Source organism: Crocuta crocuta, unplaced genomic scaffold (assembly GCF_008692635.1).
Source record: "Crocuta crocuta isolate KB4526 unplaced genomic scaffold, BGI_CrCroc_1.0 scaffold709, whole genome shotgun sequence".
Taxonomy (NCBI): Eukaryota; Metazoa; Chordata; class Mammalia; order Carnivora; family Hyaenidae; genus Crocuta; species Crocuta crocuta.
Window position 1 is genome coordinate 1,545,137 of NW_027530619.1, and position 116,991 is coordinate 1,662,127.

At 34.2% G+C, this 116,991-nt stretch overlaps 1 long non-coding RNA gene across 2 annotated transcripts; it reads left to right on the plus strand.

Moving 5' to 3' along the window:
• Positions 1 to 33,168: 33,168 nt before the first annotated feature.
• Positions 33,169 to 85,843, plus strand: LOC144234767 (uncharacterized). Of its 2 annotated transcripts, XR_013336070.1 has the most exons (7): positions 33,169 to 33,408; positions 37,830 to 38,014; positions 46,614 to 46,693; positions 47,741 to 47,983; positions 49,124 to 49,234; positions 57,655 to 57,711; positions 85,135 to 85,843. It is a non-coding gene; the product is annotated as an uncharacterized LOC144234767 (long non-coding RNA). The 2 variants fall into 2 exon arrangements; XR_013336069.1 differs by lacking the exon at positions 57,655 to 57,711.
• Positions 85,844 to 116,991: the final 31,148 nt, after the last annotated feature.

Genomic DNA, 116,991 nt, shown 5'->3' on the forward strand with positions numbered 1-116,991 from the left:
AAGACTGTACTTTTGCTTTAATAAATTGCTTGCTACTTTCCTTCTGGCCCTCTTTATTCTAGCACAGATCTCCACATAAATCTTCTTGTGGGGAATCCAGGGACCAGGAGCTCCATTCACACAATGTAAACATTCTCACCCATAACACTCCCACACTGTATTCTAATGTGATGACAAAGGACAAGAAAAGTATTTATACATAATACTAGAGTAAAACTTATGTTATATATACAGATATTTGTACTTTCCAAAGTAAATATCATGGTCAAAATAGGAGAAGCTCAGATGGTGACTTGTACAAGGATCTTAGGGGTGTCTCATCCCTCAAACACAACTAGGTAACTATCCAATCATTCTGAATATACAAGAAATTGACCCGAAGACTGACAGAACAAACTGCATAACTAGAGGGAGAGAAGAGGCCACACTGAGGAAGGTAAGGAGTGCAAAGATGTGGTTTGGTGGAGAAATGGATAGCAGGTGCTGTGGAGGGGAGGGAAATGTAGTTGTAAAGAGGGCAAAAGAGAAGAGAACACAGGCAAACACACAAGGAAAATACCTCCCCAAAGCCATTGGCCAGGAAAATGAGAGGGACTGATTTTCAGGAGTCTTTGTAACCAGAAAACCAGCATGGTTTGAAGACTGAAGTTTCTTTTGTTTGTTGTTTGTTTGTTTTTGGATAATCAACATTTACTTATCTGCTTCAAGTTTTATTTTTACTTTAAATTCCAGTTACTTAACATTTAATGTAATATTTAAGGAGTATAATTTAGTGATTTTTCACTTACATATAACACCCATTACACATCACAACAAATGTCTTCCTTAATATCCATCACCCATTTAATCTGTTCCCTGGGCTTGACCAGGAGAGACTCTGAGGATGCAGCCCTATTCCTGGAAATAAGGTGGACAAATAATCCAGGGACAGACAGTCCAATTAGATAAATGCCTAAAGTATACAGGGGGGGATTGTTTCCTCTTCTTGGAGTGCATCTGTGAGAGGTGGCAGTCATAGAGATGCCTCTACAGGGACAAAAAGACTGTGGGGCCCATTTTCCTCCCTCAAATCTCAGAACAGGTGCAGATCCACCTGCAGTACAAAGCACAACCCTGACACTGACTGTCTAACCTGTTTACACCAAGTCTCATGCTTCTGTGCTCTGCAGTTAGTGCCATTCTCAGGCAAGTGTACTTCAGTCTCAACATAGCAGGTCCCTTCTCCAGAAGGCCAGCAGAAACCCTTGCCCACACCAAGTCTCCTGATCAGAGAGTTCTGTAAGTCTTCAGTTCTAGTGGAAGTAGCTTCAGGTATCATTTAACAAGCAGACTAGAGCACACCTAGTTAAAACTCACCATACTCTGGCCAAGATCAAACACTGCCCACTGCAGGAAAGGAGAGCCTCTGCAGATGACTGACCTGAAGAACAGAGCACTCAAATTATAGCAGCATAGTGCATGCAGCGTATACCAGAAGCATACTCTGAGTGCCAGGACCTGGTCACTGTATGACCTCTTCTTCATAAAGCCATTACTTTCAGGAGCAGTAAACATACTAGGCTTTTCTAATACAAAGACAACAGAAACATGGACAAAATACCAACGGAGGAATTCATCCCAAATGAAACAAAAGGCCATAACCAGAAATCTACTGGAAACATATGTAAGCTATATGTCTAATGGAGAATTTAGAACAATCATACGGATACTCATTGGGTTTGAAGAAAAAGAATGGAAGACTTCAGGGAGGTCCCTTACTAGAGACATAAAAGCATTTAAAAAAAAGTCAGAAATGAAAAATATAATAATCAAGATTCAAAATAGACTGAATATAATGAGCACAAGGATGGATGAAGTAAAGGAATGAATAAGTGATATAGATAATAAAATAATGGAAAATAATGAAGCTGAACAAAAGAGAAGAAATTATAGAACATGAGAATGGACTTAGTGAACTCAGGGACTTCACCAAATGCAATAACATTCTGTTATAGGAGTCCCATAATAAGAAGAGAGACAAAAGGGGGCAGAAAATGTGAGATAATAGCTGAAAATTTACCTAATCTTGGGAAGGAAACAGACATCCAGATCCAGGAGGCAGAGAGAACTCCCATAAAAGTCAACAAAAGCAGGCCAACACCAAGATATAATTTGCAAAACATAGTGGTAAAGAAAAGTCCTAAAAGCAGCAAGACAAAAGAAGTCCTTAATTTACAAGGGAAGGCCTATATAGCCAGCTGCAGATCTCTCAACAGAAACTTGGCAAGGCAGAAGGGAGTGCAGGATATATTTAACATGTTGAATGTGAAAATTTTTGCAGCCAAGAACACCCAAACTAGCAAGACTATCATTCAGAAAATAAGAGGAATTTCCCACAAAATTAAAAATTAAAGGTTTGTGACCACTAAACCAGCCCTGCAAAATATTCAAGGGGGCTTTTGAAGTCGAAAGGAAAGACCTAAATTGACAAAGAAAAAAGGAACAGAAAAGTCTCCAGAAACAATGAAAAAAAAAAACACAATTAATAAAATGGCATTAAATACATACCTATGAATTACACTGAATGTAAATGAACTACACACTCCAATCAAAAAACGTATGTATGGAGTTTGATAAATTATTTATGTATTTTGTATATTTACTCTTACTCACATATGTCATTTATAAGTATCTTCTGAAATTCATTAGGCTGTCTTTCAGTTTTGTTGATTGTTTTCTTCACTGCACAGACACTTATCTTATGAAGCCCTGAAAGTCATTTTTGCCTTTGCTTCCCTTACCTCTGGAGACATTCTATGTTGTTATGGCCAGTGTCAAAGAGGTTTCGGCCTGTGTTCTTCTCTAGGATTTTGATGGATTCCTGTGTCACATTTAGGTCCTTCATCCACTTTGAGTTTACTTTTGTGTATGATGTAAGAAAATGGCCCAGCTTCATTCTTCTGCATCTTGCCATCCAATTTCCCACAATTTGTTAAGGAGATGGTCCATTGGACATTCTTTCCTACTTTGTCAAAGTTTATTTGGCCATATATTTGTGGGTCTATTTCTGGGAGGTTCCTCAAAAAGTTAAAAACAGAACTACCCTATGGGTCACCATTACATTACTAGATATTTACACAAAGGATACCAAAATACTGATTTAAAAGGGGCACTTGCACCTCAATGGTTAGAGCATCATTATCAACAATAGTTAAATTATGAAAAGAGTCCAAATGTCCATTATCTGATGAATGGGTAAAGAAAATGTGGTATGTATACATACATGTATCTTTGTATGTGTGTATAGTAAAGTTTTACTCAGCCATCAAAAAGAATGAAATCATGCTAATTGCAACAAAGTGAATGAAGCTAGAGTGTATATGCTATGTGAAAGAAGTCAGAGAAAGACAAATACCATTTGATTTCATTCATTTGTGGAGTTTAATAAACAATACATATGAACAGAGGGGAAAGGGGGGATAAAGAGAGAAGCAAACCAGAAGAGACACTTAACTATAAAGAACAAACAGAGGGTTGATGGTCAAAGGTGAATGGGAGATGAGCTAAATGAATAATGGGTATTAAGGACGGCACTTGTGACAAGCATTGGTTGTTATATTCAGTGATGAATCATTAAATTCTATACCTGAAACCAATTTCACCATATGCATTAACTAAGTAGAGTTTAAATAAAAGTTGAATTAAAAAAATGTATGGTATAAGAATGGATTAAAAAAAAAAAAAAACCAAGATCCATCTATATGCTGCTTAGAAGACACCTGAAGACTGAAAGTGAGGGGATGGAGACACATTTCTCATGCATATGGACATTAAAAGAAAGCTCAAGTAGCAATATTTATATCAGACAAACTAGATTCAAAGTGCTCTTTTCTTTTTTTGTTTTGTTTGTTGTTGTTGTTGTTGAGAGAGAGGGGAAGAGAGAGAGAGAGAGAGAGCGCACACAAGCGCATGCACAAGCAGGGGAGAAGAAAAGAGGGAGAAAGAATCTTTAGCAGGTTCCACAATCAGGATAATTATAAATAATTATGCCAGCATGGGAGTATACAAATATATAGAATAAGAAACATACATAAAGGAACTCATTGATAAAAATAAAATAGAGGACTTTAACACTCCATTTACAGCATTGGACAGATCATCTAAATAGGAAAAAAAAAAGGAAACAACAGCTTTGAATGACACACTGGACCAGATGCACTTAACAGAGATTTTCAGAACATTTCATACCAAAACAGCAGAATACAAATTCTTTTCAAGTACACATGAAACATTCTCCAGAATAGATTACATACTAGGTCACAAATCATCCTCAACAAATACAAAAAGATTGTAATCTCTTATTTTCTTATCACAAGGCTATGAAACTTAGAATCAACCACAAGAAAAAATCTGGGAAGAGTACAAATACATGACAGTTAGACAACAATGCTACTAAAGAATATATGGGTCAACCAAGAAATCAATGAAGCAATAAATACCAGGAAACATAAAAATGAAAATACTCCAATACCTTTGGAATACAGCAAAAGTGGTCATAAGAGGAAAGTATATAGCACTACAGGTCTACCTCAAGAAGAAAGATTATACCAACCATTTAAAGAAGAGTTAATACTTATTCCTCTCAAACTATTCCAAAATATAGGAATGGAAGGAAAACTTCCAAAGTCATTCTAGGAGGCCAGCATCATCCTAATACCAAAACCAGACAAAGATTGCACAAAAAGAGAACTTAAAAGGTGAAAATCTCAGATGAAGATGGATGCAAAAATTCTCAAAATTCTAGCAAATCAAACCCAACAGTACTTTAAGAGAATCATTCACTGTAGTAAAGTGGAATTTATTCATGAGCTGCAAGGATAAGTTCATCATTTGCAAATAAATCAACATGATATTCTTTTTCATTAATTTAGTATAAGAACCATACGATTCTTTCATTTGCTGCAGAAAAAGCATCGAAGTACAGCATTCATTCATGATAAAAACCCTTAATAAAGTAGTGTTAGAGAGAATGTACCTGAACATAATAAAGGCCATATGAAAAACCCACAGCTAATATCATCCAGTACTGGAAGTCCTGGCTTCAGCCATCAGACAGTAAAAAGAAATGCATCCAATTAGCAAGGAGGAAGTCAAACTTTCACTATTTACAGACTACACGATACTCTATAGAAAAGCCAAATGATTCCACCAAGAATTGCTAGAACTGATACATGAATTCAATAAAGTTGTAAGATATGAAATAAGAAGTAGAGAAAAGTGTTTCATTTCTCTATACTAATTATTAAACAGTAGAGAGGGAGAATCAAGTAATCAATCTCATTTACAATTGTACCAAAAAACATAAGATACCTAAGATTAAACCTAAGATTTAAAAGATCTGTACTCTGAAACTAAAAACTGATGAAAGAAGTTGAAAATACACAAAGAAATGGAAAACCATTCCATGGTCATGGATTAGAACAGTGTTCAAATGCCTATACTACCCAAAGCAATTTACACATTTATACTATCCATATCAAAATACCACCAGCATTCTTCACTGAGCTAGAACAAATAATCCTAAAATTTATATGGAACCCCACTAAATAACCTGAATAGCCAAAACAATCTTGAAAAAGAAAGCTGGAGGCATCATAGTTGTGGATTTCAAGATATATTACAAAATTGTAGTGATCAAGACAGTATGGCACTGGCACAAAAACAGACACATAGATTAATGGAAAAGAATAGAAAACCTATAAGTAGATTCACAACTATATGTTTAAATAATCTTTGACAAAGCAGGAAATATTATTCAATAAGGAAAAGACAGGATCTTCAACAAATGGTGTTGTGAAAACTGGACAGCAACATGCAGAAGAATGAAACTGGACCACATCCTTACATCATACACAAAAATAGATGAAAGGCCTGAATGTGAGACAGGAAATCACTAAGATTGTAGAGGAGAGCACAGGCAGGAACCTCTTTTGAGAACAGCTGTCTCAATGTCTTACTAGATACATTTCCTGAGACAAGGGAAACAGAAGCAATAATAAACCATTCACCAAGATAAAAAGTTTCTGTACCACAAAGGAAGCAATCAACAAAATTAAAAAACAATCTTTATAATAGGGGAAGATATTTGCAAATGATATATCCAATAAAGGGTTAGTATCTAAAATATATAAAGAACAAACTCAACACCCTAAAAACAAATAATCCAGTTAATAAAATGGGAAGATATGAATAGGCATTTTCCAAAGAAGACATTCAGATGACCAACAGACAAATGATGTTCAACATCACTCATCAGGGAAATACAAATAAAAACTACAATGAGGTAGTACTTCATACCTGTTAGAATAGCTAAAATTAACAACACAGTAATCAACAGATGTTAGTGAGGATGTGGAGAAAGGGGTACACCCTTAAACTGTTGGTATGAATGCAACAGTGTAGTCACTCTGTAAAACAGTGGGGAGTTTCCTCAGGGAGATAAAACAATAGAGCTACCCTAAAATCCAGCAATTGTGCAATTAAGTATTTACACAAAATACAAAAATACTATTTCAAAGGAAAACAGGCACCTGATTGTTCATAGCAGCATTATCAACAATAGCTAAATTATGAAAAGAGCCCAAATGTTTATCAACTGATGAATGTATAAAAAAGATGTGATATATATACAGAGTGGAATATTATTCAACCACCAAAAATAATGAAAACTTGCCACTTGCAAAGATGTGGATGGAGCTAAGGAGTATTATGGTAAGCTAAGTCAGAGAAAGACAAATACCTGGTGATTTCACTCATGTGTGTAATTTAGAAAACAAAATGAAGGAAAATGGAGGGAAAAAAAGAGGCAAGCCAAAAAACTGAATCTTCCTACAGAGAAGAAACTGATGGTTACTAGAGGGGTGGGTGTGGGGAATGGGTTAAACGGGTAATGAGTATTAAGGAGGGCACTTATGAGGAGCACTGGGCATTGTGAGTGATGAATCATTAAATTCTACTCATAAGTTTAATTATATTAATTAAAAACTAATATTATACTGGATGTTAACTAATTGGAATTTTAAATGAAAACTTGAAAACAAATTTAATAAGAAAATAAATTTGTTTAATAAGAAAAGAAATATACATATACACACATGCACACATACATACTATGGTCATAATGAGTACAATTCTCTGCAGCTGATTCACTTCTCCATTCTAATGTAAACTTTATTATCCGTATATATTTATATGTATATCCATATATATATATATTCATTTCTATAGAGGAAATGAAACCCTATAAAGGGTCCACAGGAAAAAAATAAAGTGAGGTAAAAATACATATTTTATTTCTCATATATATAAATGTAGATCATTTATCCTCATGACAAAATACAAACCTAAGTATTTGAGGACTGGCAGGATACGGAATATAAATGGACCCTTGTCATAATTTTATGGAATTAATACAGACCTTTATGCTGTCTGGTATATGAACAACCAGTAGTGATATATGGTAGGGAGGCAGGGATGATCCTGAGGTCTCTACTCTTTCCAGCGAAGACCTCATCCCAACATAAGAAATTCTGTTTATGTCTGCAGTCATTCCAAACCAGTAGAGGGGAGCATTTTAATGAGGAATTGCTTTAAAAGTTAAAATTCTTTGATTTGTTTGAATATCAATTAGATAATAAAACAAAATATTTAAGATTGTGCCGTGTTTTTAACTGTTTTATTTTTAATGTTTTATTTATTTTTGAGAGAGAAAGAGAGAGAGAGAGAGAAACAGAATCCGAAGCAGGCTCCAGGCTCTAAGCTAGCTGTCAACACAGAGCCTGATGCGGGGCTTGAACTCACCAACTGCAAGATCATGACCTGAGCCAAAGCCGGACCCTTAACCGACTGAGCCACCCAGGTGCCCCTTAACTAGTGTTTTTAATAGACACTTCGAAAATCTTTGATTTCTTTACTAAAATATATAGTAGATATCAGGTTTGAAAGGGAAAAGAGTTTGTACACTCTTGCTCATATATATATAATATATCTTTGTATATCAAGCACTTTCTATATACAACTTTACCTATCTATATGAACAATGTTTTGACACATATACAATGGGCACATTGACACAGATACAATGGGCACATTTCTAACATAGGAAAAAGTGTGCTATAAAGAAACAAGAGTTAAACAAAAAAGAAACAAGTGTTGGAGAGCCAATCAAGAAGTCTAGCTTTGTAACAAGCATGTTTGTAACAATCATGTCTTTAGTTAGCTATAAGAACTTGTGTTCACCGACCAGGAACCCTGGACTTTATTTTTCACATATATAATCTATTTATATGTCACAGTTATCCTGTGGTAGTCTCAGAAATAGACTGTTTTCATAACTATGTGGCCTCAGTAGTTTGATAGATTTTGTGTTTCTCTCAAACTAAAGAACAGTCTAAAAAATCTTGCAAGGAAGGATGATCTTTGATAATTTCTCAAAATAAAACTTATATTCTTACTAAATTAATTATTTAAATTAATACAAATGGTTGACTCAGATAATTCATGCAATAACAATAGTCTAAAACTGTCACTATGTTTTGACTATGAAAAAATGGGGGAAGTAGAGTATAAGGAGAATGGAATTTTAGCACCAATTTTACCTAATAACTTAAAAATTGATTTTTGAGAGCACGAGCAGTGAGGGGCAGAGAAGAGNAGAGAGAGAAACAGAATCCGAAGCAGGCTCCAGGCTCTAAGCTAGCTGTCAACACAGAGCCTGATGCGGGGCTTGAACTCACCAACTGCAAGATCATGACCTGAGCCAAAGCCGGACCCTTAACCGACTGAGCCACCCAGGTGCCCCTTAACTAGTGTTTTTAATAGACACTTCGAAAATCTTTGATTTCTTTACTAAAATATATAGTAGATATCAGGTTTGAAAGGGAAAAGAGTTTGTACACTCTTGCTCATATATATATAATATATCTTTGTATATCAAGCACTTTCTATATACAACTTTACCTATCTATATGAACAATGTTTTGACACATATACAATGGGCACATTGACACAGATACAATGGGCACATTTCTAACATAGGAAAAAGTGTGCTATAAAGAAACAAGAGTTAAACAAAAAAGAAACAAGTGTTGGAGAGCCAATCAAGAAGTCTAGCTTTGTAACAAGCATGTTTGTAACAATCATGTCTTTAGTTAGCTATAAGAACTTGTGTTCACCGACCAGGAACCCTGGACTTTATTTTTCACATATATAATCTATTTATATGTCACAGTTATCCTGTGGTAGTCTCAGAAATAGACTGTTTTCATAACTATGTGGCCTCAGTAGTTTGATAGATTTTGTGTTTCTCTCAAACTAAAGAACAGTCTAAAAAATCTTGCAAGGAAGGATGATCTTTGATAATTTCTCAAAATAAAACTTATATTCTTACTAAATTAATTATTTAAATTAATACAAATGGTTGACTCAGATAATTCATGCAATAACAATAGTCTAAAACTGTCACTATGTTTTGACTATGAAAAAATGGGGGAAGTAGAGTATAAGGAGAATGGAATTTTAGCACCAATTTTACCTAATAACTTAAAAATTGATTTTTGAGAGCACGAGCAGTGAGGGGCAGAGAAGAGGGGGACACAGAATATGAAGCAGGATGCAGGCTTTGAGCTGTCAGCACAGAGCCCGATGCAGGACTCAAACACCTGAACCATGACCTGGGCCAAAGTCAGACACTTAACTACCCAGGTGCCCCTATCTAATGACTTTTATAAATAACTTGTGCTGGTTAAACTATGTCAAAAATGAGAATCAGATTCAGTATATTTAATATTTTGGAGAACTTGTATGAGAAATAAAATTACAGATTAAAAATAATCTAGTTTTTTGGGTTTTTCCCCCCCTGTAACTTACCCATCTATTATTTATTTCCCAAGGATTTTTGGGAGCATACCTGTCTTCCAGACCCTCCCCTAAGAAGCCCACTCCACGTGAATACCTTCTGCCAACACTTCAAGGCTCAAATGAAGCCTCAGGCTAGAAAAAAATGGAGTCAACTCTCCAGACTTACTTTGAGTCAATGACATACGGGGAATGAAAAAAACCAAAAAAGGTCTTTCTCTTTTTCTCTCCAATAAAATCCCCCATCCAGGACTTTTCTCTACTCTTTCTCCACAGATATCAGTAATGTCTAAGTGACTGGTTGGCTCTATTCAAGAGCTATAGGCAGCTTCATAATGTAGGACTTGGCTGGGGAGGAAAGACTCTTAAACATGAAACAACAGTAAAGTCTATGAGGGCTACCACAGAAGTTCAGGAGGATTAGGGACACCTACTCTTCCTAGTTGAGCTTCCAACCTAGTACAAGGAAATTAAGGAAGGCTTCTGGAAAGAGACAGTTTTTTGGTTTTTTGTTTGTTTGTTTCTTTTTTAAAGGGAGTAGGTTATGTAAGAATTTTCTGGGATGAATAGAGGTCCTTTGGAGAGGAATCACATTTGAAAATCCCCAGAAGCATAAGTGGGTATGGTAGGATGGTAGTCAGACAATGTGAGAAAGGGACAGGGGGAAAGGGGGTGGGGGGAAGAAGAGGGAGAACATGAGACACTCTGAGGAAAGTTTAGGTTTCATTTGGTGTCAAATAGGCAAACTATCCTAACATAAAACACATACTCTTAAATGCTTGTCTTGGGAAGGCTACTTTAACTTAAGACTCACAGGAACTCTTAGATGCTAGCAATTAAGACATACTTTATTCCCTTTTGGAGCTTGCCCTAGATGATCTATCCTTTTCTTTTTATTTCTCTTTTGTTTTGTTTACATCCCTAGGCTTAACTAAGAAATTATGCCTCATTTTTAAACACATTTCCTTTGCCATGAAGCAAACCTCTGAAGGGATATACTTTGTGCATTATGGTTAATCATTTTTATAATAGATACCATTTTATGTTATGCATATTAAAATGCATCATAATTTTAATTTTTTTAATGTTTTATTTATTTCTAGGAGAGAGAGAGAGAAACAGCGTGAGCAGGGGAGGGTCAGAGAGAGAGGGAGTCACAGACTGAAACAGGCTCCAGGCTCTGAGCTGGCAGGCAGCACAGAGCCCGACGCGGGGCTCGAACCCACGAACCGCGAGATCATGACCTAAGCGAAAGTTGGACGCTTAACCGACTAAGCCACCCAGGCGCCCCATAAAATGCATCACAGTTTTAAAATGGCAATCATGTAGAACATCTTGCCACACAGATATTTGTACCTCATTTACTTTGTTTCATTTTCATGGAGTCCTTCCAAAGCAGGGATCCTAGGAATAGAGGATTTGTTTTATTGCCCTCAGTTGGAAGTGTTAACATTGTATTAATAAAAGGACTCAAAGATACATATATAACAAACTATGAGTAACTATGAACCTTATTTTGCCTAAGCATTTAAAAGTATTGAAAAACAATTAGTACAAATTATTTTACTTGCTTTGCTAACTATGTTAGGGTCTGTAAGAAGATAATGAAATGTAAATCTCCTATTGTAATTCTCAGTTCTCTTACAATCCATGTAGTCATGGAGTATTCCATTTACTAATCTTATATGCTCTAAAGTATAATGTAGGCATTAAACTTATAATCGTATTCACATATAGTCACTAAGCATATTTATGGTTAAACTGTGAAACTAAGTCATGGATTTCCTTTTTTGGGTTGTTATCTTATGTATTTAAAAAGTTAAGACTTTATATTAATAAGACAAATATGGCTAACAAGAAGATGACTAGAATTTTAAACTGACTACTGTACATATTTGAGATTATCCTCTGCTCTAAAATGATTTTAATGGAACTCATCAACTCTGCCATAAAATATCTCATGCAATCCTCTGAACATAAGGAAGAATGCCTCTAAATAGATATCTGTTCAATGCAACTGTTTTGTAAAGTGGTATTGCTTTTGAAACTTACAAATCATCCTTTATTCCTAGATATGGTTAGCCATGCACTGCTTTTAGTTATCTTAGGAGCTAAAGGAAAAAAAGAAATTTAGCAGTTAGGAGACCACCACAGTTTCATACAAAAGAGCTAACTCTGCATAAAGACAGACATTAATTATATAACCATGGATGAAATTCCTAACCTGACCCAAACCCACTGTTTTCACGGTACATGGATCTGAAGAAGGTGAGCAACTGACAAATACTACTTGTTGTTTAGGATAAACTTATGTGAGGTACCTGGGTGGCTCAGGTCATGATCTCACAGTCTGTGAGTTTGAGCTCTGTGTCAGGCTTTATGCTGACAGCTCAGAGCTTGGAGCCTGCTTCGGGTTCTGTGTCTCCCTCTCTCTCTCTCTGCCCCCTTACCAGCTCATTCCTGTCTCTCTTAAGAATCAATATTAAGAAAAATTAGAACAGAAGTACTCAAGGTCTTTTCTTTACTCGTTCCCCACATGATCTCATGTCAACCATTAAAGGATATAGGCAGAGCAGGAACAAGCAAGTTATAATTTTATATAGGACATATAAAAGTACAGAATCAGGAACAAAGAAGAAGGAAAGGAATTTAATGGTATTCTAATCCAAATCTCTCAGTTGAAGCTACATAGTTGTACTTATGTAAATGTGATCAAAACACTCTTTGGATTCAATATACTCTTATTATTGGTTTGTTTTTGTTCTCATTTTTGAATTTCCTTCTGTTTTTTAAAAAAATCATCTTCCTCTCCTTCCCAAGTGTGTTTTGTTAAAGAATCCACCTTAAAATGATTGGCACACAAAATTCAATAACCCTAGAATGAGGTCTACTTTCCCCTTAGTTTTCTTTGGGCATGAGCTATGAACACAATCTCAAGATAAAAAGATTTGAGGCTAATACTTTTATATTTTATTTGTGTGCTTGTTTAATTTGGAGGGAGGGAGGGAGAGAGACAGACAGAGAGAGAAGGGGCAGAGAATCTTAAGCAGGCTCAAAGGTCACCATGGAACCTGACGTAAGGCTTGATCTCATGATCTCATGTCTGAGATCTTGACCTGAGTCAAAAAAATCAAAAGTCAGATGTTTACCTGACCAAGCCACCCCAAAGGCTAATACCTTTTATACCCTGTGTGTGTGCCTCCATGAAATTGATGTTCTAGATTTTTGTTCCAAAAGAAGAATGCCTGTTTAATCTTCAATTTAATAAACTACTGTTTCCAAAGTAATATTTTAAGCTGTTCTGTGAACTGAAAAATCAAGTAATGATTACTTCTTTAAAGTAAATACAATCTTTGTATATAAAAAGCAGTCCAGAATTTATGTTTTTGGCTTCTATGTGTGCATTGTTTTTTCTTTTTTTTGTTTTTTACATGATATAGAGGCATGACTTTTTATTATAGAATAGATTTGGTAGGTAAATTTTGTTAAAAATTAAATTTTCCTGTCATTACAGTTTATATAATAATGATTCTTAATTGGTCAAGTCAAAAAGAAAGGGAATCAGTATGTAAACCACTTTTAAGACTCTGTATATATTGGGGCGCCTGGGTGGCTCAGTTGGTTAAGCATCCAACTTCAGCTCAGGTCACCATCTCATGGTTCTTGGGTTTGAGCCTCACTTCGGGCTCTGTGCTGACAGCAAGCTCAGAGCCTGGAGCCTGCTTGGGATTCTCTCTCTCTCTCTCTCTCTCTCTCTCTTGCTCTCTCGCTCTCTCTCTCTCTCTGACCCTCCCATGTTCATTCTCTCTCTCTCTGACCCTCCCATCTCCATTCTCTATCTCTGACCCTCCCATGTTCATTCTCTCTCCCTCTCTCTGACCCTCCCATGTTCATTCTCTCTCTCTCAGAAATAAAAAACATAAAAAAAATTAAGAGTCTGTATATACAAGAAAAAGAAAGATTTTTAAATCTCTTATTAGTGGGGCGCCTGGGTGGCTTAGTCGGTTGGGCATCCGACTTTCGCTTAGGTCATGATCTCGCGGTTTGTGGGTTCGAGCCCCGCGTCAGGCTCTGTGCTGACTGCCAGCTCAGAGCCTAGAGCCTGTTTCAGTCTGTGACTCCCTCTCTCTCTGACCTTCCCCTGCCCACGCTGTCTCTCTCTCTGTCTCCTAGAAATAAATAAAACATTTTAAAAAATCTCTTAGTAGTAATGCCAAATCATAAATGATCATTGCAATTTAGAGACTGTTTACATTTAGGGATATATATTAATGAATACAAGTTCCTAACTTTGATGTTAATATACAACTTAATTCTTACATGAAATGATAAATATCGACTCTGCAAAGATGCTTTCCCCAAATTATAGAGATTCTAATTGGAAAACAAAATTAAATCCCACTCTTTTTGCATGCATTTTTCTTTTCAGTACATTTGTTGCCTCATTACACCTCATCTACTTTACAATGAAATGAACAATCTTAGAGTATTTTTAAGTATCTCTCAGTTTTTTTTCCTATATGAGCACAAAGTAGAGTTTTGAGTACAACAAAAGAGAGAGCCAAACAACACTTGGATGTATTAATGACTAATACTCTTTGGCAATAATTAGAATATTCTCTTAACCATTCAAGCTGGAAGTTGCAAATGATTTCTTTATTCTCGCTGTTCGAACTCAAGTTTTTCCCTTCTATTATAGTGCCAACAGCAATCCAATCAGTTCCCACCACCTTTCAATTCCTGTTGCTTTCATTTCACTCACATTGCTTCTCTATACCACTGTTATAACATCAGCCTCTGCAGTTGAAATTCACACCAGAAAAGGTATCAAAATGTATAACCAAGTTAAATACGTTACAGATGCATTGTTAGGGTGATGATTATCCTATTAGTTAAGTGTGCATCCTATGAAGTTGAATCAGCTTTCCATTTAATTAAATGTGTTCAGATGTGTCCTAATATGATAAATACCACTTGGGCCTTGAATAGAAACAATGCAAGAGCAGAGAAACGTGAAACCTTCATTTGTCTTTGGTTGAAAGACCTTTAGGGTTTGGAGGGTACCAGGGATTGTTATGAGATCTAGCTTCTGTCTCATATCCTAAACAGCTTGTCAGTGATGAAGCTAACACGTGTAAATCAACAAAGAGAATCCATCTGAGTCTGTAACAAGCTTCAAATGTGTCTCTTTTGGGCCAGTTTTTCTCCCTTTTGTGATCCCTCCTCCACAGCTGACAAGATTGTAGTCCTTATATATGCAGTGATGAGACATAGTATCTACTTAAGAGGAATACAGAAATGGGGAGTATACAAAAACAATCATAATGCAATGTGACCTATACTGTCACCTACATGCCAACAAATCTAACTGGATAAATGATCTGATATTTTTTGTGTAAGGTCACAAAATAAGAAACTGTTGAAAACATGTAAAGGTTGATTCTTTATCAGCATCATAACAACCATTATCACTTCACTAACAACACAAGAAAAGATTGGTGAAATAGGCTAGGAAGATGTAAATCCATTATCAAAGGTATGGACTGTTCAAGGAGAAGAAAGCAGCTCAGTGTGCCTTGAGCTTGGGTATGTGAAGGGAAAAAAAGAGATGAAAAGCTAGAATGAGATGATGAAAGCATATATTGCCATTGATAGAATATCCTGAACTGTAACATATTTTAAAAGTACAACAATGTCAGTGAAAAAGAGAATATAGTTATGCTTAATTAGTGAAAGCAAGTAAAAGGTCTCCAGTAATATGAGGTATAGGGTAAGGATGGAGAAAAGTCAATTGATATGATAGTTTTTAGAACAGTTGTTAAGATTGTGATAGGACATGTGATAAAATATTGTACAGTTCAATAGGCCTAGAACTTGTTCTAAATTATAATTTTGAAGGAATCAATGTATAAAGTGGAATTTAGGGAAATAATTATATTTTTTGAAAATATCAGAGTGCAAGAGAGAGCATGCAGTTTGGGAATGCAATAAAGATAAGAATATGAGAGTATGAGAATAAAAGTGTATGATATGTTGCATTGGAATAGCCATGAGATAGAGGGGTATAATAGAAGATATAAAGTCAAAAAAAAAACCCATTATCTAAGAACTAGTAGGGATGAGAAGAAGATGAAGGGGGCAAGTGGAGGCGAGGGAGAGCAAGAGGGGAGCAATTGGAGTATTAATTTTTCAAACATTTTATTGCACAATAATACTGAATTTGGAAAAAAGTCACAAGGATATTACAGAGAATTTACAAATTTTGTTCACCCAACTTCTCTTCATATGAGCATTTCATGTAATTGAATTGGTTTCTTATAACTTTTGTAACAAATTTCCACACAATAAGGATCTTAAACCAACACAACTTTATCAACTTACAGTTCTGAAGGTCAGAAGCCTAAAATAGATGTCAAGGTGCCAGCAATGTTTCTATCCTTTCTGGAGTCTCTAGGAGAGATGCATTTCCTGGCCTCATTCAGCTTTTGGTATCCTCCTGTATTCCTTGGTTTGTGGCTACCCTCCACCTTCAAAGAGAGCAGTAGCCAGAAGCGTCTTTCTTACATTGCATTATTCCCATACTGGCTCCTCTGCCTTCCTTTTCCACATTTAAGGATCCTGAGATTACATTGGGTCCACCTGGGTCTGCCAGGTTACTCCAAGCCACTCCCTCTAATTTAAAGTCATTTTATTTGCAAATCCCAATGCCACCTGCTACCCCATTCCCCTCATCCCATATAACATCACATACACACAGGTGCCAGAGAGAAGAATGGAGACTTCTGGGAGGGTGGAGGATGTTATTATGCCTACCAATAGTACTATGCTATCATTGTCAAAGCTAAAAAGTTAATATAGCTGTATTGCTCTTAACTAGGATCCACGATTTATTTGCATTTCACCAGTGTTTCCACTATTGTTCTACAGCACTATTTTATGTATAGTAGGTAAGCTGGAGTCATAACCTGCTCAAATGTCAAGTTTGAAATTTTCCCAAGTCATAGGCATAGCTATTCACAATTCCCCTTTCCTACAGAGCATCCTCAAATGCTGTATCCCAGCCACATGGAGGCTCATGGTGTCCTGGGAACACACACACACACAAAGCTACAGATACTCTCCTATTTTAAAATATAATTATTTTGATAATGAGTTAACTGGTCAACCTTCCTTTGCCAATAGGGATCAAAGCTCACAATTTCCCTCTTCCACCTTCATAGATGATTGTTTGTCTGGATTACTTAAAGCACTGCCTGCCACATCTTCCTATTGCTATTATTTCCCATCACAACTTATATTCCACACAATAGCTCAGAATGCCTTCTTAAAATATTATGTTGCTGTGAACCCAATGGCTTCCTTTCATAATTAGAATACAATATCATCTCTTTATTCTGAACCAAATGACTGGACATGATCTAGCTCACTCTCAAATCTTATCTTCTATCATCATTTTTCTGATTGGTTCTGTTCCTCAAGTTTACCAAGCACATTTTCCCCTCATTGTTTATAGTGAATCCTCTCTTTTGAATATTCTTCAATTTGTGTAGGCCTGCAATGCTATTCCTTTCATATGTCTTTTCAAAAGTCACCTTTTTATAAAGTGTTCTAAAAGAGATAAAAATAAAGCCTACAAACATACCAGTATTTTCTCTCTTCTTCATTTCTTTGATATAATATCAATTAGCACTACCTGAATATTAGCTTTAAATATTAAAATAATTACAGTTAAAATTAACTGCATTCAATGAACATAATAGCTAATATTTCCAATTATTATTTGTATGGTTCCTAAGTGCCACACATTGTTCTAAGCATTTTAGATTAAATAATTTGCTTGGTTCCAACAACTCTCTGAGCTAGATAGCATAATTATCTTTATTTTACAGTTGAGTAAATGAGGCACAAAGGAGTAAGTAAATTGCCTGAGGCTACATGATCATTTAGAGGCAAAATGGGGCATACCGCCTTACCAGGCTACTTCTGAATCACATGATGCCCACCAATGTGTCATGCTGTCTCTTATGCAGAAATGAAAAAAAAAAATACTTTAATAAGTTTTTCAAAAACATATTTAAAATAAGTTCTATCTTTAGCCATTTCTACCAGAAGATGTAGGTCAGTGAAATTTAGGACATTTCTAAGTTCTATCCTCATTCTTTTTAACTGAAGCCTCTACTTTATCCAATTACTTTTACCCAATTCAGGTTCTTTTTATTTACTCTCCTTTTTTTTTTTTCTTTTAGGAGAGAAAGAGAGATATAACGTGAGCAGGGGAGGGTCAGAGAGAGAGGGAGTCACAGACTCTGAAACAGGCTCCAGGCTCTGAGCTGGCAGTCAGCACAGAGCCCGACGCGGGGCTTGAACCCACGAACCGCGAGATCATGACCTAAGCGAAAGTCGGACACTTAACCGACTAAGCCACCCAGGTGCCCCATTACTCTCCTAATTAATGTATATGTAAGGTAGGCTCTCATATGTCCTCTTATATCTAACTTTTATGTCTAATAAAGACAATCTGTCTTTTCTCCATGGCTTTGGTCTTTCTCTTAAGCCTGACACGTGAACCAAATATACTTTTTTCATGTTTATTTATTTTTGAGAGAGAGAGAGGTGCAGAGTGAGAGGAGCATGCAGAATCCAAAGCAGGCTCCAAACTCTGAGCTGTCAGCACAGAGCCCAATAAAGGACTTGAATCCATGAACCACGGAACCATGACCTGAGCCTAAGTCGGTCATTCAACTGACTGAACCACTCGGGCACCAGAGCAAAGACACAACTTTCATTTTACATCTCTTCATGCATCCATTAACCAAATCTTCCACAACTGAAAGGAATTTTCCGTAGACCCCACTGCACTAAATCGTTGAATAGTGGGGTAGGTGGAAATCCAGGAGCCTATATCAAGACCTTCTCACATACATGGGTCAACCTCTGTTCTGAAATATCTGCTGTCTTTTGACATTTCAAAAGTGAGTGAGACACACACCAATAACAGCAGTCCACTTTTTAATATAACAAAAATATACATTTTGTATTACCTGCTAATATAAACACAGGAATCCAATTAATTTAGGCAATTGTGTTTTTTCTACAATGCCCTGGTGGGTTCCTTGAGATCCTTTTGAACTTTGGTGCATATCTGGGAGAACAGGCTCACACAAGATAGTCTTTGCTAAATCTAAGCATCAAGTTACTAAAGTACCACTAATTTATGACTAATCTCATCTCCTTCAGCAGTTACATTTATACCTAGATTTTTAGAATATCTTCCTGATAATATATCTCCCATAATGGCTCATGACAGAAAACAACTATAACCTTATAAACAGAGCCTAGTATCTCATACATACAGTTTCCATTCCTCTGATTATAATTTCTGAAGAAATTAAACCTCAGGCATCCCCTGATTAATTTGTTTAAAAATTTTTTAAAAATCCAAAAGAGCATTTATTTTCTTTAGGATAGGCAGGGACAAAAAAAAAAAAAATTCAATTCAGTTTGCTGAATTAATGTGTCATCAGAAATGATGATTAATGCAATGATGTGTGGTATAACTTTATTAAAAGTAAATTGCAGACTACTTTGGGAGGATATTTAAAAACCTATGTGTGATTTAGAAAAAAAATATCCAGTGCAGGTTACAATTTAAAAGGATCTATTTTAATTTTTCTCAAAGGAAATAATTATTTTCACTCAGACCTACATTACATTGTGGTTATTGGCTTGAATTTATCCTCTTAGTGACAAGATAATTTCTTTTACTCATTACACTGAAGTGTTCTTAGCACTTAATATCCAAGCTCATAATTCCTGTAAGCATTCTGTTTCAGTAATATTAGATTTCTTGACAGCAGCAGACAGGCCTTCCTAATGTAATATCAAAATACATTAAATAGCATGTGGTTCATTTTAAGGAGGTCTTTTATATTTGGAAGACACCTTACCTTCTGATGTAACAAAATGGATCACAATATTACTATAAAATATCTCCAATAAGAAATATATTCCTTGATACTTAGAAGAAATCTGTGACATTTTCCCCTAAATTGCCTTTATGCGGCCAGCTATATTCAAGCACAGTTTCACTAAGATTCAGTATGGCAGTACACCAAGGCCTCTATAAATAAATGCTGGGGAAAAATCATCACAAAACCTCTCTGGCGTCTGAGTTGGCCAGATAATAGATAGCTCAACAAAAATACAGCTCAGACAAAGTATCTTTGCCATGTCTGTTATACATCGGTGCCCTTTCCCCTTCCAGAATCTGCATCTGTCCTCAGGGTGCTCCTGCCTGGCTGATTTCCTTTGTGTTGATGAAGGGAAGATTTGGAAACTCAATTGTATTTCAGTTTGATTTGGAGTATCTTCTCAAGCAGTATTTATGAGGACTTCTGGGTTATGAGGAGAAATGATTAGTCCATGTTACCCTTCTTTTAAGCCTGAGATGAATATAAAAACACAAACAAAACTGGAGACAAAAGTGGCATGGCACTGCTGAGAGAAGAAAGGGCATCCATGCAGTGAAACTTTTGAGGAATTTCTTCTGATGTCAGTATAGTGATATAGCTTAGCTACAATGAAATTAATGGATGAATCAAGGGACCCACCACTGCCAATAATTAAAAACAGACTTGCTTAGGACTTAGGTAGAAGACATCCATTCCAATACACCTTCACTAGTCCAGCTGCAAATCCAAAGAGCAAGTATCTTCAGCAAGAGTATAGATTTTCCTAAATTACATTTGACCCTGCTATCCATACCATATGAAGGACTAGGTACAAGATAACTAGTTCCATTATGGAAAAAGTGAGGATACTGTCCTAGCTCATTCTCAGCTACCATATCTAACATGATGACCATAAGATTAAAGTTCCTGAGATGATCAAGCCAATTTCTTTTTCTGTGACTGAATCTTACTAGTATTTTAACACTGTATTTGAACTAGGCTAACCTTCCTTACTCAGGTAAACAAATAATTTTTGGAAACCTTTAGTCAGTTGAGACATAGTCTTTTCCTGTTCTCTTCCTTTGGTTGAATGTAAGGAACAAAGTTTACATCGAGGCCTTGAGAAATGAGAGAATAGTATGTAGACAAGTACTTCTCAAACATCAATGTATACTTAAATCACCTAGAATTAGTACAAAGCAAAGTCTTATTTAGTGGCTCTGGGATGGGACGTGAGATTTTGCATTTCTAAAAAAGCCAGCTGCAAATGACTAGTGGGGAGGACCAGACTTTGACTAGCAAAAGACCAGATTAACATCTCAGTCTTATATCCAACTGTGGTGAGTGGAGAGGTTTCATTGTACTTTACTTGTAGATTTAGCAATCTGTCCCTACTGAATAATCTGTATTCCTACTAGTTCTCTACTTGTAGAGTCTAGGTAGAGTAATCATATATCTTGGCTTCCATGGGATAGTATATGCCTGTTGAAATGGCTTAATTACTAATGGTACTGTTGTATTCTAAAGCACTCAAGTTTGTGGATAAAATATACTGCTGTCTTAAGTACCCTTAAGTACCCTACTTTTTGTTACAGAGTCCCCTCATTACAACTTTATGACTGCTGTAGAATAATTGATTCCTCTCTTCAAAATAATTCTGTTCCCTCTTCAGTATTTCTGGAAAGTCCAGCCACTTTGACTAAGTCACAGTGATACTGACTGAATTCTCTTTTAGCTTTCCAGTGGGAAAAGGGGTACAGTTTGAAGGTAAGCCTGCCATTGGGGTAAATAGGAAGCAAAGCTACTTCACAAAAGCCTAACCACTTCTTGATTTATTTTTTAATATATATTTTGGATCTCCTACATTATCAAGTCTATTGGTGACATGACAGGGTGATGGAATAAAAATTGTCATCAATTATATTTTGAAAATTATCTCTTACCTAGAATTGGATTTTGAGTTTGAAAGGACAAGAATCCATCCCTCAACTTATTTGGCTTCTGAAAACACGCTAGAGGCAACATCATAGCATGTAACCCAATGGGGAAGCAGAAATCTAAATAAGATATATATTAAATGGATTCAACTCATCAAGATTCAGGACCCATTTCTTGTTGCGACTGAATATAGCTCTATTGCTCATCTAGTTTCCTAAAGGTTTCTGGAATTCTGAAATAGAAATGGAAATATATATCAAAATTTAATAGCTCTATATGACCTAAAAGTTTTGATTGTAGAACCTCAACATTAGTGATTTAGATCAAATCAAATTTGGTGCATAACAAAAATAAAATTTCTTTTGAAAGTGAATAAAGACAGGAAAAGCAACAGATACATGCTTAAGTGCTAATTTTTAAAGAAGATATGGTCAGGAATCAGACTACTTTTTAAAAACATAAACAGTTATACCAATTAGTAATATATATGGGCTAAAATTTAAGGTTAAAATATTTCATATACAATTGGGCAGTCATAAATCACATAGTATCTGAACTCAGGATAAAGTACTTAGAGATGAAAAATATCAATGCTAAATTAAAATCAGAAAAGAGCCAGGGGGGTGGGTTAAATGGAGGATAGGCATTAAGGAGGCCACTTTTCAGGATGAGCACTGGGTGTCATATATAAGAGATAAATCACTGGATTCTACTCTTGAAGCCAAGACAACACTGTGTTTAACTAACGAATATAAATAAATTTTAAAAATCAGAAAAGAGCCAATGACTTAAATATTTCAAAATTAGAATCAGTAAAGGAGAGGATGAAAATATCCAGAATTTATACACATGTATAAAGAAATAAGATGAAAAAGGAAAGAAAAAGTGATGAAAAGTAGACATCAGTATAAGCATGAAAGGATTTCAGAATTTGAAGTGGGAGAGATGGGAATATAAACAATGATCAATAATATAACAAAAGGAAGTCAAACATTCTTAAGCTGAAGAAATCTGAATAAGCACACTTGTAAATGCTCATCAAGTATTACCAAAAAAATAAGTTACCAACATTCCTAAACATATTTTGGTGCAAAGTTTGAATTTTAATGATAAGGAAAAAATCTGTAGTACTAGGTAGAAATAAAATCTATATATGCTCAAAAGAGTTTGACCTCAGAAATCAATTTTAAAATATTTAATCAAGAAAACAATGAAGCACCATTTATGGAGCTTTCAGAGAAAATTTCTGTAAACTATTATTTCCCGATGAAGACAATCACCTGCAAGACATGGCACAGATATTGCCAGAAATGTAAGCATTAGAAGATGAAGTACTTCTGGAAAAAAGAAATACAATTTGCAGTTAATACAGTTGTTTTCATGCAAACTCTCAGGAAATGAATTGAAGATTTGGGAAAACAAAGTATAATTACATTGGCTATGAAGACATTATATTAGGAGTTATTAAATTATTAATTTGTAAGTGAAACTCAAACTAAAAAATATGCAGTAGAAACAATAGTATAAATAGCTAAAAAAAATTTAATAAGCAATTAGCAGGATTCATACTAAGGGAGTTATACCATTTTTTAAGGAATATTTGAAAAAAGAAAAGAATGATACAGATTAAGATCTTTAATTTTGTTTTTTAGATCACTTAAGTTAAATAAAATTCCTGGACCTTCCCACTTGATTTTGAAATAGCAATAAACATAGTTAAACTTCATATAAAAAAAGAGAATTAGACTGCCCACTTTTTAAAAAATGATGAATAAAGAAAGCATATAAGGGAAGTATGTTAAATAAAATTAATATTGATGTAAGAATTACACACAGGTCAATGGATTAAAATAAAAAAACAAAGATATTAAAGAATTTTGATTTCCATAAGAGTAACATTTAAAGCTATGGATATTGAAAAATTATTAAAATATGGTCTGAAGACAAATGGTTTAACTATTTTTTAAAAGTTGTGATTTTATTTCAAATAATTTGAAACTTAATATTAAACTGCTTAAAGACATAAAAATTAAGCTAGGGGAAATGAATAAAATGACTATCTGATATTAGCAAAGAAAATATTTTTAAACAAATCAAAAGAAATCATAGTGGAAAACTTTTTTATATAACTAGAAATAATTTTTATATTTCAATCAACTTGAACAAAATGTAAAGGTACACAGAAACCCTAAGAGAAAATGCTACTTGTAAACTACGAGTGAGAGAGGGTTATCTTCCAAAATAAATGATCCCAGAAACTTGGTGGCTCAAGTAATGAGTTTATTCTATTCTTATCTGTTCAAAGTAGGCAGAATATAGGAAGCAGAGGGCTCTCCATTTCATGCCAACAGTCAGGGACCGCAGATCTTTTAGACCAACAGTTTCACAGACCTGTAAGCCTTCTTCCTCCGTTCTGGATTCACAGATGTGGCCAACAACTATCTGGAGAATGCTCTTAACAACCACATTCATAGGTGATTAATATCACTTCCTCTCACAACTTAAGTTTGGGAAACATTGTGATGGTCTTCCCTAATTGTGAGGAAAATAGAAGATACCTCTAGCAGTTTGTGGAAATCATATATCTGATAAGGAATTTATATCTCTATCTATCTATACAATTCAATAATGAATAAAACAGGGGTGCCTGGGTGGCTCAGTCATTAAGCATCCAACTTCAGCTCAGGTCATGATCTCACAGTTCATGGATTCGAGCCCTGTGTCAGGCTCTGTGCTGACAGCTAGCTCAGAGCCTGGAGCCTGTTTCGGATTCTGTATCTCTCTCTCTGACCCTCCCCTGCTCACACTCTCTCTCTCACTCTCTCTTTCAGAAATAAATAAATAAAAACATTTAAAAAATTTTAAATAATGAATAAAACAAGCAATATGATTTAAAAATGAACAGAGGACATGAGCAGACATTTTTTCCAAAGAAGACATACAAATGGCAAACTGGTACATAAAAATGTGCTCAACATCACTGTCATCAGAAAAATACAAATCAAAATCACAATGAGGTATCACCTCACTCTTGTTGGAATGGTTACTATCTAGATGACTAGAAATAATAAGTGTTGGTGAGGATGTGGAGAAAGGGGAACTATATCCACTGTAGGTGAAAATGTTATTTGGTGCAGTCACTACAAAAAACAGTATTGAGGTACCTCAAAAATTAAAAATAGAACCACTATATGATCAGCAATTCACTTCTGGGTATATATACTAGGAAAATAAAAACAGGATATCTAAAAGATGTCTACAGTCTCGTGTTCTTAGCAGCATTTTTCACAATAGCCAACATACGGAAAATCTTAAGTGTCTGTCAACAAATGAATGATAAAGAAGAGTTGGTATATATGAACACAATAGAATACCATTCAGTCATGAGAAAGCAGGAATTCCTGCCATTTACAACAACATGGATGGAACTTGAAGGCATTATGCTAAGTAAAGTAAGCCAGATGTAGAAAACAAATATGGCATACTATCACTTATATGAGGTATCTAAATAATGTCAAACTCATAGAAAGAAAGATTAAAAAGTAATTGTCAAAGGACATGAGAAAATAGGGAAGGAGTTATAACTTTCATTTAGAGGATGAATAAGGTCTGAGGATCTAGTATATAATAAGGTGACTATAGTTGACAACACTATATTGTATAATTGAAATTTTCTAGGAGAGTAAAACTTAAATTTTCTCAGTGAAAAAAAGACAATATGTGATGTCATGGGAGTGTTAGTTAACTAGAAGGGGAGAATATTTGACCTGAGCCAAAATCTAGAGTCAGACCCTTAACTGACTGAGCCACCCAATGGGCCCCAAAATAGATATTTTTATTCCCTCATACTTACAAGAATTTTTACAGTGGGGTTTCTAAGACATATTTTTTCAAGTATTCATTGTTGGTTAATGTCCACAAAAATCTCTCCTATAATTATTGTATTTAATAATTTAAGTGTGTATTTTCTGCCATACAACATAATAAATAGCAAATACTTGTTCACAATTAGAAACTAGGTAGATACAATCTCTTGTCTTATGACCCTATGTTGTAGTAAAAGAAAAAGCAAAAATTTGTGTGAATTAAGACAACATGAAATGAAACAAACAAACAAATCAACAAGTGCAAAATTCGATAGAACCATGGTAAATTGTATTAAGTATAAGGAAACAAGTGCTACCTGGAAATCCAGAGAGTAACAGGAATCTATGCTATCACTGGGATTATTACGGTTAGCTCCACAAGGTAAGAAGCAAATGGGCCTAAATCCAGAAGGCTATTTCAGGTAAAGAGAGTGAATAGTCAGGGCAAGACCTTGGTGCTGGGTGGGGATTGGCGGGTTCTAGGAACTGACAGTGCTGTAGCTGAAGCAGAATAAGAAAGGGTGAGCTATCAGAGATGAAGTTTGAGAAAGAAGCTGGAGCTGGGTCACTGGGCCATGTTAAGGAATTTGGATTGTATTCAAAATCTAATGGAAAGCTATTACAAGATTTTAAGAAGGTGACCAACATGATGTAAATTACATTTTTTTTTTGAAAATTACTCTCCAGCAAAGAATGTATTAGAAAGTCACTGGAGAAAGCAGTTGAGAGGCTACGGCAGTTGTCCAAGAATTGATTGTGGCTTGGCCAAGAGTGGTATCAGCAGAGATGAGAGAAGTAAAATAAATCAGAATATGGTACAGAGTCATAAAGGACAGAGTCTGACATTGAATTAGACATGAAGGTGAGATGCTGGAATAAAGTATGACTGTTATTCCTGACTTTGGTCTTTGGGTGGATTTTATTGCTCTTCACTAGGAAAAAAAAATAGTGAGAAACAATTTAAAGTAAAAATGAGGACTTCATTTTAGAGATATTAAATTAGAAATAGCTCAGAGATATCAAAGTAGATAAATCAAGTAAATTTGGAATGTGAGTTTGGAATTTACGGTATAGGTCTGGCAGCAGGAGTACATTCAAAAGTTAGAAGCATATAACTATACAAAATGCAGGATAATCGGTGGAGAGTCATGAAGAGAGCATGGAGGCACTTTAATATTTTAAGGTCAGGTAGAGGGTGGGGAACATTCAGGTCAGCAGACAAAAAAACAACTGTCTTTATTGTTTGAGAAAAAGTAGGATCACGTAACATCACTGAAACAGTGAAGATCATGTTTCCAAAGACATTGTTTGAAGTGTTCTAAGAATTTAAATTAAGGTAAGAATGGGAAATAGCTTTTGTATTTGGGAATAAAAAGATCATTGTTGACATTTATAAGAAGCAATAATGAAAGAATTATAAATTGGTATTACCTATTTTTGTTACAGAAGTTTTATGAATCTAAAAACAGTTCATACCTAAATACCCAAGTAAGTCCTTTAAGTATATCATCACCAAGAAAAAGAATGTGCCATTTATATTCTCACCAACAATGTACAAGCATTCTAATTTCTCCACATTCTCCCTAAAACTCGTATATATATATATTTTAGCGTACTCCTGCTGTCAGACCTATACCATAAATTCCAAACTCACATTCCAAATTTACTTGATTTATCTACTTTGATATCTCTGAGCTATTTCTAATTTAATGTGTCTAAAATGAAGTTCTCATTTTTACTTTAAATTGTTTCTCACTATTTTTTTCCTCAGTGAAGAGCAATAAAATCCACCCAAAGACCAAAGTCAGGAATAACAGTCATACTTTATTCCAGCATCTCACCTTCAGGTCCAATTCAATGTCAAACTCTGTCTTTTATGACTCTGTACTATATATATATATATGTATATATATATACATGTAAGTTATATATAATGTTAGCCATCCTAACATGATGGTTATATCTCACTGTGGTTTTGATTTTCATTTCCCTGATAATATGTGATGCTGAACATATTTTCATATACCCTTTGCCCATATGTATATCTTCTTTGGAGAGTGCTATTTAGTCTTTGGCTTGATTTTAATTAGGTAATTAGTATTTTTGCTATTAGGCAGTAAGTGTTCCTTACATATTTTATGTAAAACTGCCTCATTAGATATATGGTTTGTAAATATTTTTACCAATTCTGTAGGTTGCCTTTTTTACTCTGTTGATTGCCTCATTTTGCTTTGCAGAAGCTAATTTTAGTTTGATGTGGTTATACTTTTTTTTTCTTTTCTTTTTTGTGCTTTTGGTGTCATGTCAAACAAATCATTAAGACTAATGTCAACAAGCTTTTCCACTATGTTTTTGTGCAGGAATTTTATACTTTTAGGTCTTTCATTTAAGTATTTATAATACATTTAGAGTTGATTTTTCTGGGTGGTATGATTGTCCAATTTCATTCTTTTGTATGTGGATAATGTTTCCCCAACACCATTTGTTAAAGAGACTGTCTTTTGTTCATTGTGTATTCTTAGCACCCTTTTTACCCTTGTTGAAGATCAGATGACTATATGTGTGAGTTTATTTTTGGCGATCTCTATTCTGGTCTATTGGTCTATATAAAGACAGATGTCTTTATGCTGGTACCACACTGTTTTAGTCACTATAGTTTTGAAATGTATTTTTTAACGTTTTATTTCTGAGAGAGAGAGAGAGAGAGGGCATGAGATGGGAGGGTCTGAGGGGGGGGGAGATACAGAATGTGAAGTGGCTCCAGGCTCTGAGCTAGATGTTAGCACAGAGCCCAAAGCAGGACTGAACCCACAAGCCGTGAGATCATGACCTGAGCGGAAGTCAGAAGCTCAACCGACTGAGCCACCTGGCGCCCCTGAAATGTATCTTTAAATCAGGAAGTGTGAGGCTTCCAGCTCTGTTCTTCTTTCCCATAACTGCTTTGGCTCTTTAGGTCTGTTTGTAATTCTATATGAATTTTAAGATTTTTAAAAATTTCTGCGTAAAATGCCACTGGGATTTTAATGGGGGAAGTACTGAATCTATACAGAAGATAGCTTTTGAGTATTGTAGACACTAACAATGCTAAATCTTCCAGTCTACGAATACAAGGTGTCTTCCTACTTATTTGTGTCTTCTCCAGTTTCTCTGATCACTGCATTATAGGTTTCAGCATACACGTTTTTCAACTCCTTAGGTCATATTTATTTCTAAGTATTTTATTATTTGCAAAACCATTGTAAATGGGATTGCACTCTTAATTTCCTTTTCACATAGTTGATTCTTAATGTATAGACATGTAACATTTTAAAATTTTTTTTAAATGTTTATGATTTTTGAGAGACAGAGACAGAGAGTGCTGGGCAGGGGCAGAGAGAGAGGGGGAGATACAGAATCCGAAGCAGGCTCCAGGCTCTGAGCTGTCAGTACATAGCCCAACATGGGGCTTGAACTCACAAACAGTGAGATCATGATCTGAGCTGAAATCAGATCTCTAACTGACGGAGCCACCCAGGCATCGCTATAACGTATTTTTTATGTTGATTTTGTATCCTGCAACATTATTGAATTCATTTATCATGCTAACAATTTTGGTGTGTGTGTGTGTGTGCGCGCGTACGCATGATAGAGTCTCTAGGGTTTCCACATATAAGATGATGTCACTTTCAAACAGAGAAAAAAAATACATTTCTTCCTTTTTTATTTGCAGGACTTTTTTTTCTTTTACTTTCCATTTTTGCTCTGGATAGGATTTTGAGATTGTATAAAATAGGAGTGTGAGAATGGACATCTTTGTTTTGTTCTTGATCTTAAAGAGAAAAGCTTCCCGGTTATCAAGTATGATATTAGCTTTGGGCTTTATTATATGGTCTTTATTACGACGAGGTGAGTTCCTCCTATACACAGACTATTGAAAGTTTTTATCATGAAAGGATATTGAACTTTGTCAACTGCTTTTAATGTATCGGGATGATCATGTGATTTTTGTCCTTCATTTGGTAAATGTAATATATCATATCTGATTTGGGGCTGTTAAGCCATTTTTGCATTTTAGGGATAATAAATCTTTCTTGGTTAATGTTTAAGATTATTTCAATGTGTTGTTAAATATACTGGTTTGCTAGTATTTTGTTGAGGATTTTTTCATCAGTGCTCATAAGGGTTACTGGGCTAGTTTTCTTGTAGTGTCTGTCCATCTTTGGTATCAATGTAATGCTGGCCTCATAGAAAGCATTTAGGAATGCATATTTCTATTCAGTTTTTTGTAGAGTTTGAGAAGAATTATTAGTTAGAGGCATTGGTTCATTAAATGTTTGGTAGGATTCTCTGATAAAACTATCTAGTATCTTCAGTACTTATCATTGTTGGTACGTTTTTGATTACTGATTCAATTCCTTACTGTTCATTCAGATTGTCTATTCATTATTATATCCATTATATAGATACCATTCTAGGAATATATCTATTTCTTCCAGATTATCCAGTTTGTTAGTAGAGATTTGTCCTCAGTAGAGTTTAATAATATTTTTGTTTCTGTTTATCAGTTGTAATGTCTCCTCTTTCATTTATAATTTTCTTTATTTGAGTTTTCTCTCTGGTTTCACTTAGTCTGACTAACAGTCTTTCAAGTTTGCATATCTTTTCAAAAACGTAACTCTTGGTTTCACTGATATTTTTCTATTGCTTATCCATTTTATATTCTTATTATTTCTTCTCTAATCTTTAATATTTCCTTTTTTCTATTCATTTTAGATGTAGGGTCTTTCTTTCTTTCTTTCTTTCTTTCTTTCTTTCTTTCTTTCTTTCTGTCTGTCTGTCTGTCTGTCTGTCTTTTTCTTCCTTCCTTCCTTCTTTGTCCCTTGAGGTGTAAAGTTAAGCCACTTACTTGAAATATTCTTCTTTTTTAATGTAGATATTTAACACTATTAACTTCCCTAGTAGTGTAAATCATTTTCTAGAAATTGTAAACATAAACATTATTTCTCTCACCTGAAGAAAACATATCATTAAATATACTAAAGTGCAATTTTAATGTAAAGCAATGAATCTGCTCATTTACAGAGTTTCAAAGTCCCAGTTGTTGTGACAACATTGGGAGAGATACCAAGAAATAGGAAATTAAAATAAGAATCTCTCTTATATAACAAATTCATTAAGGACTTATTAAGGAGTGAAAGAATGAACACACACTTAAGAGCTATAAGTCTCACTATGTAAAACATATTATTTTGCAAAACATTTAAAAAAATGAAAACTGCATTTGACTGAAAGTGGTTGAACAAAATACAAATTGATAGAATATAAGCTAGTCAAAATAAAAATGTGTTTAAAATAATAATTAATGCTAATGGACACATATAATAAGTTAAATGTTTCTGATAATTGATAAATCATATGAAAAATGAAGATATTTTACAACCTTTTATTTAGGAAGAGTGAATCTTCTAAACTGCTTTATCTACAATGTTTTTATAATGATTTAATTTTAATTTCCAATTCAGTTTTTGTCATTCCTGTTCTGTGCTGTTGGTAACAAGAAACTGTCTAACAATGATGTTACTGATTACATAATTTGCAATAGAGTAAAAGAAATTTTTGTGGTATGATCACATATCTTTTGTTAAAACTATTTAGTTTTTTTTTTAATTTAGTATTTTTTTAAGTATTTACTATCACTGCGCAGAGCAGTATTTACTGACAGAATATAAATTAGTAATTTAAAAATAGAACAAAAATAAAATTCTTAAAGGGATGGGAAAAAACAATGTTCATATCTGTGGTATATAAAGAGGCAGGTGTGGGGAATGAAGTACCCCAGGTTCTCGCAAGAAAAGCATGTACTATCTGTACAGAAGTTTTCAAAAAATATAGTTAACAAAATTAATTAAATAGTAAATAATAAAACTGATTAAACAGTTGTCTTTTTTCTATTAAAAATGGTTTGTTTTCTATAACCATGATGCACTAGCAATGCTAAATAACTTAAATTATAAAATATTCCTGTCAGTGGGAAAACAAACATTTGTTGTCCTAAGTGCTAAAAAAATATATGTAGATACATTGATTTTAATTATGCATATAAAATTATGTATAACAGTGTATTTTTATTACTTCTTTAATAAACATTGATTTCTACATGGAGTTTAAGTTGGAGAAATTCCAGTTATAAATTTGTCCCCTGACAGGTACAGACTCATCTACAGAGACTCATTTTAAGAGCAAATTCATAAGAGAAAAGAATGATTTGAGTTCTTCTCAGTCTCACTTGGTATCTCCAGCCTCTGTGTACTGCACACGCCTGAGTTGAAATAGCAGATTTGAAAGACCCTATGAAAGTGCAGCTTTCATAAAATCAAAACAACAGAACTTAAGCTACTTTAATTCTATCACATGATGGGACCAGTTAAAGATTTTGTGTATACCATACAAAACTGTGAAACAGAATAGAATGTGCATAGTGAAACGTGTGTGTCTAGTAAGTGGAAATTTTAGTTTTACATAAAATATTTAACTGGATTTGGAATTTTAAAAATTAATATTAACTTTCAAAAGTATTATTTGTCAGTCATTTTTAAATTAAAGAATGAATAAATCAATAGGATAATAACTGTTTAGAAAATAATATGGTTGTATAGGAGAAATGATAATACTTACTGACAAATATAATGGTGATTCACTGGTTCATATTCAAGTAAGATGTTTACTCTAAGTTGTTCTATTGACCAAACTGATTCAACCAAATAGCGTCTGCAGCGTTCCTTCTTGCTAATTGCTTTTGGCCAACTAATTTTTTAAAAAAGTTTGTTTTTAAAGGTTTAGTTTTGAGAGACAGAGTATAAACAGGGGAGGGGCAAAAAGAATGGGAGACACAGAATCCGAAACAAGCTCCAGGCTCCGAGCAGTCATCACGGAGCATGAAACGGGGCTCAAACCCACGAACCATGAAATCATGACCTGAGCTGAAGTCCGATGCTTAACTGCCTGGGATGCCTGTGCACCCTTAGGCAACTTATTTTTTTTTTTAAATAGACTTTATTTTTTAAAAAGTTTTAGATTTATTAAAAAAATGTACATGGTGCACTGAATTCCCAAAGACCTCACATCCAGTTTCCTCTATTATTAGCATCTTATGCTGTGTTTGTTACAGTTATTGAAAGTGTTAATATATTTTATTATGTAAAGTACATATTTCCTAGGGACTACAGGTTTGCATTCCTCCAAAATTCATTGGTGAAACCTAACTCCAATATGATGGTATTAGGAGACAGGGCCTTTGGAAAGTGATTAAGTCATAAAGCTGGGGTTCTCATGATTGGGAATAGTGCCCTTTTTGAAAAAAATAATATTTATTCACTTTTGAGAGACAGGGAGCGAGCAGGGGAGGATTATACAGAGAGGGAAATATGGGGTCTGAAGCACGCTCCAGGCTCTGAGCTGTTAGCACAGAACCTGATGTGGGGATGGAACTCACTGATTGTGAGATCATGACCTTAGCTGAAGGCAGATGCTTAACTGATAGAGCCACCCAGGCGTCCTGGATTAGTGCCCTTTTAAAAGAGATCTCAGAGAGCTAGCTTGTCTTCTACCATGGGAGGCCACAGAAAAAAAGGTGGCTGTTACTGAACCAGAAGGGGGTTCTCTCCTGACACAGAATATTCTGGACCTTGATCTTGGACTGCGTAGACTCCAGATTGTAAGAAATAAATTTCTGCTGTTTTATAAGCCACCCAGTGTATGGTATTCTGCTGTAATCTGAATAGGTAAGACAATACTTCATTTTCCTTAATTTTTCTCTAATGTGATTTTTACTGTCCCAGAATCTCACCCAGGATACCTCATGCATTCAGTTGTCATTTCTTTAGGTTCCTTTTAGTTGTGACAGTGTGAAAGTTTATATTTTTCTTATTTTAAAACTGACAGCTTTGAAGAGTACTGATCAGGTATTTTATAAGATATCTCTCTCTTATTTGTCTAATGTTTAAGTCTTGTTTAGACTATGGTTAAGGGCTTTTGAGAGGACAATCTCAATAAAATTATTATTTTCATCATATCCTCCTTAGAGTACATACTGTTAGTATGATGACTGCTGATATTGACTTTGATCCTTTTGTTGATATGGTGCTTTCCAAGGTTCTCCACTCTAAAATTCTTTTTTATTTCACCATTTTGCATTTGTACCCTAATGAAGGAAGACACTATGTGCAGTCCACAATTAAAGAATGGGAAGTTATGTGTCCCTTCATTGAAATTAAGGAATCTCCATTTAAAAACTATTTTTTCTGGCTTAGATTTGTCTTTTCCCCACCATGTATTGATTTTTATATCATTGATTTATATCAGTATGGGATCATATTATATCATCAACTAAAATCAATCATTTTACACTTTGGGTTATAACCCAATACACTTTTACTTATTCTGTGAACAAGTTGTTTCAATTCTGGCTATTGGAGGTTCTATCAGTTGGCTCCAAAACTGTTTCACACATCACCATCTTTGTGTGTTTGGTATTGTTTTAAACACTTCTTTACTTTCTGGCAATTCAAAATATTGCATTCTCTTCTTTTATTTTCCTGCCCCTATCCTACAGTCCACCATTTTACCAAAGAGTCTTAGTTCCTTTTATTGGAGAATGATATTAGTAAACAAAATCTGGGCCCTAGATGTGTTCATTATGACTGGGATATCACTGCTTCTAGGCCTTTTTAGCTGACAGAATATATTAGTGTATACTAATCAATGTGTATATATTTCAATATTTAATTATCCATACATTGAGCTAAATATGGGTTCAAACTAATATATCCAACCCTTGTCCATTATTGCATGGATCTAGCCTTTTTCTCTTGATTATCTATAACTTTCTACTCTATCAGTAAGAAATCTAGCTTCTACAATCTGCCATCCATTTATTTAACTGTTCAATTTTAGTAAATATGGATAGTAATACCAGAATTGTTAACCAATACTGCCAATGCAAACAACTTTATCAACCAGAATATGGTGCTTGTATAAAGTTACTTGAACCTTTAATCTTACACATTCTATTCATTCCCAAAGTTACTTAGGCACCTTTCCTTGACTCTTTCAGAGTGGTTATTTCATACAATTATAATAGATTTAATTTTTTGTCACATTCTGGAAGAGAATCCTCCTGCTCCTTAATGAGTTTTTCTTTTAATTTTCCTGTATTAACGTTTACTCTTTTTTGCTGTAAAGTTTTATGGGTTTTGACAAATGCATAGCATTATTTATATACTATTACTATACTTTACAGAATAGTTTCACTGACCTGAAAATTTTCCTATGCTTCATTGTTCAAATGACTTTTTGGTCTGGTCACCATAAGCAAAACAGGAGAGATAGTATGAAGCTCAATCTTAATTAGGAAATAAGAAATGAACTTTCTTTTTTTTTTTTTAATATTTTTATTTATTTCTAGGAGAGAGATTGACAGCGTGAGCAGAGGAGGGTCAGAGAGAGAGGGAGACACAGACTCCGAATCAGGCTGCAGGCTCTGAGCTGGCAGTCAGCACAGAGCCCGACGCGGGGCTCGAACCCACGAACCTCGAGATCATGACCTAAGCGAAAGTCGGACGCTTAACCGACTAAGCCACCCAGGCGCCCCAGGAAATGAACTTTCTAGTTAAAGCAATAGACACAAAAATATACAAAAGCATAAATCCATACACTGTATTCAGGGAGGATTCGATGAACTTTGTGAAGCACTTGGGTCATTTTACACAGAAGGAGTATTTGAAATAATACTGATCAAATGGGCTGTAGTAAAATTCTCTTGAAAAACCAACCAAATACCTTTAAATTTTATTCTTATGGATTCGGGAGCTATTAAGTTTTCGGAAAGTAAACTCTAGCCTACAAAACCTATAACATAGAGTTAGTGTAAATTCCCCAAATATAACAACCCACTGACTCATTGTTCTCATATAATTAAATACTGACAGAATTCTGGAATTTTATTTCTTTTTAAAAAGGATGACAATGAGTCATTCTCCTGTGATTTTCTAACATTCTTAAATCAGCATAGATAAGTATCACATTTTTGTGATGTTTTCATTTACAACTCTGTCAATTAGCACTGCTCAGACGTGCACTAAATAGTCTCCAAGTGGCTTGGAAGAGTTAATGTCTCCCTAAATACCTAATTTTCTACCCAGGATTGACAGAGATACAGGAGCAAACAGATACCAATAGCATTTAGCAGAACTGATATAAAGTGAGAAAGAATCTAAGCATTTTCTTTCATCTCTTCAGGGCATTATTTCTGTCTACTGTTCACCTGCTCTAATTATCTTGGCAGCTCACTTAAATTGCATTTTTTCTGCCACTAACAAGATGAGCCAGATTTTCCCCAATGCCAAAGACACAGTATCATCAACAAAAAAGTCTTGATGATACCCTGGTGACTTCAAAGTGTTAATCCATCTCACTGGATGCTTATGTAGGTTCCAAGGAACGGTGTGCTCCAAGGGAGAATTTGGCTCAAAGAGAGGTGGCTTTAGTACACAAGCAATGGTACTGTTCAATTTGCTTTTCTTATATTTACATTAGGTAAACACTGGCAACAAGATTTAGATTTTGAAGCAAACATAGCGCCATGCCTGCTGCTCATGTTGGGCCGTTTTCAGGTCAATTAGTGCCTCCTAAATTCTTAAAGCAGGTGCTAATCTGGTACTTAAACTGCTGAGACATTTGGCTTATTTTTTCTGTAAAGAGAAGTTAGAAGTACTTTGTACAAGCGTTTAAGAGAATAAATGAATAAACAAACACATTACTTTCCCTTATTAACCTTAAACTGTTTTTTTAATAAGGAACATATTAAAAATTAAATCTTAGAACCAGTTTAAGCAGCTTTCCTCTTAACAAATACAAAATACGTGACTAGCACAGCTTGATTTGCTTCTCTATGTTAATTATTTCTAATTTAATCTTTAATTTGTTAGCTGTAGTGAATTAGTGCATAAGACTCAGTATCTTCTTCAGTATATTCTATGTTTCTAATGAGATGTCGCTTAAGAAGCATTTTAGAAGAGTTCTCCATGAACAGATTTGTTTGCCAGATAATTTTGACAGAAAAAGAAAAGAAAGAACACACTGCATGAATAACCAAATACACATTGTTTGCATGTAGTCATCCACAAAATATCTATGAAAAATGCACTAACCCACTGTGGTTCTAGTAAGGATTTATGTTAAAGAAAAGAATACAACATAGGCACTAGACCTAAGGCATTCAAAGTCCAGAAAGGGATATATAAACAAATTCTAAGACCCTATGAGAGATGCAGGCAGCTGTAATAGCATACAAGGGTATCATAAGTGGGACTGATCAATGCTATCAGGGTTTATGGGACAGTAGATGAGCTCTCTGAAAGAGATTATACCTAAGAGGGGATTATAAAATATAAAATTTGAGTTTTTAAGAGTATAAGAGGGAATAGATAGTCTGGGTGGAAGAAAAATAAATTTAAAAGAAGAAAGTGTCATTTGCTTGGAGAAAATAAAAACTGTAGAGTGCTATTGGTGGAAAGTCAATAAGGCAGGTCAGTAATACAGGACGTGAGAAATTTAAGGGCCAAACAATGACATTCCTCACATAACAATCAACAAGCTTAATTTTTTCCTGAGAGTCCATGGTTCTCAAAATTCTGCATGCAAACATAACCTTGGAGGATTTTTTAAATGCATATCCTGGATCCCACAACCCAAAAAATCTGATTTAGCAGGTCTGGTTAAAACCTAGGATTCTGAATTTTTACCAGGCCTTGCAAGATATTTTAAGACATACCATTGTTTGAGAAACAGTGCTGTAGATGGTCAATAAGGCAGGAGGGAGGTTATGAATGCTTTCAAGCATGGAAGAGACATAGTCAGACTTGTGTTTTAGAAACTATTTGAGCAGCAACACAGATTACATAGTAGAGAATGGAAGCCAAATCAAAGGAGGCCAATTTTAAGCTTGTTAATTTGTTCACTTAAACGTACTGAACATCAGATATGTGCCAACATCTGTACTGGATATCACATATGTGTCACTAGTCTCCCAGAGAGATGGGTAGTTTTTCAAAATCTTTACAGCTCATTAGCTCTCAGATCTCTTACTATGACCTACGGCCTCACAAGGAAACGCTTGCACGGCTATTTTATTGATGCATTCTAGGACTCATGAGGAGCCAAACAGTGGAGAAGAGGATGAACTGAGGCCGATGAAAGCAGGAACAGTAGGAGTCTGTGCCTGATCACAGGTGAAAGGAGAGAAGGAGAGAGCTTTATAAAGAAGCTCTGCAGAGACTTCTGGCCGAGCCACCAATCCACAAGTCCAAAGAGGTTATACACAAATAACAGGTTAGATTAGATAAGGTATTCGGGGATAATAAAACAATACAGTTTTGGGTGTTGGTAGGGATTATACATATGTAGCCATTTGGTTTTCACAATTGGGGAATAAACATTTTTACCTTGAGAAGTCAGATATATTCATTGCTTTCAAATAATTGGGTACAGATCATATATTACTAATAACAGTTCTTGTTTTTGTTTCTTCCAATTCAGAAAATTTATGCGTTTTTATTTTATTACTTTAAATGGTTTTAGAAGTGGTTAGTTGTCAAGTAAAGTAACCAATCATAAACTTTAGAAAGGATCTTTCCATTTCACACTTGCCAGCTCACTTGCGCCTGCATGAGAACTGACGCGTGGTCTTGACAATGAGCATTACTGCTGCAGCACCGCCCTCAGCCCCGCCAGTCAACATACATCCAAACGTAGCCTATGACCTCTCCTTGACTTTGTCAAGCAATTATGAAGCACTGTTCCCCTTTTCTTGTCCTTCAAATCTAACAGATGAGAGGCTTCTATAAGGAATCACTGGTAATATAATCAGCAGAGGCAATGGCGAAATAAAGGTAATTTTAGGGTAATAAGAGTAACCGTTTTGGAAGAAGGTCAGAGTAAAGTATGTAGAGAGGAGAAAAGATTTCCTAGACCTGAAAATGGAATTCTGTGTTGACGAGAGAAATTTGACATCTTCCCAACATGCTTTCATGGGCTGCAACCTCTCTCACACTGAGTTGCAGATGTTGCCTTCCTCACTGCACACAAGCATCTTTGAAAGAAGTAGTAACTTTCAGGGTTTTTTTTTTCTTTTTGTTTTTTTTTAATTACTGAAAATATCTCACTTGTAAAGAAAATTAAATATCATTCTGACTTATAGTCAATTTTTATGATTCAATAGTTGTTACATAATTCAAATATAGATATACATAAAATTTGCAGAAGTACCAAGTTTTAAATCACTGCCTTATGGGGTCCCTTGTCTTCTAAGAATTTATGCACCCCTATTCCCTAGTGCTTCCCACATCATTTTATGAAACTTTATGTATTTTATTTAGGTGGCAGTTACTCTAGCACAGAAACTAAATATTTTTTTAAATTTGATAGAATGATAATAGTTTAATGGCAGTTAATATTTATTATTTACTGTGAGCTAAATCCTTTAACTTCTAAGTGACTGACATGCATTAGCTCAATTCCTCCTTAAAATAACATAAAGAAGTTGATACTTAATATTAATAACTCCATGTCACATATGCAAATGTAAATTAGAGACTACTTTTTCATTGGCTTCACTTGTGATGCTTTCTTCACTCTGTTAATTAATATACCATTCCCCCACTTGCCTTCTATTCGCCCAAGTTTAACTGACATATTTCATCTATTTTTACCTTGTTATTCACCCAGAGCTTGTGTATGACTATCTTTAATTCTATTCGCCACCATCATAGAACAATTTCAGTAGAGAGCAGAAATACATCCATACATCTACCATGTTTAAGAAGAAATCTGCAAAGCATTTTTCACATGAGAAAAATTATACACAATTTCCACATTTTATTTACTTGCTGTCTAATACAGCCATTATTGCTGACAATACAAAGGGGTTAAGTCCAGTGTTAGAGTCCAAGCTCCTAAAGAGTGGATGCCAAGTGGGATTATACATTCAAGAGATTTATGAAAAGGATTGTGAGGCAAAATGGAGAACACCAGGATAGCTGGGAGACGAGTCAAGTGCATGATGGAGGTCTGACCTTTTGAAGGAGAGAGGAAAGAATGGTTAAGTGGGAGAATCCTAGACTGTGTTGCCATTCTAAAACTTTGGCAAGGATAATGGGGCTTCCTTGAGCACTGTTGTCCTTCTGGGGGATTAATCATCTCCTAGGAATGGGCCTCATTTAGTATCACTGCTGTATGAAGACTTGGCTGGAAGCAGCCCATGAGAAGCACTGCCCTGGTATAAACTTGGCAATGAATTTCAGAATGCAATAGCTGCAGTTACAGTTCCTGCAGCTGGAGGTCTGAGAGGTGCATTTTCATGCCGCCATAGCCAACAATAATCTATTAGATGTTCATTTTCTGTATATAAAAATCTGTGCATAATGCATGAATCAATAAAATGCTACTACATAGAATATTTTATTGCTTCATTTTTTTTCTTTTAAGCATGGATTTACAATGGAGAAAATAAATATGAATTTATCTAAAGCACTTTGTGCCAGACTTCTTAAGAACTGAATATAACAAGAGCTTATAGCTGGTTTCCTGCCTTAAGCCAAGGAGCTCTTAGGTAAAGAAGGTTTTACTTCTACAAAAGGATGAATAGATATTGATTAGATGGAGAAGCTCTGGGAGGGAGATGATGAAGACCAATGTGTTCAGGCACAGAAACATTGCTGAGAAATTTGAATGGTTTGGATATAAAACTATATTTAGAGCACTGTGAAAGATAGAAAAAATAAATAAACTAGGATGGGAGCCTGACGATTCAAATTGTTTTTATTTTTGCTTAAATTTTTCCTAAGATTATCTTAGAACAAAGATGGAAAAAACTAAGCTAGAGAACATTGGAGAAGAGTATATTACACCAGGTAAAGAGTTTTTATAGTGAAGTACCATGATCTAATTAGAATTCACCCTAGAATTTTAAGAAGGCAGATGTTAAAATAGTTGGCTGTGTATATAGCCATTTAAGACTTACAAAAAGAGAGGTTAAAATCTAGAATATGCAAATATATATTTGCTGTTCTTAAAGAGAAATTCTAAATTTTCCTCTCACTTAGACAAAAGTGATTTATCTTACTTGTACACTAGGTACTTTTTAAGATTCATAATATATGAGAGATTAGGTGTCTGACATTTAACCCATTGTCTATTTATTATTACTATAGCTTGTCTTGATTTCCCAGTTATCCTTGCTCAATGGAGTATTTTCTCTGTGTTCTTTATTAATACCCCTAGCAAATTTGGGTTTAAATAAATTAATTTTATAACAAGTTTCCTGCTTTTCCTTTGCCTTTTTACTTTCCTGAATTGTTCCTGTGTTTGTTTTTTCCTTCATCTACAGTAAAACCTTGGTTTTTAACATAATTCATTCTGGAAACACATTTGTAATACCAAGCACTTGGATTTCCAAAGCAAATTTCAAAAACTATTGGCTCAGTTTTGGTCACGTGATATTTGGTATCATGTACTACGAGTATTGCAAGACATCACTCATTTATCAACTAAAATTTATTAGAAATGTTTGCTTGTATTGGGGAACACTTGCAGAACAAGTTACTCACAATCCAAGGTCTTACTGTTTTGGAAAATTCCAAATATTATTTTATTTTCCCTAGTGCATAACTTTAATTTTTTATCAGTTTTGATATATTCATTACTATCTAAACTCTCCTCTGAGAAACAAATGATTACTTAACATCCCTTTATCTTCTTGCAACTTCCAAGTTTTATTTTTCATCATTAATGAATTAATCATTTTTTATTAAACTTTGTTTCCAAGTTTTATGATCAACAAATCAGACAAGGCCTCTGCCTTCATCTCATTTGTTTTTGGTTTTGTTTTCTTTTAATATTTTTTATTTATTTCTGAGAGAGAGAGAGAGAGGAAGCATGAGCAGGGGAAGGTCAGAGAGAAAGGGAGACAAAGAATCCGAAGCAGGCTCCAGGCTCTGAGCTAGCTGTCAGCACAGAGCCTGACGCAGGGCTTGAACCCACAAACCGTGAGATCATGGCCTGAGCTGAAGTCGGACGCCCAACCAACTGAGCCACCCAGGCGCCCCTGCCTTCATCTCATTTGGATTCTAATATTAAAGATAAACTATTTACATGTATTGAAATAAATAACATTGCAAACTGTTATGTTAAGGAAGAAAATAAAAATAAGGTGTGATCAAGAAGGCTAGCCAAATTTAGATAAGTTTTTCATAAATTTATTTATTGAAATGGGCTAAAGTTAATTTTAGCACAGTGGACACCACTAGCATATTTATTCTATTCCTAACTCTTCTAAGTATGTCATAAATCTGAGATCGATAAATACATTTTTAATGCTGGTTCTATTATATTTATTTTGGTTCCACCTGGCATCTGCTTAATTTGGATGATAGGCACCATTCCTAAGAATACATATTAACACTGAAGGTTTGTAAAGTGTATTTAGCCTGAAGATTGAAACCCTAAATATTGTGTTAAAAAACAGTTCACTCTGGGTGTCTTCTGTCATATCAATGTGCAGTTCCTGAATGCAGGAAACATGGATGACTCCACCCCACGAGAGGTGTTCCCACTGGATGTCTGTTGTCTGCTGAGGCTCTTTGGTGTGCATCCTGGCTAGGATGTACTGTAGTGACTAGAATGAAATTTGGCGGCAATAACTGCTGACATGTATTTTGGAGAAAGTAGGTTTAAATGACTATCTTGGTTGCTCCTCTGTGCCCAGCAGGAAATAGCAGTAGTATGTCTTCAGGTTTCACCAACCATCGGTACTGTAGCCTTTTGTCTATGTCTCTAATGATTGAAATACATAAAAGCCCTCCACTATTTACATCAAATCAGCTGTGTCTACTATAAATTATAATCAAGATTAGTAGTGAAGGAGAAATAGTATGATGACCCCTAATCTTAAACTTTTTCAAAGAGATTTTTTTAAATTCCTCATAGGAAAAAATCCTTAGGGTATTTAATTTTTTTTAATGTTTATTTCTTTATTTTGAGAGACAGAGAAAGAGAGAGAGTGGGAGATGGGCAGAGAGAGAGGGAGACAGAATCCCAAGCAAGCCCTGCACCATCAGAGGAGAGCCTGATGTGGGGCTTAAAATCACAAACCATGAGATCATGACCATGGACAAAATCAAGAGTCAGTCGCAGGTGCCCCAGGGCATTTTGTTTTTAAATACAATTGACAGTATAATATGGAGAGTTAGCCTGGGAACTAGGAAATGTGGTTCGGATCATTAGTCCACTACTTAGTGACCGTGTAGTAATGGACAGTTATTTTATTATATATATATATATATATATAATTCAAATTATTCATTTGTAAAATGTGGCTAAGAGTNGTAATTTTTAATTTTTAAATTTTTAATATTTAACAAATATGAGGGCATCCACCATGAAATTTCTCACATGATGAGTGTTTTACTTGTTTTCTTTTCTGGATCTCTTACTAAACCATTATATGACTGTGTGAATGATTTGCACATTTGAGTCCTCAGTTGTTCCATTTAAAGGATAGGATTAATTGAATCATCTTTTGACCTTTCTACTTTAGAACTCTTAGTCCTTGGTAAGAAAAAAGCTTCTAACAAAGTTGACTACTAATTAAGAAAACTGCCTCATGAAATAATCAACACCTAATTCCTGTAACTGTGTTGAGAGAAGATGACATCTGTAATAAAATTCCATTTATAAAAAAGATTGTAAACTTATACGAAACAGATGTACCTAGACTGTATACATATTTCTTTAAAAGAAAAAAAAAAAAAAACAAGTAGGCAATACTTACTGAATTCAAAATAGAAAATAAGATTTTCTGGTGTTTCTTTAAAAATGGCAGCAATGGGGGATGCCAGGGTGGCTCAATCTTTAAGCATCCAACTTCAGCTCAGGTCATGATGTCAGGGTCCGTGGGTTTGAGACTCACATCGGGCTCTGTGCTCATAGCTAAGAGCCTGGAGCCTGCTTCGGATTCTATGTCTCCCTCTCTCTCTGTCCTTCCCCCACTCATGCTCTGTCTCTCTTCATCTCTCAAAAATGAATAAACATTATTTTTTTTTTAATTGGCAGTAATGGAACTGCTTCTTCTGTTACACTGAATGGCGACATTCATCTCGAGTAGGGTCATTTGCCTCTTTTGGGCAGAACTAATTATAATTTTTCAGAGAGTTCATCAGTTCCCACTGTGTCTTACAATTCCGCTCTCTTTTATGACCTGCCTGGATCCCATAAGCATTTGAATCTGTTGCCCACAGTCTAATGGTGCCCACAGTCTTCTAAAGGAAGACTGAAAATTCTCATTCCAAATTTCCACTCTATATATGTACTGTTTAATTACAATTTGTGGCAATAACAACAAGTGCTTAATTATTTCAAAATGTTAAGTTTCTTTAAAAAACAAACTATGCATGCTTATCTAGAACTTAGGTCAAATTAAGCTGATTTTTATAATTTTTTTTTCCAGGACATGAGTGTCATTTTAAAGAACAATGACACCAGATAGCTAAATAATCCTGTTAAGTATATTGGGAAATTTTTCTTCAAGTGCCGAGTTTAAGCTTTCAAAAATAAATTTTGAAGTAAAATAAAACATCATTCATACTATATAGCTTTTGAATTTCCATATATCCACAAATGCAGCACCTCCACACTTCCTCTCTGAAAATTTAAAAATAATGCAATATTTTTCTCAACTTAAACACTAATAAAAATTTCTATACCTAAGATTTTCAAACTTTAGTAATTCTTTTTTGAATCTCCAAAACAAGTCAAATGGTAAATCCTTCATTTACAAAGATCTTAAAAAGTGTATAACTTTTTTTTTTTTTGGTAGGGGAGGGTATTGTAAATTATACTTCGAGTAGTTAATCAAACTGTTGAGGAATGCAAATACTGTATTTCTATGGGTCAATTCTTCTCAATGAAGGAAATTTTACTTTTTGAGCAAAATGTGGTGAGAAACACGTAATGACCAAAAAAGATGCCTAAGAGAACACAAATATTGTGCAGTAAAGACTTGTATTTCCTCCAGATCCACGGACATACATAAAAGAAATGAAAATTAGTCAGTTACTTTCAAGTTATATCACATTTTACCAAACTTATCAAAGACTACCTCATGTTCACTATTTCATTTCATTAAACTTCATTTCCATATTTATTTAGGGAATTATTCAAGAACTATAGTTACTGAGGAAGTAGTCAGGTATTTAGCAATCACCAGGAAGCTTTGCTGATTCATTTCCATATTGTAACACTGTGGGATTTTCATATTCAACTAATTGCACTGCATATTTGATGATTCAACCACCGATTCCACTGATACAGCTAAACACTTTGAAGTTACAATTGCTGACTTTTAAACTGCACTATAGCTTGTGCAGCTTGATTTTCTGATTAGGTTGTCTGATTTAATTATTTAGCTCTAAATGTAATACAATTTATTAATCATGCCTTAGTCTTTATTGACAAAAGTTAAATGTTTAACTCTGGATTTTATCATTTCCCACTCCCATTGACTCACATTTTAACTTTAATTAATATTTAAAATTTAAAGAGAATTTTAAGTGCCAAATTTGTGATATCACTTTTTAAATTACTTTGTATAATAAAATTATTTTGTAATTTTAAAATAAAATTACTTTGTCAAACAAAAATAAAATTATAATTATACAGTAAGTTAGTGTATTTAAGTATCTTTGTAATATTTTTCTATTTTATTACTCCCAAGATATATTTCTATGATTCTTAAAAATCATATAATGTATCTTGCCAATCAAAATTAAATTGAAAATTCATACACATGTATGCATGTATATATGTATACACATATATATGAATGCATATATAATGATTTATGATACATATTCAATTGTAATATTGCACAACACTATAGTAAAGATTTTTCCAAAGAAAAATATTTTTAAAAATTTGATTTATCCAATATTATGCTCCATTTTTTTTACTCTCAAATTATTTTCTTCACAAAAACTTTTTAAGGTATAAAAATTCATTTACATGTAACTACAAAGTTCTAGAGATATGCCATACAAGATTGTGCTTATAGTTAACAGTACTATAGTGAACACTAAAAAATTATATTAGGAGTATAGATTTCAGGTTATATGTTTTTTGCCACAAGAAAATGTATCATAAAGTTAAACAATAACAAACACAACCTAATTATAGCCATATTATAGTAGAGATAGTAACATTTCCACTAATTCAAGTAATATCTTTTGGCATTTACAATGTACCAGAGATGCTCTAACTGGCAAGATTTACAGACAGAGAGAATAACAATCATGTGAAAGTTTTATAAATGCCATGATAGTATATGCCCAAAGCACTTCAGCAATAGGGATGTAATACAGACTGAGAATTGATCAGAAAAGTCTTTTCAGGGCATAAGGGGACACAAACAGAAAGAATTATTGGAGTTTGCCAGGCATAAGGCAGAAAAGATCTTTCAAATTAAGGAAACAGAATATGAGAAGGCAACAATGCCAAGAATCATGGTAAACATGGGAGCATCTTTCTGCAGGTGAATCATTGCTTCCCTGTCCTTAAATTATTCATTGAGATTGGAGAACATGGTAAGGTCTTGTACTCTTCATTCTTAGTAGATATTTCCTCACTAAAAACATGTTTTTATATTATGACATAAATTAATTGACTAGTTAACATATTCAAGATACCTTAAAATAAGAGTGCTTTATGATTTTCAAAAAGTATCACCTTGGTCTATTTCACTCCCCTTAAGAAATTAAGTGAGGTGTGAATGGTAAATATTATCTTAATTTCAGAGGTAGACACATAGTAAGTGATTTGTTCAGTAACATATACCTGGTAAGTAATAGAGATTTGACTCTAAGACTTTCTTTTAATCTAGGGCATAAATAATACACTCAAAAACAGAGGATTTTATTTTGGACTGTTCCAGATTATAGTTCAAGATCTACTACTTAGTTGGTATGTAATCTTCAGGGACTTTATATAAACATCTCTGAGAGTCTTATTATCTGTGAAATGAATGATGGTAGCTGCTGAAAGAATTAAAACAAAACATATTTTTGGTCATTTGGTACATAGTACAAACTAAATATTATTTCAATCCTTCCATGTAATATGTTGATAGAAATTATATTAGTAAACATCTCAGTTAAACTATATTATATAAAAAAGATAAAATTGGGGCACCTGGGTGATTCACTCGGGTGAGCATCTGACTTAGGTCAGGATCTCACCATTTGTGAGTTCAAGCCCCACATAGGGCTCTGTGCTGACAGCTCAGAGCCTGAAGCCTGCTTCAGATTCTTTGTCTCCCTTTCTCTGTTCCTCCCCTGCTTGCACTCTGTCTGTCTCTCTATCTCTCAAAAATAAATAAACATTAACAAAAAAAAGTAAAATAATAGACCTTATACGTCCATTATATCACTATCACAAAAGAAGATGTATTACTAATGAGGTTTTTTCTTTCTTTTCTTTGAAACAATCAGGCACTCATAATAAAATAAAAACACCAGATAATCAAAACAACAGTTTCATTTTAAAGTGACCAATACTGCCACTCAAAGGCTTTAAAGAATAATCTTTCCTATTAATAACAAAGTAAGAGAACAGTAATAAGGAATCTCACCAGTTCTTCATGTCTGGTCAATTTTATGTCATAGGCTTTAAATTTCCTTAATAGAAGTAACTACTTAAATTTTTTTTGTACTTAACAACATTTACACTTGCACAATAATCAGGGCAATCAGTGTATATGCAAATTCAACTACTAATATATTCATTTCAATCAGTAAAGCATGCAGAAACCTAACAGTTGAAGTATTCAGCTTAGGTACTAAACAGTATGCAGCTGGTTCTATAAAAATAAAATATGACTCTGACATAAAGGGAATTTATAAAATGTTTAAATCTCAAAACTGCTGTCCAAATTTTCACCAACTGTATCATTTGATAAATATGTTAATTAGTAGCAAATCATAAAAATTAACTGTTGTGTTTTACTGTCAGTTACAGTGTCATCCTCTTTATCAAATTAAGCAATGGATATGTGTAAAATCGTAAACCAAAAGCAGGAAAAAAAATTAGAAGAAAACACTTCAAAATGTTGAATTTTAGGTTACATTTCTGTTCTACATGTATAATCTTTTTGGCACCAAACCTCATGGCATATGCTTGTGAATAACTATCATAAAGCAACTATTGGCTTTTCATAGCCCCTCTTCTCTGGGTGAAGACATGCAAATTTTGGTTGTAAGTATCTGGTATGTAAAACAAATGTTTAATATTTTCAGAGCTCTCAAGATTTGAATCTAGATCATTTATTTAACCCAAGCTTATACAAACTGTAACTCTAGAGATTGAATTGGTAATGTTTTAGTTTTAAAACCTTAACTGGCAATATGTTGTCATAGGGGAAAAATCCTTTAAGCTGTTGTATTTAGATAATAAATCTATTTACTACTTTTGCCTTGAATAACTTCTTTGATTAAAATAATCGATTGCTTTTTCCATTTTTTTGATTTGTAAATATAGATTTCTCAGTTTGACTTGTAAAATTGCTTATCTTTTTATATTAATTTATGGATTATCGCATATCAATCCATTTTACTTCTCATTTTTTTCTTAAATTAACCATTTAAGCAACTATACAATATTATCTATCCCTTGAAAAACTTGCCTGTGAGGGATTACTATTATGAACTGTCTATCACACTTTCATGCCAATCTCCTAGTGGGAGGAAAGAAGAAAGGTAAAAATTATATTTCATCCTGTTTGTTTGTTTTTGCAATCAGGGCTGTGGCTGTTTAGTCTAGAAGGACAACCTACTTAGGTTTTGCCGATCAGATGCACTCACGAAACTGAGATTCATTATTAGTCATGCACTAAGAGGCACAGTGAGTGGAAAATCCATTTTACTGTTACGGATTATGGCAGAAGTGATGTTTAGGAGCCAGGACCTCAGGTAGCAGCTTCTTGATTTGTGAAGAGGCACAAACAAGGGCTGGAAGCAGTATTTGTGGTGCCAAATGCAATAGTCTGCCTGATCTTTCTGCAAAGACAGCAATTCCCTCTATGACCAAGCGCTATGGAGGTTTGGAATTTGTTCTTGAAGACCCAGATGATTATCTGCGGAAACGGTCCTCCAGATGATCCTGGGAGAATGCTCTGACTTTGCATTCTCTTTTACTTGAACTGGCCAGAGTAAATTTAGCTATCTTAAACTGAGATACTGATAAAGTAATTAGATACAAGTAGTGTGGCACACTAATCTTGCTAATCAAAAGTGTGATCTTATAATAGCAGTACCGATTATCACCTGGATTTTGTTAGAAATAATAGGTTTTGGGTCTCACACCAGAACTTCTGATTCAGAACTTGAATTTTAACAGGTTCCCCAGATAATCTGTATGTACACTTAAGTTGCAACCTAAAAAAGTGGATATATTTCCAATGAATTAATGGAAGAACAAAACAAAAACGAATGCTTTGGCTTGGTGAAGGTAAGCAGGAGGTGGATGGCAAGGGTTCACATACTATGGGTAGAAAATGTCTGATGCACAGTATGGGGTGGAAAAATTGTCAGATTGTTTCCTGCTGTAAGCTGGAAGGCAGACAGAGTGCTTAGGCAGTCAGGGAAATAGATGGAAAATTAATAATACTGGCATGTTTAGGCTGTTTCCTGAGGCTTTTAGAAAGATACCAAAGAAAGGGATGTTTCAAAAAAAGTTAGAAGTGCTTTCTCTTAAGCAGAGATGGAAAAAGTACATGGCTAGAAACATCCTGAGGACTGCAGCCCAAGTTGCCCAGAAGTTACATGATTTGGAGCATTCTATGCCTTAAAAACCAATTGCAGCTATACTGTAAAGTGTTGAAGCAGTAATGAAAAGTGGCTGCAGAACTGCACTTAAGTAGAAATCAAGGCTGGAGGCACAGTTTTATTTTGCTTTTGGGCTTGTGCTTGCTTTCTGTCAAATGTTTGCAGAAAGACAATAGGAGCTAGCAGTCTGACTAAATCAGATGAAATGTGCCATGTTCCCTCCAAGGCTTTATGAGAGCTGTCACTCATTTGAAGAGAGGGAAAGGGAGCAGGGCACAGAGACAACATTTAAAAAACAAGATTATTCAAGGTTCAGGTCTTTGGGTGTGGTAACTTCCCCATGGAATGGATTGAAGGTAATAAAGAGACACTCTTTTGCTTTTGAGGTAGTGAGGTAACTATACTAACAAAGGAACTTCTATGCAGTTTGTACAACTCACAAAGCAGTCCCCACGCTGCTCAAAGCACTATGTCCAGGAAGCATAGAATTCCCAAAGTCTACCTCAGATGTCAACACAGAGAAAGGTAGTCAGGGAATAGCTTCCATGAAGACAAAGCCAGCAACAAAAGACAAAAGTCAGTCCTTCTCGGAGAGCTTAACCAGAGACTGCTGGACAAGCTGAGCACCTCATTCTGTTGCCACATTCCTGCTGGCAGGGTCTTATTACTGCTAAAAGCGCTGACCACTATGATTTTCCAATTCTTTATTTCCAAACAAAAGTGGGTTTTTTTTTTTAAATTATAATTATCATTTTCCTTTTCTGATTTAATCTATTGGGTATATGAGGATACATAACTGAACTTTTAGTTGATAGTTGATCTTAGGATGTACAATATCCCACATCCATACCTGATGGGGGGGGATTACATTGACACTCATTTGTCCCAAGTTTGGTGTGAGGGATGTTTGGGGAAATCATTCTCTTCGTTCAACTGATATTGTAAGTCAGTTCTGTTTATCAGAAAAGGGATGTATGTGGAAATGTGAACAGCAAAGGTGTCGATCTTGCAGATACTGTTTGTTGTCTAACCTATTATAATATTCGCTTTTGTCCTTTGTGGCAGAAGCTCAGTTTATCAACAGGAAAGAGGGAGGAGATGATTATGGGCCTATCTTTTCAAGGAGACATCCTTGAAGTCCTACTTCTGATCTTTTTCCCTCATTAGCCAAAAGTTACTCACATGGTCACATCTACCACAAAAAAGATTGCCTCTTCCTGCCATTTTCTGCTTCTGCTTCTTGCTTAAGAAATTGTTTTCCTGAATTAAACTCGGTACTCCTAGCCTCTTTACTAGTTTTCCCATTTATAAAAAAAAAAAAAGCCCTTTCAATATCTTTTAATAAAATAGTCCATTTACACTCTTTTTTTAAATCTCCCTTTCTTCTCTAACACACACACACACACACACACACACACACACACACAAATTACTGTCCTAGACTAACTCTACTCATCTATCAGTTGTATTTCCACTTTTCCCAAATGACTCTACAAGAAACACTCCCTCAAAATTACCACCAATAGTTTCCCAAATCAGATGGTCCTCGTTTATTTATCTTTAGACTTACTGCCATGACTGGCCACACGGTCCCTGACACTTGCTTCATCTTTGATGACATAATACTCTTGTCTCATTCCTCCACTTAGGTGACAATACTGACTTTTCTTCTTCTTTGGTTTTACTTCTTTCATATTTCTCCTACATTGGAGATGCCACTCCAAAGTTATCAGGTCTCTCTGCTTTCCTTGCAATGCATCCATATATAAGTACATGCATGTTTCAACAAATACTACTTTATTATATGTGTCTAGAAATGTGTTAGACATAGGCTTATATTTATATGCATGCTAATATTATTTTTAGGTTGAATGGAGGCTCAAAGACATAATATATAATCATACTATTACAATGATACTGTGGTTACTATGTAGTAACTTTAACAGAAGCATTTAAAATATGTAGGTTGGCTATAGCCAATCTAGAGAAATGCATGACTGAGTTTGCCTGAGAGAGTCAAGATTACTTCAAGAAAAAAAAACAAAAAAAAAACTTAAAGGTAATTAAACTAGGGACACCTGTCTGGCTCAGTCAGTGGAACATGCCACTCTTGATCTCAGGGTTGTGAGTTTGAGCCCCACATTGGGTATAGAGATTATTTGAAAGCTTGTTTGGAGGTTCTAGCAGGGGAGCGTAGCTACTCGTATATCCTTGACCAAAAACGGTCCTCTATCCAGGAAGGTCATCCTCTTCGAAAGAGCACGCAGCTTCGGGAGAGACGCAGGAAGGGGACACCCGCCTAGCCAGCCAGATCAGCCGAATCAACCCTGGCGATCAATGGGGTGACAGATGTTGCAGCCAGATCACCCTCACATCCATTACTTAAAAATAAAATGTTTTAAAGAAGGTTAATGAAACTAATTAAATCAAAACATAATTTATTAAATTTGTTGGTCAAGAGACTGCCTCTCTCAGTGCTGGAACAGGTCTTATAACCATTAGAGAACACAGCAATTGAGAATTTTCATTGGCTCCAACAGAAGCGGGAATAATTCTGATTGGCTTTTGGACCAGAGGGAGATGCTTTAGCAATCTCATCAGTCAGTTTATTCTGGGCTTGCAATTTATTATTTGACTTAAAATAGCAAAGTACTTCAAAGACTTACATTTTTAAAGAACGGAGTTTCTTGGAGTTGTTTTGTTGCTGCTTTATTCTTTGATATTCACTCATGTGAATTAACTTTAAAATTTTATAAGCAAGAATAGAAGTATCTTCCTCCCAGCCTTCCAATTTGAAAATTTCAAATATTACTTCAAACCTCTTAATTAAAATTTGCCATTTTTAGCTCTTCTTTTCTCCATATAAAGGATAAGAATTATTATTATAAATTAAGTCAAAATGCCCCTACTCGTGTGTAGCCGTATCAGGTATCCTTAACCCATCATAAATTTGCCCTTCATATTGCAGGATCAAGATGAAGTTTTTAATATCATGACATCCCCTCCATACTTAGAGCTTAGGTCTTGCAAATCAGAAAAGCTTTGAGTTTACACACGATTATGTCTATAAGGGAATGAAGCTTTATATTTTAAAACTCAAAATTAAAGTGCTGTGTTTTAGTTCTACCCTGCGTTACTTTCTCATTGAAATAATATTTGAGTAAATGGATAGTGAGCTACAGTATTACTTTTATGAATAATCCCTCAAAATGTCAATTAATATGTCAAAATATGAAGACCCACATGGAATTTCAGCTACTTATGTGTTATTTCATGTGTGTATTTCAAGTGCAGAGTCAAGCGACCCAAACACAGAATATGTCTTCTGGTACCTCATTTCCTTATCAACACTCCGTTATGGGAGATCATGGAGTAAAACCACCAGAAAACAGGCAAACACTTAGAAAACTTTATCACTATTTGGAAAAGGGTAAATTTGACATTCTAATATTTAGCAGAAATGCTACATGTTAGAGACACTTAGTTTGGTCACAAAATGGGTGACGAAAACAGTAAAGTAAGATGTGTGGAGGAAGGAGATCACTTGGTTATCAGAAATAGATGGCCCAGAGATAACTCTTGGCAAACGATAGTGGTTATAGGATTTATCACAGAAACAGAATATAGAGGCTTAAAATTTTCAACTCTTTGTGAAGAAGCAATGTGGAAAGTTCTTAAACTTTTATGCCATGGTATTTCAACTTCTTATCATTTCTTCTAGGCCAATATTTACTAAACTAGTTACCTTGGAATTCTTAGACAAAAGATTTCATGTTACTCATAATTATTTTCATTCACATTTTTATATATTTTACCTTAAAATCTACTATCAAGGACATATAATATAAAATCTAACTGTTACTTTCTTTGGCAAAACTTCAAATACAAAGTGTTTATAATTTTTATTAAATTTAAGGAAATGGGTAGTTGTGCTGATAAAAGTACTGGATGCAAATTGATTATCTGTGACCTCATTTTTTAAAATTTTTTACTTGACATCAGCATCCATTTGAAACTACAACTCAAAATATTAAAACTTCAGTTTATTATTCATTTCAACTCATCACTCTTTTATTTGTACGGCATTGATGTGTACATTATCTATCTCTGAGCTGACAATCTGTCTTGCATATAGACGATCAATAACTAATTGTTGGACAGGCTGAAAAATCACTGCATCTTTACTTTTCTCGCTTTATATCTTCAATGTATATTCAAAATATTAACTCAATTTCAATAATTTTCTATAATTATTCTGCTTGTTTATTACTATTTTTCACTTTGTCACTTAAGTCCTAATAATCCTTGCCTCATCTACTGCAATAGTTAACTAATAGATCACTCAATTTCCTGTTTCTCTTCTCTCCATTTTCTCCACTCAGTGTTATGAAATAGTATAATTTCAAAACAAAAGCACAAACTTTTGACTGTTTAGATGAAATACTGTTGATGGCTTCTAAACATGTTCAAATTAAGTCTAACTTTCCAGTGTACATTGCAAGCTTTTCCAAAATTAGCCCTAAGTACTATTTAAATTCGGTTGCTGGGGTGGTTCAGTCAATTAAGCATCTGATTCTTGATTACATAATCTAAGCATTCTTCAGATTGAACCCCACGTCAGGATTTGTGCTAAAAGTATAGAACCTGCTTGGGATTTCCCCCCCACCTTTGCACCTTCCCCCTCAAAATATATAAATAAACATTAAAAAAAAAAGAACTTTTTAAACTTATCTTCCATTTCACTGGACACCTATGCAGTCTTACTAGATCTTTTCCCCTTTCTTTTCTTTTTCTTTTTTTTTTCTTTTTTCTTTTTCCTTTTTCTTGCTTGGTTCTGATTTTTTTTCCTTTATCCCTAGATTAATATTATCCCTTTACGTCTCCAACTGACTAATCTGTTTTTTCAAGACAGTTTACATAGTAACAAATCTACTTTCACTTTCATCTGTTTGTACCATATGATCTACATTGATTATTTTTACTAATGATAATAATTTTATTTATCCACTAGGTATATCAGCTTTGTTTTGTTATATTTTGCTATAGACAGATCCAAATTTCAACTATATTATAAAATTCTTGAAGAAGGATTCAAGATACATGTATCTTGACATTCCCTCTGAGAATATAAAAATAATTTTTCAATTATTGTATGTATACATTTTCCAAAGAAATGGAAATAATACTGATAAATCTTCCCTTAGAAAGAATAATGAAAAAGAGATTAACCTGGAATTAAGATATCTTCTTTCATTCATTCAAGAACATGTAATTAATTGTTTCCATAGCCAAAGATTATGTGAGGCAGTCAGAAAAAGAAACTTTTTTTTCAAGAAATGTATAATAAATTATGTGGGTACAGATACTAAAATATAAATATTTTATTAAAAATGTTAGAATATTTATAAGGCAAATAAGAGTGAGTGATTACTTCCACCTGAAGTCAAGGATGAGGCAAGGAAAGTTTCACGGATGATAGAACCTGAGTTGAAATGTAAGTAGATATGTACAAATATAAAATATGGAGAAATCATGTTCGGGGTAGTTGAAACAGCATGAACAAGATCTTCAAGTCATGAAAAACTATATTTTGAACCAAGTAGTTTGTGAAACTGGATCGTGCAGGTTTGGGGGTCAAGACCAGTGATGTGTGAGTACTAGAAATGGTGGAATTTGACTATCACATAAGTGATGTGTTTTAACTTTATACTCAAAGCAACAGAGATAAATTGACTTTACAAAAGAAGTGGTACTTTCTATAAAGATTATTTTAATATAAGTGCAATTAAAATAGAAATAAAATAAAGAAGACATAATAACTCTTCTAGCCCCAAAATAGCATGTCAAAAAGGAAGGAAGGAAGCCATTCATGTTCTAGAAGGTAAAATATCATGACTTTGTTCGTAAAGTGGATTTGAGGGGCACCTGGGTCAGTTAAGTCTCTGACTCTTGATTTAGGATCAGGTTATGATCTGACAGTTGTGAGACTGATCCCTGTGTGGGGCTCCATACTGGGTGTAGAATGTGCTCTGTCTCTTTCTCTCTCACTCAAAAAAAAAAAAAGAAAAAAATTAAAATGGATTTGACAGTACAGAAAAAAGCAGGTATCTAGACTGTCTCAGATTTCTGGTTGATAACTGTGTGAATAACTAATAACTGTATCTTTTATTTCATCTGCTGAGAGGGACAAAGTTTATTTTAAATAATTTTCATTTAAAGTACATAAAAAGCATAAAGGAAATATATTGGAATTTGGAAATGGCTTCTATTTTGGTATGGCTCTTACTAAATGGAAACCTTAAGCAACTTTAGTTTCACCTTCATACTTTACTTCTGTAGTATGTGTTAAAACAAATGTGATAAAATTTTTGTGAGAATGGTATATGCATAGTACAATTCCTGGGCATAGTAGAGACTTCACAAGTGATAGATGATAAGGAAAGCTATCATCAACGCCTTAACAGGATATAGTTGGCATTTTAAGATACTTGCTTCAGTTTAGGAACAATTTCTGTGTTAGATGGCAGTTTGTAACCTAGAGCAGATAGACATCTTCAAGACCTGGAACCCTTAAGTTTATTGTTATATATATACAGGTGATCAATGCTCAACAACTATGAACATGAATGTAGTAATAATATAACTAAACCATAAGAAGTGTTATTTTAAAAGTTCATCATTTTGCAAGGGGAAAATAGACCTGACCCCAGAAGCTTCTATTTAAATTGATTTTAAAAAACAAGCAAGCAGATTATACTTTTCTCATTATTTATTTTTAGATTATCCCAATCTACTCAATTTTTTTTTAGCTGCTGTTCATTACAATAGTTGATTCTCACAATCTGAGGTCCACATAAAAGTTATGGGACAGTTATGTTACACATACTTTTCAGATACATCTTAAATCTTAAAATATACTTAGAGATTGAATTAGCAAAATGGATCTCATTTTTAAGGCAATGTTATACAAACAAAAACAATTTTTGTAAAAAGTTCAAATTTAAAGCCAAAGTGTTAAATGCCAGTGGAAAAAATTTTAAAAATAAAAGAAAATATTCCATCTCTTTTTCCAAAAACTAGCTGCATTTTTCATAGGCCAGGTAGATTTAAGAAAGGTACAATCCAAGATTGAGAACAATCCCAAGTGAGGGAACTCTTCTTTCTGGAAATTTAAATTTGGATGAACTTCAGTGGTATTTTAGCACTATCCCAGCATCACACAATTATTGTAAATTATTTCTTTCTCTTCCCATCTTTATACAAGATTGCATCCTTGTTTATGACTTTTCTATTTGTAGATGGCTAAAGGCCTGCATTTCCAACCCAGACTGTTCTCCTGAATTACAGACTATAGCCAATTGCAAGCCGCTACCTCCATACCTGTATGCCTCAGCCCAAGTTTATCCTCTAACCTGTTTCTCCCAAATAACTCAACTAGTGTGTGATGCAACTTGCTTTCACCCATCAACATCAGAAACTTTGTGACCATCTTAGAAAACTCCTCTTCACCATAACACAGCCATCAATTATTGGCCAGGAACTTTTGATTCTACTGCCATACCATTTAAAATATATTTTCCATTTTCTCTATTACCAGTTTCATGGATAAATTTCAGGTTCTTATCTTTTATACAGTCAAACTTTTCCAGTTCCTAAATTATTAGTCTTCCTCCATTCACATTTCTGAAAATGTATCTTCTCTATCAAAAACAAATTTTTGAAAATATTAAAATTGGTTATGTAATTTTCTACATTAAAACACATCAATGGCATATAAATGCCTATGAGAATAGTCTTCAATATATCCTATGGGGGTTCCCAAGATTTAGCTCTTTCCTTTGTCTACAAGCTTTGTATCTTGCTAAATTTGCATTCTATTTTGCTATTCTCAACTAAATAAATTTCCCTAGCAACTTCAGATTCTGTCAAATCTTGTGATTTCTCTTGCTTCAAAAACTGTCCTGATATGTCAATTCTTAATCTTGGCCTCTTCAGTAAAACTTCCTACTCTCTTATGTGTATCTCCCATGTTTCTCATACATCCTTTTCCATTATCAACTTGTTGTGCTGTTATTTGCTAATATACTTACTTTGCTTTACCAGATTGGATATCCTTATGGTAATATGTTGATCAACAAACTCAACTCCCAGCATCTACAGGTAATAATAATTACCACTTACTGAGTATCTATAATGCATCAGAAAATGTTGAAGAACTGTGACTCTACTAACTCATCACTCTGTTACATGCAATTTATGAGACAAGAAGAGGTTAAAACAATTAAGCTTCTTCATTGAATGAGTATCTATGCCAGAATTTGAACTGAGGCATACTGACTCCAGAACTTGTAACTACCTCTCTTGCTAAGGCCAATAATGATTGACTAGATGGCTGAAATGTATGAACACCCTTGGTTTTGTGCAAGAGTTGATGGCTATTTTCATTTTAGATACATTTAAAAAGAAGTGAAATGTCAGAAGTTCTAAGTTATTGTGATGATTAAGTGAGTTAATTTCTGTGATCTACTTTGAACACTGTTTAGTATAGAATATGGAGTCAGGAAATTAGTTCTACTATCAAATCTGCCATTTTTTGAGAACTTCCCATAAGCTAGGTACTTTAAAAACCACTTTACGTAGATTATATATTTTTAATATTTTAGTAACTTTGAAATATTATTTTCTCCTGTTCATCAGAGAAGACAAAAGATTAAAACTTAAGTAATCATCAAATGTCACACACATAGTAAATGTTAAAGGCAATGTTTTAACATAGGTCTATCAGTATCTAAAACCCAGTAGTTCAGATGATCTACTAAGAAGTGTATGTAAAAGTTCTGATTACATTATGTTATATATCTGATAACATATATTATGTACATATACATATATACATATAGAGAGGGAAAGAGAGAGATTCTTACTTAAAACCTTATGTTATGTCCTTTGCTTTATCATTTAATTTTGAGGCAAAACCTATAATTTTACCTACTGATTTCTATATAGTTCAAGGCAAATATGTTAACTATTGTGAAAAAATTGATATCATCTTTCCTTTTAAAGTAATTTTTTTCTTTTTCATGCGCAAAAATTACTATCAATGTACACTTAAAGTTTTTAAGTGAAAAAAATAACTGGGAAAACATTCAATTTCAGAGAGTGAGCCCTGTTTGAATAACTTGATTTTTATGTTAACTATATTATCTTTGAAATATTATTTTAAAACTCTGAAAGTCTTACTAAACTGAACACATAGAACTTCAGTTTCTATTTCCAGACCTAGATACCCCTCAACTGCTGTCATCATGCTGTTAATTGAATGTTTGTGTGAAGATGATAGCATTTTCAACAGCAAGAGCAAAAACATTGTTTTCAACTCTTTGATTTTGGTCTCTTCTTTTTTTGGATGTATCTGAAGCTGGTTATAACTTTGTTTCTGTCTCTATTCACTTAATGTTGGCTTTTGACTTTCTATCTGACAACTTCACTTTTGTGTGTGCCACTGCTTGTCACTCTAATATGTTTTTCTTCAAACTTCAAACACTGTAGCAGTCTCTCTAGCATCAATAATGAGAGAATATTTTTAAAAACAGAGTTATAAAGAAAAATGAACAGGGCAAATTAACTCTGAAGAATAAAATCTTCTTGAAATATATGTTCATCATTTAAAAAAAGTTGATATCATACCAACAAATAATTACAGTGTAAAAGGGAGAGTCAAACCTGCAGGAAGGGACAAAGACTCAGTGAAAATATTAAGATAGAGGATTCTGCAAAAAAAGCAAAATAGGAAGCATTAAGAATATTCTCCAGGGGGGCACTTGGATGGCTCAGTCTTAGTTTAAGCATCTGACTTCTGTTTTAGGCTCAGGTATTAGCTTAAGGTCATGAGATTGAGCCCCCTATCCACCTCATCAGGATCTGTGCTGTAACCTGCCTAAGATTCTCTCTCTCCCTCTCCCAGTCCCCTGCTCACATGTGTGCGCGTGCTCTCTCTCTCTCTCTCAAAAATAATTAAATTAAATTAAATTATTAAAAAAATACTCTCCATCTAAAGGACAAAATAGAGTAACTATTTTGTAACTCTAGAATCTATTGATGACACGCAACTTCTAAGGGAAGACTTAGACACAAATAGTAGTTAATTTCTGTCAATTTCATGACTGAATCCCTCAAAAAATCCTGGATAACTAGGCTCAGCTGAATTTACTTTCTTGACATCACTTCATACATTTTATCATGCATAGTTCATAGAGTACTGAATGCGTGTCTATGTTACTCCACTGGGAAAGGTCACCGGAAAGCTTGCATCTTGGCTCCACTAACCTTCAACCCACATATTGCTACCTCTTCCCTTTGTTGATTTTAATCTGTATTCTTTCAGTGTAATAAACCATAACCATGGTTATAATAGCATTTTTAAAGTGTTTCTTTAGAGGCACCTGGGTGGGTCAGTTGGTTAAGCTTCCTACTTCGGTTCTGGTCATGATCTCACAGCTCTTGAGTTCAAGCCCCATGTTGGGCTCTGTGCTGACAGCTCAGAGACTGGAGCCTGCTGGGGATTCTATGTCTCCATCTCTCACTGCCCCTCCCTGGCCTATGCTCTGTCTGTCTCTCACACGCAAAAATAAATAAGCATTAAAAGCAATTTTTAAAAATGTTTATTATCTATTTTGAGAGAAAGAGAGTAAGAGAGAGGGAGAAAGGGAGAGACAGAGAGAGAGAGAGAAAAAATTCCAAGTAGGCTCCATGCTGTCAGCGCAGAGCTGACGTGGGGCTTGAACCCCATGAACTGTGATATCATGACCTGAGCCCATATCAAGAGTTGGACGTTCAACCGACTGAGCCATCCAGATGCAACTACAATAGCATTTTTGAATCTTATGATTTCAGGTGATTATTGAGGCTACAGGTGATTTTAAAGACTCTTAAGACAATAGAATTAGCATGTTAATTGTTTTTCCTATGTCAGTAAAAGACATAAGCCCCCCCTATCAATTTTCAATGCATATTTTATCCTCACGTTATTTCTTTCCTCTCTTGTACTTTCTTTTTTGTTAGTTCATGTGGTAAGGAAATCTAGAAGAGTAAAAGTGATCTATCATTGTTCTCTTCTCCTCAATGGAACAAGAGTAGGTGAAGTGGTCTGGACATGCCTTGTCACTCTGTTAACTTCCTTTCTTGGAAAAATGTACCCTCTGAAATGACATTTTGCATTTGTGAGTAGATATAAGTCTTTCCTTAAGCTTTAAATATACACTACACACAGCAATCAGGCTTCTATTGTGGAGCTATGAATATGTGGAAGAAAAAGGGCCCTTGAAGAAAGACTTTAAAAGGAGTATTTTGAATTGACTGGTTTTTTTTGTTTGTTTTTTTGTTTTGCTTTTTTTGTTTTTTGTTTGAATCTATTGTTTTACCTCATATGTACAGCTCATTGGTAACCCCAAGGAATAGAAGAGTAATTTGCTGGGGATCATTTTGTTCTAAGATTCTTGGAAGCTATATCTTCAAGTAATACCAAACACTAAATTTTATAAATGACAAGACTTTCAAAAATGCATTAAGTCTTGCAAAATGAAAGAATAGTGGTAACTAGTACTAATTAATTGCAATAGATATGTCAAATAGGGAAAGTACTCAGTAATTCTTTTTAATTTATTGGTCATGAGGTCTAGTGAGTTAGGTGATCATGGTCTTTTTTTCTCTTCAGCTATTAATTTTGTGTCATTAGACAATTACCCTCTTTGTACTTCAGACTTTCCATCTGCTTGGTAATAATGTTGATTTCACAAGACTGCTATGACAAACAGTGTTACATTTTAGGACATCATTTCTTCCTATTACTCTGGACATAAAAGTTGCTCTTTATTCTGATGGTAAATTTCTGTACAAGAAAAGAGTAACAAGGCCCAGAAGCAATAGGTATGGGTAAATTTTAGGGTGCTACTTAAATGTTGTTCTTCTGGGTTATTTTGAATAACAGAACCAAATAGATCTGTAGCACAAATTTAGTTGTCTGTATGTGGCAGTGCACGTTTGACTGTTCCCTCTGTGAGGGTGCCTTACTCTATCTAGAAAGCACTCATCTCAAAACAAAGATCACACAATGTTAATCCTCCTTTATGTAATAATAATAAATTATCTCTAGAAAAGCAAAGTTAATGTCAGTATCTCTCAACAACCAAAGACTATTTCTTACCAACTCCAACTGACAAAAATGCTATTACAAGTCTCTTCTAAATACACAAAATTCAAATGACTATCTGTCCACTCTTGGGAAATATAGTCAGTTCATTATTAGTTCCTTTGATGTAATTTTCACTAATTTATTGAGTTATCACCATATAATTTTCTCAATTTACTTATTTTCAAATGTGCGGTGGGCAATTCAAATTCATGGAATGGATTCCATAGTATCATTAAATCTGCTAACATCTTCCATTCAAAATTCAAAATTTTACACCTAAATTAATCCTACCAAAGTAGAATACAGTAAGCCCTAATAAAGAATTATTCTTTCATACATTCATAGTGTGTGGAGATACACACTCAAGCAAAGTGGAAATTTTATATTTACTTAAGTAATATTATCGAGTCAGAGAAATAAATTTCTCAAAACAGCTCTATTGAGGTATAATAAATTACCAAAAAAAGAACATATTTAATATATACAATTTGATGAGTTTGGAAAGATGCATAAAACAATGAAACCATCATGACAATCAATGTAAAAAGCATATCCATTACTTTCAAATGTTTATTCCTGCCCCTTTGTTTTTGCTTTGATTCTGTGGTAAGAACACTTCATAACTGAATATTTAATTCATTATGTTTACTTTGCCTATTTATATTAAACAAATTAACCTCTAGAATTTTAAAAGCACTTCAACTAAGAAATCAAAACCATTATATTTTGGTGGTCTACTGTGGTGATTCCCATCTTGTGGTTTTCATCATTAACATACAATAATTATAATAATAGTGAATATTTATTCTGTGCTTAGTATAAGAATGTACTTTCTGAACAATAATGTACAAACTCTGTTTATTCATAATTCACAGTTGAGAAAGCATACAGCTAGCAAATAGCAGAAATTGGATGCTTAGCTCAAGACACTTGATTCTAGAGGCAGCACTCTAAAGCACTTACCCACGCTTTATTCCTATTTGCCTACAAATCCTATGCCTGCTTCCTATTCATTACCAAATGAATGACTGGCTTTCATAAGAATAGTATTAAAAATAAAAGTGTTCAATGTATTTTTAGAATAAAGCAATGGCCTGTTTGTATTTTATAAGACATCAATGCTATTATACAACTTAGTTGGTTTTGCATTCATTATTGTTATGCTTCTTGAAGAATGAGTATCCAATACTGAGAAATAGCCTAACTGGTTAAAAATTACTTGCAAAGTTATCAATTATATTTTCCATCTTATCCCACTCATTGCATTTTTCATTTCCTTCACCAATGTAATGAAATAAAAAGACCATTAAACGTTAAGAATTAACTTCATTATGTTTAAGAACTATACTTGTATGAATTTATTTAATGCTATTAACTATATGGGGAGGTACTATTTTTTGCCCCCATCTCATTGACATGAACAATGAAGAACAGAGAGGTACAATAAATTACCAAGTGTCATTTGCCTAAGACAACAATTGGAAGTCATTTATATAGTTAGTACATGTAGAAGCAGAGTCCACCTTTTGTAGCTTTCTTAATGTTCATAAAGATAAAAGAAAAAAAATATCAAGAAACACAGAAATCAAGGAACTGAAGACAATAAAAATATGCTAAAATGAATTTTAAAATATTTCATTTGAAAGAAAAATTAAACAGAAACAATACATCTTGCTTAGATTTTAAAGAAATACTTCTGTTAGCTCTGTGAAAATGTTTTTATTTGCTTAATGCTTTACTTCAAAAATAATTAATCCTTTTGTTTAATAACTCACTGAAAAATTATTCAATCAAAATGTTTGTTTCCAGGGTGCCTGGGTGGCTCAGTCAGTTAAGCATTTGACTCAATTTAAGCTTAAGTCATCCTCTCTTGATCCTGAGATTGATACCCATGTCAGGCTCTGCACTGAGCATGGAGCCTGCTTAAGATATTCTCTCTCTCTCCCTTTCTGCCTCTCTCCCTGCTTTCTCACTCTCTACCTCTCAAAAAAAAAACATATATGTATATATATATATATACATATATATATATAGAGAGAGAGAGAGAGAGAGAAATTCTGTTTTCAATATATGAGATATATTTTTATGAAGACAATTTTCAGAATAATTATAGAGAATTTCTTTTAAAATGCCTAAAATGCAGGTGTTATGCTGAGTGAAATAAGTCAGGCAGAGAAGGACAAATACCATATGTTTGCACATATAAGTGGATTAGGAGGAAGTTAACAGAGGATGAAGTGGGAGAAGAAGGGGAAAAATAGTTGGGGAGAGGAGGGAGGCAAATCATGAGAGACCCTTGAATGCTGAGAACAAACTGAGGGCTGAGGGGGGGTGGGGGAGTGGGGAAGGCAGGTGATGGGTATGGAGGAGGGCACTTGTTGGGATTAGCACTGGGTGTTAAATGTAAACCAACTTGACAATAAACTATAAAAAATAAAAATTAAAAAAATTAAAATGCTAAAAAAATAAGTAAATAAAAACAAAATGCCTAAAATGCAGGATGCCTGGGTGGCTCAGTAGGTTGAGCATCAAACTTCATCTTAGGTCATGATCTTGCTGCTCGTGGATTCAAGCACCACATGGGGCTCTGTTTTGACAGCTCAGAGCCTGGAGCCTGCTTTGGATTCTATGTCTCCCTCTCTCTCTGCCCATCCCCTGCTCATGCTCTATCTCTCCTTCAAAATATAAATAAATATTAAAATTTAAAAATTAAGTTAAATCTCTAAAATACAAGAACAATTATCAAAATCTTTACCCAAAACATCTGGGACATTATAAGTCTTCTAAATTATTCCATAAAATTTTTATTATAACTTTCATTTAAGCACTATATTTATGAACATCAATTTTCATAGTATTACTATTTCATAGTTTTGTAATGGATATGTTAAACTTTAAAACTTAAATTTGGAATAATGGAACTAATTATCTAACATTGACAACTGATTTATCAATTGTGTTCCCTTTGTGTACTTTGTTTGACACCAAAGAGAAACAGGAGAAGCTAAACAATAAAAAAATATTTCAAAAGAGTTGACATACTCCAATTTAGTACTTGCTGTTTGTCAGAGAATAAGTTATGATTTAAAATTTTGATATCTCATTTGCATGACAAGGAAAGTGAAAATAAGTTCTTATTAGTTCTTTCATATTGCAGTAACTTTCCCCCTACATATTTTTATAAAGAAATCAATAATATTGAATGTTCTTGTACATCTTTTTAATGACACTACTGATAAAGAGAGAAATGGCTACTCATGTTTACAACTAAAGTTGTCTTCTTGTTTTAGTATTGAAATGTACTCATGTTCCATAGATTTAACATGTAATTTTATAAGGTTAACTAAAAAAAAAGAAATCTCTTGTTTTTATTCAATAGTATGATAAAAGGAATTGATGAATTGCTTTTTATTCTATTTCAAATTGTTAGGGTAAGAAGTTGGCAGGTACATATAATTTGAAGTTTGTTGACAGTCTGTGTGCTAAACAACCACATACATACATACGCACACACAATAGACAGTGAATGAGAAGCAGGTCTATTTAAACATACATCCAAGCTAAAATGTACACATTCGTTCTTTCATAAATCCATTCAAAAGTATTTGAGTCTTGAACAAGTGTTCACTCTACCGGTAAGCAATAAGAGATATGATATAGAAAACAGGCATGTTCACAGAAAACTGCACAGTTCAATGGAAAGTAAATTAGGTATCAAATATGGAAATTTATGTATATCAGCCTCTGTAGTGGGTGCTGATTTAAAACTTTCTGGAAAAAAATGAAATATGAAGCTGAGGGCTTTAACTATGTGAAGAGGAAGGAGAAAAATGCTCCAGGCAGAGCCACACATTAGTATCTAACACTGAAGGTATCCTGACCTTTTGGTGAAACTGAAAGAAGCATACACAAATGAGGCTAGCAAGGAATACAAGGGAAAGTGAATAATGAATGGGCTTTAAAAGTGAAGTTAAAGGAAAGGACCATATTCTAAGAAAAATGATGATCACTGAAGGAGTGAGAGAGGTAATAAGATCAGATTCACATTTTGAAAGTTAACTTCAACTATGGAGTGGGGGAATGGGTTGAGGGAGGAAGTATGGATGCTGGTGGCCATTAGTTGATTTCATTTATCTAAAGGAATAATGATAATAATTCTGATTAAAATGGTGCTAGTGGAGAAAGATATAAATGAAAATATTCTAAATTATTTGAAAAGAATTTTGTCAGAATTGTGTGATATCTTATACAGATGGAATACTTAGGGAGAGTCAATTATGGTCTCTAGTTTTTAGGTTGATGAACTAGATAAATGATGAAAAATCGCTGGCAGAATATAAACCAGAAAAACACCATGTAGGAGAAATAGGTGGGAAATTAGGAGCCATATTATATTATATTAATTAATTTATTTGAAATAAATATGTATGTATGTGAGAGCTTATTAATGAAGTTTAAAGTTGATATATATGATAATCACTGGCTGAGTTTAATGCCCTAATAAAGTAAATGATAAATTATTCAACTTACTTTGAAGCAATGTGTTGCGAATCCAATCAATCAAATTAGCTTTTTAGCTGCATTTATCAAATCATTTAATATAATTGTACACATGACTATTGTCTCCAATCACTAAAAATAACAGATGATTTAGGAGACATTTATTAATCCATTTTAGCTTTCTTAGAAGGTGACTGAAAGTATATTAAACTGATAGTTTATTCACTGATAGTGAATATGTCTAGATATGCTACTAACAGCAATAATAGATGCTAATTTTAAAGATTTAATGTTTATTTTTGAGAGAGAGAGAAAGAGAGAGAGACAGAATATGAGCAAGGGAGGGGGAGAGAGAGAGGGAGACACAATCTGACGTAGGCTCCAGGTTCTGAGTTGTCATCACAGAGTCTGATGTAGGCTCAACCTCACAAACTGCGAGATCATAACCTGAGCCAATGTTGGACGCTTAACCAACTGTTACAAGGTGCCCTGATGATAACTTTTAAAAAATAATAGACTTAAATATTTTATGCCCTAAACCTGGGGAAATAGCTTCCTTTCTAATTGTAAAAAATTTTATCAAATTTGCAAAGTTGATTATACACTAAGTCACTTGGAAATATTAATGAAGATTGATCTATTTTGTTAAAGTTAATCTTCCCATTTGGAGCAAAGTTAGTTTATGATCACAATTGACTCTTGACCTTTCTTAATAAATAAGACCTACATAAAATACACTCTATTTTCTGCAATAGCATTGGATGCATAAGTGTAATGTTATAAATGTGTGGATACATGTTATTTTATCACCTTATTGCAGCTTCAAAGAAATTTTCTTTGAAAATTTATGGCAGATTAGTTTCTAACCTGTAGGTCATAAATGGGTTCATCATGGTGGTGTCTTTTATTGGATTTGAGTAACTCAAATAATTTACCTCTTCTTTGTTCTTTTGCCAATCCCCTTTCTTTCCTTTTCTTCCCTATTCCTTTCCCTAAACCACTCTCTGAAGCTCATCCTAAGACTATTAAGATGTCCCCTGGCCTCTCTTATTATTCAATGTATCTCACTCAAACCCATCCTTCCCAGTGGGAAAAACAGATACATCATTTACCAATTTTAAGGGTGAAGGTTGGTTGAAGAGGATTAAAGTCAAAGGAAGTTGGGGCAGCTTGGTGGCTCAAACAGTTAAGGAATTGACTCTTGATTTTGGCTCAGGTCACAATGCCCCACATCAGGCTCTGCTCTGATATATGAAAGCTGCTTGGAATTTCCCTCTCTCTCTGCCTCTACACTACTTGTGCTCTCTCTGTTTCTCTCAAATTAAATAAATAAATAAACTTAAAAAAAAGTCAAAAGAAGCAGTGAAAACCAGGAAGGGCAATCCTTCAGTAGATCTATTAAATTACCAAAATAAATGTAGAATAAAGATCTGAAATAAAAATTACTTAATTTCTGATGCTGATGTTAACAAGTCAATAATTCAATTTTAGTTGAATACGCTTACTGAACAGACATTTTCTAGACCTGAAGAGCCTTACGCTCATCAAATTTTTATAAAAACTTTCTTTTATATATTTATAGTCCTTAAGAGGATAAGATAACAATGAATAAGTCAAGCTTCTATTTTAAGAATTATTGATATAGATCAGATTTTCTGAGCAAGTGGAATATGAATATAGTACTGAAATTAATACTAGTAACTGTAACTTCTGCGTTGTAGTCACCACCTATAAAATGGATTTTTTATCAAATTAATAAAGAATGGTAATTATTTATTTGAAACAAAAACTGAAGTTGACTATCAAAAATACTGCAGTTGCTCAAAAAAGAAAAAACAAAGTTCTTAAGTTCTCAAATTATCAATGACAGAAGAGATTATTTGAATTCAGAGTCAGATAAAAATATCAGGTACCTTATAATTACCTCCTTACAAATCTTAAGAATAATACTTCATCAAACAATACTTTTCAACACAAAGCAGAGGAGAAAATACTTGCAAATCATATATATGATAAGTGATTTATCTCCATTATGTATAAATAACCTACAACTGAATAATAAAAAGACAAATATTCAAATTAAAAAAATAGGCAAAGGATTTGAAGAGACATTTTTGAAAGAATATATAAAATGACAAAGAAGGGTATGAAAAGATGTTCAACATAATTAGCCATCAGGAAACTGGAAATGAAAACCACAATAAAACACCACTTTACATTCACTAGGATGGTTATTAAAAAAGAGAAAGGGAGGCAATAACACGTTGTTGAATCTCCAGAAAAATTGGAATCCTTATATCATATTTTACTGCAATATATAAAATTCTACAATCACTTTGGAAACATGTAAATTGTTAAATATAGAGTTACCAGATAACCCAGCAATTTCATCCTTTGGGATAGCAGGAGAGAATTGAAAAGATATGTCCATGCCAAAAATTATACATGAATATTCATAGCAGCCTTATTCACAAGAGCCAAAAGTGGCAACAACTCATATGTCCATCAACTGATGAATGGATGAAACTATGTGATATATCCACAAAGTGTAATATTATTTGAAAATACAAAGGAATGAAGTACTGATTTCTGGTAGGACATGGAAAACCCCGGGAAAACATCAAGCAAATACAGAATAGGAATATGACAGAGTAGGAGAACTCTAGGCTCGCTTCCTCCCATGAATACAACTGCATAACACTTACAATTGGCTTAAATTTCCCAGCTTAAATATCCCAGAAAATCTGAAGACTCCACAACCAAAGGTAGAGAAGAGGCCACATCAAAAGGCAGAGACATGATTTGAGACCTAAAGGGACCATGGCTGTTGGTAGAAGGGAGAGAAACAGGAGTGAGGTGACGGATGGGAAATTCATGATCACACAAGGGACTCTGCATAGGAAAATTGGACCCCCATAACAGTTAGCTTTGAAAGCAAGAGGGGCTGGATTCCTTGAGTTCTTATAGCTAATAGGATTTAAAGCCTAGAATTCTTAAAATCAGCCTGCTGGGATCTGGAAGAACCCAGAAGATGTTTGGAAGTTGAGGTACCGCCCTTAAAGAGGCAGAAGGACCAGCAGCCTGAGCAGATAACAGCACAGGACCAGCAGATTGAAAAACACCAGGACATACTCCTGCATATTCACCCTTTCCAGTCATGCTCATCTCAGTTCCAGCACTGTAGGCCTCTCCCTTGAAGACCTGTCAAACCTTGCCAGCACTACTTCTCTGGACCCATCCCTTTCGCAGGGTCTTGGTCTTGGCAGTGGCAGCAGCTGCAGGAGGCTCTGCAAAAGCCTGAGGTACACCTTGTTAAAAGTGTAGGCCTGCTTTTTATGTCAATGAGGTCCTGATAGCTCATTTTTGTTTTTGTTTCCCTGCCTCTGAAGATATGTCCGAGTAAGAAGTTGCTGTGGCCAAGGTCAAAGTGGTTTTTGCTTGCTTTCTCCTCTAGAGTTTTGATGGTTTCCTGTCTTATGTTTATTAGGTCTTTCATCCATTTTGAGTTTATTTTTGTGTATGGCATAAGAAAGTGGTCCAGGTTCATTCTTTTTCATGTCACTGTCCAGTTTTCCCAACACCATTTGGGGAAGAGACTGTCTTTATTCCATTGGATATTCTTTCCTGCTTCATCAAAGATTAGTTTACCATACGTTTGTGAATCCATTTCTGGGTTCTCTAATCTGTGCCATTGGTCTAAGTGTCTCTTTTTGTGCCCGCACCATACCATCTTCATGATTACAGCTTTGTAATACAGCTTGAAGTCCAGAATTGTGATGCCTCCAGGCTTGGTTTTCTTTTTCAGGATTGCTTTGGCTATTCAGGGTCTTTTCTGGTTCCATACATATTTTAGGATTGTTTGTTCTAGCCCTGTGAAGAACGTTGGTGATATTTTGATACATATTTTGAATATGTAGATTATTTTGGGTAGTATTGATATTTTTAATAATATTCTTATTCCAATTCATGAGCATGGAAACAATCAGCAAAACTAAAATGAAACTGCCAGAATGGGAGAAGATATTTGTAAATGACATGTCAGATAAAGGGTTAGTATCTAAAATCTATAAAGTAGTTATCAAACTCAACACCCTTCCCCCCAAAAAAACAAATAATCCAATGAAGAAATGGGCCAAATACATGAATAGACACTTTTCCAAAGATGTCCAGATGGCTAACATACACATGAATAAATGTTCAACATTACCCATCATGGGGAAATACAAATCAAAGTCACAATGAGATACCACCTCACACCCGTCAGAATGACTAAAATTAACAGTGCAGGCAACAACAAATGTTGGCGAGGATTCAGAGAAACAGGACCCTTTTGCACTGCTAATGGGAACGTGAACTGGTGTAGCCACTCAGGAAAACAGTATGGACATTCCTCAAAAAATTAAAAATATAACTACCCTATGATGCAGCAATTATACTACTATTTATTTATCCAAAGAATGTAGGTATGCTGTTTCAAAGGGGCATACGCATTTCAATGTTTATTGAAGTGCTACTGATGACAGTCAAAAAATGGAAAGAGTCCAAATGTCCATCAACTGATGAAAAAAGAAGATAGGATGTGTGTGTATACACACACACACATATATATATATATATCCATATGTCTCCTATATCCTATAGATATAGATATAGATATATAGGATATTATCTATAGGATATAGGATATATAATACATATATATATTCCAATATTCCATATATAATAGAATATTACTCATCAATCAAAAAGAATGAAATCTTGCCATTTGTAATAACATGGGTGAAACTAGAGTGTATTATGCTAAGTGATAGATATATGACTTCGCTCATATGTGGAATTTAAGATACAAACCAGATGAACATAAGGAAAGGGAAGTGAAAATAATATAAAAACAGGGAGGAGGACAAAACATAAAAGAAAACTCTTAAATACAGAGGATAAACTAAGGGTTGCTAGCGGAGTTTTGGGTGGGGGGTGGGTGAAATGGGCAAGGGTAAGGATTAAGGAGGACATTTGATGGGATGAGCACTGGGTGCTATATGTAGGGAATGATTCACTGGATCATTATTGTACTATATGTTAACTAAGTTGGATATAGAATAACAAAAAAAGATTAAGTAAGTAAAAATAGTGCAGGACTGGCTCACATGCCCTTTGCACATCAGTTTAGGCTGGCTGACCCTGAGAGCAGTGGCTTCAGGTCTCAATTAGCAAGCAGACCAAAGTGTACTTTCTTAAAATACACCACACACCTGCGCACAACAGGCACAGAGAACTACTGCAGTAACTGAATTGAAGTGAAATGACACCAGAACATAAAGGCATACACAACACAAGAGACACTCTCTGAAGTGACAGGTCCTGAGGAATAGGGGACATGGCACTGCAGGGCATTTCAGGACCTCTTCTTCATAAGGCCATTACCTTCAAGAGCAGGAGATATAGCTGTTTTATCCAAACACAGAGAAACAGACACAGGAAGTTAGAAAAAATAAGAAATATAAGAAAAAATATATACCCCAAATAAAAGAGATTAGCATCAGGGCCCCTGGGTGGCTTAGTTGGTTAAGTGTCCAACTTTGGCTCAGATCATGACCTTGCTGTCTGTGCGTGAGTTCAAGCCCAACATCAGGCTCTGTGCTGACATCTCAGAACCTGGAGCCTTTTTCCAATTCTGTTTCCTTCTCTTCCTGCCCCTCCCCCACTCGTGCTCTGTCTGTCTCTGTCTCTCAAAAACAGTAAGTGAAAACATTAAAAAAAGTTTTATTGGGTCATATATTTTAACTTTATTAATTTAATTATATTAGAAAATAAAATTTTGGGTAAAATAATTTTAAATAATGTAGCCATAATTTGTTTTGTGTTGTAAGTATTTGTAGCTGAAATGTGCTATGTATTCTCACAGACTTTTAAACTATTAAATCTGAATTGCTTTATCACATTTTGAGTATGCTAATACATTCAAATGACTCCAAAATTACAATTACAATTGTTATGTAAATAATATGTTGAATTTTTAAGCAATTATTTTAAATTTACATTTAAAACATTAAATTTATGATAAAATAGGTAATATTCTGACATAAGATATATTCTTTTGAAAGATATAAATTATGAAATGTGTCATCACTTATCCCCAAGTAACTTTTTTCTGTGCTCCTTACTGTGGCTTTTCAGACATTGGATTATAATACTATTCTTCCTATAGATAGTGAACTGAATTTCTATCATTGAACTACTCTTTCCAAGTACTAACTGGTTCTTCGATAGCTGATACTAGAACATGAAAAAAATTGCATGTTCTCTCAATTTTCCTCTATTAATTTTTCTAAAGCAGTAACAATGAGTACTATAATCACTACATTACCTCTAAATAAAAGTATTAGTGTAAGTATAAGTATGATATGTAATAGTTTGAAAATGCAAATGCCAAAATTACCTAATGCAGCAGCATTTGGCTGCGGTAGCTATATGGAGTACAGGACAAGATCCTGTGAGCGTTATGTTACTTTGTGCTTGTCTGATCACTGTTGAGAAATTATATTTGGTTCAAAGAGCACTATTTTAATATTAAGACATTTGCTTTTAAATCACATCATGCTAAAAGTTACTAATTTATTCTTTCCCATTATCACATAAATGCCTCTGGAGGCATAAGGCAAAACACAAAGGGTTTCTGTCAGACTTGAGAATTATTCCAGTGAAGTTTTATCTACCAAACTAAAGAAAAAAGTACAAAATATATATAACAAAATTGCAATGCACTATTTGAAATGTACTGATGTCAATTTCCAAGAAGTAGTGAGTATATCTGGCTTTTCTTCAATATACTTAGCTTAAATGTTCAACATTTTCTTCCACCAGAAAAATAGATTAAACTTACTATACAACCATTCTAGTACCTCAGTCCATCCAGACAAGATTTGTTTCCCCTCCTTGTTGTTTGGGTGCAAAGTCTAAAAACGAATAGTTGAGAAGCACCAGTGTCTGTCTGGAGAAATCTGAGTAAGAATAGCAACAGGGTTTAAGAAAAACAAAACAAAACAAAACAAAACAAAAACCACTGAAATACAAAGAGAAAGAGGTATCACTATGAAATTAAAAAAAACACGAATAATTGTCTTTTCTCCAAGGAATGCTGAGGAAATTTTCAAATAACTTCAGCTTCATGTCCACAATACAATATAAAAGTATATGGCTTTTATGAAATTGTGCCCAGGAATCATAAAGAAAAAAGAAATTTGGTGACAAAGACAGGAAATCAGGTTACATACAGAGTAATCATATCCAAATCAGACAACTAAGTCACACTATACATTCAAATACCTTTCAAAAAGAATAAATTTACATGTAAAAATAAATTTAAAAATGGATTACTTAAAAATTTTTAAGTTTATTTATTTTGAGAGAGTCAGAGACATCTCAAGTGGGGGAGGGGCAGAGAGAAAGGAAGACAGAGAATCCCAAGCAGGCTCTGTACTGTCACTTTGGAGCCCAATGTGGGGCTCAAACTCATGAAACTGTGAGATCTTGACCTGAGCTGAAACCAAAAGTCAGACGCTTAACTGACTGAGTCACCCAGGCTCCTCATAGATTACTTTAAATGTAAACCTGCAATAAGGAAAATGTTTCTAAATATAAACCTATGGAAGAAAGATTGATATTTTCAAATAAATAAAACTGTAAGCTTTTCTATCAACTGAAATGATACATATATTCTGAAAAATAAACTGTGAAAATACTTGAAATATTTATGGCAATAAAGATTAAATATCCTTAATTTAACAAATTGTCTTATAAATGAAGGTTCATGCCTGTACAAATTATCTGCATAAATTTGAGAGCAGGTAGGATTTCAAGAGACTATAAAAATGAGACTTAAGAGTACTACTCTTCAGAACCCAAATCCTGATTTTTACTTTTAGGTTATATGGTGTTTCTTTCATATGTTATCCTCTACTTTACTTGACCACTAAATAAATCAAATATAATATTGCTTTTGTATGTTTTCTGTAAATATACATCTGTTATTTCATTAGAATAATCCCTAGCTTTTTTCAATTTAGTTCAATCATCCTCCTGTAAGATCTTTTCTTTCATTTGCATATGGAATAATGAAAGGGTGGGGCAGCCAGAATTAATAGATGATAACCCATCACAATTTGTGGTATATATTTAAATTTAATTATTTGGAGTTAAAATATATTACAAATTTTTAAATTTCACTTACATTTTCAATTTTGTTTCCTTTTTCTGTCACTTTTCTGTCACTATGTTTCAACACTGCAGCAGGATATTTAAAGCCAGCACTTCAGTGATGCCACCTGACACCCCTGTTTTGAAGGGTGGCAGATTAATTTGACTTTTTTACAATTTAGTCACATTAATTATATGTGGCGAGGACTAAAGTTGAGTGAGATCTGGGTATGGTGTAAGATTCAGTTACAATGAAAATGTCTGTTTCTCATGTTACTTGAAGATAGGAATGATTACATGCAAATAGTTTCTGTTTTATGCTTCCTAATGATGTAGGCTTATAAAACTGTTAAAGTGTCTTCTTAAATATAACCTACCTCAAAGTAGTAGTTCCAAAACAAGTGTATCTCATTGTGTGGACGTTTCAATGTCAAATATATTTTTTTTCAGACACTTAAAACAATCTTTATACTTCATACACTCTCCTGTACTTCCTGACCATGAATAAGAAAGATGATAATTTGGCTCTCTCAATCTCCATTCCAGTTTCCCTCTGAGGAAAGAAGCAAGCTAAAAATCTGTACTTCCTCTCCTTTCCTGTTAGCAGAGTTCTGGAAGTGAACTAGGTTGTATCTTTTAGGCACTTTAATGAGATTCAAAAGGTGTCACCTTGAATGAGTCAAAAGAAAGAATACTCTCAGTGGCTAAACTACTTGGTCTCCAGTTTTGTGGATACAGTTTTGTGTGGTTGCTTCATGATGATGATCAACTCTGGATTTGAGCTGCAGTGGTTGACATAGATGCAAAGAGCCTATGGTAGTTTCTTAATTTCCAGTTCTCTAATCCTTCAGTGATTTTTGTTTTTATTATTATTATTATTATTGTTGTTTTACTTTAAATAGTAACAGTGGTTTCTTTCTTCATACACTCTTGATTAAACAAATTATAGAGATCTCTTTTTGAGAATATGAGATGTTTTGTGTCTGAAAAAATTTGCATGCATAAGAGATTAGCGTTGCTTAGTTTTATTTATCACTTCACTGAAATCATGTTTCAAAGTCCTTTCTTTAGTTTTTGTTATTCTATTATAAATACATAACTTTTACATAAAATTAAATGACCACTATTGGAGAAATTTTTATTGTTTGGTCATCTCAAATTTAACAGAATACCTTTAAACAATCAGCTATTTCATTGAATTTATATGTTTAATGCTTTTACTTTTATCACTGAACTTATTGGCTTCAAGATCTTGACAAGGCGTTTGTCTGTTTCATTGTTTGTTTTAGGTGTACAATATAATGATTCAACAACTTTATACAGTACTCAGTGCTCATCATCATGATAAGTATACTGTTAATCACCTTTCTCCATTTCACCCCACCCCCCTTCTGGGAACCACCAGCTTGTTCTCTGTATTTAAGACTCTGTGTTTTTCATTTACTTGTCTCTTTTTTGTTTTGTTTTGTTTCTTAAATTTCAGATATGAGTAAAATTATAAGGTATTTACCTTTATCCATCTAACTATTCCACTTAGCATTATACCCTCTAGGTCCATCCATGTTATTACAAATAGCAAAATTACATTTTTATGACTAATTATCCATTGTATACATATACTATATCTTCTTTTTCCATTCATCTATTGAGGAACATTTAGGTTGCTTCCATATCTTGGCTATTATAAGTAATGCTGCAATAAACATAGGGGTGCATATATCTTTTTGGATTAGTAGTTTTATTTTCTTTGGGTAAATACCCAGTATTTGGATTATTATATCAAATGATAATTCTATTTTTAAATTTTTGAGGAACCTTCATAATGTTTTCCACAGTGCCTGTAATAATTTGCATTCCCACCAACAGTGCACTGACTTCAAAAGCTTGATAAGGAATTTTAACAAACAACAGTGTCTTACAATTACTTAAAAATATCTTAGAAATAGGGGTGCCTGGGTGGCTCAGTCAGTTAAGAGTCCAACTTTGGCTCAGGTCATGATCTCACAGTTCATCCAAGCCCCACATCTGTGCTGATAGCCAGCTCAGAGCCTGGAGCTTGTTTTGGATTCTGTGTCTCCCTCTCTCTCCGATCCTCCCCTACTCACATTGTCCCTCTCTCTCTCAGAAATAAATAAAATATTTTTTAAAAAATTTTTAATTTTAGAAATAATACATTAATGGGAATATATTGATAAGAAAAATTGTAACACATTCTAACATTCCAATGCCTGTAAATATCATAAACACCCTAAGTAGCAATCATACGAAGATTGCTTCTAAATATTACACAGAGGTGTCCATGTATTTAACNCTAATAATTTTATTATGGATGAAAATATATGACAATTTTATTATTAGTCATTGAGATTTTAGATAGGATGGAGGATAAAAACCCAGAGGACTATAATCTCTAGAGTAGATTATAGGTGTGGCAGAGATAGCCCCACTATTCCTTTTTTCTCTCACATTTTTCCTGTTTTCATCTCTAGACATCAGTTGATTTCAAGTCTGCATCCTTTCTAAGGATTGGTATCACACCCTGTGCCTTACGCATTTAAGTTATATCCTTACACAGTTATTTATTTAACTTTTTGAATGGAGCCTACGTATTTTTAGCCCTCTAAGGGTATTTAATGGTTTGAGGAGGGTTACACTACCACTTCCTTCCCAAACCAATTTATTTCTTTAATGCTTTTTTATTAGAGGTAGTTGTCCAAATAGTAAACATAGGATAGCCATCCTGCAGGCCTGCAGTTGAGTTTGCCTACTACCCCACCTCTCCCTGGCTCCCCAGAGATAAAATCCTATAGAGATTATATTTCTACAAAGGGAACAGAAGGGTGATTGGAAAAACAAAGGAAATACAAGAACTAAGGGACAAGTTGAGTTCTGGATATTTGTCAACTTTGATTCCCAACACTGAAGTTTAACTTTGGGAAATAAGAGGAAACAATATTAAATGAAACAAACATTTTTCCAGGTTAATATACTGAATAAATAGTTTAAAATATTTCCTCAAATTTGAATAAACCTCTTCTTCATCAATTGATTATTAATTTCTTCATCTATTTATCAGAGCTATTCTAATTTTAGAATACCTAAAGTTCCATTTTTCCTCTAAAAAATATAAAAAATTATTAGAGCAAGGCTTGGATATTTTTGACAATCATTCAGTGCTTGTGAGATGAGCTGCATCTCTTAGAGTGTTAAAATTTTCTAATAAGATAATAAGCTCAAATTGGGGACAGATGTTATTATCGTCTTACCTCCCCTCCTATGTCCTCTGATATCACCTAAAATTTCATGAATGTAGATTAGATGATGATAGGATAGTTAAAATAGAAATACTTTAAATATATGAAAATAGGGAAAACATTTTTGCTTTATCATATATCATCCACACTCATTATTTTTAGTTAGGCTATGAATGGTGTGCAGTCTACTGCCATTAACACCTGCAGGCTTCATGACATTGGTCAACTTCTATAAGGTGTGAACCATTCTGGTACTAAGCCTTGGTTACCTTGAGTTTCCACAGGACATGACAACTACTAAATGAGAGTAAGGAATAGGGTTAGCCATGTAACTGTTAGTAGACGCATGCCTGTCCATGTGTATATATATGCTAAGGTACATACAGATGCTCTACATTCCTAAAGACATCATTAATCCAACATTTCCAAGTATTCCATTGAGAGCTACTAAAATATTGAAACCTTCTTAAGAACCTGAATGATTTATTAAAGAGCAGTAAAATGAAGTAAACATAAATTCCCACATGCACACTTTTATACAAATACTGCCCTAAAATCCTGAATGCAGAAACAAGCCATATTAGTTTGATTCAAACATAACCAACAGGGTACATTAGTGAGGGCAATTTGCTTTCCTCAACCTACTCATTGAAATATTAATCTTATTCAGAAATATCCAGAATCATGTTTGACCAAATACACGGGCACAATGTGATACAGTCAAGATGACACATAATATTAAACATCACAGATCCTAATACTCCTAGTAGTCAGTTAAGCTTTGTATTACCAGTTTATCACTCATGATCAAGTTCATAGATCATATGATACCAGGATAATTCTATTCCTTGATGAATCTCTTCCTTTATTCATGGGTAGCTATCCCCTTTTAACAATCATAGTCTTACAGTTAGAACATTTAAAAGGGGTAAAGGGAGAATCTAGCGAGCTTCTTCCCACCATAGTCTAGCTTCTTTTTCTCATAATTTATCCCCATCTTGCAGCTTATGTGACATCCAGGGAGACAGTCCCTTTCATTGCACTGATTTCCACCTGGGTTTGTGTTTCTGTTTCTATAGTCCCTAGTGTCTAATCAGGTGAATTAAGTCTACAACTGCCACGAAAGTATCAACTTTGAGGTTCCAAGGAAAAGTGCCTAGTCAAGGCTGTCAAACAGGCAAAGCTTATTTCGGAGACACTGGCAACGTTACCCCTCAGAAAAGAGCCAAGGAGACAGTAGATATGTCTCAAAGCCAAAAGACTTGGCTTCAAGTAACAGCTCTTTCAATTTTTAGCTTGCTCAAGTAACTTAACCTTTCTGAACTGCATTTTTCCCTTGCAGAAAAAAACTCTTGCAGAGTTACCATGAAATTAAATAAGACTATGTGTGAACTCATATAGGAGGATTAGGAGGAACTTGATGGAGGAACAAGGGAGAGAAGAAGGGTGGAAATGGTGGGGGAAAGGGAGAGAGGCAAACCATGAGAGACTCTTGAATGCTGACAAAAACTGAGGACTGATGGATATGGGGGGGTGGGAGGATGGGCATGGAGGAGGACACTTGTGGGGATGAGCACTGAGTGTTATGTGGAAACTAATTTGACAATAAACTATTTGTAAAAAAAAAAAAAAAAAAAATAAGACTATGTGTGAACTGCCAAGTTCTTCCAGCCTGATTCTCAAACAGAATCAGGATGAATGGTGATGAGACATATTTATAGAGAATAATAATGAAATGATTAAGGTAAGAAAATTTGCAATCTGCTCCCTTTTTCCCCCAGGATTATTCTTTCTAATAATTCTCCTCTCTTAATTTTTCAAATTAAGATTTTTTTAATTGTTCTCTGGAAGTCATAAATGACTACAGACTTGTATGACTGTACAGAGTAAATAAATTGTATGTCAAAAAGAGAGGAAAATGTATTTAATTGAAATACTGGGAAAAACAAATTTTAAAGAAGTTCTATCTTCTAATTTACAGTAAAATACTTATTTTTATAATGTTAGGAGAGGGTAGAACCAAGAAGGTATTGAGGAAACATGTAATTCATTAATACACAGCTTGTTGTTCACAGGATCTTGCTAGAGATGTGTAATCTCAGACCCCACCCAAGATTTCTGATCACAATCTGTTTTAATAAGATCTTCCAGGTGATTCATGTTCACGTCAGAGTGTGAGAATTTTACAGTGTGAGGATACTCACGTAGGTGTTTCTTTCCCTGATAATACATTGGATATGGCATTGCCTAAGGCTGTAATATTTGACATTGTGAATTGCCCAGAATATGTGGTGATTATATATTAGATTGGCTCATACTATTTCTGCTTATACACAGGGTCTGATAAGACATTCACAGATCTAATGTAGAAGAGAGCCTGGGCTAATAATACCTCTCCGAACAGATGAGTTCTTTTTTCTTTTGTTTTGCTTTTGTCTGTTTGTTTGATCTATCTGTAGGCCATTTTCTCCTTCCCATCTACCATAATTTTGTTACAAATATTCTAAAAAGTTCCCCAATGTTCTTGCTTTCTGCTTTTTCTGATGATAGATCTCTTACCAGCAGTTTGGAACAAGTAAATTTGTTTTGAATTATTCTCATTTTATTGTTAAAATTATTAGTAGAATAGCACGGTGCTTCCTTAAAATAATATCACAACCTTTATGCAGGTCTGGGAAATATTCAAGATTTAAGCATATAATTGTATGCCCGGAATGACACCACACAGGTCCTGTCAACTGGACCTAATAACTTTATGTACTGCTCCCAAATGAAGTGGTCATTATGCTAAATTTTAGTTTGATGGTCGAGGATATATATGTACACATACACATACATATCCTCATTCTCTTGGCTCTGTTTTAGAATCAATTTCCACTGAAACCAACTGTCTAGTTCTGAACACAGGTTAAATGGAGATCTCCAAATGAATTCTGATTCCTGTTTAGTTTAGAATTAGAAGTGCAGTGGTTTCAAGACATGGTATCTATTGCTATAGCTATCTTTTTAAAGTAATTGAGAATTGTCAAAAAGTAAAATAATAGCCAGACATCGGACTAGTGCATGATTTAATAAATAAAGATGACTAAAATAATTTTAATAAAATGCTATATAATGTTTCGTATCCTTACTACTTTAATTAGGCTCTTGGTAATTTTCTAAAGGATAATAACAATTCATAATTTTCATTGTTTACTGTACAAATATATTCATATATGTTAAAATTATCTACTAAAATTGGGTATCAATGGGTAAATTAAGCTATAAAGTGTGCATATTTTTAAAATGTGAACAGTATTTTTTGATACATTCTTTGGAAAGTTTTCAAAGTATAAGCATTTTTTCTTTCTTACTGGCAATACGTTCATATTGAAACATATTCTATTTTATCTCATATATACATTACATTTGAAGTCTAACAAGATGGTGAAAGAGGTATGCATGATGTATTAATTAGATAAGAGTATTAATCTGCAAGTAGAGCTTTCCAATTTAGAAACTCAAAGAAACTTCTGAGCAAAGCTTGATTATTATAGATAGAATCTCAGTCCATTATTCCTAAGAGACCCTATATTATAAGAACTATGTATAGTAGTGAACAGCTTAGTGACAAGATAAATAAAAATGTAGCTGTTTAAAGCTATATTTTTCCTTTCAAGAAAGTGCAAAAGTCTATAAAAGAACAAAATTTCAATCAAAAGTGTCAAATTGTACTTAAAAGTGAATCTGATAATGACTCATAGCAAGTTGCTATATATCCTGTCTTTTCTATCTATGCAGTTGCATAATTGCACATGTAGAGTAAAATGTAGAAAGCGTGTGTTTTTTTTAACAATTTACAAAGATGGTATCACTGTTTTCATTATCTTGTATTTTATCATTAGTATATGATCAATTCCTACACAGAAACAAAATGAAGCTAAACGGAAATATCAGAATGAGAGTTAGCTTAAAACCAGCTAACATGTTAAGTCTGAATCCTTCTTGAACATTTATTTATATAACATATATTTAGAAGACAGGGGGCTCCTAGGTGGCTTAGTGGGTTGAGTGTGGGACTTCGTCTCATGTCATATCATAGTTCTTGAGTTCAAGCCCCAAATCAGGTGCCATGCTGTCCATGCAGAGACCGCTTTAGCTCCTCTGTCCCCCACTCACCCGGCCCCTTCCCTACTCAAGATCTCTCTCTCTCAGAAATAAATATTAGAAAAACAGACAATGTAATATTTTGGTTCACAGCAATAAGTGATCACATAATTAATAATTTCACAAGAAGTCAATTAAATATTTCATTTTTAATATATCAGGTATTTATCATTTTATGTTGTCAGATAACCTTTCACTAATGGGCTACTTGAATGGCCATTGTTTTCCTTACAGGATAGTATTTAAAGCTAGAGTAGTATTCTTCTTGATTCTTATTTTCCTTCACTATTTAATACTGTCCATGGTAATTGTGTTCCTGCCTATACTATATACACACATATCTCCCTTCCCCTTAGGACTTACGCCATAATTTATAGGAATTAACTTTGTTTTATTTTACTATTATGACACCCAGCAGGGATTCTTTGGAATAATTTTATGGATTAATAAAAGTATTCTTCATCAAGCTACCATATGCTAGCTTGTCAATGTCATCTTACCTATGCACAATGAAGTACTGCAGGGCTTATAAAATCTTCTCAACAGTAGAATCAATTTTGGCACAGAATAATTATCTTTTTTCCTTTTTCTCATCGTCTATCAAAGTGACTAATAGTATTCTCTCCTAAGGTCTTAAAAGAAGCACACTCGTGCATGAGACAGACACCACACCAACAAAGCTTCCCTCTTCCTTTATGTGGTCTAGAACTGCTGTAATTTTATAACAGTTATTTTTATAGATATTTAACATACGTTAATTCTATATTGTCTTTTAAGTTCCATTAAGCAAATTTGCCTGCCCATCCACTACCAAAACATTTTTTTTCCAAAACAGTTTTAAATATGTGAGGATGTCAACAAAGAGGTTAACATAGTTTATCAGGTTTTTTTTTTTAATAAATCAGACTTATGGGATAATATTAGCAAATAAAATAAATTTGCTGAAAACAAAATTTGTGTAGTTGTATTTTGGAGAATATTTGTTATTGATTTAGTACTAGCTTTGTATCTGCTTCATATTTTACTTTTCTTTTCATGTTTTGTTCCAATAAATATCTAGTTAATTTTCCTTTTAGCATAATGACATTTCTTAAGTGAAATATTGTTTGGAAAAAAAAAGTTAATTCTCTATGTCCATGGCGAACTGCAAACACTTTCCAAATTTAGAGATGAAAAAATAAAGCAGATAATTCAAAAAATATGTGTGATGCTGCTTTTATAAACTAAATTATATTTACACACTAGCATTTTAGCAAATTCATGAAATTCATTATTATGTTTTTTAGAATATTTTTAAAAGTACCTTTTAATAATACTTTTAAAAAGTATCATTTTTAATGATAACTTTAAATTTTAAAACAATGATACACATGTATTTCCCTCATCTAAAATTTAAATAAAATTTAAAGTCACATTAAAACTTTAAGTTTTTTAATGTTTATTTATTTTGAGAAAGAGAGAGGACCGAGTGCAAGCAGGGGAGAGGCAGAGAGAGGGAGACACAGAATCAAAGCCAGGCTCCTGGCTCCAACCTATCAGCCCAGAACCCAACACAGGGCTCGAACCCATGAATTGAGAGATCATGACCTGAGCCGAAGTCTGACACTAACCAACTGAGCTACCCAGACACCCCATCACATTAAAACTTTCAACTGCATTAAGTATTTGCTTTCTAATATATCTTTGGAGGTGTTCTGTCAGAATATAGTTAGATCATAACTACTATTTTTATAGAAATAAAATCTTAACTAAAATAATAATTAAATGTTATTTAAGAGTGTGATATTATCTCCATGATTTAGAAGATATTATCTCCATGATTTAAGTAAAGCCTAAAACCAAAAATAGCCTTTATTTGTCAAAATACATCTATAATTAAGTCACAAAGCAATAAATAGCTATAGTTTAAAATGTATAGTGTTCCTACATGAAATGCAAGAAAGAAGTGAAGTTTATGAAATAATTTGATGATCCACTTGAGAATAACGCAATGCTATTTTGCTTTTTTAATTCATCTTCTGAATTAATGATGATGATCAATATAATCTCTTTTTTTAATGTAAAGAAAATAATTTGGAATAGCATTTAAACTACTGCATGTTTTTACTACACAGATGATACTCTTTATAAAGACAGTCTTTTCAAACAATTTCTATGTATACACCATCATATATCCATGATTAATCTATTTTTACTTCTACATTGGGATATCTTTTATATATTCTTAAATATTTTTAGAGCTATATGACAAAATATGCTTATAAGATACCGCAGGCGTGAGTATGCAATCTAAGAAAGTGGTAGTGTTTTTTGACAATATTATTGTCACATTTATGTTCACTGTAAATGGGGCAGAGAAAAGACCAGAAGTAAGGCACACCAAGGAGACCAACTTTCAAATTGCCAAGAAATTCCAAAGAACTAGAAGGTAAAAAAATGAACCCTGTACATCTGGAGGTCATATTTAATATTAAATTGAGGGATCTTGATTTAGAAGTAGATAATAAGCTAAGTATAAAGATAAGGGCCAACAGAGTTATTTCTCTTTTCCCATTTCCTATTAAGAGATAGTGTGCATTATAGTTACTATAATAGTATTACGGAATCAGGAGTTTAAGATTAAAACCAACATGACTTTAAATTCACATCTTTCTACTTATCAACTGTGTGATAATACTGCTCTGATTTCTATTTTCCTTATCACAAAAATAGCACAATTTTTGGGTGCTGCAAATCAGATGGTGTATGTGAAACCACCTGGTAGAGAATGCATTAAGTTCACTGTTTTTTGCAACAGTTTCCAAAATTAATACTTTATAGAGGTTAGTAAACTTGCCTGGGAATTTGTATCAAAAATGTTTTACCAGAACTTGATACTTTGTATATACTCATTTTATTGGGTAACATATCTAAATTAATATTTATTTTTTAATGTTTATTTATATTTGAGAGAGAGAGATTGCATGCACAGGGCAGAGAGAGAGAGGCAGAGACAGAATCTGAAGCAGGCTCCAGTCTCTGAGCTGTCAGCACAGACCCCAACGTGGGGCTCGAACTCCTGAACTGTGAGATCATGACCTGAGCCAAAGTCGGACGCTCAACCAATTGAGCCACCCAGTTACTCCAATCTTAATTAATATTTAAATGAAGTTCTAATATCTCTCCTTAGAGTAAGGTTGAGTAGAATTAAGAGTAAGATTCTAGAATATGTACACATCCTTGGTTTAAGCATAAAATATCTCATTTAAGTTACCTAATATATAAGCTAAATGCTGTTATTCTGATTTTTCCAATAAGGAAACTGATACCAGAGATGAACCAACAGACCCAACTTCACACAGGAAGTAAATGGTGAGACCAAATCTGAAGACAAGTGAAAAACATGTCTCTCTGATTTCAGCTATAAGTGTACATATATGAAACTGAAAAAATGTCCCCAGAGTTATTGTGGAAGTACAAAATATAATGAGAATTTTTCCATATCATCATGCGAGAAAATCTTACTTCCTTTCGCCCCATCAAATTACTTCTTCAAATTTTGCTTCTACTAGTCATCCATTTTTATATTGCTTCTACCTCAGTGATGGCCACATAAATGTCTTCAGGCCAAAGAAAACTGTGTCAGCTACTAATGTCCTCCTAAGCCAGAAGAGGAGTCTCATCTATTCTGATTTATTGTTTTTACTTTTAACAGAGACTCTGCTCCCTGATCCTATGCTTTGCCTGCCCCGCTATTAACATCGATCTTTTTGATTATCAATATACTACATGGTTTTGCCTTATGTGTATAACATGCAAGTCAATCTGATTGACATAAAATGAAAATTAAAATATACTGCTCACTGTGGTGCCCTGGTGGCTCAGTCAGTTAAGCATCCGACTTTGGCTCAGGTCATGATCTCACAGTTCATGGGTTCAAGTCCCATGTCAGTCTCTGTGCTGATAGCTCAGAGCCTGGAGCCTGCTTCAGATTCTATGTGTCTTTCTCTGCCCCTCCCCCGCTTGCTGGCACCCTCTCTTTCTCTCTCAAAAATAAAATTGAAAAAATAAATTAAAATATACTGCTTACTATAACCCATTCCATTTTTCAGAAATAATTGTTGTTATTTCTGTTTATAATGATTACAACCACTTTCTCCATGGGTATTGCATCTCTTTCCTTCTTGTTAACAACTTAAAAATAGGCATAAAGTATACAAAGTACTCTGAAGACAACTATCGTCTATTTTAAATGGCCATCTCCAATGGTCAACACCCAGGGTCAGAATCCTTCAAATAAAATCAAGCTACAAAAGAATAGAAATCTCTCCCACCACCCCGTATCTGTCTTTCTCCCAACATGCTGTGATAGAAGAGATGTGGTTTGGTATATAGTTTTGACGAAAGGTATTTGAGGAACAAGGAAATAGACCAATACCAATAGCTCAGAAAACAGTATTAAGATATACAAGAAAAAAGGAATTAGGAAGATAAAACATTAAAGCACAAAGTAAAACTAATGGCTAGACAAATGATCAAGATTCAAGCTCTCTTTTAGAGTTACAGGCATACCTCGTTTTATCATGTTTTGCTTTATTGTTCTTTGCAGATATTCTTTTTTTTTTTTTAACAAATTGAAGGGTTGCAGCAACCCTGTGTCAAGCTACTTTTCTGACAGCACTTGCTCACCTTATGTCTCTATGCCAAAGTGTAGTTTTCACAATATTTCAAATGTTTTCATTATTATTTTATTTGTTACGGTGATCTGTGATCAGTGATCACAACTCACTGAAAGTTCAGATGATGGTTAGCATTTTTAGAAGTATTTTTTAATTAAGGCATGTACATTATCCCTTTAGACAGAATTCTAGTGCATACTTAATAGATGGCAGTATAGTGTAAACATAACTTTTATATGCACTGGGAAACTGACATCTTTATTTGACATGCTTTATGGTGATATTCACATTATTACAGTGGTCTGGAACTGAACTCACAGTATCTCCCAAGGTATGCCTGTAAAGACTGATTTTTTTTTTCTTTATTTAATTATGGTCCCATGAATTTAAAAATTTTAACTAGAGAGCTGTCTAGTTAGTCCCTCTTTTTGAGTTTGCTGATGTGGAACTGCCATGAGAATAAAAACATGGGGAGAAGGCAAGTCAGACAAAGCCGAGTACCATGGCTAATGACAAACTACAAAGATCTGACTCAGGTTCTCATTGAATTGAATTTAATATGGTCGTGTTGTCCCTTTTTCTCCCTCTCAATAGACTGTTGAAGGTAATAAAGGCAAGTAAATAAACAAAACAGATAGATACTATCAGCAGCTTCCCATGTTCTGTAGGTTTCTCAGATATCCTGTATGCTGATGACTGCTGTCTACTGTTCTCTTTTCTATGGTAGGCTTACTCTGTTGTTTTTCCTTCTGACTCACTAACACATAAGACGTGGACAGCAAAAGAAGATGCAGTACATAGGTGGTCTGCAATCTTGATGAGAGCGCCTGGTTTCTGATTATTCCCTGTGTTTTAATCGCCCATCTTTGCTTGTTCTCTAATATTTTTTCTTGTGTCTTTAAATTGTTTACAGACTAGTTGCTGAAATATTAGAAAATTTTTGGCTGGTTTAACATGATTGTAATTATTTGCCACTATTTACTTGACTTTTGGGGGGGTTGTTTGTTTTTTGAGTGCTTTACTGATTTTGTCTGTGTTAATTCCAACTTCTCAATTCTCTCATGGTCCAAATCTTTTAATATCTTAGATTTCTATCAAGAATTTCTCTTGTTTATTCTGATGACATAGCTTGCTGTCAAAACTGTCCTAATGCTCAAAAATCCAAGGGCTGACAAACCGCAAAACCAAAAAATTAAATATTAATGTGAGTTGAATATAATTTAGATACCTCCCCATATTGGTGAATAATGATTTAATATAATTTAATTTAAAAGATCCTCCCATTATGGAAATATGTTGAATTAATATAAAGACTTAATAATCTTCCAGTAACTTGGGAGTTTATGAACTGCCTGGTCACATGATAAACTATAAAGCAGAGTCATTCAGTAATTGAAGAAAGTTATTACAAAGCACAACATGCATGAATCACTCTCTTACAATGAGCCTTGGAATGTAGCCTGTAGTTAAAGCCACACTCAAACTTACTTTTAAAATCATAAATTGCACTTACATTAATATACCGCTTCTTAAAGCATTTAGCAGTGACCTTATCAGGTTAATGAGTCATTTTCTGGGAACTAATACTGTATTGTTCATTGCACATATTACAAAGTTTATTGGATTAAATGAAGTAACACCAACATTTTACCCCTTAATATATTTACAATTAAAGTGAAATATTCAAAATGTAAACATGATTTAATAAATATTTATTTTGAACCCACCCATGTGCCAAACACTCTTCTAGGTACTAGCTGAGATAAAATGAAGGATAAAATATTGCCTTATCCTCCAGGAAAAGGACTTAGAGTCCTCCAGAAGATAAGCACACATAAGTGAGTACAATGTAATGGGCCATGATAAATAGTGCAATAGATTCCAGTATAAGAGATTATGTTTTTTTTTTTCCACTAAAACACAGAGCAAGCAAGGAAGGAGAATTTATTTCAGTCTGACATGAGACCCAAATTGTGCCCAAGAACAAAAGAAACTGCAGACTTGGACTCCAGAAATGCAACTCAGGGAATATCTAAAGAACAAGGAATAGTTAGCATTCTGCTGAATATATGTAACTGAAAGTTGGATTGGTTAGTCTCAGTTTAAAGAGAAATTTGTTGTAACATACCAGGACCTGTCATGAAACTCAATAATAGGAATCCTGCTAGCTCTCAGAAAAGAGTTGAAGTTAGGAATTCATACATCAACAGCTCTCCCATTCCCTCTATGTTCTCTGCTTGTCTTTGTGAGAATGCTCATTAATTTCCTTCTGTTTTCAAAACCTAGAATCCCTTTCTGTTTCACCTGGCCAAACCCGGATATTGACACTTTCTTGTTTTAAAACGTAAGGGTTTCAGCTACCTTAAGAAATACTGGACCTATTCTCTGGTTTATTTTCCAGCATTTCCAGGAAGGGACTGATTGGCACAATTTGGCCACCTAGGGTCCTGTGAACTGGAGAGAGGCTGTAAACCTTGCTCCATTACTAATACACAAGCAGCAACAGTCAAGTAGGTAAAAGAAGGAGGAACACTTCCTAGAATTGGATGCTTGAGGCAATCCTGTAAGTGTCACCAAAAGATGGATACGTCAAGAAAATAATTTTGGAAATGGTAAGCTCAGATTTCTAACCAGGTGATTCCTCAGGAGTCCATTATCATCATATAAATTCATAATCTATGAATATTAATTACCAATAATTTCACAATGTTATGGGACTAAGTCTAATTTCCAGTGATAAGATCTAGCAAAAATAAATGAACACAACAAGACCCAAGCCACTGAATAATTTTCAGAACTATACTCCACTACCAGAGAGGGACTAGGGCAATGGAAAGAACTGTCCAAAATATGGAAAGGGGAAAGTCCCTGATATTAAATTTTACTGATTTTATCCTGTTTATTGAGCTCTTTTTTCTCTTCCTTTGCCCATTTCTGTCTGACAAAAACAGAAGAGTATGTCAGTTAAGAAAGTGGGCTCTGTATACACAGGCTTCCTACAGTCCATATTTTGTCATCTAGAGTTAGAAATAATAACTCTGAGGATGATACTGAGCTTCTCTAATCTTTAGTTTTTCCTTACAAAACAGAGTAAAGTAGGTCACTCATGAAACTCACTTGTCATAATGACTAACATGAAGTAGTCACTCAATAAAAGTAGTCACTCAATAAATACAAGCTGCTTTCACTATAATATCAAGATTTCTGTTTTGATTCAATTATTATTTTTTAAATCCTTCCCCTGGATAGCAAACACATTACTAGCAAGAACTGGTAGGACCAGGAAGAACTGGTAATCCAACAGATAGGATTCACCATTTGTTAACTGTAATTTCCTGTGTAATTCATTCATCATTCATTCACTCATCAGACATTTTACATTTACTCATGTAGAATAAGCATTCACTCGCTGACTTAATAAATAATAGCTACAAAACCAGACATCACAGATATACCCAGCCTATATGGCATTTACACTTTTAATGAACAACAATATACAATCAGTACACAAATTTTTAGAAGAACTTTTCTTGTCTCAGCATTGGAACTAATAAAAGCCAGGACCTTGATTATCAAGTCAACACCATATTTTGAGTTCATATAGCTTCTGGTGAACTATCAGTAGATAGGGCACCCAGGTGCCCAGTAGTTACATGGAAAAAAACGCCAGAAACAAACCATGTACCGTAAATCTCTAAAAGAAGTACTAAAAGGAGAGAGGGACTTTTCTTATACTGCATCAAGTAGAAGTTCTCCTGGAGAAACATTCATATATATGGCTTGTTTTTACAGAAAGAGTTGACTGATACATGTTTATTCCACTACAAAACCCACCCTTGAGCTCTGCCCACTACAGAGTCTGGTAAGAGCATTCTTGAGAGAGTTTTATCTCAGCCTAACATTATAGAATACCAATCTCTGATTTTCTTTCTCACATGATAGTGTAGAAGAGTAAGGTGTTTGACATGTGTCCCATTAAGTGCGCTGATACACTTAATCAAAGACTTTGTAGTCAACTTTGGTTATAAAAGCAACTGAAAATAAGAGGTTTTCTAAGGGTTCCATTACCAGAAGGGTTTGAAGGGACCATGAAGTGGTGTGTCTTATAAACAAAGAGGTTATGTTATTCTACACTAGAGCTCTTGCATCTTAAGAAAGTATGTCAGGAAGCTCTTCATATTCCCTTGGCTTCAGTGAATAACCAAGTAGATTAGCAGGGCCTGAGCCATGGAAAATAGCCAGGCAGGGTGAACTGAGGCATCTCTATCAGATGATGGCAGCAGTAGAGGTAAGAGATTATGACTTGGTTTGGGCAGCAGCAATAGGTACAAGGAGTAATTCATAAACTTAGCATATATATTTAAAGCTCTTTCAGAGTTTACTGGATGACCTAGAAGGGAAACAAAGATGACGTCTGGGCTTTTGGCTTGAACACTGAGGACATAAGTCCTGAGGCTTGAACACTGAGGATTGAACAGTGCTAAGTTCAGAACAAAGAACATTGGGAAATTAAGAAAGCTGTGTGGAGAGAACCATTTTTTTTCCCCATAGAGGTCATGTTAAATTTTAGATGGCAAGCAGAGATAAAAGAGGCAGTTAGGAGAGTTCTGGAGTCCAGAGGCAAGTAGAGTGTTTGGACTTTGAAGAAGTTGGGAAAAAACTCCCATTTAACAGGGGGGAAGACTAAGATCATAATTTCAGAGAAAGACTCACTTTGAGATTTAGAGATAAGAATTTGAGAGAGTTTTTCCCAATACTTTTATTTTCTCAAGCAATCTGAGATGAAGACTTTAGCTGAGAGGAAAGAGGAATAGCAGTTGAATATTGAAGAAAGAGCTAAGGGTATAAAACAGTCTCAAGAGTGGAAAATGATTATACCAGAGAGATATATTAGATTTCTAGGCAGCATCAAGTTCCCATTTGAGGTCTGTGGTCATGAATTTTAAGTGAAACCAGTAAGGAACAAAATCAAACTTTGCCTTGGGTTTGAATCTGCTCTGCCAGAGTATTTTATTATTTTTTTATGCAGCCATAGGAAAGCATGAGGCAAAATAGCCTCTGCCCAGATAAGAACCTACATAAATAAATATGAGTTAATTTACAGAATAAGTGAGCAAATTCCCATACTAAATATTGTATACTCAAATGAAACAAATATATGTAACTTCTAATAACATATAAAGTTTACTAATTTAATGGTCACCACAACCTCATGGTTAAAGGTTACATTCAGAGAATACTGAATTCGAATTCTATACTTAAAATTCTATTTTGAAAAACCTGAATTACAGACTTTAATTTCTTTGAGTTAAATGTGAAAATATAAGTTAAAATTCCATTAGATGAGAAGCCTTGGGAGGAATATAATTTTGTCAGCATAATTATCCTGGTGCTATTATGAAATTGTTCTTCTCAGCTAACGATGAAAGTTAAGGATGAAAAGGTTAGAAAATGTTTACATTTCAATAATGCTATAAATAAAGTGATTGTCAGGGTAGCCTAAAGTCTTTTACAAGTTAAATGTACACTCGTTTTTTGGATCATGCGAATGTCAACCAGGTTATGATGGAAACTAGGTTTCTCAGATTATCTTTCCCTCTATGATTTTAAGTTAGAAATGGCTAAAAGAAGATTTTTACCTGAGATTTGGAAGGCAAGGCTGAAGCACTGTCAATTATTCTACAAAGGTCATTATGTTCAGATATGGTGACAGACACAGACATGACCCCAGTCATTCTCTGTTCTGCATTTAGCTTGTCTTCCCAACTGCTTATCCAGCTGACCAATGGTGGCCTTATGTCACCCCAAATGCTTGGCTATGGAGCTACAGACGTTGTTAGCTACACAGAGTCCCTATTCTTGAACCTTTCTCTCTTGATTTTCCTCACGAAGATGGACATTTTTATTGTTGTTTTTCTTGTTTGTTTTGTATTCTTATTTCAGCAAACTTCCATGTTTTCACCTGTCAGTCTTTAAAGCAGACTCTTCAGTTGCTCTGACTATACTCTTATGATTTCCACTCCAGGCATTCATTTTCTCAGCACCTCCCCCCCATTTTTGTGTAAGGTTTAATTCCTGTATTAAATCCCTTAATCTTGAAGTACTCCTCATGACTCTGGTTTTTCCACTACACCAGAAATATACACTATTACTGATTACAGCATTTCTCTAATATTCAAAGTATATTTTCCATGTTACACACTAATGATGATCTTAAATATTTACATGGGCCCAATATTGTTTATGCAAAGGTGTTATCTGTTTGAGCTGGGGTCAATATCCTTCAGAGGAAGACTAAGTGCTATGTTTGGCTGCAGCAGCTCTTACAACTGGTTAAGGTTTAGATTTGATTTACAGATAAAGATATAAAAAATAATTTTTCTGAGACTGTTTCAAATTAGTCAGTTACAAAAATCATGGTCATTAATATGTAGAATGTATTTATTTATTTGTATTTCAAATTGTGATATTAGTTTTAAATGTTCCAAAAGGATGCAAGCACCTGTTTATAGGTTTAATGTTCTTTGAAATGTTAAATGCTCAACATCACTCATAATCAGGAAAATACAAATGAAAAGTTGGATGAGATATCACTTCACACCTGTCAAAATGGCTAAAATTAACAACACAGGAAACAACAGATGTTGGTGAGGATGTAGAAAAAGGGAAACTCTCTTACAAAGTTGGTGGGAATGCAAACAGGTTCAGCCACTGTGGAAAAAGTATGGAGGTTCCTCCAAAAATTAAAAGTAGGGGCAACTGGGTGGCTCAGTTGGTTAAGCATCCAACTCTTGACTTCAGCTCAAATTATGATATCAGTGTTATGGGATAGAGCACCATATAGAGCTCTGCACTAGGCATGGAGTCTGCTTTAGAGTCTCTCTCTCTCTCTCTCTCTCTCTCTCTCTCTCTCTCTCTCTCCCCCCACCCTTCCCCCACTCATTATCTCTCTCTCTCTCTCAAAAAAAAAAAAGTTTAAAATAGAATTACCCAACAACCAAGCAATTACACTACTAGATATTTACCCAAAGGATACAAAACAATACTGATGTGAAGGGGCATATGTACTCCGATGTTTAGAGCAGCATTATGGAAAAATAACCAAATTATGCAAAGAACCTAAATGCCTATTGATTGCTGAATGGCTAAAGAAGCCATTATATACTTGGCCATCAAAATGAATGAAATGTTGCCATTTCCAACTATGTGGATGGAGCTAGAGTGTATTATGCTAAGTAAAATGAGTCATACGATTTCACTCATATGTGGAATTTAAGAAACAAGAAAGATTAACATAGGAGAAGGAAGACAACAAGAGACAGAGACAAACCAGAAGAGACTGTTAACTGTAAAGAACAAACTGAGGTAGCTGGAAGGCAGGTGGGAGGACGATGGGCTAAATGGGTGTCTGGTATTAAGGAGAGCACTTGTTGTAGTGAGCACTGGGTGTTATATTTAAGTGATGAATCACTAAATTCTACTCCTTGAAATCCATATTATATCATATGTTAACTAATTAGAATTTAAATAAAAACTTGAAGTGGGGAAATAATAAAGATAAAAAAATAAAAATAAAATGTTAGGGAAGACACAAGTCAGCGGCCTTTGGAAAACTGCCCCTTAAACATTTCTTAAAGTCATTTAAAAATGTTTCAAGGGCCAAAACTAAGCTGACTCAAAAATGGCCATAGATTGGATTATTGTGTCTTGTCTTTGGGGTTCTGGTTAAATCACTATCCTACTACCACCGTTTGACTTATTTCTGTATTTTCCATTGTATAGTTCTTAAACAATGGTTGTAGGTAACTGGGAACCAGACGGTGATCAAACACAGTGAGATAGTTGATGTTTTCAATGAACACATAATGAGTAAATTAAAGTTAAAAAGCTGGCACTTTTCACATTTTTTCCTTTTGGAATTGGTAGCAACGTTCATTTTTTTTACAAAAGAGGTTTTAATAGGTAAAAAATAAACTTTGGAAAATAATCAAATAAATAAATAAATAAATACTGAATTAAATTGGATTCCTAAGAGGCAAATCTAGTATTTCATGAAAGATAATAAAAGATCAAATATCTACCTGGGCAGGGTACTTCTAGGGAATAAGTTTCCTTAACTTGTTAGTGGGTTGAGAAAGGGAGCTTGACCTAATAAAGTAGAGAGATTTCAGAAGGTTAATGAGAGTATCTTTCTCAGGTGAATATGGGGTATACAAAATTATTGGTAGATGCCTAAAATCTGCAGACAGAACTCAATAATCTGCATAATTAAGTAACCATAACATGATGACTCAGGAAGTTATTTTATGATATGATGATTCAGGTGATTATTTTAAATTTAGATATATTTTAAAGTGTATGTATGGGAATATTTTTTAAATCATTTAAATAACATTGTTTTTTAAATTAAAGAGCCATTTTGAATGGGCAAAAATAGTGCTCATGAAATAGAAGATACTAATGAAACTCAATTAAAAAAAATAAAAACAAATAAGTCAAATAAAAAAAGAAAAAGCATGGCCACAATAGATAGAATCCAGACCTAGTTTGACTTTAGACATAATGGGAAGATCTGTATTGGGTGGCTTTTCTTACACTGGGAGGGAAAACTGAACAATATTTTCTTGAATCATGGATATTTTTTGTAGACCCATAATTTATTTACTTACTAAAGAAGAGCATGTGTTGCATAACCTTAAGAAATGTGTTAGGAAAAAAGTATCTGACCTTTAAAACAAAAAGGAAGGAGATACAATAAAGGCACTCTGACACATAAAGTGTTTTCTCTCTGTGCTTAAAGAAGAAGCATAGAAAAATAAGCAAAAAAAATGTTAAAACAACTGGCCTATTTAACAAAATGATGGACTCAATGGGGGAAACAAACCCCAACTGTCTACCTCATTGTTGTAGTGTGAAAGGTGCCAGTTTAGATGTGGTAATGAAAAGTGTTCAAAATGTTCAATATTAGTAAATTAGAAAATGTTAGGAAATAGTCATGTTCATTAGTTGTCAGTAACTATAAGCTACATGGCGAGGCATGAGTAGTCCCTGGAAGTAATTTGTTTTAAAATTCTTTAGATCTTTTAGGAATTAAAAAAAAAAAAAAAAAAAAAAAAAAAAACAGAGATAAACAGACACTGGGAATATCTGGTCTTCCCAATCATATTAAATTTTTTTCCAAGTTGATAAAAAGAGCTTGTAGTAAAAATGTTCAAAATTTTAAATTCATTTATGGTCCCGTTATCATTTTCCTTTAGTCTCCCCTACCCCTTCTCATTTACATTAAAGGCACCTACTGTTGCTATTGCAAACAATCTCAAAACAATTTTTGGATAGGAGTGTGATTTAATACTGCCTTCATGAAATAATGTGGAAATCTGTGTGAACTTCTGGGGGCCAGTGAAAAAGAGTGAAAAGAGAATTTCAGGGTATTTGCCCTTGAAGTTTAACATTTTAGCCAAATAATTTATCAGATCTGTATTTATAATTTAATTCTAAGGATATTACTTGAATTTTGTGAGTAAGGTAAAATACTGGACTATTTTATAAATTATGGTATGGATACATTTTGCAATATGCCACCAACACGTATCAAAAACATCAATTCCTGTTTTTATTCTTTGATATCATTGGTTCATTATAGAGTATCCCCCAACATTGCTAGAGAATGAGACTCCTGTGTGTGAATTACTACAGTAATGATGCTGTTCCTTGAAGTCAATTTACCAGGATGTGTTTCATATCCATGAAAAAATTACATTATGCTAAAATCTTGTTATGTTTATTGTTTCACTCAACATTAGGCTTCTGAAGTTTATAAGTTTTTATATAGATACATTTATTGTACCCCTTTTGATTTCTGCATGATGATACATTATATACAGATAGTAGCCTTTATCTGTGATGATCATTCTCATATAGATGGAATCTGTCACCAATGATTCTCTAATACTTAAAAATGGAAAATATAAGTTACAACTCTGTTCAATGAGTAGACTTGAAAGATACATACTCTTATAATGACATAATGATTTTGGTGCTTTTATAAAATTTTTCATTTCATCAAGTTATTTTCTTCAAAGGAGATAAATGGGTACTAGAGCTCATGCTATCAAGATCCAGACTTGGAGTACCTCATTCAGATGGCACTGCCAGCCTCAGCTGTCCCAAGCATCAAAGTAGGACTTGGAAATTTTTGAGGAAAGCACTCCAGAGCCTGGGTCCCCAGGGCACAGGACTGGGAAAGGAAGCCCTCTTCTCAGGGCGTAAGGGCAGTTCTACTCAGGAGGACTTCCTTTGACATCTATTACTACTGCAGACGCCTTTAACAGAGTCTTTTATGATTCTTCTTTGTAACACTTTTCTCAGTTGCATTTTTATATTTTTTGGTAATTATTACATTAATAACTTTCTCTGCTAATAAACCATAAGTTTTATGATGGCACAATGTGTGTTTTGTTTTATTTCTTTATCATCTAGCTTATACTAAGCAATCTTGCAGAAACAAACTAAGTTCTCATTAGCTTACAAGAACAAAAGTTCATTTCTCAACCATGTTAATGTCCCTTGGAGGACAGTTTTGACTTTGTTCCAAGTCTTTTCTGTTGCTGATCTCGAGCTGAAGAAGCAGCCTTTGTCTGTGATTATCCCAACTCATGACAAATGGGAATATGGAAATAGCAGAATTTCATGGTGACTCTTAAAGCCCTAGCTTAAGGTACCACATTCACATTTCATTGTAGATTAATGCAAAGTATAATGCTCACACAAGGACAGGCCTGGTACAGAGTAGAAGCAAATATTTCATGATAACATCCAACAGAATCTTTCTTCTTGTTCAAGGACCCATTCAGTCATGATATCAGACTCAAAGTTCAGAATGTTATAATGGTCCCTACATAAGATCTGAATGTGGTGGTTCTCTTGCTCCTCTTCATCATCATCTTCTTTTTTTTTAACTAAGATTTGCACTGAGAGCCAATGAGTATGGTCTTTCTTGATCCAGAATACACACACACGTGCGCGCGTGCACACACACACACACACACACACACGTCAAGTTAAATATTTCTCATTCCCTTCTCTAACCCCTAAATCCATAGATAGTTGATAGATGATAGATGATAGATAGGTAGATAGATAGATAGATGATCGATAGATTAGATATATGAGATAAATGTAGACATAGATATAAATAGATACATATATCAAGCATATTAGGCATTATATAGTAAAATGAGGATAAGACACCTTTAATAAATACTAGCAATCAAAAAGGCACATAATAGTTACTCTTCCTTAGCATCCTGAATTTTTCTTAGCAGAAGTTGCGAAGGGAGCTTCCACTACAGGTTGAGAATGTTTCTTGATTAGGTCCCACTTTATGGCAGTTTTCCACTTCACTGTTCTCCATGGCCCTTGGCTCCACCATCCTTTTCATTGCATGTGTTTTGTTTCTTTCACCATCACATAAATTTAGGCCCCAGCATGGTGATTAGCTTGTAGTCATTGAGCAATAAATGCACATTAAGTAAGTAAACATTTCCTCAAAAAAGGTAGGGTCAAAGTGGGGGGGGATGTGTGGGCAAAAGAGTGCTATATAATGTAGAAGAGATTTATAAGCATTATAGAAATTCAAATAATAATGAGAAGCTCAAATAATCAATCAATATTATTATTTCAGTGAAACTTGGAAAAGTAGGATATAATACAGTAAGAAGGCGGCATTTCCAGAAAATGGAAAAGATGAGTAAAACCATTAATGAACACAGTATGTATGATGGAAGCTTGATGAGGATTTTTAGGGAAAACAATGTACCTTTTTGTAATATAAGCATAGTTTGTAATAGTTGATATAAGCTTTTAAATTATAAACCAAAAACTATATTTTAAATATATCTAAGAAGTCAATTGAAATATTCTTTATCTAATGAATATGATTTTTGATGGAGGATAACTGAAATTAATGTTGCTCATGTTTCCCTTAGAACCTTGCTTCTCATATTGAAAACACAGAAGGATCTTCTCATTAAAAATGACACCGACAACAACAAACTTACAAAGAGTTCTGGCTCTACCCTCCTCACTAAGATTTATCATCATGTACTTAAAGTCTACCCAAAGCATTGAAATGATTAAAGTTTCCAAAATCACAAAATAATACCACTGAAAGCTTAAAGGAATGATTAAAAAATCTAGAAGGGAAATAATGGAACTTCATTTTATGACAACATTGACCCTCTTGATTTCTGCTCAATTTTTCTTTCACATTTGTGATATTTTTGTCTACACACCTAAATTAAACATCTGTCTATAAACTGAATTCATTCCCACATGAGAAGGGGAAAACTGTTGAATTTACCATATGCTAGTTTGTACATAAGCTTTTAAACTTAAATCTTGATGCCTCTCTTGTGAACAGTAATTAAGGAGACATGATGAAGCAGCTTCAAGTGCTTAACTGAATTATTTGTATGCTCCCATGTCTGCTCACGAATTTCCTCTATCTCATTCAACATTCAACAAACACGTTAGGTACCTGCCTTGAGTAATTCATTCAGCTGGATGCTGTGTTTTATATTGAAGATATTAAAATGGAATAAAATTCATACATGCTGTGCTGTCTCTGCTGTGTACTAGATGTGAGACCTGATACAAGTTGCTTAACCATTTCTGGGCTTCAGTTTCCTTACTTTGTAATACAGGGATGGTAACAAATATATCCCTCAGGTTTGTTATTAACAAAAAATGAATAAGTGAATATTTGCATGGAATAGCACCCAAATGCTAGCTTTTATTAATATTGTTAGAAAAATATTTAATACCAGTAGATATCAACCTCTATGGGACTGTGAAGGAGAGCTTAACTCTCTTTCCGAATGAAGCTTCCTAAGAAAAGTAATTTTTGAGCTGGCTATTGAAAAAGGAAGGAGAATTGACCTGATTCGTAGAGCAGAAGAAGGGCAGTACAGAAAGTGAACAGTGTATGCTACAGAATAGATATGCAAAAGCATAGCACATTTTTAAAATTGCAAGTCATTGTGCATAGCTGGAACCAACAAAGTTTCAAGAGGAAAGCTTCTGTAAATGGTGCTAGAAACTATTCTCAGGGCCAGGTCAGAAAGAACTATTTCAGGTTAAGATTTCTAACCACAGCTTTTATTATTTTATCTCTAAATATACAATAGCATATCACTTTTGTAGAAAAGTCATGCATGCAGAAAAATACTAAGGTAATCATTTAGGATGCTATTAAAAGACATGGTAAGACTTATGTGGCTTTATACTAATGTGGCAAAAATTACTGGAAAGAAAGAAAGATATATAAGGAATATTTCAGAAATAGGATCAGTGGCAGAAGTAGGTAGGGTAAAACACTAACTTATATCCAGAAGAGCAGAAGAGTAGATTTTTTTTTAACCACCTCCAAAGCAACAAAAGAAGTGAAAGAGGGACTTGAAAGGAGTTGTATCTTGGCAGCCACCGGAAACTGAGATTGTCCAGAGGAGGGTGTCATGAGCTATGTTATATTCTACTGAGTGTCAGAGAAAAAGGGTAACAGCAAATTAAAACTGGTCTATAGATTTTGAAGGTGTGATATTAATAACCCTTGTTAGAACATTCCAATGGGATGATCATAACTCAAATCATATTTCATTTCAACGAAGTATGAATGAGAAGTAGTGATCTGACAATGTGATGACGATAGATAACATTTAAAAAATACACAAAAACAAAGCACTTCTTAGGGCAAGAAGTAGTATTTTCCAGAGAGAAACTGAGTCACATAAATATTTAAATGGAAGAGCAAACCTATATAAAGTAAATATCCAGAAAGAATAGGGAATCATAATAGAGTGGGATCCCAAGGCCATAAAGAGGAATGGATTCAGAACACTGAAGAAGGAACTGCCGGTTCCACTGAGTGAAGTTAAACAAGGAGCAAGAATGGGAAGGAACGTACTTACACTTACGGGTGAGTGGGTCATGGGAGGTGATTAGATCCCTATTTCTCTTTTTTCCTTTCAATATGAAGAGATTATCAGAAAGTTACTGAGGCAGAACAGTGGTACCAGGAAGGGTTCATAATTTTAACATGGGAAGATGTTTGGAAATATTTTAATCTGAGTGAATCCAAGACAACATGAATCAGAAAGAAAGAAATATGTAACCAATCAGCATTTAAAACTCCAGAGATTCCTTAAAACTGTAAAATGGAACTGGTTTCAAAGAGTTTGTATGTTGACTGTTAAAACTTTTTCTGTGTAAATAAACTATTTGTTAAAAAAAATAAATAAGTAAAATAAAATAAAATAAAATTCATATGTGAAATCACCAAAAAAAACCAAATAAAAAAAACCTTTTTCTGGACAGGGTTTTGTTGCATGGGGGTCATGTGCAAAGGAGGAAACTGAATGAGCATTGTACTGATCAGCAATTTGAAATTTTAGGGCTCAGGTGCCAGAAATGGATACAAAGTTGACGATCTTTTCAACAATGACATAAGGTCTTTGGCCTTGGAAAGAAAGTGATGGCAAGAGGGAATTGACAAATAGGCATAAAAATTATTTGGTTACAAGATTAAACATCTCAGTGAGAACAAGGAACAACTTGTCATCTTAAAGAAATCAATCAGAAATTGAGAAGGTGGAATATGTGAGCTTACATTTTCAGAAAGGGACCAGTTTGAGATGACTGGACCCATTAAAATATCCATGGGAATGGGCTGCTGTAATAGTGTAAATGTGAAAGCCATTGGCAGAAAATGGTAAATTAACTCTCTTTGGTGCCTTAACATTTTAACCTAATTTTACCTCAATTGGTATCAACTCACATGACCTACTCTTCTAAAATCTTCCCCAAAACATAACAAAAGTAAGTAAAATAGTCTAACTTCAAAATTGGAATCAACTTAGAATAATGAGTATATAAAATCTGAATCCTCACTATATTATTCATACTTAAGAAGTCATTCACTTCTTTTATTCTCAATTTCTTTAATTTTAAAATTGTGGTAGGGGCGCTTGAGTGGCTCAGTCAGTTATGCGTCCAACTTCAGCTCAGGTCATGATGTCATGGTTCGTGGGTTCAAGCCCCACCCAGGCTCTGTGCTGACAGCTCAAAGCCCAGAGCCTGCTTCAGATTCTGTGTCTTCCTCTCTGTCTGCTCCTTCCTCACTTTCAATCTCTCTCTCTCTCTCTCTAAAATAAACATTAAAATAAATTTTTAAAAAGTAAAAATAAAAGATAAAACTGTGAAAGTGTTTTCATCAAATTCAGTTGTTTAAAAGTAAAGTTATACCACATGTCAAAATACTCTGTATCCTATATCAGTATTTCCAAATATTAGGTATGATTTTATTTATTAGCAGCAGCAATAGCATATTCAAAGCTGAATTATCCATACAAAATAAACAGAGATGTTCAAAATTAAGACTTTGAATGATCTCTTCTTCACCTAGGACCTATGAATTTACTGAAAGTTGTTAACAGATTATCATGGGACAAAACTTGAATTGCTTCCTTTTAAAATCTGTCTACAAACTAATGGATGCTTGGTTTTTCTTCTAAAAAAATTAAACCAAACATATGTAAAATTTTGTTCTTTCTAGTCAATAATGGTTGCTATTGGTCTTGTTTTTGATAAGATAAAAAGTGTTAAATATCAGATTTTTAAACAATGTGGGATTGTGTTTAGCTGTTTGTAATAGAAATGTGTCCCCCACACCCACCCAGTGCCTCCTCACATAAGGAAACAGGTAAAGAAAGGCAAGCAGCCCAGAGCTACAATGAAGGTTCCATGATATCAGCAATGTCCCCAAGCTCCTTCTTTCCGCTTTACCATTTTTAATAAATGACTGTTTTTACAGTTTTCCCATGGTTGCAAAACAGTATTCTACCTATGTCTTCATGGCTGCAGTCCTGGAAAAAAATTCAAGGATACATAAGCAACAAAGGGAAATAAGTGATTCTTGTATCAGGAAAATCAATCCCCAGCAGGAAATTCATTGGAAATAATTCTATTTCATGACAGGACTAAGTTGCACAGGAATTTCAGGAATATAGTTTTTCAAGTGGGTACTATGGTACCTTTTACAGAATAAGAACATAGAGTAGATATTGAGTAGCAACTTACAGAGTCAAAGACAACTAATGTGCATGTATTACATGATGATACCAAGAAAAGGCACATGAAACATTCTACATAATCACTGAGTTACAAATCCGTTTAAAGGTTTTATGACTATCCAGTAATTCTTAATATCAAGTAGTAGTTAGGTTTATACATAGTAATATACTGTTTGATATTACGTTTTTAACACGTTGTTTTTCTAAAGTAACTTTCTGAATTGTATGCTTACTGTATCTGAAACTTCAAATTTAAGACTCAGAATTTCTGCAAATACTGTTACCTTACATTGTTTGCCTTTAAATAGAACTTTTACTTTTAGTTTGTGATGCAAGTACTTTTGATGTTAAATTGTACAAATGAATGTTCCTTTTGTCAGTTAAATATTTCAGAGATATGCAAAGTAATGGATATCAAAGTGACTGATGTTAACTGACTTAATCCCAGGTTCTTTTAGTAGGTATTGGTGGTTTCTGACTACCACATGGGAGATATACCCAACTTCCCAATCCTGCCAACATGGACCATGTTATAATGAAAGTGAGTCTCAGACTGGATTCTGATAAACACACAAATATTTGTTACCAAGCACGTACAGAAATTATTATGTAACTTATTCTACAACATTGATAGTTGTTCTGTTTGAGGCACTCATAAATATATTGAAACTTTCAGTCCACTCTGAGGCATATAAAATTATAAATTGATGGCAGGATCAGGAATTATATAGTCTTTAGTTAAGAAAGAAATGCAGAGATCAAGAAATCAAGAGAAAGAATGAATGTGTGTATATTGTAAATGTACTATACCATCTTCCTAGACAGCTATCTATCATAACCATCACTTATTTCCTCCAAATAAAACATTTTTAATATTTATCATTTTAATCATGAGCTTTCTGTTTCATATTAGTAATGTGTAATGAGCTTATACAGGAGCCCTAAATTATGAATTTCTAATTAAGGAAATCAATTCTAAATTGTATATACCTAACTAGGATCATATAAATATTATTTAACCATCCCAAGGGTGTATGTTAAAATCTGTCTCTGTCTCTCTTACATACAAACACACACACACACACACACACACACACACAGCATGTTAGAAGGCTTTCTCAGTGGATTCTGGGTCCTTTTTCTCCCAATCTCTCAGGTTTTGTAAGGTTTCCAATGGCTTCAGATCTTTTCCGTGTGATGTACGGGCGCGAGTGCAAGTTTGGAGCTCCTTACTTCTCCGCCATCTTGCCCCCTCCCTCAAAACTTAAAAAAAATTAATACGGGGGTGCCAGGGTGGCTCAGTCGGTTGGGCATCTGACTTCAGCTCAGGTCATGATCTCACGGTTCGTGGGTTCAAGCTCCACTTTGGGCTCTGTGCTGACAGCCAAGACTTGTTTTGGATTCTGTTTCTCCCTCTCTCTCTGCCCCTCCCCTGCTCATGCTCTGTCTCTGTCTGTCTAAAAATGAATAAACATTAAAAACAATTTTTTAAACAAAAATAATACAACTGAAAAACTCTTCTACAAAATAAATGAGAAAGGAAGATAATTAATTTTTATTTTCCCACTCTTTTGCTTTTTCATAGATATGGGTCAGGTTAAACAAATCTTAATAGGACAAATATAGTGACACTTCAACAGCCTACTTCTATTCTGGATCTTTATAGTTAAACAGGAATATTAATTGAAAACTTTTTTTTTAGAGAAAAGCATGACTTAACTGGTAGTATATCCAAAGACTTATAGTTCATCTTTTTAGCAGAAATCAGAGAAATAACACATACACAATTTGTCACATTGAGGAAAAAAAGTCATCTATTCCCTGTGGAAATGAAGATGTTTTCATTCTTTTAATTCCTATATAATTAAGTATCTACTCATCTAAGTTAATTGATAGTCATATAAAAATAGTTTTTCATCACAGGAACCAGAACAGCAAGCACATTAGCTTGAAAGGCCTTTGTATCTCTCACCTACTTTTTTGACAGGGCTTCAGAAGTGTTGCAGTAGAGGGTGGGAATTGCCCTCCAGGGTTGTCTTACAGTTGTCAGACCTGAAAATAATATGTCAGGTGTTAGAGTGCTCGCAGACATTGTGATTAATTGAAGGTTGGCTTCTTGACAAAAGACTTCACAGAGTCATGTGTTGGAAGTTCATGAAATAGCATAGTTTCACCTGTCTTTTGTACAGCCTGCTAGCACATTGCAAACATTCTGCAGGAGACAGATTAAAATGAAAAAGAAAAGCTCAGCCTTCAGCAAAACCATATTTTATAATTTTTTGACCATATATATAATTATATAGTTACATGGTATACACATATACACATACAGAGATATAGTACTCTATTAATGTTTAGTTTTCCATGATTTTCAGAATTCTGAAGAAAATCAAGCTTTCTTTTTTTTTTTTAATTTTTTTTCTTTTTCTAGGAGAGAGAGAGACAGCGTGAGCAGGGGAGGGTCAGAGAGACAGGGAGTCACAGACTGAAACAGGCTCCAGGCTCTGAGCTGGCAGTCAGCACAGAGCCCGACGCGGGGCTCGAACCCACGAACCGCAAGATCATGACCTAAGCGAAAGTCGGACGCTTAACCGACTAAGCCACCCAGGCGCCCCGAAAATCAAGCTTTCTTATAACTCCAAAGAATTTCAAGATGTCCAAGCTATAATTAATTAAGCCAATAAATCTCAACAGATATCAGCTGGGTTGAAGTATGTAGGAAAAAGCTATTGAAATAGCTGCCTTCCAATGCTGTTATTAAATGAATAAAATATAATTATGTCTGAGTATTAAATGAGCAAAAGGAAGAATGATTTCTTTTAAAAATGTTTATGATAGCCTCTGAAACAGCATCATGTTGATAATAAAAATGACAAATAACAAGGTAGAAGGGAACAAAAAGCAAACTTAATTTGTGAGAATGAAGGAAGTCTTGTGGATCAACTACAGAAATAAAGCTTCTAAAAGTAAGACACCAGGTCTTCCCTGCTTACCTCTCTCTTTGTCCAAATGCCCAGTGGACCATTGGATTGTATGAAATTAAAGTAAACCTTGTTTAGCATAATGTATTTTCCTCTGACAGAATGTTTTTAATATGTACTTATTAGTATTAAATATTTTTAAAAGTATATGAATGAGAATTACATGTGCTCAAATACCTTTGGTGGGTCTGTAGGCATTCAGTCCCCATCCCAACATCATGGTCCTGAATCTGGGGCTCTGACTGAATGGGTCTTCATTTAAAATTATCTTATTTTCTTCATCATGTTTTTTGAATTAATGTAGATTGAAAAGCACACTAACATATGTTGATTATTAAGTTTTATGACCCCCAATCTTAAATTTTATACCTGAGATGAAGGCCTCGATCATCTCATACATGCTCAGTATTTCGAGTTGATGGGTGGAGAGTTTGACTCTAAAATACATCTTTCCTTTCTCCTTCAAGGAGTAATTCTGAGTAATTCTTTGCACTTAATTGTAATAATCTATGAAGACTAATATAAGAGAAATCTTATACAGACTATTTTCAAATTGATTGTCTACTTATTTCTCTCTCAGTGATGATGCTCTTAATTATAGGCATGATATTTCATAACCTAAAGGCTTCAGACAATAGCAAAATTATATATGGAACTGCATCTGAAGCATAATATGCATTTTTAGTCTGTGACACTACATCGTATTCTCAAGGTGACTAAATGGAAATGTAAGTGCAGAGGGCCTGTTTGAGGCATGCAAGCACAGCATGTCATCTAGCTTTCTCTTCTCTGCTTATCTCCTGTGGGCCCTCAAGAAACAAAGTTTGGGGTTGAAGGATTAGCCTCAGCAGATCCACTTATTTGATTAGTGTCCTGCCTGCTCTGCTTTTACTCGGGTTCATTGATCAAGATGATTGCGTTCCCTGTCCTTTGCTGTGCAAGTCAGGCAGAGGAAAGGGATCATTTGCTGAGATGTGAGTCCTTAGGGCAGGCCCATGTCTTTGAATGCACAGTCAACTGGCTAGTTCACTATGGTGTTCAGTAATAAAAATAATAAAATGAGTCAAATGGCCCTTCTGTTAGAAGGAAATTCCACTCTACTCGATTTCCAGCCAGTAACGCTGGACTTTGACATAGCTAGTGAACTGTATAAGACGGTGGAATAGTTTCCCCAAAGAGCAGAGAGCTGATCCATAGCTTGGAGAATTTTAAAGTGAAATGAACACTGTCTGACAAAAAAAGTAAATAAGAAAAACTTGTGCTGTTTGAGGATAGCCAAATGTGAGTTTGTGCCTTGGCTTTTATCATATCTAATTCAACTTCTGCTGTATTTAAACTCTAAAGGAAAAACAGATTTGTATCTTTTCAGGGTTTGGAGAAAACATATCAACTTCAGTTATAATACAGTAGAAGCATATTAAAAATTTTATACATCTCACACTGAAATACATTAGTCAAATGCTTATCAGGTTTAAACGTGTTGTTAACATAAGGACTCAAAACATTGGATAGAAATTGTTGAAATATGAGATGTTTGTTTTCCCAGTGGAAACTCAAAGCATATTCTGAGTTTGGGGTGAGACATACCAGTGCCGAAGGCACTGAGCAGGCAGGCAGACTTTTTTGCAGAGATTTTACGTGAATTCACAGTATAACCAAATGAGCAAGTCACTAATTCATTTTGGTTGTTACAAGTGAAAATTTGCATTTAATGAACCGGCTAATAAAATCAGTAAAATTTAAATTAAGAAATACTCTATGCTAACAAGAATAATAATTAGTCCTATTGAAATTTATTAACTTTTCTTTTTCACATTATTATAGTAAAATGTTACATCCTGAAAATATTTCTGAATCTACAGTATTAATGTTTCCTTACAAAATCTGATTTTAAGATGTCCTTAATATATCGCCTCAATCTTCTACTTAGTATAGTAAAAACATATATAATTAGAGCCACAAATGCATAATTCATGATAATGTAATGAGACATATGTTTCATTACATAAATGCTTCCCAAGCACATTAATTGTATAAATAACATTTCATATGGCATCTAATTTGAAATAAAGCAGTATTTGGAGATCTTTATTTTAAATGAAGAAATAGCATTTTAAGTACAAATATTCCTTTTTCTCTATTAATTCTAGTAAGACTTCTACTTAGTTACATCTTATTTACCAAATAAGACAGGATGAAGTTAAACTGCATTTATTTTTAAAAAAACTTTGCTTCATGATTCTGTTATTTAAAACTTGTTTCTTCCCCTCAGATTTATTCATACTGGTCATATGTATGTGTGAATATATCTCTTCTCTAAAATTATGAAGCTCTTCAAAATATGAATTTATTATACATTTTATTGAAATAGCCTTTACCAATATTAAAGAAAATTTTTAAACCTAGTATCATGCCTCAGATTCTGCTTGTTTTCCATGGACATAAAATAATAGACTTCTGCATATGAGGCTTTTTCAATATATATAGACATATTTTCTCAACCTGTTTCTGTTTTTTCACTTCTCTACTTGTCTCCTCCTCACTAGGAAGAAGCTACTGTTGCCATCCCCTTCCCCAAAATGCATTATTTTAAAATGTTTATTATGTTTGGGGCACCCGGGTGGCTTAATCGGTTGAGTGTCCGACGCTTGATTTTGGCTCAGGTCATGAGATCAAGCCCTGTGTTGGGACTGTGCTAAGCATGGAGGCTCCTTGGGATTCTTTCTCTCCCTCTCTCTGCCTGTCTCCCTTGCCCTCTCTCTCTCTCTCTCTTTCTCTAAAAAAATTAAAACTAAATAGAAAAAGGTATTTATCCTAAGATTTTTTTTTTAGAATTTATCTACTTTTTATTTAAAGTATTAAATGAGATACAGAGTTAAGATTTTTCTAAGATTTCATTTTAATGTTTATTTATTTTTGAGAGAGAGACAGACAGAAAGAGAGAGGGAGAGAGAGCAAGAGCACTATTTGGGGAGGGGCAGAGAGAAACAGACAGACAGAATCTGAAACAGGCTCCAGGCTCTGACCTGTCAGCACAGAGCCCAACACAGGGCTCAAACTCATGGACTGTGAGATCAGTATCTGAGCCAAAGTTGGATGTTTAACCAACTGAGACAACCAGGTGCCCCTGAAATTTCTTTTTATAAGTCTTAACATTTACAGCAAAATTGAGAGGAAAGTACTGAGATTCCCCATTCACTCCCTGACCCCACACATCCCATAGCTTCTTCCTATTATCAATATCTCCCACCAGAATGGGATTTTGTTACAATTGATGTTATAATTATCCAAAGTCCATAGTTTATATAAAGGTTCACTCTGGGTCTTGTACACTCTGTAAGTTTGGGCAAACATAGTGACACGTATTCGTCATTATAGTATCATATAGAGTATTTTCATTGCCCTAAAATATCTTCTTTCACTGCCTATTTCTCATTCCCACCTCCTTAACCCTGGCAACTGCTGATCTTTTTACTGTTTCCATAGTTTTCCTTTTTCAGAATGTCATGTAGCTGGAATCATACATTGTATATAGCCTTTCAGATTGGCTTCTTTACTAACATGCATTAAAATTTCTTTCATGTCATTTCATGGCTTGATAGCTCATTTATTTTTAGCAATAAATAATATTCCATTGTCTGGATGTATCACAATTTATTTATTCATTTACCTACTAAAGAACATTTTGGTTGTTCCCAAGTTTTGACACGAAATCTGATAAACATTAATCAAACAATTAGAGAGTATGTTTAGCTTTGTAATAAACCACCAAAGGGGCTATACTATTTTCTATAGTTCCCACCAGAAATAAGTGAGAGTTCTTGTTACTCCATACATCTTCACCAGTATTTGGTGTCATTAGTGTTCTGGATTTTGATAATTCTAATATTTGTGCAGTGGTATGTTTTTGTCACTGTTTTTATTAGCATTTCCCTTTATTAACATTCTCATGATAACATATGGTATGGAACATCTTTTCATGTGCTTATTTTATCATTTATCTTTGCTTAGGTATCTCAAGTCTTTTTATTTTTATTGTCATTTGTGTTTTGATGTCTTATATAAGGATTCATTGCCTGATACAGCATACTTCTATGCTTTCATGTAAAAATTTTCTAGTTTTAGCTATTATATTTAGGTCGGTGATTCACTTTGTTTTCAGTATGTTAAAGATGGTTGGGGAGCAACTTCATATTGTATGAATTTTTTTTTATTAATTTATTTGATCGGAGAGAGAGAGACAGAGAGGGACAGAGAAAGAGAGAGAGAGAAAGAGAGAGAGAGAATTGTAAACAGACTCCATGCTACAAACACCAAGTCTGCTGTGGGACTCAATGTGGGGCTTGAACTCACAAACCGAGAGATTATGACTTGAGCCAAGATCATGAGTCAGACACTTAACTGACTGAGCCAGCCAGGTGCCCCCCATGAAGAAGTCCCCAACTTCATTCTTTGTGTGGATATCCCATTGTCTCATCATCATTATGTTGGGGGAAAAAATATCATTTCTTCTTTTAATAGACTTGGCATTGTTGCCAGAAATCAAGTGACCATAAACATAAAGGTTTATTTCTGAACTATCAATTCTAGCTTTTGATCCGTATGCCAATCTTTATGTTGGTCCCACACTGTCTTGTTTACTATTGTTTTATAGTAAGTTTTGGAGTCAGGGAATGTGAGGAGCCCAACTTTGTTCTTCTTTTCAATGTTGTTTTGTCTTTCTGGGACCTTTGCATTTCCATCGGAACGTCAGCATTTGTTTACCTATTTCTGCAAGAAAACCACCTGAGGGGTTCCTGGGGGGACTCAGTCAGTTAGGCTCCCAAATTCTGACTTAGTCTTAGGGCATGATCTCACATTTTGTGAGTTTGAGCCCTATATCAGGCTCAATACTGACAGCATGGAGCCTGCTTGGGATTCTCTCTTTCCCTCTCTCACTCTGCCCCTTCTCCCCTGCACATGTGCTATCTCTCTCTCTCTCTCTCAAAATAAATAAGTAAACTTAAAAAAAAAAAAACAGAGCTGCCTGGGTTTATGATAAGGAATGCATTGGATCCATAGATCAATTTGAGCATTATGTGACTATGATAATATTAAATCTCTTAATCCATGACCTTGAGATGTCCTATTTATTTAGTTTTTTTTGAAATTTTGCTCAAATATATTTTGTTGTATTCATTGCACTTTTGTGAAACTTGTTAAGTACTCTATTCTTTTGATGTTTTTGATATTTAATAGGATTGTTGCCTTAATTTTATTTTTGGATCATTCACTGTGATTACATAGAAATACATGTCAATTTTCATATCAATCTTTTATCTTGTAATATAACTGAACTCATTTTATAAGTTGTAGCCATTATTTTGTAGATTCCTCAGGGTTTCTATATACCAGATCATGCCATCTACACATAAGGATAGTTTTACTTCTTTATTTCTAATCTGGATGCATTTAATTTTTCTTTTTGCCTAATTATCAGGATAGAAGTTCTACTAGAAATGTTGAATAAAAGTAATGAGATGCACTTTTTCAGTATGAGAGAATTCCATTTTATTCTAGGAATATATTAGTTTATAACTGATATATTAGTTTTTTTAATCACAAATTATTGGACTTTACCAAATAGGTTTTATTTTTTCTGTGTATGTTGAGGTGGTCACATGCATCTTGCCTTCTATTCTGTTATTATGCTGTGTTCTATAGATTATTAAATTACTATTGTTGAGTGACTTTTCATTCTGACTTTGTGCTGGTTGGACTGTGCTATAGACCAAGATATGCTTTAATACTGGCTAATTTGAATTGTTAGCTCTATACTATTTAAATATTTTTCAGTGTCTATGCTTATGGAGATATAATACTAGTAAAGCAGCAAATTTGGACTCAGATCTAAAACATCTTTTCCAACAATTTTTTTGTTGTTATTAGTAATAAAGAGGGTATTTTTAGCTCTTGCTGACTAGTTTATCTGTTTCTCCTTTGGCTTAAAATTTGAGGAGAGAAAGGTGTGATTAATTGGTTATTTTCAAAATATTGTGAATCAGAGATTTCCAGTGGCTACTAACAATGAATCTAAGGTATAATGCCATGTTTTCCAATTTCAGCAATAATTACATTGACTTATCTTTCAGCTAAAGTTAAATATTGCAGCAATTTAAATATTATCCTCATATAGCATCTATTTAAAATAGGCATTTAAGTAATATTCACTGACCAGAAATTTTATTAAATTGAAGGATTGCTTATCCTAATCTACCCAAAAATAAATTTGTAGTTATCTCATGTTTCCTACATTTAGATAACTGATATTTTTATATTAGTAAAATTAAAGTTAAAATTTATATTTTAAATTTAAGACAGAACTGAATGTTAGCAGGATACCACATTAAATGTTAATTTTACTCCTATTAATTTTATAGTTTTCATTAAATAAAATTTATAAATTTGCATTAATTTTATAGCTTCATATTAATTTATGCATAAGATATTTTAAAATGATGTTTCAGGGGTGCCGGGGTGGCTTAGTCAGTTGAACTTCACACTTCAGCTCAGGTCATGATCTCTTGGTTCATGAGTTTGAGCCCCACATCAGGTTCTGTGCTGACAGCTCAAAGCCTGGAGCCTGCTTTGGATTCTGTATCTCCTTCTCTCTTTGCCCTCCTCTGATTGTGCTCCAGCTCTCTCTTCTCTCTCTCTCTGTCTCTCTCCCTGTGTCTCTCTCTCTCTTTCTCAAAAATAAATAAACATTTAAAAAATAAAATAAAATAAAATGATGTTTCATGTTTATAGGTATTAAGTAACAAGGCACTTCAGAGTAAATCAATGGGAACTATGTAAGATTTCTTTTCTGTTTATTCCAGTTTCTTACATTAGTCAAATTTGAGAATCTGTGTGCTGAATAATCTAGACTACTTGTATATCTCTGTACTGGTCTGGCTCTTTAGTGCTTTTTATTACATTATCCATTTGTTACTCAGACTACCTGGTAGATTCCTATTGCTCCTCTTGGGTACGGTCCAAAAGCTACAGCCTTTCTCCAGCTTCCCACCAATCTTTACTCTTCAATCCATGTGTGTGTCCGTGTGCATGTAGGTGCTCACATATACACCTTCAATTTCTAGTCTGTGTTCCTATTGTATATTTTAACTTCTATATCATTTACCCAATTCTCTTACTTACTGTTAACTCATTTATCTCCCTTTTTAAATTAAAATTTGCTTGAGAACGGGAGCCACATCTCACTGTCCTGTTCTCCCTTTCTAGCCTACTACTTAGTACAGAGTACTTTTTTTTTTTTTTTTTTTTTGGTTATAAGTTGAATTAAGTAAACATTTGACTGGTATTTTGCAGCTTTAGAATGAAGTGCTCTTGAATGGCATTATAAGGTTTTGCTTTTCATATGTTATGGAATGTGTAGAAAACTTTTTTCCTGAAAATGTATGAAAGAGATATACCTCTTTAGGATATTACACATCTCATTTTATTTATTTCTAGGAGAGAGAGAGAGAGACAGCATGAGCAGGGGAGTGTCAGAGAGAGAGGGAGTCACAGATTGAAACAGGCTCCAGGCTCTGAGCCGGCAGTCAGCACAGAGCCCGACGCGGGGCTCGAACCCACGAACCGCGAGATCATGACCTAAGCGAAAGTCGGACGCTTAACCGACTAAGCCACCCAGGCGCCCCTACACATCTCATTTTAAATAGTCGGGTTTCTAATTAGGAATTAATGCCATTTTATAAGCTAGAAGATGTTGTGACTCATAAAGGAATATATTTAAACTCACTTTACACTATGGGTTTTAATTTCGGAAAGCTTTTAGTAATACTCATAATAATAACAGAAAATCCGATTCTTATTTATAGATAACTTAATGATTTCACTTTTCTCATTGCAATTCAGCTTATTTCCCTAATGAAGAACACTATTTTAAAGGAAATTTTAAGAACTCTATTTTAAAGGAACACTATTTTAAAGACTATTTTAAAGGAAATTTACATCCCTACTAATGAAGTCATCTCTATTTACACAATGATGCAATCAATAAACACTTTTGTTCTCCTACTATGTGATACAAAAATGAAAGTATATATTCTTTGTGCATCAGAAAGAAAAAGAACAAATTAATACTTAAAATACAAAGTTATAAAATACAGAAACATGCACAGAAAACAAGGGCTGAAGATCAGTTCCAGTGTAGCCTTAGCAAGGATTATTTTTTATTGTTGTTTTGTTTTTGTTCTTTAGTTTGTTTTAACCTGAATTAGACTGAAGGGTATGAAGCAACTAAGGAAATCAAGAGCCATGAGGAAGAGCATTGAAGACAGAAAAAGAAGTGCAAAGTCAATGAAGAGAGAAATGTTGATGTGTTGAAAAACTAATTGGTTTGCTGTCTGTAGCTGAGTGGGAAAGTAAATACTAGTGAAGAAGAGCCAGTGCAGTAGGCTTAATCATGACATCCCACAATATATACGTGTCCTAATCCTAGAAATCTGTGAATATTACATTTTATTGGCAAAAGATATTATAGATATAAGTTAAATTCTTGAGATGAGTATTCCCTAAATGCAATCACATATATCCTCTAAAAGGGAGGTAGAGAAAAAAATTTTTTGCACACACAAAGGAGAGGATAATTTGGCCACCAATGCAGAATTTGTGGTGATGCAGCCACAAACCAAAGAAGGGTTATGGCCACCAGAAGTTGAAAGAGGCAAAGAATGGATTCTCTAGAGCATCTGTGGGGTGGGGGAGGGGCATAGCTCTGCTGTCACCTTGATTTCAGCCAAGTGGAACTAGTTTTGGACTTGTGGCTTCTGGAACTAGAAAAGAATAAATTTTTGTTATTTTAAGTCCTCCAATTTGTGCTAATTTGTTACAGTAGCCCCAGGAAATAAATAGTTCCCACAGAGCCACCTGTTGTGGGAACTTGCATGATAAGCTAAACAATTGTATCAGAACCTCTGGTTAATTTTAAAAAATGTATTAGGGATTTTACAATCATAAAAATTAAGTAACAAAAATATATCTTCAGTTACAATCCAAATATATACTCCTACCATGTATGCTTATTAAAAATCAGCCAATTTTTATATTAATCATTCTGTCTACATATATATATAATTTAATCTTTTGTTACATGTCTGTGTGCTTCATTTTGCTGAAAATGTTACGAAATTTAGACTTATTACCTCATTTTTTGACAATTTTATCACATCTATCTGTATGCCACAGGAAAATGAACACACACATAAAATACCAGACACAAATTTTAGGCCTTAAAAAACTTGATGAAACAAAACCATCCACCCTATGGGAATACATAACAAACTTTGGCAAAGACAGACTTTACAACAAGAAATCAGTGTTAAGAGCAAGAGTGAAGAAGAGCAGAGTGGGAATGAGAACACTGTATCATTTGCTTGTAATGAGTTAAAGTGAAAAACAATTGGGTTTTCCTCCCCTTCTAACTAGCAACATGGTTTCTGAGAAGTTACTTTAAGGTTTTCTCTTTCAAATTCTCATTTATACATTACTGCAGCCACATTGGTATTATGTAAGGCCTGTTTCCATTTGAATTCTCTATTTTTCTCTAACTACAATGTTCTACTTTTCTAGCTAGAACAGGCCCAGACAATAAGTTTAGAAAGACTAAACTATTCAGGAAATGTTGACAAGGTGCAATGCAGAGTTAGAGCAGCCAAGAAAGAAGTGAACTGTGAAACAATTGGCATTGTTGCTCTTTTCTATAAGTTCGGAAAATATTGTTAGATTTTGACATATAAACATTCCTAAAAAGTATGTGTGTGTGTTGCAATATATATATATAATGTATATTATATTGTATCTAATATATGTATTGCAATTTCAGTATTGTTACCCATAATATGAGATTGTGGGGAATAAATTTAGGAATTATGCAGGGTTACACCAATGGGTTAACAAGGCATAAAGAGGTACAAAGCCATAGGATGCCTACACCCAAGCTTGGGTAAACAGATTAAGATAGAGCAGGGAGGGGCAAAGGCCCCCAGGATAGAGTAGGGAGCAAGGCCACCCAGAATAGGGAGGGCGGCAAAGGCCCCTAATACAAAGGTATATGAGGTAAGCAGGATTAGATGTTCAGTGCAAAAACGCCCCCCAATTTAGTACTATAACAGAAAACTGCTTTCACAGGAAGGAAGGACCAAATTAGGTAAATAGGTAAATTAGGGCTATAGACCACTGTACTGTGATGGGAATGAAGCTTCCCAGAGTGGAGGTGATTAACAAAAGAAGCAGTGCCTTGTTAACTCTTAGGTCACCTGTCCTACCTATCTCATCCCCTAGGCTAGCTAAGATAAACAGAGGTGGTACCTCATGTCCACTGTAAATAAACTTCCGCCTGACTGCCCCTCACCAGGATTTTGGTTTATATTAACCCAAACCCTAACCCAAATATCTTTAAGACCCCCTTTTGCTCACATCCCTATGTTAATATTCACAGTTTCATTGTCTTTTTGTGCATATAGATCACTGTGTTTGTAAGCCTTCTAATCCTAATAAAAATGTGGCGAGGACCCTTATTTGGGGCTCTTATCATTTCCCAGACATTAGCTATCTCTCACATTTAATCCTGCATCCTGCTTTCTTGCTAGACAAGAAAGAATTTTAGACCCAGAGTCTCTGACATGAGATAATGAAATAGATTGTATATTATTATTATATGAGGCTGTAAATGCATATGTAACTTGTGAATCATTTGACATACTATCCGATCCCTGCTCATCAGTCAGATTTCTAATTCCACCTTAGTATATTTTAGTTATTGAAAGTCTGTTTCATGGGCACAGATTCTAACAATGCCAATAGTCTGGTTTCCTTGAAAATAATACCTTTTGAAATAAGTGTGCAAACTTAGCTATCTGAGATGTGCATAATTCTCAATACTATCAGTCCCTTGAGTTAAAATAACTCAAGATATCAGTGCCCTACAAATGCTGTATCTAAAAATTCAAAAGAGGGGTGCCTGGGTGGCTCAATCGGTTGAGCCTCCTACTTCAGCTCAGGTCATGATTTCACAGTTCAGGAGTTCGAGCCCCACGTGGGGCTCTGTGCTGACAGCTAGCTCAGAGCCTGGATCCTGATTCAGATTCTGTGTCTCCCTCTCTCTCTGACCCTCCCCTGCTCACGCTGTCTCTCTCTCTCTCTCAGAAATAAATAAAATATTAGAAATTTTTTTAAAAAATAATAAAAATTCAAAAGAGAGCAGTATTTATTAAATATTGATTACATGTCTGCATTCTCACATTTTCCTATATGTTGACCTATATGTTTCCTATATGTTCACTAAAAGCGTCAACTAAAATATGCAGACTGTATTGGCTCTATTGTTTCTGCGCAGTGCTTAGC